Source organism: Astatotilapia calliptera, chromosome 2 (genome assembly GCF_900246225.1).
Source record: "Astatotilapia calliptera chromosome 2, fAstCal1.2, whole genome shotgun sequence".
NCBI classification, from domain to species: Eukaryota; Metazoa; Chordata; class Actinopteri; order Cichliformes; family Cichlidae; genus Astatotilapia; species Astatotilapia calliptera.
This window is the reverse complement of record NC_039303.1, coordinates 13,706,261-13,838,780: the sequence shown is the minus strand read 5'-3', so window position 1 is coordinate 13,838,780 and position 132,520 is coordinate 13,706,261. Positions and strand designations below refer to the sequence as shown.

The following is a 132,520-nucleotide window of genomic DNA, read 5'->3' as shown; positions in this document are numbered from 1 at the left end:
ATGCAGACCAGAGCTGATGTGAAGAACAGCTGGATCAGAGGGAGAGAGGGAAAATCCCTGCAATGCAACGTGGCGTTTTCCATTCTGCGAGGAAGCCACAGTCCAGCTGCAGATGGAGAGAAAAGAGGGGAGGAGGTGTTGTTACTCTTCAGTCTGCCCACCTTTTCTTCTTTTCTTCCCTCCCTTCTCTCTGCAAACGTGGCAGTCGTCTCTCTGTGTCTGATGAAACATGTCATTATTTTTTCCTCTGCTGCTAAATCATCCACGGGCAGCTCTGCAGGTCTGAAGATGTGAGGATTTAAACGCCCCTGTAATGTGGCAGCATTATTAAACAGGATTATGGAAACACACCCATCTGTGTGCCACGTAGTGAAACAAAGAAACACAGAAATATCTGAGGTCTGTGATTGGCTGAAAGCTGTGTTATTTTTTTATATAATCCCTGTGATTTAATATCGGTGATGTTTTGGGGATGGCAGAACGAGCTCTGCTCTTTTGCTGTGCGATGTGTTCATCACACTGCAGGATAATTTATTTTGTCTGAGTAAAGTCTTTGCAGGGACGTTACTGCAAAAGCATACTGGCATTTACATGCGCACACATTTCTCACATTTTATGACAGAGTTACCTGATTGGTGGCCTGTGAGCAGCGTGTCCGCCACATTTGACCTGAAGGTCACACGGTGTGGTGGTCCTGGGGTTTTCTGAGCTCTAGATTCTTGTTGGTAGTTTTCGGTTCTCGTGTTTTTGCTTCCTGTCTTGATGAGCTGAAGGCTTTTCTTTGTGTTCCTCTTCTGCTTTGTTTTTGGATTTGTGCCTCGTCTTCCTTCGGGTCAAAGTTCTGCTGTCATTCAGGTCCGAGTCCAGGTGGACCAGGACCAGGTGACCCTGAATCCTCCCTTAGTTATGCTGCAATAGACGTAGGCTGCCGGGGGATTCCCATGATGCATTGAGTTTTTCCTTTCCAGTCACCTTCCTCACTCACTATGTGTTCATAGACTCTCTGCATTGAATCATACCTGCTATTAATCTCTGTCTCTCTTCCACAGCATGTCTTTATCCTGTCTTCCTTCTCTCACCCCAACTGGTCGCAGCAGATGGCCGCCCCTCCCTGGGCCTGGTTCTGCTGGAGGTTTCTTCCTGTTAAAAGGGAGTTTTTCCTTCCCACTGTCGCCAAAGTTCTTGCTCATAGGGGGTCATGTGATTGTTGGGTTTTCTCTGATTCTATTATTGTACGATCTACTGTACAACAGAAAGCACCTTTAGGCGACTGTTGTTGTGATTTGGCGCTATATAAATAAAATTGAATTGAGTCACACAGCAGCTTTTCGGGGGGGGGGGGGGGGGGGGGCAACAGCTGTCTGTGTTTAGGGCAACAGCACAGTGACAGTTACAGGTAAGAGATCCTGCTGCATTTGCATTTCCTCTCAAGGAGCAACAGGGAGCAGAATCTCTAAACCGCACAACCTGATTTACCAAAATTTGCAACATGTAATTTACAGATGCTACATCAGATACTTGATCTCCTCCACCCTTCTCCTGCCGAGAGCACAGCTTGAGACTTTGAAGTGTTCATTTTCATTCCAGCCTCTTCACATTTGACCCAGCAAACGACCTGCAGTGACACCCCGCCCTGTGCAGCTACACTTGGAACAACAGAATCCAACAGCCAGCAAGCCTCGGTCCGACCTACAACAGTCAAAGTGATGCGGCCTCCCACTGTGGTTCTACTGGGACCAGAACAGAGGGCCTGACAGGTTTAGGCTTTTCCACATCCACAAAACACACACCGTCGAACATCCTCCAGAGGATAAAGCGCCAGTTAAAGGTCCACCACCAGGACAGAAACCACTCTGTTCCTTTTTGGATTTTTCATCAGTAAACCTTGCTCTGTCTTCAGCCTCCACCTGGATCTTCCGCTGTAACTGAGGCAGTCTTCAGGTCCGGACTCCACCTGTGAAGTCGTTAGACTGCAGTGTACCTGCTGCAGGCTGCATCTCTTATTGGTTACAGCTTTGTTCAGTGCAAAATGTATGAAATGTATGATATGTATGATTTTTCCTGACTGTAAACACCAGAGCTGCAGCAGGTCCTGGTGTTTCTTCGAGTCTGATGAGGGGTTGGGGGGTCGGGGGTCCGTTTTTAAACTAAAAAAGAACATTTTAAACCCAGAAACAAACATTAAAGCTTCTTCTTTGACCTCTTCCTGTGAAATCACAGGCTCTTAAAATGATTGCTGCTCTATGCCGGCCTTCAGGAGGCTTCTTCACTTTGATGGAGGTTCAAGCCTCCTCCTCCTCCTCTTGCTGCTGTTCCATACCAACAGAAACATTGAGTATAAACCCACACTCAGAATAAATTATGGGTCATTTTAGATTTTTTTTTTTTTTTACTCATATGAACAAACTCTGAGGTGTAAATGACACGCTTACTGCTCGCTGCCGCGCCCTGAGCTAAAAAACAGAAACTCAGCTTGAAATAGAAAACGTGACAGCGCCATGATCAATGGAAGAAATGTGGAGAAACACAATAAAACCCAAATAGATTTTTACAGGCTGCCTGATTCCTGAGACGCTGTTTGATTTTCATAAATGTGCCCTTGAAAGAAAACAACAGTGAGCCGGCTGGATGTTTGCTCCAGACTGAGCATGCTGACGGTCACAAGATGAAATGATTGTTTACGATGCCCGCTGTGGCAGTGATGCGTCCGCCTCGCTGTCCTGTAAACTCTGAGATGATGAAACATCTGTAGGGTTAGGGAAACAGTCATGTTGTCATGGTAACGATGACTGTAACAGTCATGAAAATTTGTCTTCCATCCACCGAGGCCATCAAGGTCAGCTTCATGAAACTGATGAAAAAGTCTTATAACTTAGAAACTGTGCTTCTTACACATGTGCTGTGTCATCAGCATATAGAAAGCATCAAATAAAGATTTAAAATATTGTGTCACATTTGACCTCTGACCTCTCCTTCAAGGTCAATAAACTGATCTGAAGGTCGAAGTGATAATAATGTTGATAATGATGCTACACTGAGCTATTTAAGTGTTTCTGTCTTGGTCCTCCGGTCCATTTCTCACTTTCTCTGGCAACAGTGGGAATGAAAAACTCCCTTTTAACAGGAAGAAACCTCCAGCAGAACCTGCCTCAGGGAGGGGTGGGCCCATCTGCACACACTGTGCTGCTCGGATGATCTGATATCCTCGTGTTGGTGTTGTTCCCAGACCATCATGAAAATGTTGTTCCAGGTTCAACATTGCAAGTGACCAATCACATTGTTGTGACGTTATTCTTTTGCGCGCCAAGCCATTCGTGCATTTATGAAATTCCAATGTTGCAAGGACAATATCAATTCTGCTTACTGTTTATTAAAGGGTTACGGTTAGGGTTAGGGTCAGGGTCCGTTGATCGGCGGACAGAGGCGGTTTCACGCAGCTTAAGTACAGTTTTTTGTTTTACGCCGGTTTTTCCCGAAGTCGAAAAAGTATGACGTCACAACATTCTGATTGGTCACTTGCAATGTTGATCCTGGAACAACATTTAGTATGATGATCTGGGAACAACACCAACACGAGGATATCAGATCAACCGTGCTGCTCAGAGTAGAGTAGTTAACCCAAGCTCCCCGCTCTGACCCTGGAGGAGACGTGACTCCTGCGGTTTCATCAGGAAATCAGACATGGAAAGATGCTAACAAGAGCTGCTAACAGTAGCATGGCTCATGAGAAGATCGCTAACTGTCAGACGAGCTAATCACAGCTCTTTAAAGTGAAGTTTGAACTACACCCATCACTCTTTCACTGTGTTATGTTTGTTTTTGCTGCAGTCTTCCTGCATTGCTCTTTAGTCTAAATCACCAATAAATTCATGTCTCATTATGTTGTAAAATCGATCAGTCTGCCGTCCCGAGTTCAGCTGTGAAAAGCCAGTTGAAGCAGATATTTTCACTCCTTTCTTCATCTAAATGCATGTGTGGACTGAGCATGTGTGCCTGGACCAGCATTCGCGTTTCCCCCTTCAGGTTATTTGGTTTGTGCCGGGTGGGGATGGTTGTGGACACCTTCAGTGGGCGACAGCGTATCCTGTAGAGGCCTGGGCTGTAGTCCCGGCGCTGAGGCACTGAGCTCATCGGCTGTCCTGTAATTACAGCCTGCAGCCCTCCATCATGGTTTTGGTTTGGCTTGGTGACGCAGTGGGACTGATTTGGTTTTTGAGGAAATCGTGATGCTCTGTCGCATTTCAAGCATCCATCCAGAACATCAAACTATACTACTACTGCACATTTAATATAAACCGAGGATTTAAACCAGCTAAAACCCGCTGATCAAGTCTCAGAGCGTAGTTTAAGCTCAGGTTTAGGAAATCCTCTGCAGGTATGATGGTGCACCATCCATTTTAATCTGTATTAAACTCATTTTAAATTCTTGTGAAGATCCCAAAAGAAGACTTCTGGGTTTGAATCCATCACAGACGATGTGAACGACACAGTCAGTGAGGAATGAGGTGATTTCTCCCTGCACAGCTGAGCCAGAGCTGAGGCTGCAGCAGACGGTTTGGTGACGTGTAAACCTCGGACACACACACACACACACATCAGAGGCTTGGATTTGAGGCGTGCAGTAAAAGTTTAAAGGCTTTCAAGTGTGAGCACACACTAGTCTGCTACCTCATACTCTTCCTGCTATATGCTTTTGCTGCTTTAATTCATGGTTCAGATAGAGAGATTTTATTGCATAATTAAGATAATTAAATAACTAAGACTGTGTTCATTACTTTACTTTAGTTTCAATATATCCTGGAAGCTCAGAGGGACAGAACGCTCAGATGAGTGCAGCAGAATTCTCGCCTGGGCTCAGTTTGGTGTCCTGTCGACTTCGTGGGTGGTCACTTGTGCACATCTGTATCTCCTCAGAGTGAAGGCACCGGCACACCTGACACTCAGACACAGGCATGAGCGTCAGTAAAAAGAACAAGTGGGCTTAGAGGCCACCTTTCCTAACTCCTCTGCGATCACAGGTTAAATTACTGACTACAGACTACAGGAGGATTTAGAATCAGTCTTTTAGCAAGCACAGACCTGGTTCTGTTTGTAAACCATTATAACGTCTTTGAGCCATTTTTATGCAGATTAACAGTGTAACTGTGGCAGGAGGCTACCATGGACACTGGATGATGGTTGTAGCATATTTTATAAAGTGTTCTGACTTTATGTGATGAATCCTGAGATGCTTCAGATCAAATTCTACTAAAGTAAAACAGCTTTTATGAGATGTGTTTGGTTGGGCTGAAGCAGCCAAACTGAGTGGTTGGCAGGTAAAATCACAGTCCTCTTTTTCAAAATAAAACACATGAAGGTGGATGCGTTTGAGTGTTTGAGCTATCTGAGCTTATATAATAACTGCAGAATGTTTCCGCAGAAGCATGAGGCCACAAAGAGCTGCTGCTGAATGTCTGTCCAAGTTATTCACATTTACGCCACTGAGCGTGCTCAGGCTTGTGTTCGTCATTTTGTGGCTACAATCAGCAGCCATGGGCAAATCCTCCTCTGAAGACGTCGTCTGTGGTGGCTGCTCTCTGCTATCAGATCAAAGCTCACACACTTCATGCACACATGTCTGTTTCTCCTGCTTTTATCTGTCTTCCAGCTGTAATCTGCCACTCTCTGACTGTGTTTGTGTTTGCGTGAGCTTATTGGGATGATGACGGGAATTCTAGATAATCCACATTCTGATCAAGGTCCCTGATCCAGATTTGGGGACTATGTTAATTTTGGAATACAGATAGGAGACTAGGACCCTCATCTTTGTCTTATCTGCGATCCAAAACACGGCAGACGCAAATATCGCACGACGTTGTATTGGCGGATTTTCTTGGAGACTGATGAGGCAGCACGTGCTCCTCCGTGCTCCTCCACGCTGTGTTTTGTTTGATGGGTCTTACCCGGCCAGGGTGAGCCTGGTTTGAGTTAGGGCTGCTCAATTAATCGAATTTTAATCACGATTACGATCTGGGCTTTCAACGATCATTAAAAATGACTGAGCCGATTATTAGCCCCTCCCTCATTTATCCGCGACACCTTAAAGGCCGGTCCGTGAAAATATTGTCGGGCATAAACCGGTCCGTGGCGCAAAAAAGGTTGGAGACCGCTGATTAAGAGGACCCGAGGGAAGCTCGGAAAGCTAAGCAGAAGTTATTTGGAGAGTGACTGCCGTTGGTTGAAAAGAGAGTTTAAAAGAAAAAAACTTCAGTGGTGTTGCACACTATTTTATATTATTTTTTTAAAGTCATTGTTAACCCTTTAAAGCCGGTCAGAGCAGCACGCTCCGTTTTGCGTAACTATTGTTAAATCCCTGTAGAACCTGAACCGTGTAAGCTAGCGCAATAATTTGTTTTGCATATGAAACCGGAGGAGTTGTACTTACATCTTATGCCATCAGCTTGTCCTCGGTCACGGTTTCGTTCCACATATAGCTTTGCAAAAATTGCATAAAAAGCGCTTGCAGGAACAAAAACATAATATTCCAGAAACACGCTTTGCCGATCCATCAGCTGTTCGTAACACTTCCCACAGTGAAATGATGCACATGCTGTTTTCTTTGCAAATTTGCATCATAGGATTGTTTTTTGTTTTTCCTGCAGTATATAAAAATTGCTGTATCTCCAAAATAAAACTATGAAGACACTCAAAATAAATTTCCTGTGGTGGGAAACTATTTTTTGCAACTTTATTGTATTTAAAGTTTTGAGGGATAAACCTCTTAAATTTCTCCAAGTAGAAATATATGTAAACAAAACAAAAGCGATTTTCAATTTTTTTTGTAGTTTATTGCACTTTTTTGCAATTTATGTAATTACTATGGACTTAATGCATACATATTATTAAAATATGGGCTATAACAGTTGTATTGATGTATAGCAACTTGAAATGCTCCCACAAATGGCACTACAGCATGTAAAAAAAAATAATATAAGCTCTGGTGGACTTGGTTCTATAGTAGGTCTTAAAGGGTTAAATAAATATCGTCAAATAATCGTGATCTCAATTTCAGTGAAAATAATCGTGATTATCATTTTTGCCATAATCGAGCAGCCCTAGTTTGAGTGGCATCGCTCACTGGTTTGTTAGTTTTGTTGTTTAACGGGTAGGGGTGTGTGTATTGGCAAGAATCTGGCGATACAATATGTATCATAATACAGGGTAGACGATACGATATATTGCAATACTAAAAGCCAGACGATATTTGTGTTTAGTAGGACTAAATTTAATTAGGAAAACTCACAGTAAACAGTCCAAACTGTTTAATGCTTGACATGAAACATCTGAAACAAAAACACTCTCTAAGTTCAAAATGAATGGAGAAATTCACATCTGCCTTATTAGAAGTCATGTCAAATAAACAAACAAAACTACTTTACTGAAATATCAAGTATTTTTTAACATGAAAAAAGTAAACATGTAACACTGAAGTCTTTCTAAGTACTATGATTGTAAAATACTTATCCAAAAACTGCTCTATGGAGCATCAAAACAAAGTACTTTTTATGTGACCTTAACATAAACAAATATAAATCAAAAATGAAATTGCTTGTAAACATTAACAAAAAATGTAAAGTGCTATTACAATTAAGTCTTAATAAAATAAAGTACAGCTCTGCAGTGTCCATCAATGGAACACTTTTAGTACAACCTGAAAAAAGGAATTTACTCATCTAAATAAAAGTGCTTATGAGACTCAACCAAAATGTCAAACATTCTCATATCAGAGATTTTACATGTGTAGTGTTTTCTCAGTGTTTATTTTTCAATTTCCAGATTTTTGTGCAGGAATACAAGCTGATCGACATGGTCAGCTCTCAGGACACTTCTCTGTGCATTTACTATGTCTCCTGCAGAGGAGAAAACTCTCTCTGCAGAGACACTTGTTCCAGGAATGCATAGGAAACTTCTTGCTACTTTGGATAGCTGAGGGTATTCCTGTTCATGGTCCTTTCACCAACTGAGAGGATTTCCTGTGAGAGGCAAAGGAGTCTCATCTCTATACCTCTTGATCTCAGCTGCAGCAACATCATGTTCTGATTTTGGTGCAGTATTGTCACTAGTAGAGGTAAACGTAGCTCCGAACAAGTCCACCAATGCACATGAGGTCCTCTGTCTCTTTAGGGGTGGCCGAGGGATGGAGTCAAAGTTGTCTTTGATATGTGGGTGATGAGCCTCCTCTGTGGCATTCTCTTCCTCCACCTGTTTGTCAGTCTCCTCATTCTTTTGCTGCTGAAAAACATTAAATTCAAATAGTATTAATGTCAGAAAGTCAAAATTCAAATCCAAGATTCACCCTGTTTTTCACTAATATTTGATGACAAATGTCATCAATATGCATTTTTTTTTCTTTTTACTTTATTCACTTGCTTATAACTTCAGTTGAATTTTTCCAAATAAATTAATTTATTTACTTACATTTTCTTCCTTCTTTATCACAGTCACCACTGTGTCCAACAGTCTGGAATAGGTCTCACTGGTCTCTGCTTCAGACAGGAAGGGCAGGTCCTTAAACCGAGGATCAACAGTTGATGCCATCCATAGTGTCTCCCTTTCATTTACATATCTCTTTCCCAGATCTTCTGCTATGGCAGTCTTAATGTCCCTTACTATCGGTGTATCATCAACACTTTCTTGTGCATCCATCACAAGCTTGGCATGAAGAGGAGCAGGGTTGGCATACTCTCCTCTGACATCACCAGGGTGGCGTCCTTCATAGGCTTGAGTGCCCTGACAACTTCTTCTGCACATGTGATGTCAGACTCACTTAATGTGAAAATTTCTTTTTCACTCTTCCTAACTTCTGCAGAAAGCAGAGCTGCACAGATGGCTGGTTGCTGTTCTAAAAATCGTTCTATCATATCATAGGAGCTGTTCCATCTTGTAATTATGTCCGTGATCAATCTGTGAGCTGGTAGCTGAAGGAGGCACTGTTTCTGCTTCAACTGATTGCTGGCTGTGGTGCTGCGCCTGAAAAAGGCTGTTACACGTCGGATCCTCCCGAGAAGTCGCACCACACATTGTATTTTCAGTGCTTTCTGTGAGGCGAGATTCAGACTGTGTGCAAAACATTGTATGTGCGTCATGCCTGCAAGTCTAGCCGCGAGAGCCATGTTTGGTGCATTATCGGTAACAACAACAAGGTCCTTTGCGTTCAATCCCCATTCAGCCACAGCGTCAGTTAGTAACGCTGCAATGTGCTCACCTGTGTGACTGTCATGCATGGCTCGGGTTTGTAGTACATGAGACTGAAGGTTCCACTGGTCCGTTATGTGATGTGCTGTAACAGTTACGTACGATTCAGTGGCTCTCGAAGTCCAAGCGTCGCATGTCAGAGCAACTGTCTCAGCCGAGCTGAGAGAGTCCAGCACTGTCGCTTCGACTTCTTGGTACAACTTTTGGCAGAGCGATGTCCGTGATGTGTTGTCGAGAAGGAACGGTGTAACGGGGCTCCAGCGTTTTAATCATATTACGAAATCCTTTATTCTCCACAACACTCAAAGGGCGCATGTCTTTGCAAATAAAAACAAGTACTGACTGCATTATTTTTGTTGCAGTTGAAGTTGCTGGTAGTTTCGAAAAGTTAACTTCTTCAATTGTCCGTTGAGAGGGATCACCTCGTTTCGTTTTAAAATTAGCATTTGACGCTACGTCGCTATGGTGTCTAGACACGTGTGTTCGTAAATTTGTTGTGTTACCGGAATATTTGACTCTGGCGGTGCAGATTTTACAGACTGCATAGCTCTTGTCATAGTCTTTACTGCCTTCTTTTGTCCTAAATCCAAAATAAGTCCACACATCAGCTTTGAAAGCTGCGGGGGCCGGCTGTATCCTCTCCTCTTCAGTCATCAGTTAGCTAGCATCACACACGTCCACTGACTGTTCTACTTCGTTCTTTTGGCAAACTAGACGCTTCTACAGTTATCGTGAGACCTCGTTTTTACGTTATAGTAAAGGCGGTGAAAACTGCAAACCAGTGGCCGGAGTTTGAATTCCAACATACAAAAGAAATAAACAGTAAATGCATGTCATTTTTCAATTAAAAAAAATGATAACACTGATTTTAAATATCAATTCAGTATCATTGCGCGAAATATCGCGATATTTCGTTGTATCGATATTTTCTTACATCCCTATTAACCGGTGTTTTCATCATTTGTTCACATTTCTTTTGTTGAATCTATGAAAAATCCAAAAATAACAGTTTGACATGAAATGACAATTTTGTAGCAACAGCTGCAAAACAGACTCTTTCTTTTTTTCATTTTTTTTCAAAGCTTAAAGATGCAGGTGATGTTCCTAAGTGAAAATATTAAAGAGCTTTTCGTGTCAATTTCTGATTGTCAATTTCTGACACTTTAAAATACTGGCTCTGTCTCACTTCATCACACACAAACCTCTGCAGATAACTTGCTGTCGCTACCTCCACCTGTTTCTGTTCCGCTGTGCTGTGGGAGGATGGTGTTAGCTCACATCCATGTACTTTACGTTTCCCGGCGTATGAATTCTGGGCAACGGTCCACATGAATTTCCACCAAACGTGGAGGAAATATACGGCAGGGACTCCCAGAGAGATGCGAAGCCACAGGCCGGACTGCTTGTTTGCTCTCGTCTGTCAAACTGCACATTTCCCCGACTGTCTGTAACCTCCTGCTGATGCTTCTGTTTGCTTTGGCGCCCGGGACAGGACGTGACAGCAATAACTACACCCAACCCCACCTCAGCCCAAACCATAGGACACACACACACACACATAAATTACCTGTTACTGTTTACCTGCGGACAGGTGTGTGTGTATGTGTGTGTGTTTATGGCATACGCTGAGCTAAAGCTGACAGCATTATTGTGAGGCTACATCCAATCATTTTCAAGTATATTTCACATTTCAGTTCAGTTTTATTTGCATAGCACTAATTAACATCAACCTCAAAGCTCCATCAGATTGATTCGCTGTGAGCATCACCTGGTGATGGTGGGAAGAACTCCCTTACAACTGGCAAAGTTCAGTCAAGAGGCCTGAAACCAAGCAGTCAACAGAGTTTAAGAAGAAGAAGATAATAAAAAAGGATCCATGTTTAACATCCCCATTCATTAAATAAAACTGGACGAGGTACGAGGCCTTCCTGTGTTCTCATACTGCTCCGCAGGTAAAGGTGAGCTGGGTTTGCTCTGAGCTCCGCCTGCTGGTGGGGCCTCCCAGGTCCCGCTCTTCAGCAGACTCACCTGTCTTCATCCAGGTCATCCCTCACCTATACTTTAGGACCAGCAACACACAGCCGGACTGTCGTCTGTGGCCAAGTTTGCTGACATTTTGTTTTCCTGGCTTCTGAACAGCTCCCAGTCTTACCTGGTCAGAGATTCTTAGCTGTCTCCTTTGAATTGCTCCAGCTGTCCTGGAGAGAACTGGTAAAGGCCTCACTGCTCACCTGGGTGCTGCCCGGGTAAGAACACTCTTCATCTTACTGGACTAATCTCTCTAACACACAGATATCCGGCAGGGCTGGGCTCCTCTGAGCTCCTCCCATTAACGATGATGTCATCGTCCATGTTTGTGGACATTATGATCCACAGACGTCATGCTTCAGTGAGAAAAGACTCAAATTAAATCTTCTGCTTGGTTTTTATAAAAAAAATAAAAATAACATCAAACACTCAGGGAGTGTTCGTGGTATCAGTGTACAGTCGTATCTGCCTCTGTGTCTGTTTTAATGCTTGTCTTCTGTTTTCTGGATCTTTGTCTTGTTGGGCTGAATAAATACGACTGACCTGACTGAGCACAGGAGAGAATCTGTCTGTGATAGACACCGAGGCCACACAGAATCCAGAGTTAACCATCAGCTTTTCTCATTCAGCACTTTCTTTGACCTGCTCTGTGGTCTGAGGCACTTTTCGTCTTCTGTCCCTGACACGGCCGGGAGCTCCTCAGGCGGAAGAGCGTGGCCACACCGCTCCCCCTGCTGGCTGAAGGGCTGAGTTGTAAGAACGGCTTCCCACCTTCAGTTTACAGCGAGTGCAAATATAACCGTGACTTCTGTGGTGACGTGTCAGCAAACCAACAAACTGTCTGCTTTCACACATGTCAAATTCTGTCTGTCTGTTGTTTTTATGTGACGCCTTAGGCCGTGGCTCTCGTTATGAACCAGTTTCCTTTCCTCTTAAACAATCGTGAATCATAAGAGGGTCCAGATTAAAGTTCTGATAAAGGTGGAGGTCTCTGAGCAGCGTTAAAAACAAGATGAAAGTCCTTCTGTGATGCTGCAGAGAACATCAAAGTCATGGAAGAGGAGATTGCTCACTCCTCAGTTCCCTGCTCAGAGACAATTACTGCAGAAACAACAGAATTATTGTTGTTGCTCCCTCCCCAATAACCGTTTGCAATACAATGGTTTTACCCACATGAGAGAACAAGCTGAAGTTAATCAGTCTCAGCAGACAGAGGTCTGCTCACTGGCCGGTCCACTTTTTGTCGACATTACAGGATTTGTGGAAGAACAAATCATTTATTTGGTGCTTCAGTTAAATGTGAGTGTGTGATTACAGACCAGGCCACTGACAGGAGCCTTAACCTGTACCAGCTTCCACTATGTGAAGGCTTTCTATAAGATTTCGGTGTCTGTTATTTTTGCCCAGCAAAAGGAGCCTTTGTGAGCTCAGACACTGATGCTGGATGAGAGCACCGAGTCACAATCTGTGTTCTAGTTCATCCTAAAGGTGTTTGATGGCATCTGTCAGTAAGGTCCAAGCAGACTGACAGCCTTCCACAGAAACCCCCGACTCACTGTATCCGAGTACACTCACTAATGATGAACAGCGGCCAGAGTGACCATACCAAGCCATAAAATACTGCAGTATGTTTAACTGACCATATCTGTCATTTTTTAGTGCTTTATTGTTCAGCTATGTTAAAATAAAACTTGTATAAAAATACTTTTACTTTACAGCAGGGGTAGGGGAACTCCAGGCCTCAAAAGATGCTGTCCTGCAGGTTTTAGATCTCACCCTGGGTGAAAACACACCAGAATCAAGTGATTGGTTCATTACCAGGCCTCTGGAGAACTTCAAGACATGTTAAGGAGGTTATTCAGCCATTTAAATCAGCCGACACAGGCCCTTTGAGGCCTGGAGTTCCCCACCCCTGCTTTATGGGCACAGACTAAATTTAATAATTTTGAGCTATTTGGTCACTAACACGTTTGTCCTACAGCGGCCACTCTAGCTAGGATCATGCAATGGAGAGGGAGGGGGAAGAAAACAGAATTCAGCTGACTGCAAGCAGGTGGTGAAATTTTACACTGTTCCTTTAAGATTTCCTTGCAGTGGGACAGAGCATATCTGAGGTCAAAGGTTAGTACAGACTATTACACAACCTACAGTTTAAAAAAAGATAATTTTAGGATATTTGCATTTGTATGCTGAACAGAGACAATATTTTGTAGACAGTGTTTTTCTAAAAAGACTCAAGTGGAAATAAAGTCTGACGTACTGAAGACAGAAATGATTTATTTTCTCCAGCATTGAGACATTTGAGCATTATGGAGACAGCGGGCGAGGAGGAGAGCTCCTTACATTCCTAAAAACCACGAAAACAGCAGAGAATAGACTGTAGTGTCGAAGAGCAGAGTGGAGATGCAGCAGGTGGTCCCACCCTCACCCCCACATGGTGCAGAGCTCCAAATATCCTCACACAGCAAAGCTTCAAATGGTCTTTTTATGAATAAAATCAACAAATTTAATAAAACAGGTTCAGCAAACACAGCCAACAGGTTTCATCATTTACACCCCAGGAAATGGAGTCATCATCATCATCGTCATCATCACATAGCTGAAACTAAATCTAAAATGCTGCTTTTTCCTTTTTTCATTTACAGCCTGAAGGTAAAGGTTTGGAGATGATTACGCTCGGCAGGTTTGTGTGAGGACGATGTTGTAACTCAGGAGGTCAGAGGAGGCACACTTCCTGTCTGCATCAAGTGTGTGCGTGTGTGTGTGTGGGGGTGTGTGTGTGTGTGTGTGTGTGGGGGGGGGGGGGTGTTTGTGCGTGACAGCTGGATGGGAGGGGGTGCAGACTCACTGAGGGTCTCAGACTTTAACTTGAATTTCATCTTAAATCTTCAGTTTGCAGCAGCAAGAATTATTTCCTAAAGCAAGACAAAAAAAGACATTTGCATTAAAAAAATATGAAAAAATAAAAGTGTAACTCTATTAATTGTGATGTGACTCTGAATGAAGTGTTGGGGGATCTGAGACAAGCAGAAGATAAACATCCTCTAAATGTGCACAAAGGTTAAAGTCAGCCGATGGAGCGCGCTCTCCTGTTAACGTTTCTGTGAGCTGCTGGAAGAAGATAGTGTCCCTGATATGTTCCTGCATGCAGTAAACTCAGCACGAAGCTGCAGATTTACAGGAACTTTATGGCCGTCATAAACATCAATCTACAGAAAACACGAGGACTATAAACGCTCCGGGTCACCTGGTGCAGGTCCTTCACTTCGTGCCGTTGTATTTGACCTCCTTTCCGGACTTTTGCAGCGCCGTCATCAGAACATCCACGTCTTTGTCAGACTCGATCCAAACCAGCTTCTTCGGCAGGTCAATTTCAAACTTCACATCTGGGAACAGGAACATAAAAACAAAATCACATGATGTCTCTGCCTCCCTAAAACAGTCAGCATTTCCACTGATGGGAGGACGTGCTGTAAAAACAGAAGTGATACTTGGATCATTGAGTCACACGAGGCTAAAAGGAAAACAGCAGCATCAGGGGACCTGTGGGCCGAACGTGAGGAACTGGATCCTCTGTAACAGACAGGACAAAACATGCTTCTGGTTTTTGCAATGGTTGCTGCACAGGCTGAGACCACCTTCACTAACTTCTGATGGGCACATGCAGTAAGGAAAACTGCTCGGGTCAGCACAAAAAGGGCTGCTTTTGGGGAAAAGAGTTAAATGTCATCACTGCACGTAGCTGAGCTGCTCCCAGTTTGGATTCAGGAGACACACAAACTCTCTACCTTTAAGATTAGGCTTCAAACTTTCATAGCATATAGTTAGGGCTGGACCAGGTGACCCTGAACGTTCCCTTCACATCTACCCCCCCCCAGCATATCCCTGACTCTGCTTAGGGCTGCTCAATTAATCGAATTTTAGTCACGATTACGATCTGGGCTTTCAATGATCATTAAAAATGACTGAGCCGATTATTAGCCCCTCCCTCGTGCTTTACTCTCGCGCTGCCCCGTGTGGCAAATCGAGCGCACCTCTCTGCATTTCGAACACATATCACAACAATTAAGAGTAGGGCTGGGTATCATCACTGATTTCTAGAATCGATTCAATTCAATTCAATTCGATTTGAATCTGTGAAATGTTGACAGTCAGAAATATTATAATTCAGATCAGTACATTTACATATTTTTGTACCTATATAAAGGAAGCTGACACTCCAAGACTTTACCAAAGGTGTGAGCATCACAGCAGATGCCTTTGTGTCAAAGTAGCTGAAGATAAAACACAGAAAAACATGAAGGTTTTCCTGGCCTGGGATTTTATACAAATATTCTGCAGTACATCAAAAACGAAAGAAAACCATTAATCAACATATGAACATTACCTCTGAAGTTACAGCGGTTTTATTACAGACACGGCTGAGCGTTTTGCATTTTGCATAATTTTAAAAAGTTTAAATTTGTTCAGTATTGAACAGCAGAAATTAGGTTTTCTTTTCAGAAGTATTTAAAACGAAAAAAAAAAAAAAAAAAAACGTCGGCCGACAGCGCTGTAAACAACGGCAGAAAGTGGCCACTTTCATGCGTAAATCATATATAAATCATATATGGCTTACATGATTTACTCATGAAAGTCGCCACTTTCTCATTACTTTCATATATTTTTTTAGTAAGTATACAAAACATACAAGTTTCATTATATAATTTTTTAAAGGGATCTTATATGTGTTTTCACTCTTGTATGCTTTTCATACAAGTTTCATAAAAGACAGATAAAAACTTTATAAGATTTATATATATATATATCTTTTCCATATGGGGTGGTGGAAGCAAAACAGCAAAAGTAAGAGGGAATTCATGACGATGTTTATGTGAAGCATAGTTTGGATCTTCTTTTGCTGCTGGTTCGGTCAGTATAAACTATAAAACTAACAGCTTTATGATAAGCGCAAAAAGGGCATAAACACACAGCGCGGACCCGCGGATCAGAATCAGCGAGCTGTCGGCTTTCAGCCCCAACCGTCAGCTGAGAAAGGCAACATCTCACTGATTCTGATCCGCAGGTCCACGCTGTGTGTTTACGTCTTTGTGCAGAATCCGTGTTCCTGCTCTCATTTACTGTCTTAGCTGTTTGGTGGTTGTTGAAATTTTGTGATCTCTCACCTGAGATTCTGGCATTTCGGGCAAAATAAATTTATATTAAAAAATAGATTCAGGATTTTAATGAATCGATTTTACGTTATCCAAGCCAGAATCGATTTTAATCGATAAATCGATTATAAAAACCCACCCCTAATTAACTCATTCAACGTAAGTTGAACTGAAGCCCACCAGCAGTAAAAGTAGACCTGCAAGGAGGTGCAGGGTTTGCGCACGTAAGGGATTGCGCAGTGAGACAAAAATGTGGTGCAAGTCTTGTTGTGTTTCACTGCCAGCCGTGAATGAGTTAAGAGGACCCGAGGAAAGCTCGGAAAGCTCAGCAGAAGTTATTTGGAGAGGAGAGTGACTGCAGTTGGTTGAAAAGAGAGGTAAAAAAAACCCCAAAAACTTCAGTGCTGTGGAAACATTATGGGTTCGCGGAGTCAGACGTGGATCAAGTAGACATAGTGTGTAAACTTTGCTACGGTGTCATAGCTGCACCACAGAGCAACACTGCAAAGTTCACTAAACATAGATGTTTACATTTTTCATTTATTTTTTATATTGCAAACATTTGCACTGTTATCAGTATTTGCACACTATTTTATATTATTTTTTAAAGTCATTATTCAATACATTGTTATTGTTAACCCTTTAAATCCCCGTAGAACTGGAACCGCGTAAGCTAGCGCAATAATTTGTTTTGCATATGAAACCGGAGGAGTTGTACTTACATCTTGTGCCATCAGCTTGTCCTCGGTCACGGTTTCCTTCCACATAAAGCTTTGCAAAAATTGCATAAAAAGCGCTTGCAAGAACAAAATCATAATATTCCAGAAACAGGCTTTGCCGATCCGATCAGCTGTTCGTAACACTTCCCACACTGAAAAAGACGTCAACACGAACTATCGCATGTCCGCCATTTCCTGACAGACACCGTAAGTGACGTCATTTTTCGCGGAAAATGTAGTTTTTTTACTTGTAGGCCTTAAAAGCCTATACTGGTGTTTTTATAAGTCATGTTTGACTTTTCTGAATAGTTTCTGGGATGCTTAGAACTCGAATTGCACTGCTGGAAATAGTTTATTTTGATGCACATGCTGTTTTCTTTGCAAATTTGCATCATAGGATTGTTTTTTGTTTTTCCTGCAGTATATAAAAATTGCTGTATCTCCAAAATAAAACTATGAAGACACTCAAAATAAATTTCCTGTTGTTGTAAACTATTTTTTGCAACTTTTTTGTATTTAACGTTTTGAGGAATAAGCCTCTTAAATTTCCCCAATATATGTAAAAAAAAAACATTTTCAATTTTTTTGTAGTTTATTGCACTTTTTTGCAATTAATGTAATTACTAATGTAATTAATGTAATTAATTACTGACTTAATGCATACATATTATTAAAATATGGGCTATAACAGTTGTATTGATGTATAGCAACTTGAAATGCTCCCACAAATGGCACTACAGCATGTAAAAATATAATATAAGCTCTGGCGGACTTGGTTCTATAGTAGGTCTTAAAGGGTTAAATAAATATCATCAAATAATCGAGATCTCAATTTCAGTGAAAATAATCGTGATTATCATTTTTGCCATAATCGAGCAGCCCTAACTCTGCTCAATACTTTAATCTCCTCATCGCTCCTGTGACAGCAGAGCTAACACTGTGAGGCGGTGATCCTCCAAATGCTTTAACTTTCTACAAAGCTCCAGGAAAAATGTAGATAATTACCCAATCCAATAATAATTGCAGAGAGTCAGGTGAAAACCATAACCGTCTGCATGAGCCTCACATGCCAAGTGTATGATTGCTCCGTTTATACTGGAGTCTCTCCACTCCAGTATAAACTAACTGCTGCTATGAGAGGACTCTGTATAAATAAAACTGAACGATCAGCCTCACCTCCCATCTTGTTCAGGATCCTGGTAACAGCTCCTGAGCATCCCTCACACGTCATGGCCACCTCAAACTCGTGCTTCTGTCAGACACACATCAAAGTCCGGTTAAAGTGAACCCCACACCTCATTTCCTAAAACATGTACCACATTCACAACAAAGTAAGCCGAGCAGAGCAGCTGCAAGAGCCCCCGGTTATGGTTTAAAGCTACTTCAGAACAAGAACACTCCTGTACCCTGTGCACGGACATTTAGAAAGCAGCTACGGACTAACGTTAAACTTCACGCCGACAAAACTGCATAAATCTCCCCTAAAACCTTACAGTCATGTCTGAAGTGACGTGTCCTAACCCGGCGAACAGACCGATGTAGACTTTTGCCTCCACGTAACTACACGGCTCCAAATACTCCCAGGATGGGACTGCTGTTTAGCCGCAAGCTAGCTGCAGTTAGCACAACAAATACCGGATATCCGGGTTAAGAATACCAGATTTTCAAGATTTTCAAGACCGTTTTCACAATGTTTATATCTAATATACATAAAATAACCCTTTAATCAAAAATATTTTTATTTTAACATGAACGGTACACTTTTAGTTTCACTTGGCTAAATAGGTTGGTTGAGTAAGCTGAACAAGTTTAATAATAATAAAAAAAATTTTAAAAACAAACTGCATTATTGTAATCCCAAAAAGTTGATGATTAATATGCAAACTGTCGTGACCAATGACTAACAACCACTGATTGATCAGAGGCCATGAGTACCATTTACAGAGAGTTGGAGAAGTCTGCAATCATAACGTAGTAAGACTGTGAAAGCTCCTCGATTCAGAGATAGTCTTTACCTTGTCCTAGCTACCCCGGTGCACACAGCAAGCGAACCTAAATCCTTAAACGAGTTTCCAAAATAAAAGCCCAATGAATCCGAAAGCAGATTTGAGAATATGAGAACAGAGCGTTTTAGTCTACGTAATCGTATTCCTTTCGATAAGCTCACGTAAAACTCGTGATTTTATTCATTTCAGTTCAGTTTCAGTTTTATTTGTCATATGCACGTTAGCACAGGGTCAACATTGCAATGAAATGTGTTTGACGAGCAGCAGTCACTCAGCAGCACGGTACAGTAGAAGAAAATATAATAAAATAAAATAATAAAATAATAAATAGACTTTTTAAATATGAATATCAACAATAAAGTGGAGTGACCAGTGCAGATTAAACAGAGTACTTGTGAAGCTGCAGGGTAGCTTCTGAGTGCGTCCTGTGGACTGTGTTGTGTGTGTTTAAGTGTTGTGGTTGAGGTGTCGTATGGCTTGGTGGTCAAACTGTTTTTAAGTCTTGTAGTCCGAGCAGACAGACTCCTGTAACGTCTGCCAGATGGTAACAAGGAGAACAGCTGATGTGCTGGGTGGCTTATTTATTTATTTTATTGTGTAGAAGTGAACATACAGGACTGCGCAAATGGTAACAGAAAACTGAGAAAAAAGATTAAACCAATAAATAATAAAATAAAATAAAATAAAATGGTTTACCAACCGCCACGACATTATAATCCGTATCTATGGCAACGGGATCACGTCGAATGCCACGACCGTCCCTCTCGACAATGTCATGTGACCACACCGCTGGCTGTCTGTTGGAGAGTCGAGCCCGACAGAGCACAGTCCCGCTTTGCCTTCAATCTGTGCTGCTTCGCCACCATGAGCACGATACGAAAATAAAGCGGCCTGCGGCGGACTGAGAGCTGATAACGAGGCCAGGAGGACCGAGTCCGCGCGGTGTCTGCGAGGTAAGGCTGGCCGCTGCTGCCGCGGCTCGTTGTTTACTCCGAAAATGGCACCGCAGCACACAGCTAACTATGGCTAACAGCTAACCCTCCGTCCACAGCCGGTTTTGCGGGACCGTGGGCTCGTTTATTGTGTTTATGGCGGGAATGCCCGCCGGGTCTGTGTCCGTTGACAGTTTAAAATGATGCGATTATCACGCTGACTGCCGTTAAAGCACCGGGGGGCTCGGGCTGGGGCTGTCACGGTTTACCTGCACAGTAAAACACACAGCAGCTCATATCTGTTTTAACGCGAGGCCCAGAGGACGAAAACAGAAGAAAAAGAAAATACCAGAAAGTAAATAAACATGACAAATACGCCAACTCGGCTGGCGCGGTTTCTGAAGAGCAGCTGGGGTCAACATCTGCACAGGTGCACTTTAAACCTCCTCCTGTTTGTAGGTAAATATATAAAGGCTTCTTCTCTGCAGATGAGATAAACACGTGAGATAACGAGCTCATTTTCATGTTGCTCAGCCATCAATGTACACAGTGTTCCACAGCAGCAGGCTCCGTGTCACATTTACCTGACAAACACACGCTGATGATGATCATTGGCCATTAGATTAAACCAGAGTGTAAGAGAGAGAGCATCGGGACACACCTAAGCATCAGGACGAGCTCGATCAGTAACGTCTAATCGTAGTTTCTGAGAATGGCTGAATGAATCTTTATAACTCAGCAGTGTTTCCTGCTCAGGTAAATCACTTCCTGCTCACCTGGGCGACATTTTAATTTATATACTTTCCAATTTGATTATTGGTGTGAAATAAAAACACGCTCATTTGTCAGCTCAGCCGGCCGAGGAGGCTTTGAATCAGCTGTATGCACAGTGTTACAAATATCACCCAACAACAGCTGAATGTCACGCTGACTGCTTTTAGGCCAGAGAGTTCAGTTATAAAGGTACTTGAAGATGAGCACCTTCGAAATGGGATATTTAATAACTGATTGCTTTGTTCTGCGGGTGAAGCCTGGAATATAAAGCAGCTGTGTGGGAGCACAAAGGCGAGAAGCAATGCTGCAGGACTGAACCTTTCTGTTACATAGTGAAATAAAAGCCCACATTGAGCTGCTGATGCTGTTTTAAGTGCAGAAACTATGCGCTGTGCTGTTCAGGCCTCTCGTGTCATGACTCGCTGTAAAAAAAAAAAAAAAAACTAACAAAAAAATGCTGAGTCGCTCCTGATGGCGACACTTTGGCCACGCTTGGTGAACCGCTGCTGGGAAACACGCTCCTCTGAAGAGGAAGTGCCAGGAGAAGTCAAGCCTCAGAATTGTCCCCTAAAAACCTCTTTCGGCTTTTCTTCCGAAAGCCATCAGACACAAACAACGAAGCGTGTGTTTGAAACCTTGTGCGAGTACGAAGGAGGTCATGAAGTCTGTTTAATGTAAGCATGATTAACCTCACAGCAGCTGTGTTATTGGTCATATAATGTCATTAAGAAGGCTCCAGCAGCGCAAACACGGTGCAGAGGTCCAGTTCAGGGACTCGTGCAGCAGCCTGTGAGCATGCTCAGTTTCTGACTCTGTTTTTGTTTTGCTGCTGCCAGATCTCATTCTCTTCTTATCTCTTATCTGTTTGCAGTGGACAGGCGTCCACGCTGGACTCCCTGATCTCACTGCATTAGGATCCGTGAGGCTGGGAGAGACGACGCCCGGCTGTCTGCCAAACCTTCCCACCTAGCATGATGGCGTCCAGCGACGTAGACGGCCGAGGCGAAGGTAGTAAAGTCAGGACGATGGTTAAAAATGATACGGCGCACGAACGTGAGCCGGGGCCACAGTCACACAGGGATTATGTGTAATCCCAGCTGGCAGGTAGACGGTGAATCATCAAAGCAGCTTTCACTTCATCTACAGAATCCGTCTGTTGGCCGGCTCGCGTCTGGTTTGGTGGGAGGTCACGGCCAGACACGACGTGCTCGTTATGAGCGGTCACGACATAGATCTGTGAGCGAGCATGTTCAGTTTGTAGATGTGGAGTACAAGATTGTTGGCTGAAGTTTGATGTTGCTTATGTCGTGGTTTCATTGTTACACTCGTTCATGTTATTTAGCATGTAGGGAGGGAGCACGGGAAGGCACGAGTGTAACTGTGCCTCTGGTACAAAGATTAAAGCAACACAGCGGAAACGAGTCCATCAGAGAGGCAGCTCAGAGTCAGAGAGGGTGAGATGGTCTGAGCATGTGCAGAGGAGTGAGGGTGGAGGATGAAGATGGAGTTGCCAAGCAGGAGGAGAACAAGAAGACATGCAGAGGGGTGGTGTGACAGAGGAGGAAGGAAGGATAGGAGGAGATGGAGGCAGATGATGCGCTGCGACGACATGTACAATGTTTACCTCCAAAAATCAAACTTGCCTCCTTTAAAAAGCTGAAAGGTCGGAGAGGGTCACTTTATCATCATCAGTAAAGGAACGCGTCAGAGTCTGATTCAGTCTCTGCATTGCTGAGTAGTTCTTCATGTTCTTCAATGTTAATTTTGATTGGTCATCAGTTATTAGTTAATTCAAAGAATCAAGCTTTTTTTCTTCCCATCAGTATTTTCAGATTAAAGGTCGTGTTTAAGGCTGAAGAAAGTGGGTTGCTCTACAGTTTGTTTTAATCCTTGAGTGTGATGGCAGTGACCGCCTGTCTGTTTGGTGTCTGTTGGTCGCTGATGTGCTGCTGTCAGTCGTTCTGAGTTCTTAGATAAGTCAGAGATGGTTCCTCAGTGTAGCAGCACAAAGTGGGTTTTACTTTCTAAAGACTTTAAACACATGCAGCTGCTGCAGCGTGTGTGCGTTTGTGTTCCTGTCTAGCTATCTTTGTGAGGACCGAAATCTTCATTCTGCTATAATTGTGAGAACCAACAGTCACTTGTGAGGACACACTCACCGGTCCTCACAAGTTTGAAGGCCTGTTTGAGGCTCAAAATGTGGTTTTAGTGTCAGGGTTACAATTAGGTTAGGCATTCATTTTTGATGGTTAGGGTAAGGGGCTAGGGAAAGCATTATGTTAATGAAGGTCCTCACTAAGATAGCTGAACGGGCTTGTGTGTGTGTTGTGTGAGTAATAGAGTTTTATGTGTGTGCTTAGCATTAATAAGCATGTATGTGTGGACTGCAGATACAGTGGGGGTGGGGTGATATAATGTCCACTTTCATTTATAATTGAAAACCTCCCTTTGAGGCTATTTTTAGTTTACCTGCTAGTCTGAGATCAAATAAAGAGCAAAGATAAGAAGTGTTTGGTGACAGGTTCATGAGTGCAAGGCTCGGGTTCCTCTGAACGTAGTTACGATGCTCTCAGATCTTTAAAGACGCTTTTATAACTGTTAGTTTTATAGCGCTGTGTCTCAGCTCAGTTCACAGCTTCCTGCTGTTCTGCTCTCACGTGGAAGTACTTCCAGTTTTTATCATGAAGGGATAATAAGAGTCATGAACAAGTACTAAAGCGCCACATTATTAAACACAGCACTGAGCCTAATGTGTGCCTTCAGGACTTCCTGCTTATTGCAGTCAGGTGATCTTCAGTTATCACCGTGTTTATAGTCATGTGCAGCGAGCCTCATGCACGGCCAGATCTGAAGGGTTTCTTCTCCAACTTCAAGTCTTTCAGGTCCTGTAGTTTGTCACTGAGAGTGTAGGTGTCAGGTCACATGACGAGGTGGATGACACCTGTGTGTGTATATAACCGGAGTCACATCACTGTGAAAGGTGACGGTGCAGGAAAGCTTGCTTACACACTGCTGACTGACATAAGACAGGGCGGTAAACACATCAGAGGGTCACGTGATGTCAAACACATGGTTTTCGTCTTTGTCTCTTTGCCTCTCGTCTCAGCTTTGTTGTCCGACCAAAATCCGTCTGAGCTGGACGCTCTGTGTCCGTCTCCTCCAGGACCGTCCAGACCCCAACGCAACTACGAGAGGATAGGAGGACAGGCGGGGACCTCGTGAGTAAAATGCCTTCGGACTGTCCAATTGTTACGATCCAATGTTGTCAGTGTTTTGTGTTAGGCGTGACTGTTATGTGTTTCCTGTGGTACTTTGAAGGTCTGTCTTATCTCAGTGTGTTCAGTTTACGCTTCCTTGTCTCGTCAGTTCTGATTTGCCCCAGCTGTGTTTCCCTCCTGTTGTCCATTCCCTGATTGCTCCCTCTATGTATTTAAGCCCTGTGTTTCAGTTTGTCATGGGTTGTGATCACTGTGGTGTTGGTATCTTAGTTTTGTATATAGCTGTAAATAGATTTGTAAAGTAGCAATTGAGTATTTTTTTTTCCCCACCTTGTATATATTGTTCACTGCAGCAGCCTAGTAGGCGTGAGACGCCATTTTTGTTGATTAAGTTTTCTCCTGTTTTTCATGTAGCGAGTTAGGTAAGTGAATTGTCTTTTGTTTGGTTTTTCATTTTGTGTAGGAAAGCGTAGGGACCATTAGGGAGTTTTGTTTGTTATTTTTGGCACTGCTCACTGCTGAAGCAAATAAATGGCTGCTTAGCATTTTAAAAGATACTATTGTTTGGGTTCTTGTTTTGGGTGGAGTGTGGTGGGCAAATTTTTGTTGCGTTCAGGACACACCTAGACTTAGAACGTAACACCAATGCAGGACGTACAGATCTGGCTGGTCTGATTCTAACTTCATTTTTCATGCTGCAGTTTTTTCCAGACTCTGATCCACCTGCTCAAAGGGAATATTGGTACAGGCCTGCTGGGTCTGCCTCTGGCTGTCAAGAATGCAGGGCTGGTGGTAAGCATACCTGCAAAGGTCACATGACACAGAATTAGTCTGAGCCTTTAAACGCCACACAAACTCGGTCTGTGTTTGTGTGCAGCTCGGACCCATCAGTCTTCTGGTCATGGGCATCATCGCGGTTCACTGCATGAAGCTGCTGGTGATGTGTTCCCACCACCTCAGTGCAAAGTGAGTATCTCGATTCTCGCTCTTCAGCCCTCAAAAACACAATCATCTGGTTTGATTTCCTCACATCCCGTCGTCCTCCGTAATCCACACAGCCTCAGCCCACACACATTCACAGCTCACTCCTGTTCTTCATCTAACGCAAACACTCGATACAGGGATCGGATGGGAACACATAATACACAGAATAAAAGCTTCTTTTTTTTTTTTTAAATGTTTCTCAAAGTAATAATAATAATAATGGATTGGATTTATATAGCGCTTTTTAAGGCACCCAAAGCGCTTTACAATACCACTATTCATTCACTCTCACATTCACACACTGGTGGAGGCAGCTACAGTTGTAGCCACAGCTGCCCTGGGGCAGACTGACAGAAGCGAGGCTGCCATATCGCGCCATCGGCCCCTCTGGCCAACACCAGTAGGCGGTAGGGTAAAGTGTCTTGCCCAAGGACACAACGACCAGGACAGAGAGCCCAGGGATCGAACCGGTGACTAGGGCTGGGCCATATTATACCGTTCACGGTAATACCGGTATAATGTTAGGCAACGATAGGAAAATGAAATATTGCGATAGAATGGGAGTAAAACGCGCAGTGCCTTTGTTTTCATACGCACATGGCCGATTGTTGAGTGAAACAGAAGGGCTTTGGAGTTGACGTCACGCCGCAATGCATTGTGGGAGCGCAGCTCCATTTTCGGGGTCTACGAATCAAAACAAACACACTGTGTTGGGACGACGACGACAAGAAACATGCTTAAAAGCAGCTCAAAAGAAAACGGACGGTATAGAGACCGATTGCGTCCAGAGGCGAAGCAGCGGTACTTGGAAAAAAAATAGAGTGCATCGCAAATCTGGACCCATTTGAAATACGGCAGTGGAGTAAAGACCCAGACGACTTACCGCCACTGTCCTACCCCGATATCTTCACGTATCTTGTTTGTGGAGTAAGCGCTTACACAGCGAACCAGTTTCGTAATTACAAGTCACTGGAGGCGCACATCCAATTTACAAATGGCTGGGTGCAAGATTTGGCTATTTTCAAGCCGCCAAACTCTGAGTATGTTGTCAAAGTAAGTCAGCTGGAGTGCACCGAGTGAAATAGCCATTTTCCACCCCCCACCATAATTAATGTTACACATTTATCATTTAACTGCTAAAATATCGTTATCATATTATATGCCCATAATTGTAAAGTACATGCAAGTTAACACATTGATAATCGGGTAAATTATTAACGCCAATTTGTGTCCTTCCTGTCTCATTTCATTTATTGTCTTTACATCAACCAATCAAGTCACTCCATTCTATGTTTGATCGCAATTTCTATAACTTCTGAGACCACCAACGATGATATTATTCAGCTATAAAGTGTGATGTGAACATATTTAGAACTTACCGGAATGAAAATGTCTTGAGCACACCAACTGATATCTGGAGAGGCTAGACGCCTTCGTTTGGTAATATCCGATACATGAGCTCCTTCATGTTGCTTCCAGGTTGGGAAAGCATAAAAAGACAATCCAAACTTATTCCCGTGCCGGTCGTAAGATCGAACATTGCAGCCGACCGCACAGCAAGTACGAACCATGGCTATGCTTTCGCTCCTTACTTAGACCCCCAAAATGGCAGATCGGGCCAAAATCCTTTCCACGCCCACCCCCGTGACATCACGCTCCAAAGCCCTGATGAACCAGAATAGTTGGGTTGCGGTCACGTGGTTCTGATGACGTGCGGAGGCAGCGCGATTTTTGAGTGGAGGGCGGAAGTAAACATGGAGGACACTGTGGAGAGTCAGGAGAGCAGCTATTGTGCAACTTTAGACCCCGTTTCTCGGGAGAGATATAAACAGATAGTTTAAAAAATATATCGGACGTGATCCGTATTCTTTGAAAATGTCCGAATACACCACAGAAGTAAAGGATTTGCCTACTATCGAGGCTGTGGATATCACCAACTACTTGGTCCTCCAGACTTCTTACTACACTAGGCAGCAAATGAAAGCTTTCAAGAGTCTGGAGGCGTACAATTTTTTTGTCAGCGGGTAGGTCCACAACCTTGGAACAAAACTTCTCCGTGATGGATACAGTTTGGTGTTTGCAAGGGTGAGTGTTTGTTCTTATATTGCTTTTTAAACACGCTAACAGTTAGCGGTAGCGGCTTTAACGTCAACAAACATGCCACATCCTTAGGACTTCGTTAGAGTGACAGTTGTTTGTTTCAAGGTAAACCATTCTCAGAGGTCTAACGAGACACCTCTGAAGACTTGGGTAATTGCAAAGGAGGATGGAGAAGTGATTGCAGCTCATTGCAATTGTATGGCAGGGTTAGTAGCCTGTTCTCCACTGTCACTAGGCTCAAATCCGGGCTCTCAGCCGTCTGTTGCATATCCAAAATCGCCTCTGCACATCGATGCTGTTCTGCCTTAAGCTTCATTCTTTTCTCTCGTTTGAGAACTGATTCCGATCTGGGTTTTCGTTCGTAGCCGAGATTGACCGTCGGAGCCCAGTCCTCCGACTCTTCGTCATCCAAAGCACTTGGGCAGCCTATAGTCCCAATCAAGTCAATATTAGACTACTAACTTAAAAGCACTAAGTAAACGAGAATTTAACGACAACCTAATGCTAATAAGTTCGTTTGCAACCATAACATTACCTCTGACGAAGTGGTCGCTGCAGACACGGGCATTGGCAGACTCTGCTCCTCCCGACTGTAAACGTAAATTTAAAATCCATTTTTTCCTACGTTTTTCGGTTAGAATTTTCCATTTTTCTCCTCTTCGTTGGGCTATTTTTGGTACCCTAAAATACCGTTTATCAGTTTCTCTGGTCGACCTACTGGAGCATCCGTAAACACAACAGGACATTTTGCGTACTGTCTGTCTGTGATATCTTTTTCACTTCCGACCGCCAGTCAAATTTCGCGCTTTACGTCGACGTCACGTCTACGTCAAATGAAACCTAGCTATTGGTTTGTAAAAATGGTGCAACTTCCGTGATGTGGAACTGGTTTGGTGTTTGTCCGTCAGATACACAACAAAGCACATTTTTTTGCAGAACATGCAAGCGGCCGTTGTTATTGTCGTATTTGTCGGACTAAGATGCTCTTAAATCTGGGAGTAATCTGGGTCCTAAACTCCGTATATTTCAGGTCAAACAACACTGCAGCATCACTGAGCGTTAAAAACTGTCTAAATTCTTTCATCTTTAATAAAACGATCAGCATTGCTGCTTTACCAGGTGTAACTATAAAGTTTAACTTCCAGGCATCCATGAAAACAAAAGTTATTACATTTAACGGAGTTAGAAGTTAGCAGGAAGCTAGCGGAAGTTAGCTCGCTAGTTTCGCTAGTTACCTAAGCATGATAATGCATGTTCTGACTGAGAGATTTCTGAAAAAAAAATCAAACGTACAGCTCTGCTATCACTTCCAACATAAATGAAGACAGGAAACTAAACAGCAGTGACGTTTGTAGGGTTACTGAAGTTGGGCTAGCTGGTATATAATGATGTGCTACGTGATCGCTAGCGACACAGCTATGTTAGCATAACATAAACAGTGAAGCTGGAGGACGAACACTAACACTTTTCCACTTATAAAAGTTAACGTGAAGGTTCCTCATGGTTAGAGACAAATGCAATCGCATGGCAGGATGCTGTAAACGGACCAAACTTCAGTCAGGAGAACAACTGAGATAATCCATCCACAATACGAGGTTAGTCATTAATATACTGCAACAACATGGGAATAGAGCAGCTGCCAGAGAATTCAACATTAAGGAATCAATGGTACAGAAGTGGAGGAAGCAAGAAGAATGAGTTTAATAAAGTTTGATTTATCTGACTGCTTTGTTTCGCTTAATGTGCCTTATAATCCTGTGCACCTTATGGTCCGAAAAATACGTATTGCACACTGCAGTTTAATGTTGCAAAGCACCTCTTTTTAACTTCAGTGGATATTATACATGGTTATGCTCAGGATATGTCAGCCCATTTCTACTGGAAATGCCTTTTGGTTAAACTTTCAGCAAGGAATTTGCATTTGCACTGTTACATTTTTATAAAGCTTTAATGTACATAAAAACCAGCTTCTTGTTTAAGTGAAAATAAATGGAAGGTTGTCTTTTTGCGCTAGTAATGTTGTGGAGTTTGTATTTTGTCTCGCATCAATTATATCGTCGGTTATATCGTTATCGCAAATTTTCAAATATATATCCTGATAAATATTTTTGCCCATATCGCCCTGCTCTACCGGTGACCTTCCGGTGACAGATGCGATTCCCAACCCCCTGAGCCACGGTCGCAAGTAGCTGGAGGCTCAGCAGGAAGACTGTAAGGTCCCTGTGTTTGGACGTGGCTGAGAGGATAAGTGCGTCACTTCGGTATAACTTTACGTTGGAGCAGAGCGGCTCTTTGCTCTTTGTTCAAATGAGATGTAAAATGTCCGGAAAATGCTGTTTTTCTTTCACTGCACACACGCCTGGAAGCAGCACACTGTAAAATAACTACCAGCCCGATTGACGCACTCACCTGATGTTTGCAGCAGCTAATGTGTGACCGGCAGTGTGTCAAGACTTAAGAGATGAATCCTAATTGATTCTGAACAGATTTTAATGATCACTAAATCACTGATTTCTACTTTCCACAATAATGCAGTAAAACACACATTTCAGCTTTTATTTTGAAAGTTTTTTTTTGGAGATACCTCATTTATAGATGAGGTAGCATGAGGCACAAGAGCAAATTAAACTGGGTTTGTGGGCCGGTGTCATGTGACGCTTGTATCATGAGAACAAAACGGTCTGAGTCTGTGGCTCTGCTGAGAAATCAGCTGTATGTTGATGCACAGATCCAGTGAATCCAGTGCTGATGATGAATCCTGTCTGTTTTACGATGTCTCTGAGCTGCACGTTTTATTTTATTATTTTTAACTAACTGTAGAGGTCAGGCTGGGTTTCTGTAAGCTGTGCTCGAGTCCTCGTTGCTTTGAGTCTTTCTGTTTGAACTGAGTCCTTCATGCCTTTGCAGCAGCTCATTTTAATCTCCTTTGCACTAAAACCACACTCGTCCTTGCATGTTTGCTCTGCAGCGGCTTCGTTGTGTTTGCTGTTGTTCCTGCTTGAGGCTCATCAGCTGTCACAGACATTACCAAACACTGTCACCGTGACCTGTGATCAGCCCCACCTCTCCGTGGCGATCGCCACATCGGTTCAGTTTTAGTGAGATTACATAAGTGAAGCCATGTGGCCGAAAACCCAGAGTACCGGGGCTTATCTGTTTTACAGCTGGTGACACGTGGCAGCTCAGCAGATTAGTGCAGTCACTATTAGACTTTAATTGGTGTACTACCTGTGACTGTGAACCTGCCCATCCACCCCTCGTCCGCCCTTTGCCCAGTTCACACGGCGATCCATTAGCTGGGATTAAAAGGATCAAGGAGATCGCGCGTGTGAACGGACACCTCTGCACCGTCACGCATCAGCTGAGGAGACACAGAAGTGGTTGCGGCCCTTCCTGTTTTTAGAGGTTTAATTTTTGCCGAGTCAGTCGTCACTTCTCTGATTCTGTCATAGATATGGAAGAACCGCAGTTACCCAATAAGGGTTAAAACTAAACTTCATTTTCTTATTTCTTTGTCAACTCGTTGGGCATGTGCACCTGTGTTAAAGCCTTACTAAGGATTTTATTGTTTTTAACTCTACATATATAACGTTTATCTGTTTTTACTTCAGAGGGTTTCTGCAGGCTTTATCATTTTTTAGCTCATTTCGTGTGCTTCTGGGCTCCTGAAATGTCCCAAAGTCAGGGTATCTGTGAGCTGCTCTGTTACTACAGTAACCTCGCAGAAGCCATGTTATGGGTCAAATGATGTCATTAAAATGCTCCAAAAGCCTCCAACAGCACAAACACGTCCAGAAGTCCAGTTCTGGTGACACTAGCAGACAGCTAGCAGCTACAGCTGCCTGTGTCACCATCCACCTGTCAGTCAGAGAGGCCACGCTCCTGATCGTGCAAGCTTTAAGCCTTAATGCGATTTAAGCAGCTGAGTTATAAATCATCTATAGAGACTAAACCAGTGTCTGTGTCGGTCTGTAAACATGTGGGAGCTGGCTCACTGCTACCTCTGCTGGACACCAGATGAACTGCTTTGTTCACATAAGCTTTGGAGCTTAAGCTTGTGTTCAGGCGGTGTTTACTGCAGTGAACTTATAAACTGTATATTAAGATGGACATGGCTTGTCCAGGCTTGAAGCCAGTACTTTAAACCTGGATACCTTTATGTCCAGCAGAGGGCGACTTTTCTGTGCTGGTTATTTTCAGTTTGGTTATTTAGCTTCATGTCAGCTGAAACTGACTGACACCTGGATGCCCCCCCCCCCCCCCGCAGGATGAACCGACCATCTCTGACCTACGGCGAGGCTGTGCAGTACGGGATGGAAAACGTGCCGTGGCTGAGGCGACATTCACAGTGGGGAAAGTAAGAAACACGCTCACCTGTTCTGCTCGGTGTTTCTTTAGACACGTCAAGAAAACAAATTAATTTTAATATGTAAAACATGTAAAGATGTCAGATTTAGTCCCACAGGCATAAGAAAAAAACAAATAACAAAAAACGTAAATTTTTTAAAGGAAAGGAAATTCTTTCAGACCTGTGAACCTCAAAGAATTAAAGATGTGATCAGAGAGACGTCGTCCTGTTCTGTGTTTTTAACTGTTTCATCGTCTCGCCCAGGCGGACCGTCAACCTGTTCCTCATCATCACACAGCTGGGCTTCTGCTGTGTCTACTTCGTCTTCCTCAGTGACAACGTCAAGCAGGTCAACACACTCACATAATCAGATGCACTCACAGACTCACCGACAGACACACCGACATTCACAAAGTCACAGATGCACTCACAGACACAGTTTAATTGTCCCTGTCAGCGTTACAGAGTGAGGTGTTTTTGTACCATGTGATTTTCACCTGTGGTGTTTATTGGGCTGATAACCACAGAGCTGCAGCCAGTGTGACCTCAGTGACCTCACAGATGTTTTCGTTTTGTTTAACTGATCTGAACTTCATAAATCAGTACGGATCATTTCTTCATAAAAAAAAAACAAGACTGACTCTGAAAGTTATAAAAACTAAAAGTGAAACTTTAAAAGTATCCTAGAAGCTAAACTAAAGAGAAAATGAAAGATTTAAAGATACATTCAAATAAAAAAATGGAAAGCTGTAATAACTCCAGATCAAACCCCTGCATGCAGGTCAGCCACCCAGAAGGCTGTGCCATGTTACAACAAATTTTTGCAAAGTTTTGCACTCATGGAAAACCTGAAAATGTTCTCCAGAAGTAATCTGTCCTATCAGGCCAAGCGTGAGGAGGCACGCTGAGCTTCATCCACCTGCCTCAGTTTAAAGAAAGTGCAGACAGACTGACTGTAGAGTAAACACATGATCTAATAATTTTATGGATGTTTGCACGAGTAAATATTTAATTATGTTTGGTTCATACTCCTGTGGTTTTGTCTTTACTGAGAGAATAGAATACCATGAAACACACTGATATGGAGGAAAATCAGACGATCACTTATTTCAGCAGGGAGTGTGTGAGGTGATGGAAATGATGGCGATCAAGACAGGCTCAGTTTGTGTAGTTCAGTTTTTAGCCACTAGGGGGTGCCGCCTGCCTGCATGTATTTTGTGTCCGCTCATTTTTGCTGAAGCAGCAGTCAAACATCTGGTGGGCGGTGATTTTACTCAGAGATTCAGACTGACTCGGCTCAGTAAATACAGAGCCGTGTGTTGAAGAGCTGAGCAGAAACATGACACAAACACAAACACAGATCTGAAATATCCACAGTTTTCAACCTTCGGAGAACACAACACATTCCATTTCCAGGTGGACAAGCCCCATGCTCTTACTTTGAAAGTCACGTGATATTTGCTCTGTTATTTATTTTCACAGAGAGAATTTCGTATGATTTTTATGTCTCAGAAAACCTGCACACACTGCCCGAGCTCTAGCTCTGATTGGTTTGAGCCTGCAGACGATCTCTATCCAGTCCTGGGTTGTAATCACTCCTTTGGTGTTTAAGACCTTTTCAGCAGAATGAGCATCATCCTCTCTTTATCTGACCTGCCTTCACCAGGTGGTAGAAGCTGCCAACGCCACCACCATCAGCTGCCAGACGAACTACACCAACCAGACCCAGGTCCTGGTCCCGAGCTTTGACTCCCGCCTATACATGCTCTGCTTCCTGCCTGCCATCATCCTGCTGGTCTTTATCCGCAACCTGAAGTGCCTGGCCCCGTTCTCTCTGGGGGCCAATGTGGCCATGACGGCTAGTTTGTTCCTGATCTACTACTACTCACTCACGGTGAGCCGCAGGTTTCTCTCTGATTCGATTGCCTTCAGTCAAGGTTGTAGCCTCGTTTTTCACCCTCTGTGGTCTCATTAAGTTGTGACATTGAGCAGAAGCTTGTTTGTTACCTGGATAAGTAAGAGCTCCCTGCAGCAGCGCGTGGTGGAGAAGGTTGTGCGTGCAGCCTGTGAGATGACTGTGGCTGATGGATCATCTGAGCAGCACATTTGGGGATAAGCAGAGCATAAAGGCCACTAGCAGCTTTGAAAACAATCTGGATCTTCTGCTGCTCGGTGGGACTTTTTCCTCTCGGCATGAGCTCTGATTTGAACACCAGGATGATGATGATGATGATAATAATAATAATAATGTACTTTTTTTAATCACTTCAGATAGTTTTCAGGGTTCGGGCTCATCCTGCTGACCTTTTTTAATGAAATGCATCATCCAGTCAAAGTTTGCAGACAGAAGGTTAACTCGGTGCTCCTCTGCAGATACCTGCACACAGACACATGCTTTATAATAAATCATGCACAGGTAGTACATTTAGTGCTTAGGTGACCCTCCATCTCGCAGTAGAGAAAGAATCATTCATGTCCCAGACCAGAGTTTGAATTTTCAAAATAAGAGCCAAAAGATACAGAAATAATGGCATGTGTCTGACACAGCTGGCCGAGCTGCTTGCGTGGAGCTCTTTGAGCGGATGCTCTCTTATTTGTATTGTTGTGAAGAACAGGGCTGTCGTGCAGATAACATTTAACACCTCACTCCATCTGTAATTTTTAAGTCTGCAGCAGTTCATTTTCATTGTGCAGCTTTTTCTCGGCTAATCATGTTAAGAGTAGCGAGGATGCGATTAGTTGAAGAACAGCTCTAACTGGCTGTGGATCTATTTTGTTTTGTTTCTCTACAGAACATCTCAAACCCCACTGACCTCCCAAAAGTTGGCAGAGCTAAAGACTACCCTCTCTTCTTCGGAACGGCCATCTTTGCCTTCGAAGGCATTGGAGTGGTGAGTGAGTGGCTGATGGTAACACATGCACGCATGTGCTGCCGAAAACTTTATGACTGTATCAATGTGAAACACCTATGTGCCTCGATTACGTGGATTATAAACGGCACTGTTATCTCCCCCTGCATTACCGTTGGATTTCTTTATGCAAATGAGGCATCATGCATCACGCTGCTGTGGGGGGGGGCTGGAGATAGGAGAGCAGCAGGGGTCCAGAAAGAGGGGGATTACACCAGCACGTCCCACTGACCATTTTTAATAACAGAGTGTGGAATGTAAAGTCTGTGAATGATTTTACTGTCAAAATCCCCGTGTTCACCTAAACAATTCAAAGCAATATTTCAAGATGATCGAACACAGTTCACTGCAGTTCCAGGTTTTTAAAACGATACATTAAAAGATAAAAGATAAAAGCTCAGATGTGATAAGACTGTTGACTGTGCAATTAATGCAGGTATACAAACTTTGACATCACTATAAATATTTTCAGATTTACAGGCCCATATAGCACAAAGAGACGGTGCTTTTTAATCATTTTTTAAAATCGTGTCTTCATCAGTGCAGCAGATATCACGTGTCACAGATCTGGAATCTGTGCAGCTGCGAGTGTCAGTGTGAGTCACCTGTCAGAGTAATAAAGTGCATTCTGGGTAAACTTTGAGGGCTCGTGTCAACATATGAAAGGTCTCCTGTTAGCTACATAGGCCAGGCTCACCTTCATGCTGTGACTCCTTCACAGTCATTTTCTAATACTGTCATATTTGAATTAAAAAGTGCCATATTTGGATGAGCAGGCGACCATATGCCGCATGACTGAGAGCGGCCGGCTCGGGTTCGAGTCCAACCCGCGGCCCTTTGCCGCATGTTTCCCTCCGCTTTCCGGTCAGTCTTCTCTGTATCTGTCGAAGACAGAAAAAGGCCAAAAAATATATATATATATATATTTTTTTTTAAAGTGCCAGATTTGCACCCACTCTTGTGTACGCTCAGAGCTGGAAGGTATTCACAGTATGAAGCACAACGTGAGTCAAAATCAGTCGTCCGATTTCAGAGCGTTTAAAGTCCACCGCCGCTCACCGGTGACCATTGAAGCACACACGGTGTGTAACCCAGTGTTAATGTCACAATTACTCATTACAGATACATTATTGATATGTTATTATTTCACTTTATTGATGTTTATTTAAGAACATTTGCCTCATTTTGACATTTTTCAAAGCATCGTATGACTCTCGCTAACATCTGCCCTGCAGACACGTGTGTTTCAGAGTTGGCCTTTTTCCTGTCCATGCAGAGAAGCTTGTCTTTATAATGATGAAGCCTGGCTGATAAGCTACATTTTCCAAAAGCTCCATTTAATTCAGTTAAATCTGGTTTATAAAAAAGCAAAGCTTCCTGGCGAAGGCGAGCTTTCAGGGCATCAGTGTGAGCAGACACCACTGAGCCTTCACGTGTCACTGAAATGTCCCGCTAACAGCGTTTCTCTCTGCAGGTTCTGCCCCTGGAGAACAAGATGCAGAGGCCACAGAGGTTCACCCAGGTTCTCTATTTGGGCATGGGCATCGTCACCTTCCTCTACATCAGCCTGGGAACCATAGGATACATGTGCTTTGGAGAGCACATCGGCGGCAGCATCACACTGAACCTACCTAACTGCTGGTGAGATACCGCCACAACGCTCAGGATTAGAAATCGAGTCGAGTCGGCATGTTTAAAAACATTTGTGCTGGTTAATGTCCTACAGCACTCAGAGAATCACATAAGACACCACAGGATGGGTGGAGTCAGCTGTGCACTCAGATGACTCCACCCAAGCACATCTCCTCCTGTTGTGTCACCAGTGTTGGGAAGGTTACTTTTAAAATGTATTCCATTACAGAATACAGAATACATGCCCCAAAATGTATTCTGTAACGTATTCCGTTACGTTACTCAATGACAGTAACGTATTCTGAATACTTTGGATTACTTAATATATTATCGTGCTTTTTACAACAACGTGAATGTACTATTGCTGTGTGATTTATTACTATTACTGAAGGTCCGCGACTCCGAACTGTAGTAAAGGGACCTCAGACTAATACGGCGGGGTCCGTGTCAGCTCGTAGCCGAAAAATAGCTTTACTTTGTGTGGGTCACCTTTTCTTGCGAGACACAGAGAGAGGTGTCGAAAGGCTGCTCCAACGGAACTTATTGTTTTCGGAGGAAAACATGAACACGGTGTACAGTCGAGTCTTAATAGCTTACTTACAACTGGGCTCGTCAGGCTCTCTTCTTGGCTGAAGTGGTTATTATTATATTTACATGCTTCCATCTCCCGTTTTTCCTCGATGACAACTTGTACCTTTCCAATCCCCTTTTTCTCCCTCCTCTCGCTCACAGACACTGCCCATGATGCTACATTCTTTAGAGCTATGCTTGTAGCATTCTGCCTATTAGCTTAGCACAACAACGAAAAGGCGCTCTCTCACCCAGGAAACACACAGTCGCAGAGAGAGAGAGAGAGCGTCGCCCTGTAACCATGGCAACCGTAACGCTGCCGCCTGGAACAACAGAACGTAGCTGTCAAACAAAACCCAAACAGTCCTGACCCGCGACAAGATGAAACAGGAAAGTACCGCAGTGTAATCCATTTATTTCAACAAAGTAACTGTATTCTGAATACCACCTTTTTAAATGGTAACTGTAACGGAATACAGTTACTCATATTTTGTATTTTAAATACGTAACGGTGGTACATGTATTCCGTTACTCCCCAACACTGTGTGTCACTGCCTCAAACCTCCAGGAACACAAACTATTGTGTGTGTTTGTGGTGCAGGTGCGTCTCAATACACAAGTCCAAACCTCCTAAACTAAACTGAAGCACAGTGTGGTACGTCCAGACTCGGCAGATGTGATGTGCCGAAGAGCAAAGAGACTTAAATCTTCATTGTTTAGAAGAAAGGTGGCAGGATTGGGACCCAGTGTCTCATTAAAATATTAAAACCTGTTTTACTGTGTTTTAGACCCATAGATAGTAGGGGTGCAACGATACTCGTATCAATATTGAACCGTTCGATACAGTGCTTTCGGTTCGGTACGCATATGTATCGAACAATAAAAATTTTTTAATTTATTTTATCAAATCAAAATCAAATCAAATCACTTTTATTGTCACATCACATGTGCAGGCACACTGGCACAGCACATGCGAGTGAAATTCTTGTGTGCGAGCCCCACAAGCAACAGAGATGTGCAAACACAACACAAACGAGCAAAATACAAGAATGGCCAACCTGAAACTAATAAATATATGTACAATATATAATAGTGTATGCATTTCTGGATGTGTATACTAAATGTTTTCCTGTGTGTGTGTGTGTGTGTGTGTGTGTGTGTGTGTGTGTGTGTGTATATACACATTTTTACAAATTAAATAGTAAAAAAAAAAAAAATAAAATAAAATATACAGAGTTGAATATGTGCAAAACAAGTGGCATTTATATACAGTGTGGAGTGCATAATGTTGAAGTTCCAGTAGTGAAGCTGAGGTGTCTATGAAGTGTTTAGCAGTCTGATGGCCTGATGGAAAAAGCTGTCTCTCAGTCTGCTGGTACGGGACCGGATGCTGCAGAACCTCCTTCCTGATGGAAGCAGTCTGAACAGTTTATGGCTGGGGGGACTGGAGTCCTTGATGATCCTCCCCGCTTTCCTCAGGCAGCGCTTCCTGTAGATGTCTTGGAGGGAGGGAAGCTCACCTCCAATTATCCGTTCAGAGCACCGCACTACTCGCTGGAGAGCTTTGCAGTTGTAGGCGGTGCTGTTGCCATACCAGGTGGTGATGCATCCAGTGAGGATGCTCTCAATGGCACAGTGATAGAAGGTCCTGAGGATGCGGGGGCTCATGCCGAATCTTTTCAGTCTCCTGAGAAAGAAGAGGCGCTGCTGCGCCTTCTTCACTGTTTTGTTTGTGTGTACTGACCACGTAAGATCTTCAGCCAGATGTACTCCAAGGAACCGGAAGCTGCTCACTCTCTCCACAGCAGCGCCGTTGATGGTGATGGGGGTGTGTACTTCTCTGCACCTCCGGAAGTCCACTATCAACTCCTTTGTCTTTGCGACGTTGAGGGTGAGATGGTTGTCTTGACACCAGTGGGTCAGGGCGCTGACCTCCTCCCTGTAAGCCGTCTCATCACCGTTGGTGATAAGACCCACCACTGTAGTGTCGTCCGAAAACTTCACAATGATGTTGGAGCTGTTAGTGGCTGTGCAGTCGTAGGTGTAGAGTGAGTACAGGAGAGGGCTCAGTACACACCCCTGTGGAGCACCAGTGTTCAGTGTGATGGGGGATGAGGTGATGCTGCCCAGTCTGACCACCTGGCGTCTGTCAGACAGGAAGCTAAGGATCCAGCTGCAGAGGGAGCTGCTCAGTCCTAGATCCTGCAGTTTCCTGTCCAGCTTCGAGGGAACGATGGTATTGAATGCTGAGCTGTAATCTACAAACAGCATTCTCACATACGTGTCTCTCTTCTCCAGGTGTGACAGGGCAGTGTGTAGTGTCAGGGCTATGGCATCATCAGTGGACCTGTTGTGGCGGTATGCAAACTGTAGAGGGTCCAGTGAGTCGGGTAGTGCAGAGCAGATGAAGTCCCTGACCAGCTTCTCGAAGCATTTGCTTACGATGGGGGTCAGGGCTACAGGTCGCCAGTCGTTCAATGAGGAGATGGTGGAGGATTTGGGTACAGGGACGATGGTGGCCATTTTGAAGCAGGCTGGGACTACAGACAGAGAGAGGGAAAGGTTGAAGATGTGCGTGAACACTCCAGCCAGCTGGAGTGTTCAACTTTCAACTTTCCTTCTGATGATGCTGTCTGTGTGGAGTGCTCAGTGGATCTGCGCTCGACAGTGCAGCCTAGGTGGAGTAGTCGAACGCAGATTCACTGAACGCAGGGCAAGCTAGCGAGACAGAAGTTAAGCTCTCCTTGCAACATGGCAAATTGAACCTCCCCCACCCTCATTCAGATCTGGCGTTTGGAACTATTTTGGTTTTCATGTGACGTATGACCCTGAAGGTAAGCGCATCATGGACTAAAGTAAAACCGTATGTTGGATGTGCCACGCAATGCTCAATTACATTGGTGGGAACTAGTGTGTTAGCACAGTTAGCTCGTTAACGTGTTGGCCGTGCACATTTACTCCGACATCATCCTAGTGCAAAGACAAGTGGAAGCAGACAAAAACAACAGGCACGCATGCTACAAACTTTACCCGAGTCATTTAGACAGCCGTTAGCACATGATTCTCCTTATGGGTGCCTGATATGTTTAATATGCTGCTGAGAATATAGCCCAGAAGAAGCGTATAGTATAGCTTTTATTTTGGAAAGAGCCATTTCTCTGTAATAAACTCTCTTTTCCAAAGATGAGTGATTCCTCAATCAGATATATTTATTTTTTTTATTACTTTGTTGTAACAGCAGCATTAAATTTAAAAACTGTACATTTGAGTTAAAATATATATTTATAATTTTAATAAATGACAAATTAAAAAGGCATGAACATTTTTTTTTTTTTTTTTTTTTTTTTTTGTATCGAAAAAATATCGAACCATGACACCAAAGTATCGAACCGAACTGAACCGTGAATTTTGTGTATTGTTGCACCCCTAATAGATAGATACTCAGAGCTGATGCTTCACATCCACAGCTTGTTGTATTTGCATCAGGAAACCTGCGGACACTGCATGATGAATGAATCAGGAAGCCATGGATCTGAATGTGTTTACATTACTTTAGTAAGTCCAGGTGAGAGCTGCTGTTACTGGTTTCTCCTTCAGTTTCCTGGCTCTGTGCTCACATGCTCCACAAGCTCTAGCGGTGGTGGATTGACTGAGTCTCCAAAAGTGCAGAGCATGCTGAGATCAGAGTGACAGCTGCATCAGGTTTTAAATCAGTTTTATGGCTCTTATCTGGCTCAGGGGCACACAAGCTACCCCCTCTCTCCAGCCGGACACTGAGGAAATAAACACTCAACCTCAAAGGGTTTTTCTCTGCCTTGGTGAGAGTGGAAATCCTCTCCAGCTCCACCTACCTGCTCTTTAAACTGTCTGTAGGTGAGTGGCAGCCAATCAGAAGAAACTTCACTCAAAGAGTGGGGAGGCGAAATGGCTTGTTTAAAACATAGCATTATTTTGAACTATGAGTCATGCAAAGCTACTCTAGGAGAATCTAGGAGTAAAAATAAGCGGGATAGGTCACATTTTTCCACACATTAATTGACTCCTTCCACTCCTTCCTCCCCATTTTCCAGGATGTACCAGGTCGTGAAGCTCCTGTACTGCTTCGGGATCTTCATCACCTTCGCCCTGCAGTTCTATGTCCCAGCAGAAATCCTCATACCATCCATGGTAGCTTGCGTGCCAGATCAGTGGGACACCGCCATCGACCTACTGCTGCGTGCTGTCATGGTCATCTTCACGTGTAAGTACGAGCGGGTCTGCGGTGTGTCGGGCGGCGGGCTGTTAAATCTGCACACGATGTCAGGCTCAACTGCAACGTGTTTCAGACCGAGAGCCGAGCCTTCTTATGTATGAATATAAATGGCACGCGTGTCAGCACGCACGATCGACTTTATGCTGTCACGGGATTTACAAAGAAACTCGTCCTCTTACTGTTATTTATGCATCAATTCTCAGACATGTGGGTTAAAGTGTCTGCTGTATGTTCGTGAAGGTTCTCACTCATCCAGGTCATTGTCATCCAAGAAGCTTGGAAAGAAAAGCATCTGGACAATTGGTGGAAACTCTCAGATTTGAGGTGTCCCCAAGAGGGTCATGGACCCTTCCTCTACCTAATCACACGACCCACCACTATATCCGCTGTATGTTTATTCTGCACATTGAGTCACAGCATGGGCTGATTTCCACTCCTCTGCTCAGATTTTCCTTCATGCGTTTCTAATGTGAGCTCTGAGCAGAGTCGTGGTTTTTAAACACTTTCAGCATCATCTCAGCTACTGCTTGTGCAGGGAATCAATTTAAAGAAATCTAATTTCTGCGTTTGTTCTTTAGAGAACAAACCCAGACCAAAGACCCCGATCTGTTATAAGCAGTTTGGTACTTTCCCTTTCTCACCGTTTAACTGTCGTGACTGTCACCAAACCCCATCTGGGGTTGCGAGGTCGTCCTCTGAGCTCTTCCCCCAGGAGGTATCAGACCAGGATGACTCTGGGCGAGCCAATCCAGGCAGGAGGAGCATCCTGGGTCTGGTGTGGGAATGCTTGTTTCTGTGTTCAACCTCTTTGATTCTGTTCTCTGTAGTCTTCAGACTGCAGAGCTTCACAGAGCAGCATGGCTTTAGGTTGATGTGAAATTGTCGTGTATCTTTAACAGCAGATGAAAGGTCTGCTTTTGGAGTTGCCATCAGCAATCCGGCCCGTGTTAGTGGTGTGTACTGACGCAGGAGAGCAGAGCGAGCGGTGTGGCTGCTCCTGAGTGTACTTCTGTGAGGCGCCTCCTTTATTGTATTTTTATTAGGCTTATTTCTGCAAAGAAAACTGAGTCTGCACCACAGCCAAGGCCCCGCTGACAAATGAGGCTCTTTAACAAGCCGTAATGAGGCAAACAGCACGTGTACAATCTGCTCCTCTCTTGTCTTTGTGCTTTTATCTAAAGTGGAGCTAAAAGGGGCAGCAGAGTAATTTACTCTTAGACATAGTAACAGAAGCGTCCCATTAGAAGGTCGCTGCTGCTGAGTTTTGCTCTTTAATCCCGTCAGTAACAGTCGTTTCAGCTGATTACCTGGACTTGGTTCTGGTTCCTGTGGAACTATTGACTCGAGCCCCTATGTGGCTAATCAGTTCCAGGTACTTCCACAGATGCAGAGAGTCCACAGTACCTGGAACATCCCTGTTTGTGTTTCTAATGAATTAGAGAGGATTTAAAAAACAGCAGACATACATGAAAAAGACTCATTTGTACTTGTTGTGTGAATGAACCTGCACACAAGGAGCTCACTGAGACTGTGAGCTCTGGATCTTTTGTGTTGTTGTTGTTGTTGTTGTTTTAACTCCTGGACTAAATAAAAAATCTAAAAATGTTCACAAGGAAAAGTTTGGCTGCAGTTCCTCTGGTGTCCAGCAGAGGCAGCAATGAGCCACTCCCCATAGACTCCCGTGTTAAAAGAAACATGCTTACAGGCTGGTACAGACTGTTTTGGTCTCTGTAGATAATTTCACCCTCACAACAGCTGTACAGGGCCTCTTTGACTGACAGGTGGATGGCACCACAGGTGGCTGTAGTTGCTAGCTGTCTGCTAGGCTTCACCTCAGCTAACTGGAGTCCCTGGACTGGACATCTGGGACACGCGTTTGTGCTTTTAATGACATTATCTGACCAATAATATGGCTGCTCTAAGGTTACGGTACCGCCCAGGACATCTGAGTGCCTGTTTTAGGATTATGATTGGATGATTCTTAGCACTGACCAACTGTGGGTGCAGCTTTAGCTGATAAACACATCCTGTCTGGTCTCCCTCTGAGGTGACGAGTGAAGGGACAACAAAGCCACGTGTCTCACATGCGTTCCCTCGCCTGATCCTCTCCCTCCTCCGGGTTTCCAGCAGTAGCCAACAGTTCCCCGTAATAGCCCCGCCAGGCTATTTATAGCTACAGTAGTCCTCCAATTGCAATCGATTCTCATCTGGCCATGACCGCTCATTCTCTGTGTTGCAGGCTCGTGCCTGATTGTGTGCACCGCTGCTGAGTCACGCTGAAGTCAGCAGGGGGCACACTTCCACCTATTGAGGGATCATTATATTTACATTAAAGGCAGAGTAGTTCTTGAAAGTGGGGGTGTATTTATCCTTTCACAAACCTTACAGACTGGAAGCACAGAAACAGACTTTCTCTCCCTGCTGCTTAACTGGTAGTTAACGTCAACTACCAGCTGTTTATTGTTGGTCTCCTCCATCAGCTGCTCAACATCTGCCGGCTTCAAGGTTAGGATCAGGACACTGGATGATGATGAATCTTCACTGAAGTACAGACTGATCATTTTCATATTTATAACGGCCATTAAAGTAATCAATAAATACAGTTTCTGCATCCAACAATAAGACTGAGCCCTCTTGGGTCTGTTATGTTAAAAAAAGTGTGATGCTCAGGTGTGCTCTCCACACGGACTCTAAAGGTGACTCTAAAAGTACTGCAGAACTGTACCCAGGAGGAATCGGGGTAGAAGGTGATCCTGGTATCAGGTAAAAATGGACCTCTGACCTGTTGTATGATCATCTCCTGTAATGATGGGAGAGAATCATTAAAAGGCTCCATTATTTAAAAAATAATGAAAATGCGTGACAGCTGAGATGAGCTTCCTGCTTGCTGTTAGAGAAACTTAAACATCTGGAAGAACGGCACATGGAGAATCCACGAACATCACTGCTGTAGTGCAGCAGGTAACTCATAAATCCAGCAGGCTTCACTGTCTGTAGAGGCGTCACATGTGGAGATGTTAATTTGATGGAAACGCTGGTCATGGGAGGAGTCTCAGGTCTTTGTAACGTGGGCGCTTTATCGGATTGTTTAAGATGAATACAGTTTCCTGCTCTCAGGTCATCCTCACTGCTCTCCACATGAATGACGCCTCACTGTTGATCTTCATTTACTTCATTTACTTCATTGCCTCTGAATTATGCAGATGGAATTTGCCTCGCTCTGTCGGTTTCTGCACACACATCCCGATAAGCTAATAAAGGCGTGCGCGCGCACCGGCTGTCTGCAGCTCGTTTGTCCTATGAGTGTGGCCACGCTCAGCAACAGGAGGAGAAATCAAAACACTCGAGCGTCCGGTGAGATTCTCTGCTGGATGCTGTGATAAAGGAGGAGGGGCTGCAGCAGGGACGGTGCTGCTACTGCGTGCACATGTGTGAGCAGGAGATTACTTTAGCTTTTGAATGTAAATACGAGATGAGACTGGGGCAGCACGCTGTTGTCTGTAGATGCTCTGAGGATGCCTCTGAGACTGTCTCCTGCTGTATTCTGTATTTTAGTGACTGATGTGTGTAGTGTGTGATTATACAGAGGTGCTGCATTGCTCTTCTAAAGTGGTTTAAACGGTTTGAAAACAAAGAAAGTCGGCCTTAAATTTTGATACTCGAGGAGAGCAGAGATGAGTCACCTTCAGACTTGCGTCTCAGTCTTCAAAACGCTCGCTCTTTGCTGTTTTTACATTTGCAGCCATCTGTCTGCAGTGTGATCGGTCAAAGATGGAAAATGTCACAGGAAGTGATTTTGACTGATGTGCCAAATGTGTTTGGCGCTCTTAGAGCTGCTGGCCAGCCAAGTCTCGCGTGCTTCCGCGTGAGCTCTCGGGCAGATTAGAGTTAAAAGTGGACGGCCTTGAGCAAACTCTCCCTCTCACTCTGCTGAGCGTCACTCTGACTTGCACTCCTGCACGAAAGGTCAGTTCATTTCAGCGCAGGCAGATTTCTTTTGAAGTGAGCACTCTATTCTAATTTAGTAGAGCGATGGCGGGAAAGCGCAGGAACTCAGCGTAGCTGCAACTGCTGCTGGGGATCAGCGAGCCTCTGAGTGGCAGCGGTGGGAATGCTACACGACTTGGCCGTGTTCCTTACAGTCGATGCTGTTATGTTGCTGTGTCTCACATTGATTACCTGAAGGCCACATCTCGTTTGTTGCCGTTTGATCACATTAGAAATGCCAAAAAGCCACAAACATGAGAAGAAGAGCCTCTGCTTTGGGACTGGAGATGAAGATGTGCATCGGCACTCTGCTGCGTCACATACCACTGTAAGCTTCAGCTTCCACTTTTCATTCTTAAAACAGGTTTCTAACATGTCTGAAGTCTGAGGAAGAAGCTGTGAGTGTCGTCTGCAAAGCAACAAAACATCTTCTTTAATAATACGAGGTTCTAAATAGTGTAGAAACGCTTCAGAGGTCGCGGGCTCTTTAAACGACTGCACCGAAGCTTAGTTTATTAACCTTGAGCAGGAACTTGTTTCCCACAATGAGCCATTAGAGTCCACTCTGATCCTCAGTAAGCCAGACCGGCTCACTTCATTTGGACTGTAGCCTCGAGGAGCGAGCGCTATAACCGCCCCTTCTGTCAGAGTCTCAGAAAAAGCATGACTTTCTACATGATGAAGAACCGCGGCTGCAGGAACTGCACAACTGTAAGAAATACGTATGCCGAAAACTTTATTTAAAAAGTAAAACACAAGATTTTTGTTTGTTTACATCTCATCTCCGTTCCTTTTAAAAACAAAAACTTTTTCGTGCTCAGTTACTCCGGTGTAGTTTTTATTTCGGAGGCAAATAAAAGTCCAAAGTTTACGCCCTTTGTCATGTATTCCAAAGCCATGCTGTGAGCCAGATTGGACTCTTTTGCCTTGCCAGTTCTGGCCTCCGGACCTTATGTTTGACAGCAGTCAGCAGTTCCTGGGTCTCAATCATGTCAGACTGGACCAGATGAATGGTTAAACTTGAAGCATCAGTGTTAAAAGCTGTGTGTGTGTGTGTGGCTGTGACAGAAGCAGACCTTCCCTCTTCATTAACAGTCCCAGCTTCCTCGTTAACCCTCACCGCGTGGCCGTGTGTGCCGAGACTCGCCGTGGTGCTGAGCGTGCTTCCTTTGTCTGAGTCACTTTGCCACAGGCTGCAGCTGAGCAGCTAGCATGTGCTGTTGATGGGAACGAGAGAGGACGTGTGGACGTCGCGTGAGCTTTCTCTTCTTCTTCTCTTTGTTGTTTCTTACAGCGCTGTGGCACAGAGGTGGTGTGCCGCTGGGACTTTGTGCTGCGTGTTGCCGGCTGTCGTATTTTTACCCTTTCACAAACATGATGTGTGCACACGTTCACCTTTTACGGATTCCTCTGGCCTTTGCTTCCTGCGCCTGTTTCGGCTCACCTGTGACTCTGACAAACTGAGTCAAAGATCTGACATGGAGCAGCGTGTATTTTTAGAGGAAGTAACGTAGTCACGTGGAGAGGAAAAGCAGTGAAAGTGTCTTCAGAGGTTAATTAACTGAATTTAAAATGAAATGGAAATGTCCTTTTTCATTACTTCCATGTGAAAAGAGAATTTTCTAACTCAATTAAATTCAGATAAATTGGAAATGAGGTGCAGTCCATGGCTGAGAGCCACACTGGCATTAAACTCGTCTGGCTCCGGGCTGTGCAGCAGATTTGGGGACCCGGCTGCAGGCATGTGTTCCCACGTGGCTTCAAGAGCATTACTCAGATCCTGATGCGGGACGATAAGGCCAGGAGGGTTCCAGCTTATCCCAAATGTGCTGGAAGGGATTGAGGTCAGCGCTTTGGGCAGTCCAGTCAGCGTCTCTTTGCAGAGAGTGTTCACCCTCACATCATCACCGATCTCTGAGACAGGACCCAACCTGTCTCTGGTGCTGCTGGGCCGAAACATTTCAGACCACCGCAGGGAAAAAGACAAGCCGGGCTATAAATGAGAGGTCACGCTGGTTTATTCACAGCATGCAGGAAGCGGCATTAATACACATACAGTTTATGCAAAGATGAGAAACCGATAAATATTTAAACATCAGTGAAAAATCCACTTCACACTGCATGACTGAGTCACGCTCAACTCCAGCTATCAGGTGACCCCTCCCTCTCCTCCTCCTGTTGGCTGACATGAACGGTAAAACGGTTTTCATATCACGGTGAACCGCGTCCGGTTGCTGCCAAAGGGAAGCACTTTGTTTTAGCGAGCGGCACAAGCGTTGAGTCTTTCCGCTTGTTTCTGGAAGTGTGGGGTGTAACTCTACCTGCTCACAGCACTTATCCACTAACCCAAACTATTCCTTGCATTTGTTTTTCCAAATCATGGAAGCTGCATGTGGTCAGGCGTCCACATGCTTTTGACCATATAGAGCTGCATCACTGCATCACCGAGCTCCCACTGTGAGATCGGAGAATATAGGTTTCACCTGATAATCGACCCTAAAGGTCACACATGAGAAATGATTCTGCACGTCGCACATTTTAACCAAACCATCGGCTCTCTGAGCTAAAAGAGACACAGCAAGCAGAGCTGGGCTGCAAGTAGAGAGGTCAGCCTGAGGATTTCTGTCTTTAGCACAGACCTCCTGCTGGGTGGGGAAGGTCAGGCTTGCCCTGCAACTCCATCCTCCTACACTTCCACCCTCCTCTCCTCCACTTCTCATGCTTCTGTCCAGGGAGTTAGATTAAAATGCAGTGGATGTGTTTTTCCTGCAGATAAGCACGTCGACGGTCAGCCAGTCAGCGTCTCGGGCACCCCACACGTGTTGGTTGTTTTCCCTCCCCATCGCCTGTTGTACTCTGTATAAGGGGTGTCATACATGTGGCCCGGAGGCCTGCTAAAGGGCCCATTGCATGGCTTTGCAGAGTGTGAAGGCTGCAGTGAAACAAATGAAGTACTTGGGTTAGTCAGTAAAAATCTTTTCTGTTCCGGGTGTGTGAGGCAGGTGGAGGGATCCTATTGTATCCATGAGCGATGGGAGGGTTTGCCCCGGCGTCTGCAATGATGCAGACACTTTATCTATCTGCTGAGATGAACAGAGGCCTGATCCAACAGAGTCCACACCTGTGGGGTTGGGGTTAGGGGTCTGGGTAGAGGCTGAAGAGTAAGACTGGGATTAGAATTGGCTGAAATGAATTTCCTCATTAGGGTGGCTCACTACAGCATCTGAGGCAGGGGAGGGACTCTGACGTGCAGGCGGTGCACAGCCATGTTTGATGGTTCAGCATCTGGTTTCTGGTAACAGGCCTGTGGTAGACTCTCTGCTGGTCTGGGAACAGCTCAGAATCTCTGCGGTAGTTGATGGATGAAAGCATAAATTACTGACTGTGGAAGGTATGTTGTAAAAGTTCCTTTCACATCTGTCAGTTTTACAGAGAGTGGGGTGATGAATCTGTTTCACTTGGTTTTATTTTTTTCAGCCTTTTTAAAGGTCTTTGCTTGAATAGTAAATGCACTGGTACTTACATGGCGCTTTTCTACTCTATCTGAGCACTCAAAGCGCTTTTATACAACTAATTCATTCACCCAATCACACCCATTCACTTTTTCTAAACTGTGAAGTGCTTACTGTCTAACATTATACACATTCACACTCCAATGGGTGCATCGGACAGCAACATGGGGTTAGTATCTTGCCCAAGGATATTTGGGCCTTGGAGCCTGGGATCGAACCACCAACCTTCCGGTTAATAGCTGACCTGCTCTACCACCTGAGCTACAGTCAGGAAATACGAGCAAAATGTGGCATTTTTGCTGTTTGTTGTGGTGAATCTAAATGAGTTAGACACCATGATTTTTCCCCTGCTGTGTGTCAAAGCCACTCATGGTGGGCCTGGGAGAGAACCCCGGTGCTGCACGAAAAAGGAACATGAAAGGCCACTTTGATTAGCCAAGTGAACAGGAAGTCCACTTCAGTGTGATTACAGGTAGCTTTGGCAGGTTCCCCAGCTCTCTGCGTCTGTGTCAGGCGCCCTCTCACTCATAACAGTTAACGGAGGTTGTGTTTGCCGGGCAGGACAGAGAGGGTGTGTGTGTGTGTGTGTGTGTGTGTGTGTGTGTGTGTGTGTGTGTGTGTGAGAATTTCTTTCCTGTTTGTCATGCTTGTTTTCAGTTGTGCGCTGCGGGATGAGACACGAGCTAAAAAAAAAAATAATTCACGACTTTTCCATGTCTGAAGCTGAAGTTTCAGTCCCGCCCTGAGGCTAGCACCTCGAGAAGGTGACGAGTTAATGGAGAAAAGGACGGAGCTGAAGAGGAGGGTCCTCAGTGTCTGTGATCAGATTGTAGGACACTGTGTATAAACTGCACTGTTGCTGATCTGCTGGTCTGCACTTGTGTCACATCTGGATTGTTAAGTTTAAAATCAGAGTTTCTGTGTTAAACCTGCTGCTGCTTTTAGAACAGGAGGGAATCATGTGAGACCGCATCAGAGCGTTTCCCTCTCCTCTCGCTGCTGCCCGCTGCTGTTGTCTGAGATTCATCACTTTTCCTTTTCAAACAACTGCATGGGATGATATTATAAAATGTTGGTGAATGTATATGTTTGAAATAAAAATGAACTGAACTTCTTAGAGCTCACATTTATACATGGAGCCGCATCCATCATCCCCTCCCTCACAGCTGCACGCCACAGAGCAGTGGTTTCCCACAACTGTCGTGTTTGCAGCTGCGGGCGAACGCCTCCGTGCACTCGCTGTAACCAGCCGGGTTGATGCTTATTAAACTGCTCTGGCAGGAATCCAGCGGCTGCTCGAGGCCAACTCTGCGCTTAGAGCAAACACTCAGGTGTATGTTTCCAACAAGTCTGTTTTAATCGGGTCAAGCTCTTCATCAAAGCTGCACAGAGCACCGCACACACCGCTGGACGTTTCTTCTTCACCTGTTCACTGTCACAGACGCCGATAACTGAAGTCAGCAGCTGTTTGAGAGAAAGACGAGAGAGAAACACAAAGAGGAGCATGTGCGTGCAGCTTCCAGCGTCACGCTCGTTTGGGCTTTTCTTCTTCTGGCGTTTCCTGTAGTTACAGCGATATTTTAACCACGGGTGTGGGTGCAATTGCCGGCATTAAGTCAGTAGAAAAAGGAGCAGAATGGAAAATATTGAGAGCATCATGGCAGGATAAATTAGGCAGTGAGTGTTTGCAGTGAGATTATAGCATTTAAAGAAGTAAACAAGTGTTTGTGATGACTTCAGGGAGCCCTGAGTGTCAGACGCAGGAAGAGCTGTCGCGCTGCCTTCATGTTGTGTCTGAGCCACGAGGGAGACAAAGTGCTCCTAAAACGTCCAACAGGGTCACGGACATTCACGTGGCGATGGTCTACCTGAGGACGGAGAGCATGGGGAAGGTGTTGTTTACCTCGAGAGCACGTTGTCTCGCTGCCGGTGCTTGTCTGAATCTCAGTGATTTCTAAACGGAGAGGGCTCTCTCTGTGACTCCTGCAGTTCTCTGTGATGCAGACACTGTAAAGCTTCTCATTAACAGGAAGTAATTGTTTCCCTGCAACTGAAGCAAAGTGGCAGTGACGTAGCATGGCGGCAGAGAGACGGACAACTTTTACTTCATTTATCACATCGTGCTTTCTCCGTCTGTAACTCAGTCATGGCTCAAAGAAGCTTTCGTGGTTGAATAAAAAGAAATAATCATGTCAGTCCAAATTGATTACAGCCCCTGCAGCTCCGAGACCCCCCCCCCCCCCGAGATTAAATGAGTCCCCACTCGCCCACGGGGAGGAGGAGCTGCAGTGATGGCTTCTGTTACCTTCTACCTTTGTAATTTCAAACGACCATGAGCCACGGTAAATTGAACCAGTAACTGTGAGGTTGTGCATCCTTTCTCCACCTGGCCGACCAGTTTGATTGCTCTCACAGTGACTCCCAGAGGCTCAAGTAATCCATTTATTTTCTGAGGAAATTCTAACCATTTCCCGTACAATCTAAAAGAGCAGTTTACCGAGGACACATCCACCCCCTCCGACAAAAGTTTGTAATTGAATCGCAAGGAGATGTTTAGACTTTTGCTCATCTCTGGATGGAGTCCCTCCTCAAGCAGACTTATGTTTCTTGAAGTGAAAACTCTTTTTATTCCTCGCTGGAGTCGCAATTACTCAGATGGGCTTCGGGCATGTCCTAAAAAATTAAGGTACGCTGCCTCTTCCTGTGAAAAAGCATCAAAGAGTTTGCAAATGTGTCTTTGTGACTGTAACAGGTGTAAATATTTCAAGTTTTAATCATCATCTACTTTTGCAACACACGCTCATCGGAAAGATATAACAGGGCTGAAGTGAGCTTCCTCTGAAGGGTGTCTGAGCTCAGCCTCGAGGATTTTGGTCCGGGTTTTTATGACGTCATTGTGACATCATTACACAGCTGAGATCTGTGACTGTGAGGCCGTCTGGGTGCAGTGAACTCATGGTCATGTTATAGAAACCAGTCTGAGCTTTGAGACACGGGGCTTTGTTATCCTGCTAAAAACACTGAAGAAGCGGCAGCACTCAGGCAGGCTGTGGAGTTTAAATGATGCTCAGCTGGTACTGAGAGTCACACCAGCAGCAGCCTGAACACGGACACAGACAGGATGGATCCATGCTTTAAACTCGTCAGACCAGGAAACGATTCTCCAGCTTCTGTTGTCCAGGTTTGAGAGTCTGTGTGAACCGTAGCCTCCTGTTCTTGCTGACAGCAGTGACACTGGTAACACCCATCTCCTTTGGAGTACAGAAGCTCCTCTGACGTTGTCCACGAGCAGAACTGAAGCAATCCTTTTCATATTCGAGGCATGCAGCCAGCTTTCCCATATTAAAGTTGGAAAACCCGTCGTCTGTGGAGCATCTTCCAGCGTGTGATACTAAAGGTCATTTCAAGGAGACAGGCAAAGGTGAAGTAACAGCAGCAGGATGTACAGCCTGACTTTCCAGGATTCAAATGGCAGATAATGGAATATGGATAAACAGGGCAGAGTTATCATCTGGGAAAATCAGGAAGAGGAGGAGCGAGGCTCAGTCACGGGCCAGGTGTCACACTAAGGCCGGCCTCGGCTCCGGAAAAAGCCCAAAATAAGGTTTTCAACCCAAAGCAGGCAAACTGTGCAGCTGCTGCAGGAAGGTAGCGTGCAGAATATACAGGGAGTGCAGAATTATTAGGCAAGTTGTATTTTTGAGGAATAATTTTATTATTGAACAACCATGTTCTCAATGAACCCAAAAAATGTTTTTGGAAGTAGTTTTTAGTTTGTTTTTAGTTTTAGCTATTTTAGGGGGATATCTGTGTGCAGGTGACTATTACTGTGCATAATTATTAGGCAACTTAACAAAAAACAAATATATACCCATTTCAATTATTTATTTTTACCAATATAACATCTCCACATTCACAAATATACATTTCTGACATTCAAAAACAAAACAAAAACAAATCAGCGACCAATATAGCCACCTTTCTTTGCAAGGACACTCAAAAGCCTGCCATCCATGGATTCTGTCAGTGTTTTGATCTGTTCACCATCAACATTGCGTGCAGCAGCAACCACAGCCTCCCAGACACTGTTCAGAGAGGTGTACTGTTTTCCCTCCTTGTAAATCTCACATTTGATGATGGACCACAGGTTCTCAATGGGATTCAGATCAGGTGAACAAGGTGGCCATGTCATTAGTTTTTCTTCTTTTATACCCTTTCTTGCCAGCCACGCTGTGGAGTACTTGGACGCGTGTGATGGAGCATTGTCCTGCATGAAAATCATGTTTTTCTTGAAGGATGCAGACTTCTTCCTGTACCACTGCTTGAAGAAGGTGTCTTCCAGAAACTGGCAGTAGGACTGGGAGTTGAGCTTGACTCCATCCTCAACCCGAAAAGGCCCCACAAGCTCATCTTTGATGATACCAGCCCAAACCAGTACTCCACCTCCACCTTGCTGGCGTCTGAGTCGGACTGGAGCTCTCTGCCCTTTACCAATCCAGCCACGGGCCCATCCATCTGGCCCATCAAGACTCACTCTCATTTCATCAGTCCATAAAACCTTAGAAAAATCAGTCTTGAGATATTTCTTGGCCCAGTCTTGACGTTTCAGCTTGTGTGTCTTGTTCAGTGGTGGTCGTCTTTCAGCCTTTCTTACCTTGGCCATGTCTCTGAGTATAGAAACACCTTGTGCTTTTGGGCACTCCAGTGATGTTGCAGCTCTGAAATATGGCCAAACTGGTGGCAAGTGGCATCTTGGCAGCTGCACGCTTGACTTTTCTCAGTTCATGGGCAGTTATTTTGCGCCTTGGTTTTTCCACACGCTTCTTGCGACCCTGTTGACTATTTTGAATGAAACGCTTGATTGTTCGATGAGCACGCTTCAGAAGCTTTGCAATTTTGAGACTGCTGCATCCCTCTGCAAGATATCTCACTATTTCTGACTTTTCTGAGCCTGTCAAGTCCTTCTTTTGACCCATTTTGCCAAAGGAAAGGAAGTTGCCTAATAATTATGCACACCTGATATAGGGTGTTGATGTCATTAGACCACACCCCTTCTCATTACAGAGATGCACATCACCTAATATGCTTAATTGGTAGTAGGCTTTCGAGCCTATAAAGCTTGGAGTAAGACAACATGCATGAAGAGAATGATGTGGACAAAATACTCATTTGCCTAATAATTCTGCACTCCCTGTATATAACTTTTTTTTTTCTCTCAGAATGAGATCCAGTAAGAGTGTTGCTAAAGTACCCACTGATGCATAAAAAGTAGAGTAGAATAGCCCTTTATTGTCATTGTGCATTTACAATGAAATTATGGGTGCTCCACACCAACTGTGCAGGAATCAAATATAAACAGTAGACAGCTCGGATAAATGCCTGACCAGAGCAATGTATACAATGCAGTGTAACCTGTGTTTTTCCCTCCCAGAGGCCAAATCAATCTGAGCGTGTGTCTCTGGAGTGGCACTCATGGGCGGAGACCTTTTTGGCTCTGGCTCGTTGATAACGCAGCACAGACTTCTTTAAGCTAATGACTGCTTTCACAGTTTGAGCCGTTTTCTCTGTGGAGTTTAGTCTTCTGCCAAAAAAGCCAACTTTAACTTATGCAGACTTCGGTTATTCCCAGTGAAACGGCCCGGGAGTTACTGAGCACACTGAGCCCCCCCGACATCTTTAATGAGGTGCGGTCCACCGAGCGACAGACAATCAGAGAGCCCGCCTGCCTGCCGCCGCCACGGGCTTGCTTTCCTCTCTGGGAAGTGTTTGCCAGTGGCGCCGGTACCCTCTGACTCCCTGTGGAGAAAGTAGACCAAAGCCCTCCCAAAAGTCTGATCCCACCTCGGAGCATCACCACTGCTGGACGCAGCTGAAGGTAGCGGGTCCATCTCTCATTTAAAAGTTTTTGGCTCAGTTCACAGGCTCCCGCTGACGGGCTAAAAACCACCGCACCCCCATTTTTCTTCTGGCTGTGAAACCAGCCCGGCCTTCCCAGTGTCTGTTGATGCTGGTGGGTTTAAATAGAAAGTTATCCATATACTCCAAACTGACGCCGTCTGAACAGAGGGTAATGGCACTGAGATGCACTGATGCTGTACGCTCTGCAGCCCTACCTCTACACCTGAGGGGGTGTGGTTAAAGGCATGACGAGGTCAGCACAGAAGGGAGAGACTTGTCATGCTCTCTCGGCTGTTGTTGTTATTGAGTCATTTAAAATGAAAATAGTTGGTATCTGTGACTCTGCTCCGTTTTTGGTTTTATGTGGAAGGATGTTCTCTGTGAGTCGGTTCTCTGACTCTGCTTTTCTCACCTGTGGAGGGTTCCTGCAGGGTTCAGTGCTGGGTCCAGTTGTATTGTTTTTCTTTTTCTGGAATTTCTTTTAATGTCTATGCCATGACACTGTGCTGTGCATGTTTTTAAGCCTCAGCAGACGGGTAGGCTGCCCACTCTGGTTGAATGTTTGTTTTGGATTGATGATTAATAATTTCCTTGTTTTAAACTCTGTAAACTGAGCCCATGATTGTCGCTCCTCCTGATGTACTATGTAAGAATCAGTCAGGTGATTGCTTCCTTCCTGCACAGTGTTCATAAACATCATGTAGTATTTGATTCGTCTTTGACTTGTAAACCTTATGTCACCTTCCTGTTTATTTACAGAATAAATGTAAGCTATAGGGGGTGTCCAAATTCATGGGCTGCATCCTCCTGAGGCCGCATTTGTAGGCCGATTTCGTCACAGCGACGCAACAAAGGCTGTATCCCAATTCAGGGTCTGCAGCCTTAAAGTACGCAGCCTTAACGGTCCACAAGGGCCGCATACTTAAAGACCGCTAAGGCCGGAAGTGCGAGGCTTGTGAAATGGGACGGTCTAGCCTTCGTTGCGCTGGCCAGGTTGCCTAGCAACCATGATGCTAACAGCTGGAAACGTTTTATACAGCTTTGTTTGACAGAAATGAAGGAGAGAATCTTTTGTTCATTTGTTTGTTTCTACATGAGCTTTGATCATTCTCTGTAAGATTAAGGTCAGCTATTGAACGGCGTATATTTTAAAGCAGCGGTTCCCAACCCCCGGGCCTCGGACCAGTACCGGTCCGTGAGTCGTTTGGTACCGGGCCGCGAGAGTTGAGGCTTAGGTGTGAAATGTATAGTTTTCAGGGTTTTTATTGTTTTTCAGCGTTATTTTGTTATCGTTTTTATCGTTTACTCGGTTTTCCTGGGTCTTTTCACCCGTGTTATGAATAAATATTCTTTTTTTCGGTACCGGTACTAGTTTTATTTTGTTGTATTTATCCGCGACACCTTAAAGGCCGGTCTATGAAAATATTGTCGGGCATAAACCGGTCCGTGGCGCAAAAAAGGTTAGGGACCGCTGTTTTAGAGTAAGGCTTTAAAACCAAGTTAGTACAAACGTCACCAATGTCACATAACTTTGCCGACATGTGGCCAACAGGAATGTTGTAATGTTCTTCGTTATTAAACATTTGCACATAAATAAGTGACATAATATTCAGTACTTAAGGTTTACTCTTCGGGCGCCCCTCATCCACAGTTTTTTTTTTTTTTTGTTTGTTTTTTTTTTTTTTTTTCGGCAAAATTATCCACACCCACTACGCTGCTATGCATTCTGGGATATGTTGGGCCACGAAGTCTACACCGCCACGCCCTTAAAATTCAGGGAAATGAAGGACGCATTTGAGGGCCGCATTTCGAGCAGCCTTTGAATTGGGACAGCCTTCGTCGCGTCGCTGTGATGTAATCGGCCTTAAAATGTGGCCTTTAAGGCTGCAGACCCTGAATTGGGATACAGCCAAAGGCTGTCCAAATTCGTAGACTCAGATCGGTACCACGCATGCGCAAATCTTACGTCACTTCCTCTCTTTGCCAACACTGCAACAGTTAATGTTTTTGAATGACACGGTTAGCTCCCAGTTAGCTCCTAGCATTTCTCAACAGCTCTACCTCCTTTTTGACTGCCCGGGACATTTAAACAATGGACAATCCGTATACAATGATGTGATGCCCAGCCTTCCTAGTCTTCATCTTTCAGTGTGTAGCATGCTCTCTCTCTTTTTAAACCCAGGCAGAAAAAAATTTGTTTTGTCTCTGAAGCCCTAAAAGTGCTACAACCAAATTAGCGTGCTCAGAGTGTTCTCTCCGGCACTTTGAAGATCCACGCCTCCTCTCCAGGGACCACGTCTCCTCCCCGGAGAGGCTCAGCATGTTCTCTAATAAGCCTCACTCGCCTCACAGCTCCTGCCTCATTTGATGACTCGGTAAACTGCAAAGCTTTAAATGGAGTTTGAAGAGCAGGCTTCAGGAGCCGTTCCCCAGAGGTGACAGGTTTCCGCTCTTGTTGTGTGAAAGCTCAACTTTGCCATTGCCCCAGAAGTTAATCTGACAGATCTGAGCACGATCGATTCTGGTTGAGAAAATCTTTTATCAGCTGATTTGTCCCGTGCGCTCGCCACAGAGAGGAGCGTGACTTGAACCTGCTCATGTGCAAACATTTTCAGGCAAATGCTTTGACGTCTTGTCAGCGGGCCGCTTGTTTTGTACGAGCGCGGTCGGCCATCGCCCTTTATGCCCATCTCCACGGCAACAGGTGAAGGCACTTAAGGTCCCCGGTGACTTCAGTGTCACGGTCGGCGCTTCCACCAACACGTGAGAACAAACTCCACATGGTGGGAGGCTCTCCCGCCGCCTCCTCGGTTTGCTGTCTTCCCCTCTGGCTATTGCTACTCTCCGACCTCACTTCATCTCTCAGCCGTCACTTCTCCTTTTTCAGCACCAACTTTACGTTGCCCATGATTTAAAAATTAATGGGCAACAGACTCGCTATCAGGAAAGATGAGGACACTCTTCTTTAATCATCGAAAACAAAAGGTCTGGCAGTCAAGCGTTCACTGAGATCCAATGCTCACTAGGTATGACAAATGTTCACCTGAGCAGCCACACCATGACCCAGCAGGTTTGAAACTGCTCATTAAACACACCTTCTCTTCTCATTTCCAGCTCTGTGGTAATAATCAGTCTGTTAGATAAGCTTTGCATGATTCACAGTTGAGAATAATCCTCCTTTGTCTGACATGTTTGCTGGTCCAGGTGTGTTAGGAACATCTCCTGTGTGACATCATCACTGCGCAGTCTGACCTTTGGCCTCACAGTCGTTCATGAATAAAAGTGTTTTGGAAATCCCACAGAGGGTTTGGTGTGCAGAGGAAAATTACCTTTTAGAGAACCGTGGATTGTTTCCTGTAGAAGCACTGAGCTCATTAGAAATGTTTGAGGTCATGTTCCACTTTAAAGATGATGTTGTTCACTAGGGCTGCACGATTAATCGTTAGAAAATCCCGATCTCGATTCATATTTATGTGCGATCTCATTTCCAAATGACAACGATTTTTAAAAGGGAAAAAAAAAAAAGATGACGATTGTACCGCATTTTGATCCGGGACATAATCTGCATGAAAACAAGCGCTCACGCTTCCTGCTCAACAAATGACAAGGGCGGAGCCTTATACCACGTGATACAGAAGCCATCTGGCAGGGGAAAAACAACGGAGAGCACGTGAAACTGCCCGAGGGGAGAAAACACAATGAGCGCAGAAGAAACGTTTCCTGATGGCGGTGAGAATGACAACCCCACTGTAAAATTATTTCCAAGAAAAGGTTCTCATTCCTCCGTGTGGAAGTTTTTTGCCTTCAAAGAAGACTATGAGAGTCAAAAAAATATCATTTGCAAGCTGTGTTTTGCCATAGTAGCAGCACCGCAAGGTAACACTACAAATCTGTATAACCACCTCAAACGTCACCATAAAGTGCAATATAACGAAGCTGTAAAGGCCAAGAAAGTGACAGGAGAAAATCCGTCCCCGTCAACCACCCAAACATTAATAACGGGAATGTTATACAGCGCTTCCCCATACCCGTCGACCTCCCGCAGGCACAAAGAAATTACGGAGGCTATCACTTATCACCTGACCAAAGATATGGCTCCCATCAACACTGTGCAAAACGAGGGATTTAGGAGAATGATCAACATCCTAGACAAACGCTACACAGTGCCGTTCCGCAACTATTTTAAAAATGTTGCACTACCTGCTCTATACACGCAGTGTCGAGCAATGGTGGAGACGGAATTACAAGCAGTACAACGTTTTGCGGCAACAACAAAATGTGAGACATTTATTGTTTTTATGTTCTGTCTCAACTGTTACAAAGTTGATGTGCGGTTAATAAGTGCAAGAAATATTTATATTGGAAAAGAAAATCGTGAGGGAATCGTGATTTCAATTCTAAGCAAAAAAAATCGTGCAGCCCTATTGTTCACTGTGTCCTTCTTTCCTCCTCTCGTATCCCAGGTGCCCTCGCCATCCTGATCCCAGAGCTGGACCTCGTCATCTCGTTGGTGGGCTCGGTCAGCAGCAGCTTCCTGGCGCTCATCTTCCCACCCCTGCTGCAGCTCATCGTTTTCTACGGCGAGGGCCTGTCGCTGCCAGTGAAAGTCAAGAACCTCGTCATCAGCCTGGTGGGGCTGATCGGCTTCGTCACGGGGACCTACATTGCCATCGTGGAGATCGTTGCCCGCAACGGACACAAGCGCGACGAGACGCCATCCACCTTCTTGGTTCAGTGATGAAGTGGCGTGACTCCCGGCGGGTGGATGGAGGCCTACTCGGGCCATTTGAAACCATTTTAGTGCACATTTGAACTTTTATCTCATTTTATCTGCTGCTGTTGGACATCACAGCTGTTTCAGGATAAATCTGTGACATGTCTACGATTAAGGACCATGGAGAACCTGTGGTGCTCGATGTTTCACTGCTGTGTCATGTTCTGTTTGTACCTGACAGTCACGTCTTATCAAGTCCATCCTTTTAGTGCAATCTAACAGATTAATGATGATGGAGAAGGTAGGAGATGGTACGGGGGTTAGAGGTAATTTATTCTTTTGACTGATTATTGTTTGTGGTGTTTTAGTCAAAAAATCAAACTACCTCAGTTTTTAACATCCAATTTGGAGCCTTGTAAAACACCTTCGCTTCACGCAGCCCCCAGTTTAGAAGTAAACATGTTTGTTTAGCACTTTGATTTCTGCCTTATTCACTTTGAATATAGTTTTAAAATCGCTTTAAAAAATTAAAAATCCGCTGTTGCTTGGGTCGAGGGGTCATAGCGGTTCTGATGGGAACGCCTCGAAGTGCCAGGAGATCGTTCGTATCTCATCACAGCAGACTCACCAGGATGACACAGCAGCTGTTAAACAGTACAGCTGCTTTCTTGCTCTCAGCTTTGGGTCAAACTGTGAGCTTTGACAACAAGGTCACAGGTGCAAGAGGCAGAACCTGTGAGGGTCTCGGGATCCTCTGGGAGGAGTGTGGCAGGTGTGCAGGGATTAAAACCCCCTAAAAATGTGCCAGATGTTCTTGTGAATATTACAGCTGCATTAGTGCCCGATGATAGGTTGCTACAAAAAAACGCCATCAGGTTTGAGCTGCATGTATCTAATATAGCAAGTTTTAACTGCGGGCTTGTAGGTGTTGTCGACGCCTCACAGTGAAGCGTCTGTGCTGCCGTGTGTCTTTGTCCGTGTGGCATTAGATAACAGACTTCTGGTTTCCCTTCACCTGTGAAGTCACCTCATGCAGGGCTGGAAGTCGTTCTGTGTGTGTATATATCCATCCATCGTAAATGTTTGCACATGTAAATACTCATCTAAACTATAATTTTCCTTTTCTGTTGTAAGTGTCAGGTTGCAGCTGATCAAATGAGTGCATTTCAGCATGAAAACATCAAGAAATGTAAAATATTCCAAACTTTATCCAGCTTGACGGCCTGCATCCTTCATATGTGTGAGACCTTCATTTGCTAAATCACTCATTTCTTTACTCTTTACTTTCTCAGAATAAAGATGTTGAAAGTCCAAGTTCGTGCGTTTCAGTCTCTTCGTATTAGCAGGACGACTCATAAGGATCTGAAAACTCGCCAACTCTTGGAGCCGATCCAGAACTGGGTTCGGAAATTTTTAGAGGGATTTGTTAATGGACGTTTGGCATCACATCCTGACAAATGAGGTAGAAAACGAAGTTGTTCGTAGCACACATGATTAAAACTCTGTTGATGACCCCATAGTAAGAGCATCAGAGTCGGTATGACTGAACATCAGCCCCTAAATATTACCAATGCATGAGTGTGTTTGGAGTTAGCTGTAACTGTAGTTGTCCAAAAAGGGCAGATTATTATCAGCCTCTGCTGCCTATCCACTCAGCAGAATTGAAGTTGAGGCCAGATGGCAACCTTGGAGCTGCCTGTGTGAGCGTTTCTGCCTGGTTCATGTGCTCCGCTCCCCGAGGTGCAAATGCTTTTCAACATGCGCCACAGAAGCAGTCCGAGTAATCCTTCCACCGCCTAATTGACACAAATGAGAGGGAGAGGGGAGGGTCCGCTGGTGCTCGTTTTCCCTGTGAAGCTTGGCCAGAGATGGAATTAAATTAACTGGCCTGGGATATTTAGCATGAGCTGCTTCACCCTGCGTTTAGCTTGGCGTGTAGACTGTTCGTGGTCATGAACGTGAGCGCGTTCCTCCAATGAGTCCACGGCACAGGTTTCTGTTGGGCATGTTTCCTGCCATCAAAGCTACCATGGATGGACATGACTGTGCTTAAAGGGGGTCCTGATCCATTATTTTAAGTAAGGCTAATCAGACTATCTGTCGATGTTCTTGTTTTTGTGCTACTTGTTGTATAAAAATGAAAAAAGGCATTTTTATTTTAGGAATTATCGGAGTATCTTCATTGGCCAATAAGTTGTTAATCACATGTGAACTGGTGTAATCTCAGTTTGAATTACCCTCTGCTCGTCACACCAACATGGCGACAACAAACCTCAGCTCAGATATTCATGACATCAATTTGACGCTGCAAGATAAAAAGATAAAAACTTCATTTTCAGTGACCTAAAACATGGTTTACACCTGGACAAAAGGCCAAACAGAAAAGTCTCTAATTACTAAAATCCCTGAAGAAAATGCCTTTTTCATATGCACCATGTCATCATTGGAAACACGTTTTCCTCTTGGGGCCGTCCGAGGGCTGCGCCGCAGCTTCGGTGGACGACATTTCACTTCATCAGCGCTCTGGTTAAAGGCATGAACCCCATATAGGAAATGTAATACTCACTTTATAAGTTTCAGGACTTTCTCTAGTAATTAGTGCCTGAATGACTGCAACCATCCATAAAAATACTATGTAATAGAAATACTAACATTTCCATGCTAACCACTGTCACCAGACTTCACTCTATGGAGCAGAAACTGGACATGTCTGGCTTTAAGGTTCTTACTGGTCAGCAGATTTGTATTGATCCTGAAAAGGAGCCACAATGGAGCCAATTAGCAGCCGGACTGAATGAAAAAACACAATTAGGTGACTTTCTGCCACCAGTTCAGCCCAAAGGGACCACGTTCCTTATTTCCTTTTGCAAACAGCTGGTAATTAAAAGCCACAACTGCTGACACAGCAACTTTCACCTCCCACTGCTTCACTTCGATTTGCAGAACTTGTCTTGTGTTTGTGTGCAGCAGTAAAGCTTAAAGCTGAACCTCACCTAAGTGGCATGCAGACACTAACATGCAGTGTTGGTAAAACTCACAGCTTTTCTTCAACACTCTGGAGACTAAAGATATGCTTGTTTAACCAGAGTGTTTGAATGATCACAGGTAAGATGGCAGTCTGAGCCACCACTCTGTGTCAACATGTGTTATTAACACGAGGTAGAGATGTCTGTCTTCTTTCCCCTCACTTTCAGATACTGTTCTGTGTAGATAGTTTTTAGACCTCACACTTTGGTCCAGTTTTGTAAGATTTTTAAGGACACATTGCACCATGCTGAGATGTGCCAAAGTTTCAGCCAACAGCCATTTGGTAATCACCTTGTTGGGCAAAAATACTATTCATGTCAAATTATGTTGGCTTTGGTATTTTTCATAGATTCATCTAGAGAACCGGGGACAAACAATTTAAAGTACAGTTTATTATTCAAAATAAAAACAAGATATTGTACATATACATTTATTACTGTGTAATTATATCTTTATTAATGCATACTCATAAAGCTGCTGTGTTTCCCCACCATATTTAAATATGATGGTCAGTGAGGACTTCTGCCTTTGCACTAATGGTCTTTCACAGATCAGCCACATACTTGAAACACCAAAGGTGGAGGAGAATAACTGCAAGCGGCCATTTGCCCTGGAGGGACATTTAAAGTCATGTCTGCAGCTTCAGACTCAAGATGTGAACGATCATCCTTGTGTTTTAATATCTGACAAGGGCTCATCCCCCTTTTCAGATATTATGTGATCTCTCAAATGAGAGATCACATCTTTCCTTCATCCTGGGGCATAACTGGTTTCCTAAACCTGACCGAACTCTCCTGGTGTGAATGCTTGGGGGGGGTTGTTGTTTTTTTTCTCGTTTGGCTCTTGGCGAAGGCGGTTGCACTTTTCTCCTCTCCTCCTCTCCCTTATCTTCCCTGCTTAGCCTCTTATTTCCTTGTCTAGTCTCGTGTTTTTTGTATTACTTTTCCCTGGAACACTCTCTCACAGTCTGTTCTCTAAAACCTAAAAGAGAATTATGGATTTGATCAACTGGTACCTGAATGCTATTGACACCCTTTTCTTAACAAGAAGTATTGGCTCGGGTGAGCCTGAGTGTCTGGGTGGCACTTTCCCTGCCGGATACACGATGGACGGGTGGCAGAAATGGAGAATCGTGTGCCTGCTGTTCAAACCCCCACAAGGCTGCCCGCTGGGATTGAAACAATGGCACGAGGCGTGACTTCTCAGAATGGGTTCATTGAGTGCAGCATGGATAAGATCTTGGAGAAGCTTACGGCTGCTGTGAATACTCAGAATAAGACCTCTGAGCGCAAATTGGATCACATCTTGGAGAAGTTCACTGCGGTCGTGAGTTCTCCGAATCTGCTCTTTGAGCACAAGAATGACAAGACCACGGAGCGTAAGTTTGATAACATCATGGAGAAGCTCGCGGCTCTCCAACGGGAGATTGAGAGTCCAGTGTTGGACTGTTAAGAACAGGTTTGAAATTCTCATGAGTTGTTCGCACTAAAGAAAACCACCATCATAATGCGGCTATCCCTTCGGCGCCAGCTATGGGCTCAAGGCTGGAGCTGAACAAAAACACCCTGATAACGACTGTGTTTAGACTGTTCTTCATGTCCTCAACAGCTCACCTGAGTATGACTGTGATCGGTCAGAGCTCTGACTCATACACTGGTGTGCTTGACTCCTTTCACAGAGTTTTACAGAGTAAATACAGGCAGTGGCTCCACAGCTGAGGTGAACAGCTGACTGACAGCCAGATTAAGCACTCTGGTCTGATGACATTGAGTGACTGTCCCAATGGTGCCATGTTGACGTCCACCTCTGGCTGAGTTCTTCCTCCCACAGTCCACAAACATGCTCATTGTCTGTAGGCGTGAGTGTGATAGCTGTCTGTCTCTGTGACAGGTTGGTACCTGTCCAGGTATAGCTGCCTCTTGCCCTGTGACAGCTAACATGGGCTCCAGCCTAACCTTGACCCTGAAGTGTGTAAGTGTAAGGAGATGCCTGGATGGATAAATTATGGAGGAATCACTGCTGTGTTTGTAATAAATAGATCTAAGAAATATTTCCTGTACAGGATGCGTTGTTTACAGGATCACGTGTTCTCTGTGTGAGCTCAAGCCGCCGGTCATACATGAGACCTTGATGAGGATCAGGTCCTCGTTACCCAGCCGTCATTCTGTTTCTGATTTATTCAAACCCAGTAAAACTGAACTTGGGCAACATGGCTGTCAGCGAGGTCAGTTTTGATTCAGGGTGTGTGCTGGCATGCAAGGATCCTTCAGCTGCTCGCTGTTCATCAGCAGGCGCCTCTCCTGAGTCCAATAATGATCTAACCTTGTGAAGCTGAGGAGCACTTTCTGCATCGGGGGGTCAGTGCATTAAAATTTAGATCACAGCCGACGGCATCGTGAGAACTTGAATGCTCTATGAGGTAACATGAGAGCTTCGTTAGCCGGCTGAAGCAGGGATGGGGAAAGGGGTCTGATGAAACACGTCATCTCTGTTGTTGGAAACTCGAGTTTCGCTCACATTGCATCAGCTCCAGCTGTGCTCCAGGTGTTTTCAGGTTCTCAGTTTGCTGTGCTTCAGATTTGAATCTAACAGGTGTGGCTGCTGTTTTCGACTCACCTGTGCTGCCGGCATTTATTTCCACTCACACCTCACCCTGTTACTTCCTCCTGCTTATCTCACTTCCTTTTATCTCTCCATCTTCTCTTTGATTTCTTTCCTTCACCTGTCCTCCTGGCGGGGAGGTGATGGCTGATTGCCGTCGTTGCTCACGGCGACAGCTCCTCCAAACTGACAGGTCACCCTTCTGATCTTCCTGTTGCCACAGCAACAGACTTGAGATTACACAGGGTGATGTGGTGATGGGCCGCGTGTTGAAGTGCAGAGAGACAGATAGCTGTCAGTGTGGCTCGACTGAAATCACACAAAGAAATGTGGAGGGAAGTGTTTCCTTTTGGTCTGTCACCACAGCAACAGCAACTTTTTAACTGCTGATGAGCGCTCAGTAACCTGTATGTATTTGACCGGCATCAGCTTTTAAATATTGACCGGTATTTTAAAGCAATTAAAGTTTGGAACCAGCAGATGGATCTGAGGTTGTTCAGACTGCGATCAGTTACTGGCACCAACTCATCGATCAATCACAGAGGTTGTTACCAACTCGATAACTTAGCTATGAGTTATCAGTTGAGATATGATGTGTTCATTTGAAAGAGGCAGAACTTGTAATCAGTCACAAATGTGGACAGGTGTACCAGCAGGAGAGAGAGATTGACTTTATAAGAGAAGAAGAAATAATAAAATGAGTGCGGTGGCTGCAGACAGAGCAGCAGCGTGTGAGGAAACCAGAGTTAAACCTTCATGAACATAACGATAGACCGGATCAGTGTCTCTGTGAGCGTGCTGTTTCTGTGTGAAATAAAGCGAGGAGGCCAGCGGCTCACACTGAAAGTTCTTTTATTAAGACATGGATTTCAGGTGTTGCTTGGTTTCTTTTGTTTCATCGACATTACAAACATTCAGAGGAAACATTCTCCACGGCAATGTGCAAAACAGCGTGAGAAAGGAAAACCAGAACATTGTCATTCAGAGCAACCGGCTGCCGCTCGGCCTTCACATCCATTCTGTTTGTTTAAAACTGATCCAAACACACAAACAACAGCAAGCTTCATTGATTTTTAGCACAAAAAAATAAGAGAAATACGTCTTTAGATGTACACAGCTGCAGGTAATTCAGGTAAAAAAAAAAAAGAAAGCCAATAACTGTGCTTCTTTAAACCCTCAGTGGGCCAATTAAACCTGCCGCTGTCCTCATCGAGCTGCGCTATCTTCCAAACATGAGTATTGATGAATTCCACTTTATTCGTTTATGTCATCTGTGCTTCTTTCTTTTATTCACAGTCGTGTTGGAGTCTGTAACTGCAGATTCCTCAGATCCCAATCCGATCCAGCATCGATCCACGGGTGTCCTGCCAACAGCCAGCTGGTTGTCATTAGAAGGAATTTAGGTTTTTACATTAGCTTCACCTCTCAGACTCACTGTAAGTGTCTGTGGAAGCTGGTTAGATTAGTCCAGCTTCATCTGAGAGTAACTGCTTCCCGTCATATTACTATTTATTATCTTAGATTCATCTTTGGAGGTTGATAAAGTAAATAAAACTTGCAACGCAGAGGCAGCAGAGATATGATAAATCCCACAGGTCCCAGATCTGCACCGAGGACGGGGAGGATGGCTTCTTTTTACGTGGTGTCAAAAAGAACAAGACGTTGTTATGTTAAACTAGTCTAAACTCCTGTTGGTCTTCAATTAATGTACTTAATTCTTGGTCAATTTATTTTCTCTGTTTCTTGGACAGATGTGAAGACTCACAGCAGCTCATTGAAGATTTCCTGTGAGTTCAGATTATTTGTCAGATGCCCTTGTTTTACCTGTATATTACCTGCCTGCGCTTACAAGACGTGAACACAGGAACATTTGGCTTTAAACTTCAGACCTTGACTGACTTTGAACCGGCAACATCTTGGCACAAAAAACAAACAAAACACACACAAACACGCTGTCCCTCCAACAGCTGTCCCTGGTGCCATCGAAGGGTCCTCAGTGGACCCATAAACTGGTCCCAAAACATGCACGCACGCACGCACGCACGCACGCACGCACGCACACACACACACACACACACAGTGAGCTTATTAAAATAGGACCAAAGCACAGGCAGATTATCACAGCTTATTAATACATATGCAACATTCATCTTCAGCTCCCCAGCAGTATGAAGCACAGTGACATGTTCAGAATACCGTTACCATGATTTAATCACTCGTGCCTGTTTCTCTGATGCTTGGCTTGTGTTCAGACTCGGTGTGTACAGCAGACGCACTCATGCGACTGTGAGGGAACACTGATAGTCTCAGGTTGCTGAGCTCAGACTGGCTTTGGTCATGTGGGAGGACACAGCGGTACACAGACACTGTGTTTTCATCCTTTTGTCTCCGTCTGTGTTTGCAGAGGGTTGCACACGGACACACCGTGCAGGCAGTGCAGAGAGGCTGTGGCACACCTGTGCCGCTCATTCTCAGGAAGAGGAAGGTGATGATGCAATGAAGGGAGACAGTCTCAGAGTCAGCCTCTCTGGAGCATATTGTACCCCCTGCCCCTCTTCATATTCATCACACTGTCCGTTCAAACTAAATGTTTGAGTCCTGAAAGCATCATTGCAAAGTTACACTTAACAGCAGAAGGACAGCGAAAGAACATTTTACTGCTTTAAATTAAAAGTGGATTTTGATTAATGACACTTTTAACTTTCAGGCCTCACAAAGTCAAAAAAGCTTGTAGCCTCCTAAGTGCCCTGGCAGCAGGTCTGGGGATGTTTTGCACTCTTGCACATGTTTGTTTCACCATTTTCTGACACGTGTTTTTTGCAGGAATCTGGGCACTAAGACTGTGGATGCACGACTCACACAGGTGGATGTGGTGAGGTGTGGCACTTCTCAGACTCCACCTTGCACTGAGTTTTTTGTTGGGATCTCAGAGCTTTAAGCGTGTGTGGTCATCCATGCGTCATCTCCCAGCTTTTGGCCCGACAACTAGAACTGGAAGTCAGAGTAATTATTACTGTATCAGTATAAAAGCACAGCATAGTGTTTCCCCCACAAAGACTTTAATGGGTTACTAACAACCCCACGAATACACGGGGTACTTTATTTTAGTATTTTTTATTTGCATTTTTAAAGTATCGTTGTTCACTGCCTTGAACTGCAGCTGTCCATGGTAGTCTTTCTTCTTCTCTGTGAGATGTAGAGTCAGAAAATGCCGCAGGTGGAGAAGTGAGCTGCTAAGCTGAGCAGAACCAGGACTGCCAGCTGCAGTCGAAGGCAGTGGAGCCAAGGTTCGGGGCTTGAGACAAACGCACAGGTAGCTGCTTATAATGCTCCTTTCTAAAAGGACTTGGTGATTAAACCATTTGCAGGTGACCTGAGCACCTTCTAAGTGGTAAAAATTTGCATACACATGATTCCATTGATGTCATGACGGCCACCAGCTGAGTGCAGGGAACTCTGTGATGCAGGAAAACGAAACGAAACCCAAACCATGGCTGCTAGAAGTGATGGATTTTGTAAGTGATGCTGTTAATGTTTTATGATGAGCTACTTGAAAAAGTGTTCCTGTCTTTTAACTTGAACAGCAACTTTTCAGACTTCATGTAAATTTTGGGGCTCGTTATTAGAGCTGAATGACAATGAAGTCACTAAACAGCTGTTTTTATTGGATTACATTACACAACAGCTGGTTGGTAAAAACAGGTGAACTCTGCAACATTTCTATCACTCTGCAGTCATAGACGCATGGACACCTTAGTTAAGACTAGGTTTAAGTTGGGCTGGTCTTAACAAATATCAAGTTTTAGTTAGGACCAGTCTTGCAGGAACCAGACCCATATCATGGAGTACTTTTATGCTTCATACTGGGACTCTTAGTCCAAAGCTGAAGTCACTGGACAAGTCGTCCATCGTCCCCCTCTGTCCTCAGTGAGAGTTTGCTACCTTCTTACATAGATTAGTTATATTACAAGTAAAATATCCCAATCGTTGTTGTGCACACACAGAGTCTCTCGCAGCCTTAATGTTCAAAAATGTGTCCCACCTTAAATGATTTTGCAATTTTAAAAGTATATAATGCATCTTCATTCTCCTCAAAGCCGATTTGTCATCTTCGTCGTTATCTTCGTACTTCGTAGGAACAGGAACAGCGTCGACGTCTTTTAAAAAAAATCACAGTGTCAGAGCTCTGCCTTGAATCTAATTCACAGAGGATGCTATTCAACTCAGTGACCCCACATTTAACTTAATTATGTTGCTAATTAAACACAATGAATTATGCTCTCATCTGAACATTAAGTCACGACTTCATTACCCAAGAAAGTCAGGATGAAACACATTCCCCAGTTAGGAGTGCTTCCCAAGTTCTGGCCTCTCCCTTGCTCTCTGCATTCTTAGTCTCCTTGTTTCCCTGAAGGCATCACTGATAACTCTCAGTGTGGCAACATTTATTTCACTTTGTCTGCTCTTCATCTCTCCTCCTGCAGCTATTAAAGCGCTCCTATTTTTCTCTCCCACTCAGTGCTCTTGTTGTTCTCCTTCCACTGTACCTTTATTTGCTTTCTTTCCATTTCATCAGTCCTGTTTTATTTTCCTGTCAGGGTAAAGTTCTTTCTATCTTTCATGTCATTAAAGATAAAAATCTCTGCATTTCCAAGTATTCCATCTCAGCAGTGGAACTTGAAGATGATGAGGACGATCCTCTTGTACTCCTTCCTGAAGTTATGGTTCAGGACACCGTAGACGACGGCATTGAGGCAGCTGTTAAAATACGCCATGAAGTAGCTGGCTGTGAACAGCCACTCTGGGATGGCACGGCCCAGCGTGGAGTCCACTGCCACCGCCAGGCCAATCAGGTTCAGCGGCGCCCAGCAAACAGCAAAGAGCACGAACACCACAAACATAGTGAGGAAGTTGCGGAGGTCGTGTGGCTTGATTTTAGGTCTCGAGTCTGGCTTGACCCGCCGCCTCACCTGGATGACCAGAATCCAGATACGCAGGTAGCAGTAGCTGACAATGCCAATGGGCAAGATGAAGTGCACCACCACCACGGCGATGGTGTACAGTGAACTGACGGACTGGGCGAAGGTGCAGGAGTAAACCCGCGGGTCGTACTGCAGCGACTCCACAAACCAGTTGGGGACGATGGCGAGGATGGTGAGCGCCCAGACGAGCACGACGTAGCACATGGTGTTGCTGTTGGAGAAGAGCTTGTCATACTTGAGGCTGTGGCAGATGTAGCAGTAGCGGTTGATGGCGATGCCCGTGATGTTAAAGATGGAGCCAATTACGCTGAGGCCCATGAGGAAGCCACTGATCTGACAGTGGATGTAGCCGGCAATCCAACCGTCGTTGAAAATGGCAGTGAGCACCAGCGGGTAGGGATAGATAGCAACCACCAAGTCAGCGAAGGCCAGGCTCACAACAAAGGCGTTTCCTGTAGAGCAAGAGGAGGATGACAAGCTGTCAGTATAAAATAAGTTAATCCAAAAATCTTTCAGGCAGGTCGTCAGCTAGATAAGTCAGATCGACGCATTCTCACTGCCAACTCATCACATGCTGATACCTGTAGGACTCGTCATCATATTTTACCGTTCATCACACTTGTGGACACACCTTAGTGTTACTTTTCAGACGCGGTGGCAGACACACACGTGGAATCACACAAGCATTTGAGTCTGGTCTGGGCATTACATTAGTAAGAAGTACTTAGACTGAGTTTGGGCTATACTAAGAGATTTACTACAAAGATTGAAACACGGGGTACTGCACTGCAGTGGTTTGAATCATATCATAGGACTGCTTTCTTCCATTTTCGCAGTATCTCTAAAATTAGAAATATCCTGTCTAAGAGTGACGCTGACAAACTAGTTAATGCATTTATTGATTCTAGGCTGGACTACTGTAATTCATTATTATCAGGATGTCCTAAAAACTCCCTGAAAAGCCTTCAGTTAATACAAAATGCTGCAGCGAGAGTACCGGCAGGGACTAGAAAGAATATTTATCCTATATTGGCTTCCCTTCATTGGCTCCCTGTTAAATCCAGAATTTAAAATCCTGCTCCTCACATACAAGGTCTTATATAATTAGGCCCCATCTTATCTTAATGACCTTATAGTACCATATCACCCCATTAGAGCACTTCGCTCTCAGACTGCAAGTAGTCGTTGGAGTTTTCTTTGTATTAAAGTAAAACAAAGTTCATCCATCTACCACAAACTTCTCCAACATTTCCTTTGTTGCCCTGTGACAGTGATGATCCAGTGGTGTCTTTTCGACATGTTGTAGGGTTTCAGACCACTCTACTTTCTAGGCTGTGAAATAACTCCACTGTGTAAAAGACACGGGGGAATATCAGTTATGTACAAAATGTCCAATGGCAGTGGTGCACTACCTTATAGTACTAGTGCGACACTTGTCATTATTCATTTTCAAAGTTGTTTTAGGGGACAAACCAGAAGCTGAGTAGTTTCATCATAAGGCTCTCCAAACCTCATCACTGCTGCTTTAATGGCTCCACCATCATTCAGGCAAATTAATACTGCTGTCCCGAGCTGCTCTTGCGCACTTCCATATAGAACTTGTCAAAAGAAATCTCCTAATAATGGGCTGTTGCTTCCAGCAGAGGCATAAACATCAGTTTTGAGCCACAGTTGCAACTGATAAATTTTATTCCAATTTATCAGCTCCTTGTTCGGCCGACTTCTCTGACAATAAGAAAGCTGGGGCTCGCTGATGTGCTGTAAAGGTCTTTCTCCCACACGAGGAAATGAAGTTTGAGGGCTTGATTTAAGAGTTTAACATTTACCTGCCGCCCCGAGTGAATCGTGCTGCATTTCAATTATATTTTCCCACGGCTGAAGCCATTGTACCAAGCTCCCAGCATTAAACTGTCCTGCCTCTGAGCAGCATTATTATTACTGCCAAGTTTCCTATCTCACATACAGACTGTTTACCCCCAAATGTAATGAAGCAGGGTTAGTCTGCACATCAGCCGCCTTCTACTCTCCAAAGTTTTTCCTGAAGCCGTCCACCCAAAACCAGCTGCTGGTTGGGAGTAATTTAATACTTTTCCACATCCCGTCCCGGCTCATATGACCAAAAACAAACACACGGAAGTGCTACCTGTAGCTTCACTCACACAAGCAGCAATTTAGCTGAAGAAAATGCTGCCCAGTGCTATTTCTGTTCTGTTATTTATTCTGTTTATCGACGCTGATGAAGCGGTGGTTTGTTCAGTTTGGCAGAGTATCTGAAATGCGCTGTTTAAGCGCCTCCCTCCTTTAAGCGTACTTTTCTTCTGATTGGCTGCCCCATGCAAAGAGAAAGGTTGAACAGCGAGTGGGTTCGAGGTTACCGTCGTGCATCAAAGTTAAGCTAAAGAGATTTTCTGTTCCGGTCCAAGCTTTCTTTAAATGGAAGTTCAGTTTGGTTATTTACAGTGAACGGTTTGACAAAGAAAGACGACTGGGTTTTCTGATTGATAGTGGAAGCAGAAACTCCAAGCCGTGTCATCCTCAACCTCCCAGTTACAAAAGATGACTTGCAGGCTCGAAGCTTATATCGCAGAGCGTGCAGTGAGAGCGGGGCTGTCGATGGAGGTGGCTTTAATGACACCGTCTCCTCCCGTCATTCAGTATTTATCACCATCCCCATTACAGCGACGCTCTGTATTCTGGAAGGCGACTCTGTGTCTGTTGCAGGTCACAGAGGGAAAGTTAGCAAAGATCTGCAGCTGCGAGAACAGACACGGCCTCATTAATTGCCACTCAATAAGTATTAGTGTCAGGGTTCTGGGCCATGTGGCCCAGTGTTTGAGATCTAAAGCTAAGATGGTGCCGGTGTACGTGGCTTGCCGTCCTCGGCTATATCTGCTTCGCTGCTTTTTACCCTCTCTACACTCTTTATGGACCTTGGCATTGTATTTTTTATCCTTTTAGTTGTATGCTCATCTAATGGCTGTGCACTGATTACATACGACAGGCAAACACTTTTAAATCTAAGACTCTCTCATTCCTCTCGGCCTGATCCTTGCTGGAACCTGGGTGACGCCACCGCGCCCCGACCGGACCCTCCAACCGGACCCTCTGACCGGACCCTCCGACCGGACCCCATGACCGGACCCTCCGACCGGCTTCCTCCACCTACCTATTCCGAATCTACACAAGAAACGCTATAGGAAACACGGTAGAAGGAGCTGGCATGTGGGTAGCCTGGATATTTTGTCTTCTTTCCCTCCTTCCCAGGAGTGCTCTGATGCTAAGTTGCTCACCCACCGTTGGATCTGCTCGGCCGACCACGAAGTCTACCCTGCCATTCCTGTGGCATGTTTTCCTGCTTGGGTTTGGATAACATCGCTCCAATGCAGCGTTTGCCGAAGCAACCTAAGTGTCCTATGATGCACCACCCTAGGCGACTTAGTCCCTAGGATACGGATGGCATTGCTTAATGTCAGGTCGCTGGTCAATAAGACCTTTCTCTTAAATGACTTCCTCTCCACTAATGGGATTGATGCTTTATTCCTGACTGAAACCTGGATTCGTCCTGGTGAGTTCATCCCTTTTACCAAGGTTCAAGGTTCAAGGTTCTTTATTTGTCACATGCATAGTTATACAAGTATAACACACAGTGAAATGTAGTCTGACACGCTCCTCGACATGTGCAAAAATTGGGGGGGGGGGGGGGGGGGTGTAGAGGAAGAACATTATATATATATATATACATACATATAGTATATACACTGGGTGAATGTGTACCAAACTTCTTCCATCGGACTGTGTCGCTTTTAGCTCACCAAGGCTTACTGGTAGGGGTGGCGGCGTAGCCTCGGTCTTTAAAAATTCTTATGGTTTCATAAAAGGTAGGCACTCATCAACAAATACACGTAGATTACTTAATTTGATAGACTACTCATACAGTAAAAACCTAGAAACTACAATAATCTCTTTAGACGCAGAAAAAGCATTTGACAGAGTTAACTGGAAATTTTTATTTGCAACTTTACACAAATTTGGTTTTGGATCCTCTTTCATAAACTGGTTAAAAATATTATATAATTCCCCAACAGCTTGTGTCAGGACAAATGACCAGACATCCTCCAGCTTCTGTCTCTTGAGGGGCACCAGGCAGGGATGCCCACTCTCCCCTTCACTGTTTGCAATTTTTATTGAACCACTAGCAGCAGCAATTAGACAGAATTCAGTAATTAAGGGCATAAAATGCAAGAACGTGGAACATAAAATCAGCCTTTATGCAGATGATGTGTTACTTTTTCTCCAAAACTCACAAACCAATATCTCTGGGGTGATTGAATTGATAAACTCTTTTGCAAGAATATCAGATTACTCAATTAACTGGTCAAAATCTACAGTCCTACCGATTAATTGCTCCCTCCATAATTCCTCTTCTACACCACTGCAATCGGGAAATATAAAATATTTAGGTATTAATGTTTCTCCCAAGCTTGCAGATCTAACTAAATTAAACCATATCTCACTTTTAAAGAAGGTAGAAGATGATCTGGCTAGATGGAAATGTCTACCCATATCACTCATGGGAAGGGTTGCTGCTATAAAAATGATGGTCTTACCAAAAATAAATTATTTATTCTCAATGATCCCAACTAAACCGCCACAAGATTGGTTCAGATCTCTAGATTCATGTATGTCCAAATTCCTTTGGAAAAATAAACCCCCACGTATAAGCTTAAAAACACTGCCTCTGCCTCAATTTTATCCCACAACTTAGACATTCACATTACTCACACTGCCTCTCCCCACCGCAGGGAAAAGGGTAACACCACCTGGGTCTGGGTGCAGTTCCCCCCTCCAGGGGCAAGGGTACCTAGACCCGGTTCGTAGAGTACGCTTGGGGAGTGTGATCGTGTGTACAGCGTCTCTTCATGTCTGTCTCCACGTTGGTTGAGTGTTGAGTAAGTGCACATGAGAGCACGAGGGTGGGAATGGATGTTTGTATCTGTGTGTGCCTGTATGTCTGTGTCTATATGTCAGGTTGAGTATCAGACGCCACCTCTCTGGGGACATCTCAGGCCCTCCAAGGTTTGGAGGTCTATCTCCACCCACCACCACTTCCCCTGCCAGTGGTGGACTCCCTCAGATATCGGTGCGTTGGTGGTTCTTTGTGTCTGGGGATGGGCGTCCAGGTACACACCGGCTCACTCCTTGGCGGCCGCTCATCGGGGCCTGGAGCCTGGGGCTCGCTCGGGCCACTTCGGAGGTGGGGTGCCCCCGGCCTCTCGGCCTGGGGCTCGGTCACTCAGGCACAGCTGGCTGTTCCTTTGGTTTTTAAGCATGCTGTAGTCCACCCGATTCTTAAAAAAAGAAACTCTTACTGTAATGACCTTTCAAACAACAGACCGATCTCTAAGCTTTCGTTCTTGTCCAAGATCCTGGAGAGACTAGTTCTCTCCCAGCTCCAGGAGTACTTGGACACGAACAATATTGCTGAGAAATTTCAATCTGCCTTTAAGCCATTGCATAGCACTGAAACAGCGTTGGTTAGAGTTCTTAATGATATTCTTGTAATCACTGATACTGGACGCTCTATGGTCCTAGTTTTACTAGACCTCTCTTCGGCCTTTGATATGGTGGACCATAACATTTTATTACTAAGACTTGAGCACACTGTGGGTATTAGAGGCACTGCCCTCGACTGGTTTAAATCATATCTTGCTGACAGGTCCTTTTCGGTTAACTTGGGCACCTTCTCCTCTTCCTCTGCTCCGGTCTGTTGTGGTGTGCCTCAAGGATCAGTTTTAGGCCCTATTCTCTTCTCATTGTATTTGCTCCCTCTAGGCGCAATCTTTGAAAAATACAGTATCACCTTCCACTGTTACGACGATGATATACAGATCTATTTTCAACTTACTGACGACCTTGCTGTGTCCCTACACTACTTTCAAGAATGCATGCGGGAGGTCAAAGAATGGTTCCTGTCATGATCCGGAGTCTGCGACTCCGTGTTTGTTTAGTTTATTAGTATTCTGTGGTTTTGGTTACCTTGGGTGTTTATACTCTTCTGTTTCATGGTTCATGTTCCTATGTTCTGTGTCCCCAGTCTGTGTTAAGTTGGTGTGTTATGTCATTGCGTGTATGTGTTTCCTGTTTTATTGTGAAGGTCTGCGTCTTATGTGAGTGTTTCTGTTTGTCTCCCTACTCTCGTCACGTGATCACTCCCAGCTGTGTTCCCACCTGTATGTAATCTCCCTGTGTTCTCTGAGTGTATTTAAGTTGTGTCTTCTGTCATAGTAATTGCTGGTTCGTCTGTGTTGTTTCCCCTCGGTCTCCCTGCGTCTTCCCGTATGTATTTCTCCGGACCTCCCTGCATCCTCGTTTCTGGTTTGTCTTATTAGTTTACCTAGTTTAGGTTTCCAGTTTCATGTTTTGTCGCCACCGTTGTTTGTACTTACCTACCTCTGTGAATAAACACTCACCTGCACCAGAGCTGCCGCCTTTTGGTCCCTTTCTACAATTCCACACGGCTTGCCCCGGCAATCCGTGACAGTTCCTGAGTAATTATCTTGTTTTAAATGATAAGAAGACTGAGATTGTGGTGTTCAACAGTAAAATCCCTTGTGCCCAACTCTGTGCTGCCCTGGGTTCCTTTGCTAGCTTTTCTTGTGACTATGTCAGTAACTTGGGTGTACTGCTGGATAGCTCGCTCAAACTCGATAAGCAAGTGTCTGCTGTAGTGAGATCTAGCTTCCACCAACTGCGCCTTATCTCTAAGGCTAGGCATTATGTTCCGCATGAGGAGCTGGAGAAGCTTATTCACGCTTTTGTGACCTCCAGGTTGGATTATTGTAACTCCTTGTACTACGGTTTTCCCTCTTCTCTTCTTCTTAGACTGCAAACAGTCCAAAATGCAGCAGCCCGCCTTTTGACTGGTACCAGGAAATTTTGCCCTATTACTCCTGTTCTAGCTAGCTTGCATTGGCTGCCCATAAAGTACCATATTCAATTTAAAATATTACTCCTTACATTCAAAACTATTAATAAATTAGCGCCAAGTTATCTTAGTGAACTTCTCAAATCACATATTCCTGCTAGAACACTTAGATCTGCCACTCAAATACTTCTGACCCAACCCAGATCTCGACTGAAGTCCCGGGGTGACCGTGCGTTTGCTCTGGCTGCCCCGGTACTATGGAATACCCTTCCTCTCGACCTCCGCGCATCTGATTCCATTGCACTGTTCAAATCACGACTAAAAACACACTTATTCAATCTTGCCTTTCCCTCTAGTTAATATTTCTTTTATGATTTCATATCATGCACTTTTATGCTCATTTAAATTCTTGTTTGCTCTGTACCTGTTGCTTTCCTATGTATCAGTGACAGCTACCTGCTTGCATACTTAGTACTTGCTTTGGTCCTATTTCTATTATGTTCCTTCTATTCTCTATGTTACTTGTTAAGCACCTTGGCATACCCTTGGTTTTTAAGTGTGCTTTATAAATAAAGTTTATTATTATTATTATTATTATTATTCTAATGTATATTTTTGTATCCCCATGTTGTAGTGTAACACATCTAGTTGTTTTCTAGTTTGCAGTTTAATCCTTGGTTTCTTAGTCCCTTTTGTCATCTTTCCCTGGTCCGTGCGTCTACTTGTCATGTTTCATGTCTGTATGGCTCTTGTTGTCAAGTTCATGCCATGTCTATGTCTCTGTGTTTCCTGTTTTATTTTGGAAGAGTCTGGTGTTCTTTGTTCATTGTAGTTAGTGTTACTCTCCCCTGTATTGTCATTATGTTTCATTCTAGCCAGCTGTGTTCTCGTGTGTCTCCACTTCCCCTGATCACCTCATGTGTGTATTTAAGTCCTCAGTCTTCCTTTGTTCATCGCTGCGTCGTCTGTTCTACTTCCCACATGTTACGCCAGGTTTCAGGACTCTGTGCTGGTCATGTCCATGTTACTTATGTGAGTCCTGTTCATAGTAGTCTCCATCATGTGCATCGTTGTCACCCTGTCTTCGCTTTCCCTGCTGTCTGAGTTAAGTGTCAGATCTTAGTTTTCCCAGTTCAGCTTCTAGTTTAGTTTTGCCTCAGTGCTTTCTGTTGTTTGCCACGTTAATCAGCCCAAATAAAGGCTCGCTTTTCGTTTCAAGTTCAGTACTGTCTCCTCGTCTATGTCTGCACCTGGAACCTCACACTCCCACACAAGCTCTGTCTTTATTACTGTGTTTGCCCTTTGCAATGCCCCTCCTGTTGTGTTACCTGGCTCTGTGTTGTTTGGTAATAGGTGAGGAGAAAAGGATGTCGGACGTCCTGTTGGAGATATTTTTAATTATCTCTCCAATAATGTGGCTGCTCTGCGGTATGATGAAACAAAGACAAGTACTCAAAGGAGCAGACTTGCAGATGTGTTTCTGCCTGCTGTCTAATATTTGGGATCCTTGTGCATGAATGCAAAACTGAAGAACACCTCAGAAACAGGTACTTGGTCTAAAGCGCAGAGATAAACCTGTATTCTTTCTAATGACCAGCAGGGGGCGACACCTCCAGTTTCCAAAAGAAGCCTGGCTGTATGACCCTCTGGATGTGTGAACCTTCTGTCCGTGACCTCAGGAAACTATGATTACTTTAAAATTTATTGATCATGTGACACACCTTACCATCAAAAATTCTGGAGGACATTAAAGGTCGTGGGCTTTTCTACACAGCAAATTCAAAAGTGTTAAATGTTTTGGTGTTAATAGTCTTCTTGCAAAAGTAGAGTTAATTTTACTCTAAGCGGAGTCACATTCTTTTAATGTAACTCTGAGGTGTAAAATGATAGTAGTTAAAATCGAGTGTTAAAAATGAGTGTTTCTCTGTCAAATCTGGAGGTGTTACAATGGAAACATTAACTCTTGACCTCTTAACTCTGAACTCCTTGTTACGGCTGTGGCCATAAGAACACTGTGTGGGCTGTTTGTTCTGTGTCTCTTTACTGTGCTTAAGACTCTCTACAGGTACCTCCCCTAATGAAGAGTAGTGAGCTGATTGGACCATGGAACAGGTGACCACATTCAAAAAGCCGCTCTGACAGCTCCAGAGAGAGAGAGAGAGAGTGTGGAACGAGCGAGTAGCCTGACAGCCGTCGCAGTCCTGACCCTGGTTTTCCCAGCCTGCGTTTATCTTGTGTATTTGTGGGAGTGTGAATTGTAAGCTTAGGCACTCGTGGGCTGAAGCGGAAGGGGTGAGCTGCCTTTTCTTTTGGAATCGTTTTCTCCTGTTTTCTTGGTCAGGGAGCGAGGGATAGCTCTGTCATTTGTTTGTTCTTTTTTCTTTCTTAGGGTTTAGTTAGTCTTTTCTGGTGGGACTTAGTTGGTTTTGTTTATTATTTTGGCCTGGGCTCACCCCGGAGCTATGCTTCTTGTCCTTAAATAAAATCACTTTTTTACTTACAACTGGTTTGGATGTTTGGCTTGGGAACCAGGGCGGGGATTTGGTCTCTCTCTCCTCCAACCTTATGTGCGTCCCTACCCGCCTAGACTAGGGGCGTAACATAAATGGGGGCTCGTCCCTTTTCGTTCGTGTGATTGGTTCGTTTCCTTTTTGCGTTTGTGGTGGGGGGGAAACGTCGTGCGCGAGTTTTGCGGCTCTGGAGTGCGCGGATGCGGTTGGGTGTCTGCGGTGTTGTGTTTTCCTTTTTCGCTTTGCTCGTGATGTCGTTTGACATGGATGATTTTGCGCAACGTCCCTCCATTGAAAAGTTGGAGCGGTGCACAAAAGCAGATTTGTTGGTAGTGGCTAACTTATTCAGGGTGGATGTTCCGTTGAATGCTAAGAAGGCGGAAATTAAACACTGTTTGGTGGAGAGACTGGTGGACAGGGGAGTGTTTGGGGGGCAGAAAACCTCGCCGAGTGGGTCTGGGAGTTTGGAGACGGCAGTGGGGGCGGAAGCTGCTGGGGCCGTCCCGAAGCCTTCCAAGGGGCGGATGCCGTCGGGGGCGGAAGCTCCTGTCGCCATTCAGTCTCCTGTATTTGACCCGGCTGGCCAGGTTGGGGCGGGTTTGGTGACGGAGGATCTCAGGCTTGCCCTTCGCTTGAAGGAGGTGGAGTTGGCGGCTAAGGCTAAGGAAGTCGAGCTCATGCATCTCCGCATTCGAGCTATGGAGCTTGATCGTTCTCGAGCGAGTGACGCTGCTCCCGTTCCTGTAAGTACACTCCCCGACACTCCCACCATAGACCAGTTTAACGCTAGCAAACAGGTTGTTTTGGTACCTCCTTTTAGGGAAGGAGAGGTTGACTCATATTTCACTGCTTTTGAGCGCATCGCAACCACTTTAAAATGGCCAAAGGACGTCTGGAGTCTGTTGCTGCAATGCAAATTAATGGGAAGAGCGCAGGAGGTCTGTGCGAGTCTTTCTATTGCGGACAGCTTGGATTATGAGGTTGTCAAATCCACTATTTTGCGGGCTTATGAACTTGTCCCAGAGGCGTATCGACAGAAGTTTCGTGCCTGTCGCAAGTTTGATAGTCAAACGTTTGTGGAATTTGCACGTGAGAAAACTGTCTTATTTGACAAGTGGGTGGCTGCCAGTCACGCGGAGGACTTTACTCAGCTAAAGGAGTTGATCCTGCTGGAAGAGTTCAAGACATGTCTCCCTGAAAACATTGTCGTGTATCTTAATGAGCAGAAGGTGGGGTTACTGTCTAAAGCCGCGGTCCTTGCCGACGAGTTTGTGTTAACTCATCGTGCTGCACTTTCGACAGAGCGCCGTGAGTACACTTCCTCACCTCGTCCTGTCAGAAGTTATAGGGTTTCCCCTAAGCGCCAGACACGTTCTGCTGCTATTCCTATGTCAGATCGCAAATGTTTTTATTGTCATGAAATCGGGCACCTCGTTGCTGCTTGCCCATCACTACAGCGCAGGGAGCAGGCCAACACGGTGAGGAAGCCGAAAAGTGTGGGTTTCGTTCGTTCTATGTCAGCTTCCACTTCACCTAGCAATGGAGTGGGAAGTGAAGGCTTTGATGAGAGCTACCGCCCTTTTGTGTCGGAGGGGTTTGTTTCGTTGAATGAAAAAGAGGAGGATCGGGTGCCGATCATGATTCTGCGTGACACTGGGGCCGCGCAGACTCTTATTTTGAAGGGTATTCTACCTTTTTCTGATGACTCTTTTTGTGGTTCGGATGCTCTTGTCTGGGGTGTAAAAATGGATGTACTACGTGTGCCATTGCACAATGTGTTTCTTCAATCGCCGCTCGTTTCGGGTTCGGTACCGGTTGGCGTGCGCGACCAGTTGCCAGTGCCCGGAGTTGCGATGATTCTGGGGAATGATTTGGCTAACGGAAAAGTGTTTTCTACCCCGAGAGTGGTTGAGATACCGGTGCCTGATATTTCATTACCTAACCCTGTCGCTGAGGAGCATTCCTCCTCTGTTTTTCCTGCTTGCGCGGTAACTCGTGCGCATAGGCGCAAGTACGGTGACGTGGATTTATCTGATTCTTTTCTCTGTGCTGGTGGTGGTCCGGAGTCTGAATCTGAAACCCGTGTTCCACTGACGGGCGACTCTGAGGCGATGCTGCCTATTAGCCCATCAGTGACACCTCAACTGTCTTTGGAAATCAACAAAAAGGAGTTGGTTTCGGCACAGCAGAGTGACCCAACTCTTGTGAGTTGTTTTTCCGCGGCCAACTCTAGCGACCAGTACCCTCGTGTTTATAGTGTCGAGGATGACGTGTTGATGCGTACTTGGTATCCGCCTACAGCTGGTGATTTGGGTTGGAATGTGTTTAAACAGGTTCTGGTGCCTCAACAGTACCGACCCAAAGTTCTTGGTCTTGCCCATGACAGTTTTTCTGGACATTTAGGTATTAGGAAAACCTATCACCGCATTCTGCGTCATTTCTTTTGGCCAGGATTGAAGAATGACGTCGCTCAGTATTGTCGTTCTTGTCACACCTGTCAGATTAGTGGTAAGCCTAACCAAGTCATTCCACCCGCTCCATTACACCCTATTCCAGTTTTAGGGGAACCTTTTGAACACATCCTCATCGACTGCGTTGGTCCGCTCCCTAAAACAAAATCGGGTCACCAGTACCTCTTGACTCTGATGTGTGTTGCTACCCGTTTTCCCGAGGCAATTCCGTTGCGCACCCTTAAGGTTAAACCAGTTGTTAAGGCATTGGTGAACTTTTTCTCTATCTTTGGTTTACCAAAAGCTGTTCAAACTGACCAAGGCTCTAATTTCATGTCTAGGATTTTTGCTCAGGTTTTGCAGTCACTTGGCATTAAACATCGGAAATCTAGTGCCTATCATCCGGAGTCGCAAGGTGCGCTCGAGCGGTTTCATCAGACATTGAAATCGATGATGCGGAAATTTTGCCTTGAGTCTCAAAAGGAGTGGGATGAGGGGTTGCCGCTGCTTCTTTTAGCAGTGAGAGAAAGTGTGCAGGAGTCGTTAGGATTTAGCCCTGCTGAGCTGGTGTTCGGTCACACAGTGCGTGGCCCCTTGCGATTGCTTAAGGAGAACTTCCTGTCCGACACTGTTGCCCCTAAGGAAAATGTGTTAGACTATGTGAGCTCTTTCAGAGAGCGTTTGCATAAAGCGTGCGCAATTGCACGGGATGCTCTCAGTGCAACACAAGGTAGGATGAAGAGGAAGTTTGATGTGAAGGCTGTGCAGCGAAAATTTGAGGTTGGTGATAAAGTTTTAACACTTTTACCAGTCCCTGGATCTTCCCTCCAGGCCAAGTTCAGTGGTCCGTATACAGTGCAGGCGAAATTGAGTGACACGGATTATGTCATCGACACCCCAGAGCGAAGGAAAAAGTGCCGTGTGTGTCATATTAATATGATGAAGCCCTACTTTGCTGGTGGTGTGTCAACAGTTGCGACTGTGGGGGTGCCGGTTTCCGAAACTCGGTATGACCCAGTAGGTGACGATTTGGTTTTCGGTTGTGCTGTGGGCTGCGCACGACTTAGGAATTCTGAAATCCTACGTGATTTAAGGTCACATTTAACTGGGGTAGACGATGATGTCCGAAATGACGTGTGTCGGTTGATTGAAAATCATCCTAATCTTTTCTCGGACACTCCATCCTGTACCACCGTGTTGGAGCATGATATCGATGTGGGGGACCATCCTCCAATCAAACAGCATGCCTACCGGGTGAATCCCACTAAGCGTGCTCTTTTCCAGACAGAAGTCTCTTATCTGTTGGAGAATTGTCTTGCTGTCCCTAGCTCTAGTGCGTGGAGTTCCCCATGTCTCCTAGTGCCTAAAGCGGATAAGACCCCACGGTTTTGTACAGATTTTCGGAAGGTGAACAGTGTGACCAAGCCTGACTCCTATCCTCTGCCCAGAATGGAGGATTGTGTTGATAGGGTCGGTTCTGCGACCTTCGTTACCAAGCTGGACTTGTTAAAGGGCTATTGGCAAGTTCCCCTAACATCACGTGCGGCTGAAATCTCTGCTTTTGTTACTCCTGACCATTTTCTCCAGTACACTGTCATGCCTTTCGGGTTGCGCAACGCTCCCGCCACATTTCAACGGCTCATGAATATCGTGCTGGGCGGCGTCTGCAAGTGTGAAGTGTATTTGGATGACATTGTCGTCTATTCAGACACCTGGTCAGAGCATATGGAGACACTCACTGATGTGTTCCATCGCTTGGAAAGGGCATCCCTCACCCTCAACCTCGCCAAGTGTGATTTTGGTAAAGCCATGGTAACGTACTTAGGAAAGCAGGTGGGTCAGGGGCAAGTGCGCCCTATCTCGGCCAAAATCCAGGCCATACTGGATTTTCCTGCCCCTCAGACTAGGCGTGAGCTTCGCCGTTTCCTCGGCATGGTGGGCTACTACCGGAGTTTCTGTCAAAACTTCGCGGACGTGGTCGCACCTCTCACTAGCCTCACTAGTGTGTTGAGACCTTTTGTGTGGACCTCTGCGTGTCAGAGTGCGTTCCGGGCTGTTAAGACTCTCCTGTGCAGTGCGCCAGTGCTGGCCGCCCCTGATTTTGCACGCCCTTTTAAGTTGGAAGTGGACGCCAGTGCAAACGGGGCAGGTGCCGTATTGCTGCAGGAAGACCATCATGGTGTGGATCACCCAATCGGCTATTTCTCAAAGAAATTCAATGTCCATCAGCGAGGGTACAGCACGATTGAGAAAGAGGCCCTCTCTCTGCTGTTTGCATTGCAGCATTTCGAGGTGTATGTCGGTGGCAGTCCCTCGCCTGTGATTGTTTATACCGACCACAATCCCTTGGTATTCCTAATGCGGATGCGGAACTCGAACCAAAGGCTGATGAGGTGGTCCCTCCTGGTGCAGGACTTCAATTTGGAAATCCGTCATAAAAAGGGCACAGAGAATGTGTTAGCGGATGCCCTATCCCGTGTTTTCCCTTAAACATGACTGTCCAAAACATCTACAAAGGAGATGTCTTTGATTTTGGGAAGGGGGGTGTTACGGCTGTGGCCATAAGAACACTGTGTGGGCTGTTTGTTCTGTGTCTCTTTACTGTGCTTAAGACTCTCTACAGGTACCTCCCCTAATGAAGAGTAGTGAGCTGATTGGACCATGGAACAGGTGACCACATTCAAAAAGCCGCTCTGACAGCTCCAGAGAGAGAGAGAGAGAGTGTGGAACGAGCGAGTAGCCTGACAGCCGTCGCAGTCCTGACCCTGGTTTTCCCAGCCTGCGTTTATCTTGTGTATTTGTGGGAGTGTGAATTGTAAGCTTAGGCACTCGTGGGCTGAAGCGGAAGGGGTGAGCTGCCTTTTCTTTTGGAATCGTTTTCTCCTGTTTTCTTGGTCAGGGAGCGAGGGATAGCTCTGTCATTTGTTTGTTCTTTTTTCTTTCTTAGGGTTTAGTTAGTCTTTTCTGGTGGGACTTAGTTGGTTTTGTTTATTATTTTGGCCTGGGCTCACCCCGGAGCTATGCTTCTTGTCCTTAAATAAAATCACTTTTTTACTTACAACTGGTTTGGATGTTTGGCTTGGGAACCAGGGCGGGGATTTGGTCTCTCTCTCCTCCAACCTTATGTGCGTCCCTACCCGCCTAGACTAGGGGCGTAACACTCCTAGAGGGGCTATGACACCAACAGAGTAAATTCACAGACTCCGCCCCCAGCACGGCTCCAATCGAAGCTGAAGTGAAGCCGTTTCAGAACATTTTGCTCTACATATTTGAGTTGTTTGCCATGCTTGGTAAGTCCATCCATCCATCCATCCATCCATCCATCCATCTTCATCCGCTTTGTCCGGGGCCGGGTCGCGGGGGCAGCAGCCTAAGCAAAGAGGCCCAGACCTCCCTCTCCCCAGCCACCTCCTCCAGCTTATCCGGGGGAATACCAAGGCGTTCCCAGGCCAGCCGAGAGATATAATCTCTCCAGCGTGTCCTGGGTCTGCCCCGGGGCCTCCTCCCGGTGGGACATGCCTGGAACACCTCACCCAGGAGGTGCCCAGGGGGCATCCTTGTCAGATGCCCGAACCACCTCAGCTGGCTCCTTTCGGTGTGGAGCAGCAGCTGCTCTACTCTGAGCCCCTCCCGGATGGCCGAACTTCTCACCCTATCTCTAAGGGAGAGGCCAGCCACCCTTCGGAGGAAGCTCATTTCTGCCGCTTGTATCCGCGATGTTTCAATCATTTCTATTAGCTTTTCCTTCTGTGGCTCTTTGGAGTTGAGACAAAGCTGTGTGAAAGGCATTAGCCATGTTGCTCGGTGATAGCATAATATTCTGTTTTAGCTAGCTGAAAGGTATTGTTTGCGGGCAAATACCACAGCCTTGAAAAAAGCTTGCATGTGAATTTTCAGTCAAACTTTTGGTCAAATACACCTAAAACAATGTGCAGAATGTAAATGTTGGTATAATGGTGCTACTTGAAGCCTGAAAACGATCGCCCATTAAAAAAAAACGAGCAAACAGCAGTAGCAGACGTCCTGACTGGGTTCTACGTTAGCATAGATCCCTCCAGAGTTTTGTGTACACGGTTTAGGTAAAAATGAAAAAGGTTGAGGTTTTACATTTAGTTCAGTATTACCTGTTGCCTGTGTCCTTGTCTTTTGGGAAAATATTTTACACAAGTAATGGCTCAAAGAGGATTCCTTTTTTTTTTTTTTACTGTGCTGCAATTGTTTACTGGATTATTTGTGCCATTAATTAGTGTCAACTAATTTTTATTCAATCTCCGCACAGGATATGCTTGTGAAGATGGAATATGGGGGAGAGCAGAAGTGCGTTGAAGTTCCACAAAGGGATGAATGAAGGACATGCATATTGTATTGAAGAAATAAGTGATGAGAATGCTGTTATTTGCATTTACCATGTCAGACCTTTTGATAAACAAAATTCTAATGAAAGTGAGAACATGTATACTGTTACATCTTTCAGAAAATGTTTTGAAATTGTGGTGCACAGTTCAGAATAAATGTTTTTCAAAAACCAATGCGTCTTTTTAGTAAATGTTTATTTCCAAAAGAAATTTCTAGAAGTTCAGAACAGTAAAATTCCCACTTTTTAGAATGAATTAGAAGATAACTCTTACGTAGTTAAACTAAAATACTCTTTGAGAGTTAATATATAAACTCTTAACACCAAGTGTTAAATTATCAACTCCAGACAGATTTGGTGTTTAACACTAAATCAGAGTTAATGTACCAACTCTCCAAAAAGAGTTAAATTAACACTCTCTGGTGTGGACCCATATAGACACTTTAATAGTGTTGAAATCAAATCCGACAGTGTTAATTTGGACATGCTGGATTTGCTGTGTACCCATTCGATTAACCTCATAAGAACATTGTGTTAAAGACCAAGAAGCTGCTGTCAGGACTGAGTATGGACTGAGTACGGATAATGAAGAAAGGTTTTTTATTGGAGGACAAAATACTGACAACCTGGCTCAGGGGGTTGGGAAGCGTATCTGTAACCGGAAGGTCGCCGGTTCGATCCCCGGGCTCTCTGTCCTGGTCGTTGTGTCCTTGGGCAAGACACTTTACCCTACCGCCTACTGGCGTTGGCCAGAGGGGCCGATGGCGCGATATGGCAGCCTCGCTTCTGTCAGTTTGCCCCAGGGCAGCTGTGGCTACAACCATAGCTTGCCTCCACCAGTGTGTGAATGCGAGAGTGAATGAATAGTGGCATTGTAAAGCGCTTTGGGTGCCTTGAAAAGTGCTATATAAATCCAATCCATTATTATTATTATTAACCTATAATATGCAGAGAACACCACTTTGATAGCAAACAGCTCCCAAGACGAAGAACAAAGAACCTACTCAGCACTGTTTAATGAGAAAGCCAGAACAAGGGGATGCTACTCCATATGTCTTAAACCAAAATCCTGATGACTGAAAACTACAAAGATGGCAGCTTCCACATATATAACGATGAAAAAGAAAAGGTCAAGAACTTTAATCTGCCAGGATCGATAATTAATCATTTGAAATCAAAAGAAATATCGCAATGTTAGAGCAACGATGAAGTCACCGGATAAAGTCTTCAAATCTATAGTACAGTTTTATTTTCTCTACGCTCACCTAGAGCTGTGAAAGCTGAAAAAAGAAAACAGGACAGTCAATGAATCCGTGTTTCAGAAATGTGGAACTCTTGACAGATTTTATCAGTACCATGGATGCCCAAAGACCGACAAATCAATGTTGGAAGAAATAAAGCCAACAATGCCTGTGGAGGGCAAATAATGAAGCTAGAACTCAGTTAATTTTCACAGGAAAACAACAGTTATTGGAAAAGGACATCATGGTTGGAAGACCAGAAGGAACAAGGTCCCGAGGAAGACCAGCAATGCTTTGGTTGACCTCCATTATAACAACGACAAGAAGAACTCAATTAATCAACAGTGACCAATATCCAATAATGTCCTGCTGAAGCAACGTGACGCCGCTTTTAGATCCGGTGATGGTATGCAGTACAGTGCAGCCAAATCTCAGTTGAAAAGAGGCATCAGAGAGGCCAAGGCAGCGTACAAGAGAAGGATCGAAGACCACTTCACCACCAACAACTCACGACAGGTATGGCAGGGAGTTCAGCACTTAACCAACTACAAACCTGGCAATACCACGTTGACTGAGGATAACGCGGAGCTTGCAGAGGAGCTGAACCACTTCTTCGCACGCTTTGAGGTGAAGGGACCAGAAGCAGCAGCAGCAAAAACATCGGACAGCAGCAGCCCAAGCCTCATAGTGCAGGAATATGAGGTGAGGCGCACACTGAGGGCAGTGAACCCCAGGAAGGCCACCGGACCAGATGGGGTAACCGCAAATGTCCTAAAAGAGTGTGCAGACCAGCTGGCTGGGGTCTTCACTAAGATCTTCAACACTTCACTGTCCCAGTCCTGCATCCCGCCGTGCCTAAAGTCAGCCACAATTGTCCCACTGCCAAAGCGTACTAACATTAGCAGCCTCAACGACTACCGACCAGTTGCTCTAACACCTGTTATAATGAAGTGCTTTGAGAAACTGGTCCGACGTCACATCATGTCCTGCCTGCCACCCACACTCGACCCGCTCCAGTTTGCATACAGAGCTAACAGATCAACTGAAGATGCCATTGCTACAACGCTCCACACCACCATCTCTCACCTGGAAGTGCAGGGCCGTTACGCCAGGCTGCTCTTTGTTGACTTTAGCTCTGCTTTCAATACGATACTCCCGGACAGACTAATAGATAAACTGCTGGAAATTGGACTTCCTTCCACCACCTGCCGCTGGATCAGAGACTTCCTCTCAGACCGTGTACAGAGAGTTAGAGTGGGGCCTCATCTTTCCTCAGCCCTCAGCCTCAACACCGGCTCTCCACAAGGCTGTGTACTGAGTCCCCTACTGTACACTCTGTACACACATGACTGTGTTAGTTCCCACCCAGACAACACAGTCATCAAGTTTGCAGATGATACCACTGTGGTGGTATCAGGGGGAGATGAGACTGCATACAGAGCTGAAGTTCAGAGGCTGTCAGATTGGTGTGCAGACAACAACCTGGACCTCAATACCACCAAAACAAAAGAACTGGTAGTTGACTTCAGAAGGAGGAAGTCCGAGCTGCAGCCTGTCAGCATCAACGGGGAGTGCGTGGAAAGGGTCTCCAGTTTCAAGTTTCTGGGTGTGCACATAGACACAGACCTCCAATGGAGCTCTAACACCTCTGCGGTCTTAAAGAAGGCCCAACAGCGTCTCCACTTTCTGAGAATCCTCAGAAAAATGGACCTGAAGAAGGAGCTGCTGACCGTCTTCTACCGCTGCTCCATTGAAAGTGTGCTGACATATTGCATCGGTGTGTGGTTCTCCAGCTGCACCACAGCACACAGAAAGGCACTCCAGAGGGTCATCAACACGGCCCAAAAAATCATTGGACATCCTCTTCCCTCCCTGAAGGACCTGTACAGCACTCGCTGTCTCAAGAGGGCACGCAGCATCCTACGGGACTGCACACACCCAGGACACCGGGTGTTTAAGCTGCTGCCGTCTAGCAGGAGGTTCAGGCTGCTGAGGTCCCGAACAAATAGACTCAAGGACAGCTTTTACAACAGGGCAATAGCCCTGATCAATGTAAATAGCTGACCTGACTGGATACCTCCCTGGACTTTTTAGGGGGAGGTAACAATGTTTAAAACGATAACAATAATATTTATATTTATAACAAGGTGCAATAATAATTAATGTGCAATAATAACAGTGTGCAATACACATACACTTATTCTTCTTTTTTATACTAAGTTAATATACTGTGTTGTGTTGTTTGTTACGTTGTGATGTGTCATATCGTGTCGTGTTGTGTTATATGTAGTGCCGACGTAGGACAGTTTTTCCAATTTCATTGTACTACTGTACTATGTATGACTGTGCAATGACAATAAAGAGTTATCTTATCTTAATGGATTGGGAACCAACCAATGACCTTAACTACCTAACACAGTTTAAGGCCCGCCTACTTCACTGAGTAGAGCCCCTCGGCTATCATTTTTCTTTTTAAAAGTCCCCAATGTTTTAAGACACTGGACTTCTAACAGTCTAGTTGGTGATTTTTATCAGATAAAGACAAACACTGAGACTCTCCAACTCAGATGATAAATGAAGCACAGTCCACAATGCTAATCAGCCTGCTCATTAATACAAACGTGTCCTAATCAGCTCAGAGATTTCTATCAGTGTGTAGTGATCTTTGCCTCCTGGACCTGCTGAGATGTTCTGATACTTTCAGAGATATTGGTTTTTCCACATTGAAATGCAAACATATGCAGCTGGTGGGACCAAAATCTAATCAGACCATCAGCTCTGGAGAGGGAGCAGAGTGGGAACTGCCCAGTGTTTGTCCATATGTCCCAGTGTTTGTAACTGAATGACCGAGACGAACGGCAGACGACCCCACGAGCGAGCTTCGTCCCTCAAAGAGCCCTCTGTGAAGTCATCAGGACTCCACCTGAGGGTTTTAATGCGCTGTATAGGAAGAAGCACAGATGTGACTGTGCTGCTTCACAAACAGCATCTCTCTGCACCTCATTTACCACGTGATGTTTCCTTGAAGTAGCACATGCGACACGTGCTGTAAAAGTCACGCAGCAAATAAAACTCATATCTGATCAATCGTGCATACACCTGTTTGTTGATCAAGCAACCATCATATTGAACACAGGGAGGCGTCTGTCTCTTTTTGATCTCGGGTCACCTTGCTGAAATGAAACAGGAGACACTGCCTTGGGCTCCAGACAGAAACCAGGGTTCAGACTGTAAGTAAAAGATATTTTTCTGTCAATGGAATATTTAAAGAGCGGTGTTTGGAAACTGGATCATATTCAGGGGCAGATTATAAGAACAGTGCAGCCGCCTACAGCTTTGAAAAAGTTTTCCGTTTGTCTGTCCATCTGTTGTTTAACTCTTTACCCTTTGAAAGCCTGCTAACACTAACCGTTGTTTCTCTTTTCGGGCCTGAGAGGTGTCTGTCATATTTCAGGCCTGCTCATAGAACAAAACGACTGAGTGTGCATTGGAAGTTAGCAACGGTGGTCTGTGCCTGTGGAAAAACCCACAAACTATTCTGATGGTCGTCAAAACACGACTTTATTGATATTTAAAGAGGTGTCAAAACTTGTCAGTAAAGGGGAAAGAGTTAGTTTCTTCTATTCTTTAATGTCTTGATACATTTTTATTTTGTTGCCTCACTAAGCATCCATCCATTCATGTTGTGAACTGCTCAGAGTCACCAGGCAGGCGAAGCCTGTCCCAGCTGTCACTGGGCTAATATTCCAGCTACCTTGAACTCACCATTCACCCTAAAATGCATGTCTTATGACTGATGGAGTAAAAACTCATCAACCAGCACAAGATACCAATGCTGCTGTCAGAAAATACACACATTTTAAAGTGTCTGGTTATTTGATGATCTTTACCACAAAATTACACTGAATTTGTGGTGTAATGAGGCCAAATATCATCCAGCAGCTGACTGAGAACCTGAGCAGCTGGCCTGAAGGGCACGAGGCATGAAGGACCAGCGCTAGCTGGTTTGCAGTGAAAAAAAATGTTCAAAATAAGATGATGATTTTGCTATTTCTTTGGCTAAAAGGAAAAAATAAAGGGCACATGGTGGAATAAAGGCAGGAAGCATCAGAACATCAGTAACTTCAGTACTGTACTCGAGTAACTGCACTCCAATATATTTTGCCACTGTCCTACATACTGTCAAGAAATTAGCTCTCTAACATTCACAACATGCATCACCACTGGACATGCACTGTATATTTCACTAGTGCAGCTGAACAAACACACTCATTTTAATTACCTCAAGAAGGACTCAGAGTGAGGTGTTAACGAACTCCTCCTTTCTCTGAAATGAATTAATAAGAACTTGCTTTGGTGGAAAGTGGAGAGGAGCAATGTTTAGAGTGCTGTTTGAAGCTACATCAAGGCTGATGCTCGCTGCCTTTAAGCTTTGCATCAGCAGAGCATCCTTGGTGCTGCAAGCACGTGGACGCCAAAGTTTCTCAGCCTTTGATCATTGAATGGACTCAGCAATTAGTGAAGTGGCTGTTAGCGAGGATGCAGAGCACAGGAGGATAAACCAGCACAGCTAAAGTCAGTTGCTCAGCAAAACGTGCTGAACAACTCATTCATGTCCACACTGAGGTTAAAACTGAGAACAGTTTAAATTGATCAGTTTAAACTAATGGCTTTAACTAACTAACTGTTCTGATAGCTACATCTTTTTGTGCCTATTCTGCAAAATGAAATTGCAAATCTCTACAAGTGGGTGGCAATAACAGAGCCAACATCTGGATGTAGAGGAAGAAGCCAGCCAGCATTCCTGCCACCTTAAGAACCACACAGGATCCAAACAGTGACCTCCCCGATCCACAGAAAGAGTCTCAGAGGTCTGTCCCCTTTAAAACTCCTCCCACGGTACAAACAAACACAGCGGGTATTTTTCATAAAACCAATTTATTTCCAGAGTCAGGCTCTGCTTCCAGCAGCAGCTGCCTCCTCTGCCTCACCGAGAGCACGAGCACACAGAATTACGCCCGACAAGAAAGCGTCGGAGCAGTTTACAGGAAATTACATCGAATAAATCATGAGTGCTGGCGGCTCAGCGAGCGTCTGAATCCTTGGGCAGGTGAGAGGTGGCAGCGGCGAGCTGAGATGGGGGAGGTAGCCAGGATCAGGTGAGCCTCGAGACACGATGTAAGAGAGGAAGAGAGGCTAGTTAAGCTTCCTGCCACCTGCTGCTTCTGTCCTGACATCCACATCTGCTCTGACTCAATAAAGACAATTACATTTATTAATAATACATTTAAAGTGTGATGTCTTTGCTCTAAAGCTGAACTTATATGGATGGCATTACAGATTAATACTGTGGCCCTGATGATCCTGTGAGCACTGTTGGCTGACTGCTGCCACACGCAAGTGTTCATTAGCCACATTAATCTCATCAGTCCTCTGTTTGGATGTTGGAATTTGATTCAGTTTTATTTTGTACTTGGCAACAGTGGGAAGGAAAAACTTCCTTTTGACAGGAAGAAACCTGCGGCAGACTCGGGCTCAGAAAGAGGGGCCACGAGAAAGCTAGCACATCTGTAGCAATCCATACGTGGCCTGATTTATGCAGCTGGAACAAAAGTACTCGAGCTGACATCCTCAAGCGAATGCTGAGTGATGGAAGTCGGTTGTAGAGGCGTTCAGTTTTGTTTCTGTTCAGCACAGAAAGCGCAGCTGCAAACGCTCTGTCTGATCAACACAGCAGCTCTAAGCAAGGATTTGCTCGCAGATGATTTCAGAACAGTCACGCTAAGCTATCGACGCTCTTAATCTCACCGATTCAGAACAATAATTAAATAATAAAATGTAATCTGAGCTGCAGCCTGACAAGGAGTGAAAACTGAACGTAGCACAGGGACTGCTCTACATTAAGAATTAACTGTAACAGAGTTTCAAGTTAATTTCATGGCTTTGCTGTAATGTGAATGACTCTGGGCCAAACTTCTTGAAAACATCTGTTTGATTTTTTTTTTCTTTTAGTTTCTGCAGATTTGGTCTCAATACAAAAACTTCATCACTGTCTTTTAACCCCAAACAACTCACAACATGTGCTGAATTATTTTATTACAGTTTTTCTCCATTGATTTGGCTCATTTCTTGAAACAGAAATTACATTCTCAAAATAACATGGACAAACCCCCAAATCTCTTGGCAAATGTTCACAACAGAATGGCATTTCTCATTCATTTTATCAAATGGCAAATGCCTTAGTACATGTCTCAATTGTCTCAGTGCATCTTTGCAAATGATTAAGTACAAGTAGCCTACAGTTATACAGTTAGCCCACATTTAGCACATTTTCCAAATGAATAGATCTTGTAGATCTAAACTGATTAGTTGATTCTCAGTCTAATGATCATTCTCTCCAAAACATGTCAGCATGATTTCATTGTATAAGTACTCGCATGCACAACTGTCTGTTCAATTGTCAAGAAAATAATACCATGAATACCATATATGAATTTCTTTGAATATTTGATAAATTGATGACAGTCATTGACAGTCAGGTGAAACTAGACTAACGAAGGGGGAGTGTCACACACAGGTGTGTTCCATGATTGTGTGCTGCCAAACACAGATATATAGAGCTTGACCAGAGCCAGTCCGATCTCTGAACATGGATACACAAGGCCAAGCAAATGGACAAGGGGACGTTCTTCTTTGAGGAGGAGGAGGAGGAGGAGGAGGAGGAGGAGGAGGAGGAGGAGGAGGAGGAGGAGGAGAAGGAGAAGGAGAAGAAGAAGACTGAGAAGACTGAGAATGCGTGGTGGAGGAATAGGGGGAAGAGGCTGAGGTGTGCGAAGACACTGTGCTGTCCCGAATGAAATTCGGGCCACAATTATAGACTATGTCATAAACCATGGCCTCACAATGGCAGAGGCAGGTCGTCGAGTGCAGCCTAATGTGCCTCGATCTACAGTCTCCTCCGTCATCCACACCTTTCGCAGTGAAGTTACTGTGAGTAAAACAATAATACAATTACGCTGGTAACTTACTGTATTCTGTTCTTTGTGTAGGATTGGACGACAACCTCGCGTGGGTGGCAGAGGAAAATGAATGAACAACAGGAAAGAGAGATTTGTAACATGGTGATGGCAAATAATGCCATCACATTGAGACAGATCCGTGATTCCATCCTTCAGGACAATCATATATTCCAGAATATAAACACAATAAGCATCTCTGGGTTTGACATCACAGGTTTTGAAGAAGCATCAGATGACAATGAAACAAATCTACAGGGTACCATTTGAGAGGAACTCTGACAGAGTGAAGGAGCTGCGCTACCAGTATGCAAATGTAAGTCAGTTACTGGTTGTCTCTCATTATAACCTTACCTGTAATCACAGTAAGCAGTAGTTCACTTATTTGGTTTCAATACCTCCTTTACCTGCTTTCAGAATCAGTATTTGCTTCATCTGACTTCAACAATTTCAACAGAAAACTGCAGTTTACTGTATAATACTGTCGCGCTGGCCTAGTAGGTGTGGCTGTTATTCCTCTCTTCCTCCTCCTGCCCACTACCTGTTCGGTGCTGCTGCGTGCGCATGGCCACTGATTAGACCTTGGGTGCAATCAACAACTAAGCACGGCCTGGTGTGCGCCGCCCTGCCAGGTGAGCCACATTAGAGCAATCAAGGGTGGGCGTGCCTAGTAGACCTTAAAATGCATGCAGCAGTCATTTGACCCGTGAGCAACATACTGAGAGGACGGCAAACAAAGCACTTTTCCACTGTGAGGAAGACTTTGAACAAGACGGGCTATCGGTAAGCTCTTGAGCTCACATTTGCTGCACATATATTTGGAACAATGGAAGCTCAGTTGTGCAAATGTTTTACGCTTAGGGAAATAGTTGCTGCATTTAAGTTTAAAAAATTATATTGACAAAAAAGAATGTTTAAGTTTGAATAAATTGTTTGTGCAGTTACTGTGGGGCGATCGTGGCTCAAGAGTTGGGAGTTCGCCTTGTAATCGGAAGGTTGTCGGTTTGAGCCCCGGCTTGGACAGTCTCGGTCGTTGTGTCTTTGGGCAAGACACTTCACCCGTTGACTACTGGTGGTGGTCAGAGGGCCTGGTGGCGCCAGTGTCCGGCAGCCTCGCCTCTGTCAGTGCGCCCCAGGGTGGCTGTGGCTACAATGTAGCTTGCCATCACCAGTGTGTGAATGTGTGTGTGAATGGGTGGATGACTGGATATGTAAAGTGCTTTGGGGTCCTTAGGGACTAGTAAAGCGCTATATAAATACAGGCCATTTACCATTTAGTGTTCCCACATATTTATGTTACTTAATATTAAAAATAGTTACCCCCCAAATCCTTGGGTGGATCGTAAAAATAGAGAATAAATGTTTGGTTTTGATTTAAAGAAAATAATTCTTTGTAAAGAAAATCCTTAGTTAAAGTCTCTATTAAAATGTTTGTGAACTCTAAAATGTATACTTTAAAATACAATTGTTTATAAAAAAAAGTGTTAAATGCAAAGAAGACACATTGTGTATATTTATTTAAGAACCACAGTTAAATTAACACAGTTAACCACATGGTAAATGGCTTTACTGAAGTGTATTTTGTTATTTCATCTGTCTTTTGTGTAATGCATGTAATTTATCTGAATGGTTAATGAAATGTTCTTTATTTTTGTGTTGAAAGGTTTTTTACCTGCTGCTACCTACCAACTAGTTGGTCTAAATAAAGTTGAGTGAAATTCAAAGTCTGGTCTTTTTCAAGTGTGGACACCTCACAGTCAGAGGAACACTTGACAGTAAAAAACCGGCCTGGCCAGTAGAGAAACCGGCCTTGACCAGTGAAGACTCCACAAAAGCTCACCACAAAGACGGAGAAGACTCCACCTGGGGGCCTGGAGGAAATCGCACGCCGTTTGCCTGTCCAATCAACAACCGAGAAAACAGCAGGGCTGAGTCCAAGTCACTCGAAGAGCTGAAAATAGAGCGAACCACTGCAAAGAGACTGTTTTCCAGACTCACCAACCATATAATAAGGACCCACATGGATATGTCTGTAGAGGAGCTGCAGGATTCCTTCAAGAGACTCACAGCAGAGGGCTCCAAAGTGATTGACGCGAACGAGGAGCTTGAAGCCGCCTACATCACGCAGTGTGAAGCAGAGGGCACACCGGAGCTGATGGGCCAACAGAGAGCAGACGTCGAAAAAACGGAGAAAGAATGTGAGCAGAAGTTGAAGGAGGTGAAGCACCTGATCAGAGAGACACTGTGGACATCATATGGTGAAAAAGAACTGACCCTTGCTCTAAAATCAGCAGAAATGGCGTGTGAGAACGTCACATCCACTCAGCCTGATACACCCCTGGAGGCATATGATTTTATGCTCCACCATCTAGAAGAACTGGTGAAGAAAGCTAAGGAGGCACACCAGACATGGAACCGCTGGGCTCCACCTGCTGAGAGGCGAGATTGTGATCGTCGACTGATGGAGCTCGAACCCTGCCTTCCAAAGCTGGTGTCAGGGAAGGCAGTCCTGATCAAAGCAGAGAGGATTAAAAGAGATGCCGACAAAGCAGTTGTCACAGTCCGCAACGCAGCCTCGGTCGCAGCCATAAAACTGAAAGCCACAGCTTTACCAAAGTTCACCGGCAGCCAGCGTGAGTTCTACAGATGGCGGAAGGAATGGGAGGCTCTGCAAAAGCAAGGTGAGCCAACCGGGTCCGTGGAAGTAAAGAAATTCCAACTTCTTGATAGCCTCGATGATAAAGTGGCCAAAGATCTGCGCCTGTCCACATACACCTCGGCCGATGAGATCTTCAGAGTCCTCGAGAACCGCTATGGAAATCAAGCCACCATCGCCATTGAAATCATTGAGGAGCTTCAAGCTATCCCTCCTGTCCGTAGCAACCAGCCTAGAAGAATTATAGAGCTTATCCACGCAGTTGAAAAGGCCCTCTATGATTTGAGTGAGCTGGATGAAGCAAATGCCATAAAGAACCTCTTAGTAATAAAGTCTATTGAAAGCAAGCTGCCTGAGTCCCTAAAGAAAGACTGGCTTACCCACGCTGCTAATCCAAAGAATGCTGTGACTCATCAGAACCGGTTTGACAAGCTGCTCGCATACCTCCAATCTCAAGAGTCCATCTACGAGCAGTTAGACCAGCTGAGAGACATCGACCCTGCCAAGGAGAGAATAAAGTTCCCAGTAAAGTACGCCCGTACCAAGTCAGTTAAATCCAGTACTGATCCAGCAGGCTGCATCATCTGTGGGGACCCAAAGCACAAGAGAAGGCTCTACATCTGCAGACGGTTTAGAACCAACACAAAGTTACAGGAGAAAGAGGATGCAGTGCAGCAACTTTGAGCCTGCAAGAGATGCCTCGAGATCCACGATGAACCCTGCAGAAAGACTACTTACCTGTGTGGAAAACCAGAGTGCAAAGACCAGCATCATTACCTTCTTTGTCCCTTGTCACGACCCTTATCACAAAGGCCCAAGTCTGGTCCGGCGAGAGCTGAGGGGAGGAGGTATACAGAGGTTCAAGAAGAGTTCATCTCTAAACTATCGCCAGAGCTAGCGCAGCAGTGTCGGAAAGCTTTCTGCAACGTCTCATCACGAGCCTTCAACTCCATGGCAGCAGAGAGAGGTCTACTGGAGGAGACTGGTCTAAAAGAGTACCCTGTGATCCTGATGCTCCTTGACGTCATCGCCAATGATGGGCAGAGAATTGGGTAACTAATTGATCTAGCATCTGACACAAACTACATAACCCATAAAGCTGCAAGTAAGCTCAACCTTCGCAGTGAAGACGTCATGCTTGTCATCCAGGGTATCGGAGGTATGAAGGTGTCTGTGGCAACCAAGCGCTACCTTCTCAAGATCCGTGTCAACACCTCAAGAGGAACTTTAAAGCCTCACCAGTTAGTTTGCTATGGTCTTGACAAGATTGCTGAAGTGACAAGACATGTTCCACCTCAAAAGCTACAGAAGATCTTCCCTGACATCCCTCTCCAAGACCTCATCAGACCCAGAGAGATCCAGCTTCTAATCAGCCATAAAGAAGGCCAGCTGGTGCCCCAAAAGATCCGTTCCATCGGTGACCTGGTTCTCTGGGACGGTCCACTTGGCAAGACAATTGGGGGCACACATCCAGACCTCTTTGAGGAAGTCACTTTGATGGCCCACACCTCCAAGACTCACTTCGCAAGATCAATGAGAGCTGCTGCATTCAAGTTCACTAAAGACCTAGCTTCCTGTCAGCATCCTAATCACCCTGAGACTCTATCCACCACAGCTACCAGCCGCAGAGACTTTCTGAAGTGGTGGAGGTGGGAAAGCATCGGAGCCGCTTGCCAGCCGAGATGTGGAGGATGTCGTTGTGGGAGCTGCCAGCCAGGGGGTAAAGAAATGACGCTCGCAGAAGAGAGGGAGATGGAGATCGTGAGGAACGGCCTGACTTATTCAACTGGAGATGACCACAGCAGTGAACCACATTGGCATGCCAAATACCCATGGGTAGAAGATCCAGCAACCTTGCCAAATAACAGGAAAGCAGTAGAAGCAACATTTATCAGAACCGAGATGAAGCTATCTAAAGAACCTGAATGGAAGAAGGCCTATGCTGCACAAGTTCATGAGATGGTAAACCGCAGAGCTGCAGTGAAGCTGTCCAAAGAAGTCCTGCAGAGTTGGACTGGGCCAGTATGGTACATAAGCCACCTCATCGCGCCAAATCCACACTCTGTCTCTACCCCAGTGAGGTTGGTGTGGAACAGCAGCCAGAAGTACAGAGGCCTCAGCCTGAATGACATCCTCATCAAAGGTCCTGATGTCCTGAACCTGATAAGAGCTGTCCTGCTGAGGTTCCGAGCTGGTGTCTACGCCGCCCTTGGTGACGTCCGCAAGATGTACAACTCCGTCTGGCTGGAAGATCGAGAAGTCCACTTGCACAGATTCTTGTGGCGTGACACAGAAGATGCAGACATAGAAGACTATGCTATAACAAGAGTCAACATTGGAGACAAACCTGCTGGTTGCATAGCCCAAGTCGCCATGAGAGAAACTGCAAACCTACCTACCTTCAGTCACTTCACAGAGGAGAAACGGGTGCTGGAAGAAGATGCTTATGTCGATGACATCCTGACATCACACAATGACCTCGACCATCTGAGACGCCTAACAGCCAACATTGAGCACATCCTGAGAGCTGGAGGATTCTACATGAAGCCTTGGGTCTACTCCAGTCAAAGTGGGAGGGAGGAGTTGAAGAAAGAGTTGCCTCGATCAGAGCCAAAGACTATGATCCTGCCGAACCAGCTGACGGAAGATGACAACAAAGCCCTTGGCCTTGGCTACACCATCAGTGATGACAAGCTTCATGTCATGGTTGCAGTGAACTTCTCAAAGAAAAGGAGAAAAATGCGCCTTGGTCAAGACCTGCTCAGAGAAGAAGTCAGAGAGCAAACACCTGATCCACTCACCAGGCGAGAACTGCTAAGCCAAGTCTCCGGCCTATACGACCCACTCGGTCTAGTGACTCCCGTCAAACAAAAGGGTGCCATCCTGGTAAGGAGAGCTTTCCAAGAAGCAAAAGTAAAGCACTGCCTCGAAGACACATGGGACGCAGCCTTGTCCGAAGGTCTCCGAGAAGACGCTATAAAGCTTCTGGAAGAGTATGCTGACCTGAAAAAACTGCATTTCACTAGAGCCCTGACTCCACCAGATCCTTGTGCAGAGCCCAGTGCCATCACGTTCTCTGATGGCAGTGAACATGCATATGGTGCAGTGATGTACCTTCGCTGGAGCTGCAGCCATGGTGTCATTGTGTGACTAGTAGAGTCCAAAGCCAAACTGACGCCTCTCAACTACAAAGGTGATCCTGTTAAAGCAGAGATGTGTGGCGCAGTCTTTGCTGCCCGTCTGAAGACCTACTTCCAGAGACACTGCAGAATCCAGGTCAAAAAATGGTACCACCTCGTCGACAGCCAGACCGTCTTGGGTGCAATCCAGCGTGAGAGCTACGGTTTCCAGACCTTCTTCGCAAACCGCGTTGGTGAAATCCAGAGTAGCACTGATGTCCAGGATTGGTGGTGGATTCCTTAGGGAAATAGTTGCTGCATTTAAGTTAAAAAAATTATATTGACAAAAAAGAATGTTTAAGTTTGAATAAATTGTTTGTGCAGTTAGTGTTCCCACATATTTATGTTACTTAATATTAAAAATAGTTACCCCCCAAATCCTTGGGTGGATCGTAAAAATAGAGAATAAATGTTTGGTTTTGATTTAAAGAAAATAATTCTTTGTAAAGAAAATCCTTAGTTAAAGTCTCTATTAAAATGTTTGTGAACTCTAAAATGTATACTTTAAAATACAATTGTTTATAAAAAAGTGTTAAATGCAAAGAAGACACATTGTGTATATTTATTTAAGAACCACAGTTAAATTAACACAGTTAACCACATGGTAAATGGCTTTACTGAAGTGTATTTTGTTATTTCATCTGTCTTTTGTGTAATGCATGTAATTTATCTGAATGGTTGATGAAGTGTTCTTTATTTTTGTGTTGAAAGGTTTTTTACCTGCTGCTACCTACCAACTAGTTGGTCTAAATAAAGTTGAGTGAAATTCAAAGTCTGGTCTTTTTCAAGTGTGGACACCTCACAGTCAGAGGAACACTTGACAGATACAATTCTCATTATAATCCTTATCAAATCTATCTAATACTGTAGGTTTTACTGTAACATCTCAGTAAGTCATCAGTATTTCCCACTCCCCTTTCTATCAAATACCCCTGCAGTACTTCCTCATAGGCCTATCACTGGCCTGTAGTATATTGAACCTGTGGGGGAGAACATGTAATTGTCTAACTGTAGTATATGACTCTTCTGTATGACTGATTTTATGGTCTTTACTCTATTTTAGAGAATAATGGCATTGGAAGGACATGAGACCCCTCACATCCTGGTGTTCGTGGATGAAGCTGGCTTCAACCTGGCCAAGGGCCGAAGACCGTAATATTATTGGCCACTGGGCCACAGTGGATGTCCCAGGTCAGCGAGGGGGCAATATAACTATGTGTGCTGCCATTTCTGAAAATGATGTGGCCACTCACATCCCCAGTCTTGGCCCATACAACACATACAAGCTCCTCATCTTCTTGGATCGCCTTTATACCGATTTTATCCCTGAAAATGAGAGAGGTCTCATAGGACCTCACCTACCCATTTATGTAATTGTGTGGGACAATGTCAATTTCCACCATAGCCCACTCATTAGGGGCTGGTTTGCAACGCATCCAAGGATGGTCATGGGGTTCCTACCACCTTACTCTCCTTTCCTCAATCTGATAGAGGAGGGTTTTTTTTCTGCTTGGAGGTGGAGAGCATCATGCTCAGGATCAGCCGTCCCAGGGGCGTGCATGCCGCAACCATCAATGCAGGGGACAGTTGCAGCATGCACGCCGTTTCTTCCCTCATTGCATCGCAAGAGAAAGTATCTGCTGTGATGTGGACGAGAATCTGTGGCCAGACGGACAACAGCGTGTAAATAATCAGGAGGGTGAAGACAGTGGACAAGAGCGGGAGAATGAGTACAGCGACCACTGAATAAGTCCTTGTTTTTTGATTTTGTGTTCATACAATTTACTACTGTAATGTACATTTTCTTTTTACATATGTATGAAACTTTCTTTGTGTGTGAATAAAAAATGGTTATCATTTCCTTGGTAGTGTGAGTGCAATCTGTGATGTCAAACCTTGGAGGCTACTCTTTTCTGTTGTATATTTTTGGTCCTCTGCCATAGTGACAAAACATCTAAACATTTTGTATGGCAGTACTCACACAATGCCATAGGGACGATGCATTTTGGGGGCACTGACTATTCAGATTAGAAAGAAATGTAGTTTTGACACATGAGTGAACTGTTTTAGGAGAGATATGAGCTTTTGCAGGTGGACCATGTTGTTGTGATCAACCATCCAGGTTTATTTTGACAAAAGCACCAAGAATGATGAGAATGTCCGATCTGTGTCGAGAAATGAGCCAAAGCTATTAAGAAGGATCTTTGCCATTTTGGAGACACTGACTGTTTAAATGAGAAAGGGATTTAGATTGAAGCCTGAGTGACCAGTTTTGGAAGAGATGAGCTTTTGCAGTTGAGCTATAGTGTTGTGCTAAACTGTAAGAGTGTTTTGCCAAATGATCTTAGAGTTTTGAGAATGTAATTTCTGTTTCAAGAAATGAGCCAAACCAATGGAGAAAAACTGTAATGTGTAAATCACTATGGAACATCTCACATGTGAACACTATAACTGTTCAGATGTGAGACTTCAGGTGAACCCTGATGCTGACGGTCACTGACCCTCCGAGCCCGGAACCACATTTTAACCCTTTCTATAGAACACCCAACAACACGCAGCAGACAGTTTCACACATGAAATGTGAAGTACATTAATCTTACAGCTAGGATGGACAGTTGGATGAATGGACAGTTGGATGGATGGTTGGATGAATGGACGGACGGTTGGATGGATGGACGGTTGGATGAATGATTGGATGGATGGACAGTTGGATGGATGGATGGATGGACGGGTGGTTGGATGAATGGATGGACAGTTGGATTGATGGACGGTTGGATGGATGGATGGATGGACGGATGGTTGGATGAATGGATGGACAGTTGGATTGATGGACGGTTGGATGGAGAGTTGGACAGATGTTGGATGGATGGAGGGTTGGATCGTTGGATGGACGGTTGGATGAATGGATGGAAAGATGGATGGATGGATGGATGGATGGACGGTTGGATGAATGGTCGGACGGTTGATGGACGGATGAATGTGCACAAAGAAACAGATCGACTTTCTGTGTCTAAAAATCAAAACAAGAGCAGTTATATAAGAAATGGTCATATGGTCATTGAAGACTTTTTTAAATACAAAAATTGCACATTATAGATGTCAAAAACTTTTACTGTGAAAGGAAAAAAAACAGGAAAATGCCTATTTATCATATGCCCAGGGGTTCTGGCACAGATCAAAAGTTCTATTTCTGTTTTCTGTACTGTATGAAAGCCGGTGAGACGGTGAGTGATCTGACACCTGTCCACTGGTTAGGCTGTGATCTCAGTATGACCCTGGACTTTGTGAAGGCTCACCGGTGGGGTGCAGTTACAGTCTGCAGGTAACCAGAATCAGAACTCATGCAAGGAGAGGAAAATATGGGAATTAACTATGCCTCCTCCCATTATGTTTGTGACGAGATTAAGAAACTGAAGCTTTAAAGTCCATCACTTTAAATACCCCCATGAGACTGTCTCATTATCGGGAACAGTCAATACAAGCTAATTATGCTTAATTTCATAAAGATTTCCTGTGAAAACATGTGCTTGTGTCTGCCAGTTTAAGACTGATTATTGGACAGCAGTCCTGCTGACAGCAGCACACAGTCACTCCTTTACATGCTGACAGCTGGCCTGTGAATGCTCCATAATCAATTGATCACATCTAACCTCCTTTAACACACAGTACTGTATTTTCCACACTATAGACAGTGCGCTTTATAATCCTGTGCGCCTTATGTATGAATTCTGGTTGTGCTTACTGACCTCGAACCGATTTTATGTGGTACATGGCGCTTAAAAATATCTCAAAAAATGTTTTAGTACGACTATGCTAAGCTATGAAGCCGCACCGCTTGATGGATTGTCGTACCATTACGGCTACCGTAGTCGGGAGCTTCGCGGAGTAATCTTGGTTCAAAACTCCGTCTGCTTCAGGTCCCAAAATCAAACGAATGCTGCAACATCACTGAGAGTTTGTCTGTGTAAATGATTAGTAGTGCTGCTTTACCAGGTGTAACAATTAAGTTCAATATCCAACCATCCATGAAAACAGAATTTATTAAATTTAACGGAGTTAGAAGTTAGCAGGAAGTTAGCTTGCTAGTTTCCACCTAAACATGATATACCATGTTCTGACTGAGAGATTTCTGAACAAATTAAAACGTACAGCTCTGCTATCACTTCCAACATAAATGAAGACAGAAAATTAAACAGCATTGACTTTTATAGGGTTACTGAAGTTGGACTAGCTGGTATATAATGATGTGCTACGTGATCGCTAGCGACGCAGTTATGTTAGCATAACATAAACAAAGTGAAGCTGGAGGATGAATGCTAACTTTTTTTCACTCGATAAAAGTTAATGCAAGATAATCCATCCACAATACGAGGTTAGTCATTAATATTGACCATTTTGTTTCGCTTAATGCGCCTTATAATCCAGTGCGCCTTATTCAATTCAATTCAATTCAATTTTACTTATATAGTGCCAAATCACAACAAAAGTCACCTCAAGGCACTTCATAGATACAGAGAAAACCCCAACAATCATATGACCCCCTATGAGCAAGCACTTTGGCGACAGTGGGAAGGAAAAACTCCCTTTTAACAGGAAGAAAGCTCTGGCAGAACCAGGCTCAGGGAGGGGCGGCCATCTGCTGCAACCGGTTGGGGCGAGGGAAGGAAGACAGGATAAAAGACATGCTGTGGAAGAGAGACAGAGGTTAATAACAGATATGATTCAATGCAGAGATGTCTATTAATACATAGTGAGTGAGAAAGGTGACTGGAAAGGAAAAACTCAATGCATCATGGGAATCCCCCGGCAGCCTATGTCTATTGCTGCATAACTAAGGGAGGATTCAGGGTCACCTGGTCCAGCCCTAACTATATGCTTTAGCAAAAAGGAAAGTTTTAAGCCTAATCTTAAAAGTAGAGATAGTGTCTGTATTCCGAATCCAAACTGGAAGCTGGTTCCACAGAAGAGGGGCCTGAAAACTGAAGGCTCTCCCTCCCATTCTACTTTTAAATACTCTAGGAACAACAAGTAGTTTTGCAGAGCGAGAGCGAAGTGCTCTAATAGGGTGATATGGTACTATAAGGTCATTAAGATAAGATGGGGCCTGATTATTTAAGACCTTGTATGTGAGGAGCAGGATTTTGAATTCAATTCTGGATTTAACAGGAAGCCAATGAAGGGAAGCCAAAACAGGAGAAATCTGCTCTCTCTTTCTAGTCCCTGTCAGGACTCTTGCTGCAGCATTTTGGATTAGCTGAAGGCTTTTCAGTGAGTTTTTTGGACATCCTGATAATAATGAATTGCAGTAGTCCAGCCTGGAAGTAATAAATGCATAAACTAGTTTTTCAGCGTCACTCTGAGACAGGATATTTCTAACTTAAGAGATGTTGCGCAAATGGAAGAATGCAGTCTTACATATTTGTTTAATATGTGCGTTGAAGGACATATCCTGGTCAAAAATGACTCCAAGGTTCCTCACAGCGTTACTGGAGGCCAAGGTAATGCCATCCAGAGTAAGAATCTGGTTAGATACTAGGGGTGGGGGAAAAAATTGATACTGTGTAGTATCGTGATATTTTGTTTGCTAATAATGTATCGATACAGGGACAGCAGAAATCGATATTTTGTTACAAAAAAAGTTTTTGTGGACTGGAACATGCTCTGACTTCACAGCATGTTGATCCTTTTTCTGAGCAAGAATCCTGACATTCCTTCACTGTCCAAATGTGTTTAACTTTTTTTTTTGTCAGCAATAAACATGACAGTTTACTTATTTTAATTTAAGACATGTTTTATTTTAATTATGTTTAAAACTTTTTTATTTAATGTAAAATTATATTTTGTTTTAATTTACTTTCTAATTCTTCAGTTGCTGAAGGGGCTGCATAGTTTTCATAAATTTCATAGTTCAGAATAGCTATAATTGTACCAGATGGTTGCATTCAGTTAATTTGGTCTAGACTGTAATACAAACCGTTCAGTTTGTCAACAATAAAACTGACTGAAATGAGAGAAAGACTGAGTGTGAGACTTTGATATTAGATAAAATGAATATTGATAAAGTTTACCTTTATGTACAGAATCTGAATATCACAAAATATTTTTAAAAATTGCAATAATATCGTATCGTGCGTTAAGTATTGTGATAATATCGTATCGTGGGATGTATGGTGATTCCCACCTCTATTAGATACCATATTTCTAAGATTTTCAGGGCCAAGTACAATAACCTCAGCTTTATTTGAATTAAGAAGCAGAAGGTTAGCGGTTATCCAGGTCTTTATGTCTTTAAGACATTCCTGCAGTTTAACTAATTGGTGTGTTATCTAACTTCATAGATAGATAGAGCTGGATGTCATCTGCATAGCAGTGAAAATTTATGCTATGTCTTCTAATGATGCTGCCTAAGGGAAGCATGTATAGTGTAAACAGAATCGGTCCTAGCACTGAACCCTGTGGAACTCCATAATTAACCTCAGTGTGTGAAGAGGACTCTCCATTTACATGTACAAACTGGAGTCTAATAGATATGATACAAACCACTGCAGCACAGTACCTGTAATACCTACAGCATGTTCTAATCGCTCTAATAGGATATTATGGTCAACAGTATCGAATGCTGCACTAAGGTCTAACAGGACAAGCACAGAGACGAGTCCACTGTCAGAGGCAATAAGAAGATCATTTGTAACCTTCACTAAAGCTGTTTCTGTGCTGTGATGAGCTCTGAAACCTGACTGAAACTCTTCAAATAAGCCATTCCTCTGCAGATGATCAGTTAGCTGTTTGACAACTACTCTTTCAAGGATTTTTGATATGAAAGGAAAGTTGGAGATTGGCCTATAATTAGCTAAGACTGCTGGTCTAGAGATGGCTTTTTGAGTAAAGGTTTAACTACAGCCAACTTGAAGGCCTGTGGTAGATAGCCAATTATTAGAGACAGGTTGATCATATTTAAGATCGAAGAATTAATTAATGGCAGGACTTCTTTGAGCAGTTTTGTAGGAATGGGGTCTAAAAGACACGTTGATGGTTTGGAGGAAGTAATTATTGAAGTTAACTCAGAAAAATCAATTGGAGAAAAAGAGTCTAACTTAACATCAATTGTACTAAGAGTAGCTGTAGATAATATTACATCTGTGGGATGATTACTGGTAATTTTTTCTCTATTGATAAAAATTTTATTTGTGAAGAAGTTCATGAAGTCATTACTAGTTAACGTTAAAGGGATGGTTGGCTCAAAAGAGCTCTGACTTTTTGTCAGCCTGGCTACAGTGCTGAAGAGAAACTTGGGGTTGTTCTTATTTTCTTCAATCAGTGACGAATAGTAAGATATTCTGGCTTTGCGGAGGACTTTCTTATAAAGCAACAAACTATTTCTCCAGCCTAAATGATGATTCTCTAAATTTGTGACACGCCATTTCCTCTCCAGCTTACGAGTCATCTGCTTTAGGGTACGTGTTTGAGAATTATACCATGGCAGCCTTATGGTCCAAAAAATACGATAATTCCTCATGTTGTGTTTAATGATCATTTTCTGTAGAACTGAAGACTTGTGTGTCTGATAAACTCAGCAGAGCATAAATCACATTATTAATCTGAACTTTATTAAAATGCTTTCCGCTGATCTGCACTACCTCTTCCTCACTGTGACAAACACAAAAAAGACAACATAGTTAAATACTTGAAATACTTTAGCCTCTAGTGTGCATGTATATCATCAGCATATATATATATATATATATATATATATATATATATATATATATATATATATATATATATATATATATATATATATATATATATATATATATATATATATATATACATTTATATAAAAAGCCATCTGCTCAGCTTTGCTTGTCATGATTCAGAGGATCCTCCCACCATCCCAACTCTGAAAACTCTTAAAACTGGCCAAACTCCATCTGTGAGCACACGCTGACCATTAACATATGTTTAAATATCTGAGTATTACAGACTTCAGGATGAAGTGTTGTGCTGTTGTTTCAGAGCAGATTTTTTTAAAGTAACTGTGGTCCTGTGCAGATAGTTCATGAAAAGATGGCATATAGATTACTCATTTATGAAATCATTTAAGTGACTCATAAAATGCTAAAATTGTCAAAATATTAAGAGGACGCAAATGAAATGTTGTTTGTTAGGTTTATATTGTTGGATTATCATTTATGCTTAGAAATATAGACTCATATATGGTTAGAGGTATAAAATCGATTGCATAATTATGGAGGTCTGATCCTTAGCAGTCTGCAAAGACTCTGTGTGCCTTCCAGAGTGTTCTAGCATGCACACACATCCTAGGGTCATGAGAGAGGTCGTACCTTCTCTTTCTGATTTATACTATGGGAAGACACCTACTCTGTATCTGCTTAAGTATAAGAGCCCTTTGTTTAGGTGGACCGCTGGGCTCCTAGCACCAGCTTTGGGGAGTCACAGGGTCATATCTTGACACACACGCCCATATACATACACACACACACACGCATATCTACACATACACACAAACGGTACTTTGTTCACATGCCTATGTAAGACGTCAAATGTTAACGAGACTATGCATATTCATGTAATCACAATAAAGAGCAGTGCTACGGGGGAGCTAACTGAGAGTGACTGAGGTTCAAGCATCAGGAACAGCACTCGTCACGGTTCTCTCCCTCGTGCACGAGCAACACAAAGAGCTCTAGTGACTTGCGTCTTGCTTTTGACATTGTAGTAGAATTGTCTTGGTGTTCCAGCAATAGGTTTATGCTAGATGAACCTATCATTGTTTCTTACAAATTTAACAAATTTTTATTACACCAGCAAGTCTGGCTCCTGTGTCTCATGCACATTCAAGGTGATATGACACATGCATTTGAAATCCAGATCAGAAGCCAAAAACTAGCAACAAGAAAAAGCCCACCTCCACTCGGGTGATCAGAAATCAAGATGCAGGCAACGACTGGAAGCACAATAACTGGAGACACATCCAGTTCCTCCCAGCAGGACATGAAACACCTCACTAACCCACATAGAAAACAGGTCTTCCTTGGATCCGGCATCAAGCTGGCACTTCTGACTGACCAGTGTCATGGCAGGGTGTATGTCAACCAGATGTGGGCCAGGTCTGGCAATGATGGCAATATTTATGTTCCTATTTTCCTATTTTAGTTAGGAGACCCAAATGCCATGTTGTAATACTATACTGCTATAGTAGCTAACGTTTCAAATGCAGGTTTGACGGGTTTGCCGCAGAGTGGCTGTAGCTCAGGAGGTAGAGCAGTTTACCTACTGATCAGAGGGTTAGTGGTTTGATCCCTGCCTCCTCCAGTTTGTATGTCAAGAGTGTGAATGTGAATGAATGCAGTTAGGAAGCATGTAGTTTAGAGAAAGTGTGTGACTGCGGCATGTTGTATAGAGCTCTTTGAGTAATCTGACAGAGTGAAAAAGCGCTATAAAAGAATCAGTCCATTGACTGTCTGACCGGAGTTTTGTCATGTTACTTTTGCACTATTACGTTTGGGCACATGTTGTTATTACATGGCTTGATTAAAGTACACATTAGGCTGACATGTGGGGCCAGAGCTGAAACTGTTCTGGGCCAGCACAGGGCCAGCAGTTTGTCTGCAACTGGCCCGTCGCTGCACGCAACTTACACATGGCCCACATACCGCAAAGAATGACGACCCTTTGGTGGCCCAGACCAGGTTTGCCAGAGGTGATCCGCAGATGGGCCAGCACAGGACCACCAGTATGTCTGCAACTGTCTTTGTGCTGGCCCATATGTGGGCCACCTCTTGCAAACCAGATCTGGGCCACCAAAGGGATGTCATTCTTTGTGAGCCATTTGTAAGCACATTGTGTGGGCCAGATCCGGGCCATACCAATTTTGCTATCTGGGAAGGAGGTGTCCAGCAAGTCAACCGGCTCTGACAGAGCTCTTCACCTGGCCTTTGAGGATGAGCCAGGACACCTTTTAGAGGATTCTTTTCTGGCCCTTGTATCCTCACAGCTGTATGACCACAGCTCATGGTCACATTAGAGGTCTGAAGGAAGCAGAAAACCTGGCATAGCCCTGACTCCATTCCAAATTTACTCTACTTAAGCGCTGCTAGCTTGAGCATAAAAAATAATATTTTATTTGCTGTGCAGTAAAGATCCTTGAACTGTGTTTCAGTGGAGAAAAGTAAAACTCCACAGGGCGCAATTCAATTCATTCATGCACACTCCACCCTGGGTGAAGCTGGGCGATTTGAACCCCCACACTGTGCATGGTCATGGTATTTGTGCGCATGTCTATTAAATACCGGACTCATAAAGGTTTTGCAGATCCCAGAGAGTAGGAGGCTTATTGAGATGAAACTTAGCATCATGGAAGTCATGTGACCACAGGCTAAAGTTAGCCTAATCTCCCTGAACAAACATATCCTGAAGATTTTTATCCACAGAGCATTTTTTAGCAATAATGCAAAATCCAATTGAGTTGTTTTTGCTAATGAATCCAGGGTGAGGCTAACCTCCAGGCTAGCCTATAAAAAAAGCACGTCAGAGAGTTTCTTCTGAAACCTGTGAGTGAACTTGCAGATATGTCCACATGTTTTTCCTGCAGTAAGAGCATTTTGTACTGGAGCTGTTACCCGTGAATATTTGAGATGAGCATTTGCGTCTGCAGTGCTAATGAAGGGCAGATGTATGAGATTCATGAATGAAGCAGCTTTGTGTGGTTTGCTCCGGCCCAATGGGACTGTTCTCAGAAAAGTTTGAGCTCTGCTGATGTTCTGAACCTGAGATCAAACAGGACAGTCTGACTCAATCAAATTGATTGCTGGACACAGCGCACAGTTTCAGAGCCAGAAAATGAGCTGAACAGGTAGAGTTTGGGCAGTCAGCCAGTAACCCTTGACGCTGATACACTGCGCTTCCACCCATGTTTGAACAGTCCCTCTGAGACCTGAGCAGAGCAGCCCAACTCGGAAATTACTTTACATATAAAATCTCTGCTTCTTTTTCAGCATGAGCAGCTGAAAGAAGAGTTTGCAGGTTAGGAATGAAGGTAGTCTGTCGGGCTTGTGTAGATGTGGTGATGAAGTGTAACACCAGTGATCAGAGTAGATGGAGAGGGAGAGCAGAAAAATGGAGAAAAGAGGAGAATCATTTACCCTCAGGAGAGGAGAGAAGGATGCAGTCGAGAGGAGAAAATCTGAGAGATAAGAGACCTGATGGGACAGGAGGAGGAAAGAAAAGAGCAATGAAGAGGAGAATCATTGAAAAGGAAGGATAAAAGGACACTGTGGAGAGAGGGAGAAAGACGAAAAGTTGGAGAGGATGAATCAAGTGGAAAGGACAAGAAAGGCAGGAGAGAGGAGAAAAATGGACATGCAGGAGAAGAACCGTGAAGAAAATTAAGGAGATGAGGCTACTGAAGAGAAGGGAGGAAGGGGAGGAAGAGGAGGGATAAGAGAGGACAGGATGAGTGATCAGATATCTGAGGAGGCAGCGAGAAGAATAAATGACAGAGGTGAATAATTCATCCAGATTTCCAACTTTTATCATTACAACCCCGGCTCAGGGATCAACAGAATGTGTTGGTTTAATAACTTTTCACCACAGCAAGGTGATGTTCTGGAGATCAAGTGTTATGGACTAACTGGAAGGTGACAAAGAATGATCTTGGATAATCATCCCAGTCTTTATTTACCCACTAATTCAAACAAGGGCGGCATGGTGGTTAGCACTGTTGCCTCACAGCAAGAAGGTACTGAGTTTGATTCCACCATTAGGCCGGGGTCTTTCTGTGTGGAGTTTGCATGTTCTTCCCGTGCGTGGGTTCTCTCCGGGTTCTCGGGCTTCCTCCCACAGTGCAAAGACATGCAGTTAGTGGGGGTAGGTTAACTGCAAACTCTAAATTGTCCATAGGTGGGAATGTTTGCCAGTTGTCAGAACATGCAAAACAGTGCAAAAGTAACATGACAAAACTCTGTTCAGACAGTGAATGGATTGACTCTTATATAACACTTTCCTAGGTACCTAGATTACTCAAAGTACTCTATACAACATTCAGACACTTTCTCCTAACTGTGTGCTTCCCACACATTCACACTCTTGACATGCAGACTGGAGGAACCAGGGATTGAACCGCTAACCTTCCAATTAGCACGTGACCTGCTCTACCTCCTGAGCTACAGCCACCAAGTGGTAAACTGTAAACCATCGCTAGGTTTTGGATAAAGTATACATTCACAAACCTGTCAAACCTGCATTTGAAACGCTGGCTACTATAGCAGTATAGTATTGCAACATGGCATTTGGGTCTCCTAACTAAAGTAGGAAAATAGGAACATAAATAGTGCCATCATGGCCAGACCTGGCCCACATCTGGTTGACATACACCCTGCCATGACACCGGTCAGTCAGAAGTGCCAGCTTGATGCCAGATCCAGGGAAGACCTGTTTTCTATGAACCTCGGCCACATGACCCAAACCACAATCGAGCCAGATATGGCATGCCATCACATAGACAGTGTCATCTATGCCAGGCCTACCTGGGCCATATCAGGATGACATACGTCTTATCATGCCAGAAGTCAGCCAGCAGTGCTGGCTTGATACCAGATCCGGGCCAGACCTCCTTGCTATGTGGGAATGGGCAGTGAGGTCAGTTAGGGGCAGCTTCACAAAGTCTTACAATGCTTCTAAATAAGAATACTTTTCAAAAGGTGTTCGAATTCACTGAGAAGGCTCGTCTAGCACAGCGTGAAAAGTCTAAGGCTACATCCACATTAATGCGTTTTCGTTTGAAAACGCATTGTTTTCTCTCCATTTTGGCCTCCTGTCCACACTGAGACGACGCTTTCCCCAAGGAAAAACGCATGGTTTTGAAAATGCTCTTGAAAACGCATACATTTCAAAACAAAGCTGTCCCGTCGCAGTGTGGACACTCGAAAACGCAGACTTTCTAAAACGATGATGCATTTCAGTCATGTGAAGCGGTCATGTGACCAATTAACCCTCTCAAGGCAGGCGTTGCCGATTTGCAACAGTTAAAAATTAACAACCTGATTACCCCACATACATATTTTATGAGTTTTTTTTACTCAGAAGTACCACTGCAGGACTTGGTTGTGCATTAGCAACAAAAAGTTTAATTTGAGCCTGAGAGGGTTAAACAAAGATAGCGGAGGGTATTATACAGCAGTTGTTTTGTTTGCTTTCAATTATGACAGCCCTGTTAAAGATTAATATCAGTTTGTACATGTTCCTTTTCTTCAAATCATTTAATTCTCACGCGCTTTGGCAACTTTGTACTTTTGTGTTACTTGCAGCAACAACTCCACCTCATTGTTTTTCCATTTAAAAAACTTGGTGCTTTTCCCCAACCTTTTGCTGCGACGTTTCAACGAGCCGTAAAGTAAATAAATGGCAGACAGAAATGAGGCAGGCCAAATCTTCTTGTTCTTCTTGCATGCGCAGTACTGGAACGTAAGCATTTTCAGCCGTTTCAATGTGGACGGACAACTCTGAAAACGACTGAAAACGCTAGTGTGGACGCGGAGCATTTTCAGACGAAAACGCTGTTTTCAAATCTATCTATAGTGTGGACATAGTCTAAGACCAGGCAACAAAGAAAGTTTGACTTGCTGAGCATCAGAAACACAAGCAAAATACAGAGAGTGTTCTCAGCGGCCAGAAGAAAGATGGATGCCACACAGAGAAGTGTGGACAAGTGGGTGAAAAATATGTCTGACAGACAACTCACCCAAGCAGAGACAAATCCCGCTAGTGGACTGATCACAGCCACAGAAACATTAATTCGAAACAACATTGCAGACGTGGAAGCAGAGCAACTACGGACAAAGGTTTTGGCCTGTCTCAGCAATGCAAAGCCCCCAGTATCAATACAGTCATCCCACATAAACTCACTCACAAGCTGGCAACACTCAGCCTACACCCCACCTTTTGTGACTGGCTACAGGACTTTTTGACTGGCAGGCCCCAGTCCGTCAAGATCGGCAACAGGACTTCAGCCAGCATTATTACAAACACTGGCGTTCCACAGGGTTGGTCCTCAGTCCCATGTTCTACATCCTGTACACCCACAACTGTGTCGCCTCCAATAGGGATAACACCGTACTGAAGTTCGCGGACAACACAGCAGGGATTGGTTGCATCACTGGAGGGGACGAAGTGGCTTATAGGAGAGAGGTGGCCGGTCTGGTGTCATGGTGTGAGGACAACAACCTCACCCTCAACACTGATAAAAGAAAAGAGATGATAGTGGACACAAGACCTCACCAGCCGCTGTTTATCCGGGGCTTTGAGGTGGAGAGGGTGAGCAGCTTTACATGCCTGGGCGTCTACATCACTGAGGACCTCACCTGGACACTGAACACCACACAGCTGGTCAAGAAGGCTCAGCAGCGGCTGTATTTCTTGAGGAAGCTGAGGAAATTTGGTATGTTGGCCAAGATCCTCAGCAGGTTCTACAGCTTCATTGTGGAGAGCACACTGACCAGCTGCATCAGTGCATGGTATGGCAGCACTACTGCTATGGACTGCAAACGCCTGCAGAGAGTGATAACAACCGCGGAGAAGGTCACCCCGCTGCCCTCTCTGCAGAGCATATACCATCGCAGAGTCCAGAGGAGAGCTGACTCTCACCCCAACCGGTCGCAGCAGATAGCCACCGCTCCCTGAGCCTGGTTTTGCCAGAGGTTTCTTCCATTAAAAGGGAGTTTTTCCTTCCCACTGTCGCCAAAGTGCTTGCTCATAGGGGGTCATATGATTGTTGGGTTTTTCTCTGTATCTATGAAGCGCCTTGAGGCGACTTTTGTTGTGATTTGGCGCTATATAAATAAAATTGAATTGAACTCCATCCTCAAAGACCCCACACACCCCGAACACGGACTGTTCACACTTCTAAACCTTTGTCCTGAGGGCAGAAGTGTCCAGAACATCCCGACTGAACAACTCCTTCTTCGCCACTGCTATCAGACTCTTGAACAACTGACCTATTTTAACAGTAAAAATAACCTTTGCACATCACATCATCTTACATATCAAACCAGCATATTAAGCTCATAGCTCTTTTGCATATAAATCTATTTATCTGTTTCAATTTTTGTTGTATGTATTTATTCATACTGTTTATATTTTATTTGTTCTAGTTCTATTTGTACATATTAACAGGCATCTGTGTGTGGACAGCAGAGAAAGAATTTCATTGCATAGAGAAATGCTTTTCTTTGTACACATGACAATAAACGTTTTGAATTTTGAATCTATTAATGTGCAAATGTACTGTTTATAAGGTTGGGGAAACCTGCAGAACTCACTTGGATGAGTGACTAAACGTTTCTCCCACTAAAAACGTCCAGATGAACAGAATCAACCTTTTGCGACTTCCTTACCTTGATGATTGAGCATGCATCAAAAGATCAGACAGAATATTTACAGACTACAGGTCACTTAAAATGAACATTTGGCACAAGCAGCTCACAGAGATAATTCCAGGTGGAGGAAACACCCAGTTTCAGTTTGAGTGCAAGCTTTAGGGATAGACAGAAGGAATAACTCTTGAGGTTAATGAAGCCAACTTTTGGGTTGGCACTTTTTGGATGTTGGTGTATGTGAAATGGGAGGGTCTTTAAATGAAAATTACTAACATTGACTTTTGAGAGAGAGAATAAAGCATTTTTTTTTACCTGTAAGTAAAAAAGAGGCATTTTAAAAACATCCTTCCTCATACAGGTGTTATGAAAGGGGAAATTATCTATAGAAACTAAAACAGTTTGTGTATCAGGCTGTAAATACGTTTATTTTTACATGGGAGTCTATCCGTTTTTTAAGTGATGACGTATGAATCCTGCTTCCGAGTCCAGACTACTCTACGTTTATTAAGGCTGTTGTGTTTTTAACATGTTTTAATGATTTGTATCTTGAAGTCAGTAATCACTGTTTACCTTTCTCGGGTTTTATTACCACTATTCATTTTAAAGCTCAGTTTTTAAACCCTTACGATGTAACTACATCCCAGCCCATGCAGAAGTATATTAATGGCTAACCTCGTATTGTGGATGAATTATCTCAGTTGTTTCTCCTGACTGAAGTTTGGTCTCTTTACAGCATCCTGCCATGTGAATGCATTTGTCCCTAACCATTGGGAACACTCACGTTAACTTTTATCGAGTGGAAAAAAGTTAGCGTTCATCCTCCAGCTTCGGTCTGTTTATATTATGCTAACATAGCTGTGTAGCTAGCCACCGCATAGCACATCATTATATACCAGCTAGTGCAGCTTCAGTAACCCTACTAACGTCACTGCTGTTTAGTTTTCTGTCTTCATTTATGTCTGAAGTGATAACAGAGCTGTACGTTTTAATCTTACAGAAATCCCTCAGTCAGAACATGGTATATCATCTTTAGATGGAAACTAGTGAGCTAACGTCCTGCTAAATTCTAACTCCGTTAAATTTCAGAAATTCTGTTTTCATGGATGCTTGGATGTTAAACTTTACTGTTACACCTGGTAGAGCAGCCACACCGATCATTTAAACAGTCAAGAATTTATACAGTGATCTCACTCTCAGTGATGCTGCAGTGTTCGTTTGATTTAGGGACCTGAAGCAAAGTTTGGACCCAGAAACAGCTAATGACGTCAGACTTAAACACCAGATGGGACTGACTCTCTGCTGCTGCCTCTGCTGGACACTAGAGGAACTGTAGCTCTTTGTTTTCATATTTGCTGCATAGCAGATACACTTGTTCTGTTTGGAGGGTTAATGATGTTCATTAACAGGTGTGCTCACATCTGTAGACAACGCTCTCTTTTTCTGCATTTTGTCGCATTATTTTATCATAACTCTCTAAAAGAAGAAGATCAGTGCAGAGGTCTTATTTGAAGTACAGAAAAACAAGATGAGGGTACAAAATGATCTTGTAATCAATTAGCTATACAGTGTAAAGTGGATATTATAGATCTACCAGCTTCTATAAGGTATAATTTCTCAAATGTGCAATTATACCAACCTTCGTGTGAATTTTAAAAAGACTGGAAAAAGAAAGTCTTTCTGTTATCTGGAGTTTCTCAGCAGGATGTAAACCCACTACAGTGTCAGTGCTCACACTTTAAGCACTCTGATCCTTCAACAAAGAGAAAAAAACCTCAGATGCAGCAGGTTACTTCAACCATCTCAAACTAAACTCTTCATCTGTTCCAGTCTTCCTGTGTGATCGAGTAGTAATGATACGGTGTCCATGATAATACTAACAAAAAGGTAGTAATGCTCTCTCAGATCAGCTGACAGTTTGAACAGCACCATGAAAACTGCTAAACGAAATCACGAAATCGGCCGACTTGAGAGACGATGCAGATCGAAGGTTCAAAGACAGGTTTTGATTAGTTTAGATTACATTTTAAAGATTGAGGACGTCCACGTGGAGCCTCATCCATAGAAATGCTGCTGTGATAAATGCCTTTTAGTACCAGACATTAAGAAATGATGGTGGAAATGATGAAGCGAGCTGTTTCATGCCACATTTCAGACAAAAACAATGCACATTTTTTAACTGGAGTGATGACTGCTTCTGGTTTTTTGCACCAAGGGAGAAAAATGTGACACTGGAGATTTAACTGAGCTCAGGCCTGAAAGAACAGTCCATCAACACGACATCAGAGCCGTACAAACGCAGCAGGACATGTGGCCACAAGCAAAAAGTTCAGTGTTAGACTGTTACTGCAAAAGTAATCTAATTACTTTCTGCAATGACTAAGTAAAGTATGCATTACTTTCTTCATAATTTATTTTTCTGGAGGTTAAACAGCGGCGCGGCGCAGTTTGTGTAAAATGTGTTGATCTCCAGCACCCTGACCTGTGCTGCGTATTGCTGTGAGGAGAGACTACGAGCAGGTGCAGCAAGTCTGAAACCCCGATGAATTGATTTTCCTGCCTGGACTAATTCTCCTGAGGTCTTGCTGGACGTCATGCATCACCAGAATGTGAAAACTGCCAAATAACTCATGGGGAAATATGTGAGTATTGAAAAGTGCAGTGAAGGAGTGTGAGTGCTTTATCAGAACCTGTGATGATGATGTGTTTGATGAGCAGGAGGTGCTCAGGTGCTTCTGAAGTGTGTGTCGCTGTCAGAGTTTTACTCATCGATCACAGTGAGTCAGCTGTCAGGCTGCCAGCGCTTCGTTTTTCTCACACCTCAAACGTGTCGGGGAGTCTCGGAGAGTTTGATCCTCTGCACGAGCCAACAGCTCATCAGTGCCTGAGAGCCAAACTTCAGACTCTTCAAGACTTTCACAACAAAAGAGCTATTAAAGGAACTCATCAACCTGTCAGGCTGATGTTAGAGTGGCTTCTGTGAGGACTCTGGGGTACCACATACTCTTTTTATTTCTCTAAATATTCTTGCAGGTCTATTACAATAACCAAGTAACTGCACGATTATGACTGTTTTATGGTTTTTATAAGATTTCTCAGTTAGGATATCATCAAAATATCACGCAAACATACTGAAATACACAAACATGAAAGCATGTCTGAGCCATCGCCCTCAGAAAAATGGACCAATGGATCAATCCACTCATTTTTAACTCCCAAATGATTAAATTCCTATGTGCTCACAGACAAACACAGGAGCAAAGAGAAGTGCTTTCATCTCATCATTGGATCCATCAGCCAATTAAACTTTATTAGCTTTTCATGCAGGTTATAGGCGCTTCACAGGTGACTGAAATATCTAATAAAACAGAACAAAGGACACAAAAAGATGATTTTAAATCAAAAGAAATACATGCAAAATGCAAAGCTAGAGTTTATTTATCTTGGAAAACTTGGAAAATGCCTGCAGCACAAAAATATAAAACAACCAACTTGCAAAGAAAAGTAGTATTATTCAAGCAGAAAAGAGTTCAATAAATGAAATCAATAAAATTGAACAGAAATAAAACGATTCATGCTGGGGACTCTTAGAGAGACATTCACTGATGTAACCGAACATCTGGTCACATCTGTTCTGGAATCACAAAGTTCCAAAAACTCAAAGAAATCCTGCTGACGAGCATCTACCGGGAGGTCAAGTGTACCTGCTTTCCTGAGCTTCCTGTTCCTGAACACGGAGACGATGACCAGCAGGTTCCCGATAACATCCACCACGATGGTCGCGATGAGGACGCCGGCCAGCAGGGTGGCCACCCAGGGCACGGCGTGGTGCTGCGGGGCCTCTCCTCCCGCGGCCGGCGTGGAGTTGCGGGGCCCCAGGGTGCCCGTCGCCGCGGTGGGCTCCCGGTCCTTCAGGGGCATCAGCTGCGGGAGGTGCCGGGGGTCGACGAGTCGCATCGGGTCCATTCAGCGTCACGCGAGGGGGTCAGAGCTGCGCGCGACGCCGCCCTCGGGCGTGCGGTTGTCCGGGTGAAGCATGCCGACGCGTCTGCGCAGGACTTTTCCCGCCTCACGGTTCAGTTACAGTCACAGCTCCGCGCCGCTGTTGTCACACTCACGTGCGCACAGACGCCTCTGTCCGCGCGCAGCAATTCCGCGCGCTTATAGCGCCCAGCCTGCCCGCAGCCGCTCTACGTCTCCGTCTGAGGAGAGGAAGACAACTCTAGCACTGTCTCCTCTGCTCCTCCCTTTCCTCCTCCCTCCCCTCTCTCTTCTTCTTTTACTATTTCACATCTCTTCTTCCCCTCTTTCCTCCCTCTTCCCCTGCCTCCTCTCCTTCCTCTCCTGCTGCATCTCCATCTTCTCCTCTGTTGTGCTGTTTGAACCATTCTAATGGTTAATGTTCTAAATGATAACAAATGCCCATTCTATTATTTTCTATTGTACTGTATTGTGAGAAAGAGGAAATAAATCAGGAAGGTAGAAGAAGTGTGGTTAATGCTCTTGAAGTGGAATATTTGAACCCTGACCCCGTGATCTCTCTCCTTGCTAAACCCAGATGCTTCCAAAATCTCAAAGTTTGTGGCAGGAAGCCCCGAGGGCAAATTTCTCCCATTGGCACAAGAAAACATAAATCCCTTAACCCCCCCCCCTCACACACACACACACACACACACACACACACACACACACACACACACACACACACACACACACACACACACACTCACCATCACCACCACCACAGATCCACGAAAAGGACTCATGTAAGGAGGTGCTCCAACAGGTCATTTACAACAGCACTCATCTCTGAGTCTGAGCACAACTTTTCGTATCTTAAATTCACAAAGTGACCCATTTTACTCTGAGCTGGTTTTTGTTCTTCCAGGGAGTGTAGAGAGGTGAATATCCAGGCCACAGACAGGAGGAGAAAGACGGCATGAGTAACATTAGTGGCCCACAGATGGGCGAAGGTTTTCACGATCTGCGGGACTAATGCAGTGTTTTACTTAATCACCCACAGATTTGACTGAACTAATCATCTTAGACATGGGAACAATGATGGAATCACCTCGCTTCACAGAGATGAGACCAAAAATGAAATCATGTTTTTTCAGATGAAGTGGAAGAAAAAAGATGGACTCATTAAAAACACATCAGCTGCTGCCGTGCTGCACCTGCTCTGTGGCCAAATTCATTGTCATCCGGCTTCTTACATGAGCAGGAAATGTGCTTCTCATCTTCAGTCATTTTTTTAAATATAAATTTTATTGCTTTTTGCAACAACATACAAAGGTTTGTTTTCCCAATGATATGCTGCTGTAATAGGAACCCTTTTCCCCCACCCCCCACCCTGCTCTCTTCCAAACCTACAACAAAATAAAAAATAAAAAAACCCCACATAGAATATGTATACATTTGTACAATATGTGGCATTTATACATATTCAAGGAAACAAAAAAGAAAGGAGAGAAAAAAAAAGTAGACAATAGAAATAGCTAGCACATACTAAACAATTTTCTCCTCATCCACACTCCTGCAGGAGTTGTCCGATGTTCACTTCTTTTATAAAGTTTTTAAATGGCTTCCAAATTTCATCAAAATATGTTAACTTGTTTTTGAGAAAGTACGTTATCGTTTCCATTGCCATACACTGTGCCAAAGAATTTATCCAAGCACCAATAGCAGGAGGATCTGATGTTTTCCAATTTAATGCAATCATACGTTTTGCCTGTAATGTACATTAATCCATAAACTTAATTTGATGGGCTCTTAGTTTAAGATTTTTAGAATACACTTGTAATAGCAACATTTCTACATCTAAAGCAATCTTTTTATTCAAAATTTGGTTTATTTTGTTCATCACCTCCTGCCAAAATGCACGGACAATTCTGCATTCCCATATACAGTGGAAAAATGTTCCACGGGCTTCTCCACATTTAAAACATGTATCTGGAATTCTGTTATTATATTTATTCAATTTCACTGGTGTTACATATGTTTGCATGATCCAATTGTATTGTAATAACTTTAAGTTATTATTAATTGATTGTTTTTGTGATTTTAAGCAAATTAACTTCCATGTCTCCTCAGAAATATTAATATTTAGGTCCTTTCTCCAAGCTTCTAACTTAGAAACTGATGTATCTGGAGAGGCAGAGACAATCCAGTTATAAAATGTTGAAATTAAACCTTTATTACCACCTTTTTTCACCATTAACTCCTCTAACTTACTTAACTGGGGAATGTTGAGAGACTGATTTTGCATGGAAGAAATGAAGCTTCTAATTTGTAAATACTTAAAAAAGTGTTTTTGGGGGATTTGAAATTTTGAGACTAAATCCTCAAATGAAACCATTACTCCATCACAAAACAGATCACCCACTTTCTTAACACCTTTTTCTGCCCAACCCTGGAACCCTGCGTCCAGATTTCCTGGTACAAATAAGGCATTTCCCCAAATAGGACTAAACTGAGAGAGATTATTCTTAATATTCATCATTTCTTTAATTGTAAACCAAACTTCAATCATATTTTGGACTATAGGATTATTTGTTTCTTTCTTTAACTGTTTTGGCTTTGCAGAGTATAAGTACAAATTTAATGGCATTTTAAGAGAATTTGCTTCCATCCCCACCAAAATAAAACATTATTGTCCTTAATTGAATAGCCAGATAGTACCAGTAAAAATTGGGGCATTTCAACCCCCCTGTATCAAAGGGAAGATACAACAAAGACAAGCGAATGCGGGGATGCTTCTTGTTCCAGATAAACTCTCTGACTAATGATGCTAATTTAGTAAACAATCCAGCAGGAGGAGCCAGTGGGACATTTTGAAACATATACAACAGTTTAGGTAATACATTCATTTTAAGAACACTTATCCTTCCAATAATAGATAGTGGTAAACTTATCCAACGCTCCAAATCTTTGGAAATTTTCTGTAGAATTATATTATAGTTAAGTACCACCACATCTTTTAATGAAGGAACTATTTTAATGCCTAGATAAGTGAGTTCAGAATTAACAGTAAAGCCAGATATATTCTGACTTACGTTTTGATTATACCCTTGTTTAAGTAACATTAATGATGATTTTGTTACATTTACTTTATACCCTGAGAAGGCCCCAAACTGGTCTATTAAATCCTTTATAGCGGGCACAGAAATTTTTAGTTGCTTTAAAAATAATATGACATCATCAGCAAATAAAGGAATTCTATGCTCCTTTCTACCAATCCTAACACCTTGTATTTGTCCGCTGGTTCTAACAGCTATTGCCAGCGGTTCAATAGCTAAAAGGAATAAAAGTGGAGATAAAGGTGAACCCTGTGGGCACCCTCTTTTAATGTCAAATGGTTCAGAAATTATCTCATTTGTCTTAACCTGAGCCACAGATTGACAGTGTAGTAGCTTAATCCAATGCAGAAATAAATTACCAAACCCAAATCTAACAATGACATCAAAGAGATATGACCGTTCAATTCTATCAAAGGCCTTCTCCGCGTCAAGCGAAAGAATGGCTGTATCTTCCTGTTCACTTTGATTATGAAGAATGTTGAGGACTCGTCTTACATTATGAAAACCCTGTCTATGTTTAACAAATCCATTTTGCTCTCATGAGAGCATGAGGGTGGGAATGGATGTTTGTGTCTGTGTGTGCCTGTATGTCTGTGTCTATATGTCAGGTTGGGTATCAGACGCCACCTCTCTGGGGACACCTCAGGCCCTCCAAGGTTTGGAGGCCTATCTCCACCCACCACCACTTCCCCTGCCGGTGGCGGACTCCCTCAGGTGTCGGTGTGTTGGTGGTTCTTTGTGTCTGGGGGTGGGCGTCCGGGTACACACCGGCTCACTCCTTGGCGGCCGCCTGTCGGGGCCTGGGGCCTGGGGCTCGCTCGGGCCCCTTTGGAGGTGGGGTGCCCCCGGCCTCTCGGCCTGGGGCTCGGTCACTCAGGCGCAGCTGGGGGCCGGCGGAGCTCACGGGCGCGTCACTGCAACTCCCCCTGATTTCTGCTCCGCGGCTGCTGGGCGAGCCCTCATCTGGGACTCTCCTCAGCTCTTACTGGAACAGTGGCGCGGCTGCCCCTCTGTTGGTCTTCCTTGGTCTCTTGTGTTCTGGGGGCCTCTGGATGTCTGGAGTTTTGATCTCCTCCATACCCGCTTCACACCCTGGAGGACGGGGCTGTGGCCCCCCCACACTCCCTAGCAGATCATTACATGGAGAAACCTTTGGAATGCAAGCATGCTGATCCACACAGGTATGCACACATGGGTATTCACAGACGCGGACTAAAGCTTTCTTGGCTGCTGCCTCAAAGCACACTGTGCGCTGTCTATCTTGCGTGCTGCACAATATCGTTTATTATTTAGTAAATATTGATATCTATGACTAGCTAGTTTATTGTGATGGTGCTTTGTTTTCTCTATTATTATGTTGCTCTTTGTTGTTTGCTGTCTCCTCTGTTTTTTTTTTTTGTTTGTTTTTTTTTTTTTCTCCATACAGGTGACCCAGGAGTTCTTTTTTTTTTCTCTCTCTTCCCCCCCCTTCTCACAGTCTCTTCTCCCCTTTGGTTTTCTTTCTTTCTCTCCCCCTCTTTCTCTCATTCATTCCCCCTGTCCTATTTATTTAAAAAAAAAAAAAAAAAAAAAAAAAAGACAAAGGATGAACTGAAGCTCTGCCATCACGTAATGTCGCATACTGCTGTTTCTGATGTCATTTAGGAAAAAGAACAAAAAAAAAAACAAAAAACAAATCCATTTTGATCATCTCCTATAATAACTGGAAGAATACTTTTTAATCTTTTGGCAAGAATTTTACAAATAATTTTAGTGTCTGTGTTAATTAAGCTTATAGGACGCATATTTTCACACTTGTTATTTAGTTTTCCAGGTTTAGGAAGCAATATTATCAGGGATTCCCTTAATGAGTCAGTAAGATTACCAGTATTAAAACATTCTATATACATGTCTAAGAGGGGCTGTGCTAATTTATCTTTGAAGTATTTATAAAGGTCAATTGGCAATCCGTCTGGGCCAGCTGTTTTACCAGCATTTAGAGAGTTTATAGACTCTATAATTTCATATATACTAATTTGCCTGTCAACATTTTCTTTGTCTTTGTCTGAAATTTTTGGTATATCAAGTTTATCTAGAAATAAAGATTGAATTTTAGTTGCATTGTTGAATTCAGAGTTATATAACGTTTCATAAAACATTTTAAATGCATTATTTATCTCTAATGGGTCTACTATGATATTTCCATTTGAAGTTTCAAGTTTTGTAATTGCCTTTTCAGATTCCTGCTTTTTTATACGCCAAGCCAGGAGTTTGCTGGGTTTTTCACCTTGGTCATAGAATTGTTGCTTTAATCTCAATAAATTTGCAGCTGCTTTTTCACTTGTCATTTCATTATATTGCGTTCTCAATAGTAATAATTCTTTTACAATGTGCTCATTATTTTTGACCTGATTGAAAGCTGATCTCTTCTAACATTTTTATTTTTTCTTCCAGATATTTTATCCTTTGGTTTCTTTCTCTTGTTTTCTTACTAGAATAGCTTATAATTTGCCCTCTTAAGTATGCCTTAAAGGCTTCCCATCTCACACTTGCCGATGTTTGATCTGAATTGTGCTCAAAATATTCATTAATTTGCTTGCCTAAATACTCAGGAAACTGTTTGTCCTGCATCCACTTCAATTGAAACCTCCATTCAATTAGAGTTTTAATCAGTTTTGGCTCTATGAAAGTCAAAATAACGGCTGCATGGTCAGATATTATTATTTCCTTATACTGGCAATCTTTTATATAATGAGCCAGCTCAGTTGATACCAAAAAGTAATCTATTCTTTGTGTGTACCTGACCGGCAAGAATATAGTAAATTAGTTGGATTTTGATCTCGCCATATATCAATTAAATTTAACTCCTTCATAAATTGTCTGATCACCTTTCGTGTTCTATTATGAGTATTACCCATGCCTGAAGATTTATCCTTCTGTGGGTTCAAAGCACAATTTAAGTCCCCAGCAATTATACATTTACCTTGCAAGTCTGAAATTTTAAGAAATAAATTGCTATAAAAGTTTGGATTATCTTCATTTGGGCCATAAATATTAATTAAATTTAGTCTAGTAGATAGTAGATTACCTTGTAGTATTAGAAAACGTCCATTACAATCCTTAAGCACATGCTCAACGTGAAAAGGTATAGATTTGTGATTCATTATCATGACGCCCCTGGAATTGGAGGAGTAAGGCGCTGAAAAGATTTGACCATTGGCCATCTACGTTTCATTCTATTTGTCTCACTGCCTAGCAGATGAGTTTCTTGTAGGAACACAATTTTGGCTTTTAATTTCTTAATCCTACCAATGACTTGTTTTATTTTTACTAACTTACGCAGACCTCTGCAGTTCCAAGAAACACAGTCAATCAAGACTTCTGCCATATATATTCATTTATGTTAAAACTGTACTATTAAATAAATACACACATATATATACACAAAAGAAAAGTATTGTACCATGTTGAGAATTTACCGATTTGAGAGAGCAACCCTTCCCACACCCCAGCCTGTGTAAGAACATACAGGCATCCCTTAACCCCAAAACTACTTCCGCCCTCTTCTTGGAGCATGTCCACCCTACACCGAGGAACTATTCACCCGCGTTTAGCAACAGTTGTTAAAGTAATTACAATTGATTAAAAGAATTTAACTAAAGAAAAAAAAAGATAATAACAATAGAAATAAATCCACCTTGTCAAGTTTTTACTCTCACACATTTGACACAATAAGTGAAATTACTAGTAACTCTTATTAAGAGAACAAAACAACCAATGTCTAACCCAGCATTGTATAACAACCCTTTGGCAATATAATAAATTGTTCTGTCCATTATGGTTCGTAAATACAGTTAGAACAGAGTTAGTAATCTACCATCATATACCTTATCAAACATCTTGTACTTGATTGAGGCTCTTAATGTAGGCGTCCACGTCCGCTGGTGTATCGAATACATGCGTACGTTCCTCGTTGGTCAAAAGCAGCCTCGCTGGATAAATGATCCGATGTTTCCACAATCCAATCTCCCGCAGCTTCTTCCTCACACCATCGTACTGACGCTGCTGTCTATATGTCTCTGCAGGCAGGTCCGGCAGGAAGGCTATCTTATTGTCCTTATACGTCAGTTCTTTTGTCGTCCTAGCGGCTTTCATGATGCCTTCTCGATCTCTGTAACTTAAGCACTTAATTATAAAAGTTCTCGATCGGTTTGCAATGGAGCTTTGCCTTGTGATTATCCTGTGCGCTCTCTCCAGGACAGGAGGGGGGATTTTCAAAATGTCCGATATAAACTTCTCCATGAAAGTACGTGGATCTGTACCTTCTTCTTTCTCAGGGATGCCGAGGATTCGGATGTTATTACGCCGACCTCTTCCTTCCAAATCTTCCACCTTTTTAGATAGAAATTTGGCTTGTCTTTCAAGGCATTCCATATCATTTTTCAATAAGGTGATTTCGTCCTCCGCGTTGGAGATTCTTTTTTCAGCCTCGTCCACATTTTTGTATATCAGCTTGAACAGCTCCTATTGCTGACATAATACCACCCATTTCAGTATGGAACTCTTGCTTGAACAATCGAATAGCGTTTAAAAGGTCCAAGGTAGAAGGCATTTCTGGCATTTTCTTGTTCGTGTTCATGCATAGCGTCTTTCTGCCCTTCCTCCACCCCGCTTTCGTCTTGTGCCTCAGACGTAGTTTTTTGTTTGTCCTTGTTCAGTTTTTTAGGCATGTTAGCGTTCTCATATGTTCCCAAACGAACTATGTCAAAATGTAAGTTCTATTTTGGATTTACAGAGAGTATTTAACGAAAAAGACAACTGAGCTCGCGAAGCACGGGTCTCCTCACTTTGCCGCCATTACCGGAAGTCATCTTCAGTCATCTTTGTTTGTTTGGAAAGACGTCAGAGAAAAATTCCAGCGTCATGCGGTCGATTGCTCGTCTTTAGCGTCGTGCTGGTTTGTTTTTGTCTTTTCTGTGTTTGAGTCATCCACTTTCAGACAGTTGTGTCTCAAACACCGGTTCCTGCTCTGTCCCGTCTGTGTTTCCTTTGTTTCTACTACATTTTGTATTCTAAGCTATACTGATTGGAGTTTCTGTCCTGATGTTCTGACCTCTTACACCGTCTCCACGTAAGCTTCCTATTTTGGTTGCACTTGCTCCAAATTTGAGAAAAGTTGGCTGAGCGTGTGCTCTGTCAGGTTTCCTTCTACAGACAGACTTATTTTGCATATTTAGATTTGTGTAGGTTTTGAAAGGTGAGTCCATCATTTTTTCTTGATATGGCAAATACTGTGTCGTTCAGTAATGTAATAAAACATGTTTGGTGTGTTTAATGAGGCCAGGATGCTCGGCTGTTAAACACACATAGTTTGTGCCGTATCTGTCATATCTCCATATGCTGAATAAGAAGGGGAACGAATAGCAGAGGGGAGATGAACATGACTCCTTTAAATGTGCTGAGTGATGTTTGATTTTTAAAAATCCTTTAGCAAAGAATGCCCACATTATAAGTTAGAAATCTCACAAAGAAATGACAGAGTGGGTGAAGCTCCGTGTCATGGCGGTGCTTCACGTCCTGTAACTTCCTGTAAGCTGTCACAGTCGCCAAAATGAACAAAGAGTTCCAAATTTAACTTTGGAGTATAACAGGAGATTTGGGGTGACAGCTGTTTGTGAAACATGTAGCTACAGGCCTCATTTCCTGATTTTGATGAAAAATCTGCTGCTGAGCTTCTGAAGTACCAAAATATTCTCTATATTTTTATCTTCATGCAGAAGATTAGAATGCATTCCCATCCATAATTATCCTGCGTTCACAAGATAAAAATAATTTGTCTTCCTTAGAGGGTTTGGTATGCTCACACATCATCCCGCTGCTGCTGCTGCTGCTAAGGCCAAACATGGATGAAAACTGGATTACTCAGATCTATGTTCCATCCCTGGTCACTCCATCTAAAATCAGTCCAACCTGACCACCTCAGAATCCGCTGATTTCTTTGTTATACAGTCTCTCCACCAAATCCTCCCGTTAACAATTAAAAAATTCAGAGGCAGAGGGAATCATGTCTGGACGATGTAAAAACTTTAACAGAGCTTAAATGTTTCTCACTCCCAAAGATTTCATGTAGATATCTTGTGAAATCCTCATGAAGATCTGAGGGAAGAAACAGTGAAACTGGAGCCATGCCTGTGCACTTCAACAGCCTCTGAAAGCATTCACAGTATGAAGGCAAAAAAATGTACGTGGCTTCTTTAACAAAATGATCCGTGTGAGCGCCACGTGCTCCAGTCAGAGATGTTATGAGCAGAGATGGTCAGTAACGTGTTACTTGTAATGCGTTACTGTAATCCGATTACTTTTTTCAAGTAATGAGTAAAGTAAGGGATTACTATTGCAAAAACGGTAATTAGATTACTGTTACTTTCCCGTAGGAACGCTGCTTTACTAAAACCGTGATTTTTTTTGCGAGAATGTCTCATTAACGTCGCACGTTCGTGACAACAGCTGTGTGCAGATCATCAATGGATAATATATCGAGTGCGGGAGAGAGTTTGAGCGTGCAGCGTTTAAAGCGTGGAAGTACTGACCTTACTTTGAGTTTGATTCCATAAAAAGTGACAAAAACATTAGTGTCCGTTGTGCGTGGGAAGAAAACGTAGCACAGAGTGCGCTACCACGTAATGGGAAATTCACAGAGAAACTCATGGATTCTTCAACTCACCGCTGCGGCACATCTGCACCAGGGTAAACCTCTGCCTACCCCACTCCTGCTTTACAGGTGAAAATAGAGCAACAGGACCGCTAGTCTTTGATTTTATTTATTTTCTGCTGTGGTTTACTTGCATCTATTTGAAAGAGTGAGTGTAAACCAGGGGCGATTCTAGGATCAGAGCTTTGGGGGTGCTGAGCACCCAGAGAGCTGCCCATCCAGGCAAGGTAAACTTTCCTCGTCACGATGAGACTTCTTCCCTGTCTCTGTCAGTCCCTGCATCCTTAAATGTCTCCCGTTGTCCCGAGTTCCCTCTGACTGTCCCCTTGGTGCATTTAAACCCCTGGTCCTCCCTGTCCTCGTCCTCTGTTGTCTTCATCTCCATTATCAGTCATCATAATTTTACCATCTCTGTGCAAGTCTGCAAATTCTTTATTAAATCATAAGATTCTTAAATTCATCAAGTCTCTCTGTGCCTGGGTCCTCGTCACAAAACATGACATCACTGTTTTGTACATTTTAACACAATTTAATCCCCACATTTGTGAAAGAAAAGCAAAACACTTTTTTGAAAAGTCTGTAACAAAACCATCAAATCTGAGCAAGGTTATTTAAATGCTGCAAAAGAAGAATGGATTGGAATTTTTAAAAAATACATATACTAATAATGGATTGCATTCATATAGCACTTTGCGGGGCCCTCAAAGTGCTTTACAATTCCACTATTCATTCACTCACTGGTGGAGGTAGCTACAGTTGGTGACAGAAGCGAGGCTGCCATATCGCGCCATCGGCCCCTCACCAGTAGGCGGCAGGTGAAGTGTCTTGCCCAAGGACACAATGACCGAGACTGTCCGAGCCAGGGCTCGAACCGACAAGCTTTCGGTTACAAGACGAACTGCCAACTCTTTGAGCCACGATCGCAGTTTCCTAACCTTAATTACTGCGGGATAATAATGAATGATGCTCACTGTGAGTAAAAAGTAAGCTGAGTGCATTTGTTTGGACAGAGATTCACTTTTAGTGTATTATAATACAATACAGATACATAAAAATACACTCCAAAAATAGAAGAGTCCTTGAAATGTACAAAATATTATTAAAAAATGTAAAAAAACTGAGACACCTTAGCCTCTGGTACAATGTATACAATGTATGAAAAGATCTTTACTGCAGATACTAATATGGCTCTGCAGATTTTTTCTTGTCTTTTATCCTCTGCGGCCTCAGCTTGAGGTTGGCAAATCTGTCTATCACATTTTGGTGTTCAAGTCTCTCAAGCATCTCTTTCTCAACTGACATCACAGCCAGGTGCTGGAGTCTGCTTTGACCCATGGTCCTTCTCAGCCAGGTATGGAGCTGACTCAAGACACTAAAAGACCTCTCACAGCTCCAGCTGTTAACTGTGTTCGTTAGGGCAACCTGAATAACAGTTTTCAGTTCGGGGAAGATCTGATTATCCAGAAGATTGTACAATGTTAACATATCTGGAATGGCACCAGCCTCACTCTTGAGCTTCAAAAAGTCTCTGGCAACCGTGACTTCCTCTGAATGAAGCTCAATATGGTAATGCAGTGCCAGGGCTGACAACCCAGTTTGTTTTGCAGACTGTGTATAGCAGCTTTAACATAGGGAGAACACAACTTCCAGATTGTACGAGTAAAATTAGTTTTTCTTTGCCAGTTTAACAGTTTCTGTTGTGCCTGTTAGTACTCCCTGTCTGTTTTCTTACCTGGTTCTTCCTGACCTTGTACTTTCTCCTCATGTTCTCCTCTTTCCTCTCTCCCTCTTTGGACTGACAATCATACACAAATAGATTGTATTCAATTAGATTAAAAAATACTATTAAGATCACTAATAAAAGAAGTCCTCGCTCAGTTTACTTTTAACCAAAAGGCAAATAACCAAACCACATGTACATCTAATAAAGGATATAAATATTGAAACACTGATCCAACATTATCCTTTATTGATGGATCATTTGATTTTACACTTTTACCTGAATGTGGCTCCTTTTTTTGAAAAAACTACCTCATATCCATTATGAACCTGGCTGTCTCTCTATACACAAACAAACACACACACACAACAGGAGTTATAAGGTTAATGGGCATCCAGTCAGTTAGCTAGTTAGTACCTTGGGTTCAATATCGGCACATATGACAAAATAACCAGTTTCTCTCATTACATTTAAAACAGGACGGTGGTAACAACAGTAGGCTGCGGACAATGTTACGTTTTAGATTTTAAATAGGCTGCATACATTTAAATGGGAGCAACAGGACGGTCAAATGTTGCTGATTTTACTACAGAGCAGGACGGATTGTAGGGTAGCAAACACAGTCGGAAAACACGTTTTCAACACTGCAGGTTACCTGGTGTAATATTTTTCAGCTAAAAAGAAACATGGCCTGACTCCTACCTAACTATATAAAGAGTAACTGAAGGTTAAAGGCAGCTAACATGTCCTGTTTTAAGCCAGGCACTTACACCTCTGCTCCGCTGCGTCTCAGCCACCATCGCTCTGGCAGCAACGGCGCTAGAGCCAGAGCAGGGGAGAGCTGGAACAAACCACTATGGGAGGGGGGAGGGGTTATCTATACTTTTGTTGTTAAAATGTTCCATCTCAATTACGTACTGGATGCTTTTTATATTTTTAGTAGTGTGTCCCACAAACAGCAAATATTGTCAAAAAAGTAAGAAATGTTTGGGGGTGCTTTGATTCATTTTTTTAAAAAATGGGCTAAAATCGCCCCTGGTGTAAACACAAAAAATATATTTTATTTCATGTGCTGGAATGTGCAGAAAATAGGTTTAAATGTTAAACTAATTTCTTCCAGTCAAAGAATGTTGCATATAATTAAAATTTTGCTTGCTGCATAAAATTAAAATATTAAAACTAATAAAACAAGTTTTAAAAAGAGACTTTTCCATTTGATTACATTTTGTATGATGGATTATGCAGAAAAAGTAGAATTGGGCTCTCAGATCTATTGCTTTATCACCTATTCAGGTTGTAAATCGTGTTTTTAAAAAGTAACTAAGTAACTAAGTAACTCAGTAATTAATTACTTTTGAAAATAAGTAATCAGTAAAGTAACAGGATTACTTTTTGGGGGAAGTAATCAGTAATTAGTTACTGATTACTTTCAAGTAACTTGACCAACACTGGTTATGAGTGATATAATTATTGTAGAGGTTGAGGGATTTATCACTGTTTCGCTGTTTATTTGCTCTGATTAGTTTGCCAAGCTCTGGACCGTCTTCTGTAACTGCTAACTATTGTGTAACTAATAGTCAAATGGCTAATGCTAACATGTGCACTGACCAGCTTAGCATTTATGTAACTGTTTGATACTTCAGTGTCATTGATAAAGGACATTTTCTTCCTCCTAAAAGGTTGTTCGGTGTTATGAGCGTTAACGACTTCAGCTGTTAGTGAGGGGA

General features: G+C 43.9%; 5 protein-coding genes across 7 annotated transcripts; 2 read left to right on the top strand and 3 right to left on the bottom strand.

Moving 5' to 3' along the window:
• Positions 1-7,621: 7,621 nt before the first annotated feature.
• Positions 7,622-8,989, bottom strand: LOC113032376 (uncharacterized). Of its 2 annotated transcripts, none has more exons than XM_026185283.1 (2): positions 8,458-8,989; positions 7,622-8,271 (listed from the first exon to the last, which is right to left on the bottom strand). In XM_026185283.1, the coding sequence occupies exons 1-2, from the start codon at positions 8,788-8,790 to the stop codon at positions 7,993-7,995; spliced, it is 612 nt and encodes a 203-aa protein (XP_026041068.1). In that variant the 5' UTR covers positions 8,791-8,989; the 3' UTR covers positions 7,622-7,992. The 2 variants fall into 2 exon arrangements, with proteins under 2 accessions (XP_026041068.1, XP_026041075.1); XM_026185290.1 differs by having other exon boundaries at positions 7,622-8,268.
• Positions 8,990-13,514: 4,525 nt separating this feature from the next.
• On the bottom strand, positions 13,515-18,786 carry atox1 (antioxidant 1 copper chaperone). Its single transcript, XM_026185300.1, has 4 exons — positions 18,628-18,786; positions 18,311-18,386; positions 14,510-14,648; positions 13,515-14,177 (listed from the first exon to the last, which is right to left on the bottom strand). Exons 1-3 carry the CDS (start codon positions 18,631-18,633, stop codon positions 14,524-14,526), a joined length of 207 nt encoding a protein of 68 aa, XP_026041085.1. The 5' UTR covers positions 18,634-18,786; the 3' UTR covers positions 13,515-14,177; positions 14,510-14,523.
• Positions 18,787-19,851: 1,065 nt separating this feature from the next.
• On the top strand, positions 19,852-60,284 carry slc36a1 (solute carrier family 36 member 1). 2 transcript variants are annotated; one of them, XM_026185206.1, is made up of 12 exons: positions 19,852-20,093; positions 21,718-21,854; positions 24,010-24,064; positions 24,766-24,856; positions 24,942-25,030; positions 31,416-31,505; positions 31,761-31,845; positions 33,163-33,390; positions 34,289-34,387; positions 35,880-36,046; positions 40,678-40,847; positions 58,720-60,284. In XM_026185206.1, exons 2-12 carry the CDS (start codon positions 21,818-21,820, stop codon positions 58,992-58,994), a joined length of 1,386 nt encoding a protein of 461 aa, XP_026040991.1. In that variant the 5' UTR covers positions 19,852-20,093; positions 21,718-21,817; the 3' UTR covers positions 58,995-60,284. The 2 variants fall into 2 exon arrangements, with proteins under 2 accessions (XP_026040991.1, XP_026040983.1); XM_026185198.1 differs by having other exon boundaries at positions 23,953-24,064.
• A 4,177-nt stretch (positions 60,285-64,461) lies between these two features.
• On the bottom strand, positions 64,462-119,490 carry mtnr1al (melatonin receptor type 1A like). The gene is made up of 2 exons (XM_026185229.1): positions 119,008-119,490; positions 64,462-70,032 (listed from the first exon to the last, which is right to left on the bottom strand). The coding sequence occupies exons 1-2, from the start codon at positions 119,267-119,269 to the stop codon at positions 69,263-69,265; spliced, it is 1,032 nt and encodes a 343-aa protein (XP_026041014.1). The 5' UTR covers positions 119,270-119,490; the 3' UTR covers positions 64,462-69,262.
• On the top strand, positions 94,067-98,279 carry LOC113032340 (uncharacterized). The gene is made up of 2 exons (XM_026185218.1): positions 94,067-94,859; positions 95,740-98,279. The coding sequence occupies exon 2, from the start codon at positions 96,097-96,099 to the stop codon at positions 97,414-97,416; it is 1,320 nt and encodes a 439-aa protein (XP_026041003.1). The 5' UTR covers positions 94,067-94,859; positions 95,740-96,096; the 3' UTR covers positions 97,417-98,279.
• Positions 119,491-132,520: the final 13,030 nt, after the last annotated feature.

Coding starts and splice junctions, on each gene's coding strand:
- atox1 (XM_026185300.1), bottom strand. Junction 14,649..18,310: donor GATCCTGAACAAGATGGGAG/GTGAGGCTGATC, acceptor TCCTGTTCCCAG/ATGTGAAGTTTGAAATTGAC.
- mtnr1al (XM_026185229.1), bottom strand. CDS start 119,269: ATGGACCCGATGCGACTCGTCGACCCCCGGCACCTCCCGCAGCTGATG. Junction 70,033..119,007: donor CAGGAAGCTCAGGAAAGCAG/GTACACTTGACC, acceptor CTTGCTCTACAG/GAAACGCCTTTGTTGTGAGC.
- LOC113032376 (XM_026185283.1), bottom strand. CDS start 8,790: ATGTGCAGAAGAAGTTGTCAGGGCACTCAAGCCTATGAAGGACGCCAC. Junction 8,272..8,457: donor TGATAAAGAAGGAAGAAAAT/GTAAGTAAATAA, acceptor AATGTTTTTCAG/CAGCAAAAGAATGAGGAGAC.
- LOC113032340 (XM_026185218.1), top strand. CDS start 96,097: ATGGATATGTCTGTAGAGGAGCTGCAGGATTCCTTCAAGAGACTCACA.
- slc36a1 (XM_026185198.1), top strand. CDS start 21,818: ATGATGGCGTCCAGCGACGTAGACGGCCGAGGCGAAG. Junction 24,857..24,941: donor TCAAGAATGCAGGGCTGGTG/GTAAGCATACCT, acceptor GTTTGTGTGCAG/CTCGGACCCATCAGTCTTCT. Junction 34,388..35,879: donor CCTTCGAAGGCATTGGAGTG/GTGAGTGAGTGG, acceptor TTCTCTCTGCAG/GTTCTGCCCCTGGAGAACAA.